Raw genomic sequence first — 117,144 nt, 5'->3', positions numbered from 1 at the left:
ACGTGATGTGTCGTAAAAGCGGGGACCGTCTGTAATGTACAACGAGGGCGCGGCTTGATTGTACGAGCCTCGCCTACTCACAGCCAACTGCCGAGCAGGGTCTTAGCGCGATAAAAGAGCTTTATAGATCATCGGATTCCTCCAGTACCAGGAGCACTCCTCTTAGAGATGGTAATGGGTTCCACAAAACCGGTCGTTAAGCGAGTATAGGAAATATGTATCCATACGCTACTATACGCTACTATACACTACATCATACACTACACTATACACTACACTACTATACACTACACTACTATACACTACACTACTATACACTACATCATACACTACACTACTATACACTACACTACTATACACTACACTACTATACACTATATCATACACTACACTACTATACACTACACTACTATACACTACACTACTATACACTACACTACATCATACACTACACATTGGGCTCTATGGAGGCCCGTCGTTAAGCGATTAGTCGTTCACAGGGGTGGTCGTTCAGAGGAGTTCTACTATAAAAATACAGTACAGGGATTTCCCTACTTACGACTTACGAACAGAGGTCTGTTTGTAAGTCGATTGGTTCGTAAGTCAAACTTTACTCCGATAAATTCCAAACATGTACAGCATGTGTGCTAAACACAGCGAATGGCTTTTAAAGTTGTATAATCTCCTGTAGATGTGGAGTCCACCGGTTCTTCATGTTCTGCAGATGTAGATGCCACTGGTTCTTCATGTTCTGCAGATGTAGATTCCACTGGTTCTTCACCTTCTGTAGATGTAGATGCCACTGGTTCTTCATGTTCTGCAGATGTAGATGCCACTGGTTCCTCACCTTCTGTAGATGTAGATGCCACTGGTTCTTCACCTTCTGTAAACGTAGATGCCACTGGTTCTTCACGTTCTGCAGACGTAGATGCCACTGGTTCTTCATGTTCTGTAGATCTAGATGCCACTGGTTCTTCATGTTCTGCAGATGTAGATGCCACTGGTTCTTCACCTTCTGTAGATGTAGATGCAACTGGTTCTTCACCTTCTGTAGATGTAGATGCCACTGGTTCTTCATGTTCTGCAGATGTAGATGCCACTGGTTCTTCACCTTCTGTAGATGTAGATGCCACTGGTTCTTCACGTTCTGCAGACGTAGATGCCACTGGTTCTTCATGTTCTGTAGATGCCACTGGTTCTTCACGTTCTGTAGATGTAGATGCCACTGGTTCCTCACCTTCTGTAGATGTAGATGCCACCGCCGAGGAGGCGGTGTATGGGGCGTGGTTTAGTGATTGCAGCCACGCCCAGGCCTCACGAAAGGAATGACATCAGTGTCATTTTAGAATGCAGCTTGTGCCCAGGAAAGCCTCACTGAGTCTCATTACTCCCTTTTTAAGGAGGATTCTGCCAAGTTAAATGCATTTTTTTTTAATTTGGGCCATGAGGCGAGATATTTAACGTCTGCTGTGAGTGAAGCACACGGCACGTGGCATGGTGGTTATTATACCGTAGCATTAATCAGTGCGGGCTGCTGGAATTCGAACCGTGCACCTAGGCACCGTCCGGAAGCGAAGCAGGGATTTGAGCCTGGATAAGCGCTTGGATGGGTGACCACCATGCATGACAGATTGGCAAAGGCTAGTGCAGCAAAATACATGCTTGTATTTTATGTTTTTTTACAGTGCTTTATGAATGCACTGTGATAAAAAAGTCCTCCTTAACCGTGTTAGTCATGGGGTTTGTTTGACCATACTTCACCACGCTGGTGAAGGAGGGGGGGGGGGTGGAACCCCAGACCGGTTGAGATGTGACTACGCCACTGATGTTAGCCATCAAATTTCAGGACACGAGGTTTGCAGTGCAGTGCACTCACCACTATACCACCACTACACCCCCAATATAAATGAGCAAAACAAAAACGGGGCTGTGCGGTTGAGTGCAAGTCAGATTGTCCACACGTTTCAATAAGCATTGTTTTGGGCTCATTCATCACTGGGGATTTTACCCTAATGGTATACATTACATATTCCTACATCCAGAAAATCCACTGACTTCCCACCACCATGTGCTCCATCAAGTAGAACTGGTGGGAAACGGTGGCTTGGGGAGGTCTTCATCCAGCAGGGGATTGAACATTTCTCATACATTTTTTTTAGTCATGTCTGCCTCGGTCGGGTGACCCATGCAATATTCCTAAACCTGGGACATGACATTCAGTATACTTCTGACTTTGGCTTTAGCTACTAGTCCATATTTCAAACTCCAGTATACAAACAACCCGGAAAATATTCTGAGGCAATTAAGCCCTACTCATAATTCACAGATTTTGGCAATAAGCTTTTGGAAATTGGCAGTATCTGTGACTTACTAAGCTGCATTAAAGTGTGCCAACAACCCATTCTTTTGTAGCTACATGAGTATTGCGCATTAAAGGCTATTTCAATCTTCATCGGTGACGGGGATGTTCACAATGTTAATTACAAATAGTCTCAGTAGCAACTGGAGAATCTTGATTGTAATTCATCACATTGGACAAACAGAGCCGAGGAGAGGGGGTTGATGTTTTATGGAAATTTTATTGCAAGCGCGCACAACAAACGACCTGTACAAAATGCGCAAGTTTGTGCATTTTAAATACTGTTTGTAATCTCACACGGTTAAGACGGAAATAAAACAACCACACTCGAAGAAGCCTTTGGATGCTGCGATGCAAGTCAAGGATGTTATAAAATAAGCCAAACCTAGCAACAATGTGAAATGTGCCACTGTCAACAGTAGCTGTGTATTGTCATTCACTGGGTTTCCAATATGAAGAGGAATAACTCGCTCCTTTTGTTTTTATGGTTGTGCTGTCGAGCTCTGCGATGCGTTTTGGGTTGTACGGCGTGTTCTTAGGCACGATGTACAAAAAAAACTATTTTTTTTATTTCACCAGGTAAGGCCCACTGAGTTACATAGCTCATTTTCAGAAGCGACCTTGGCCACAAATGACAGCTCAACAAAGTGGCTCATCACCTGGAAATTTATAGCAGCCAAATACTATTAAAAGCATGATGCTGATTCTAAATGTGGAGAGAAAAACCGGAAGACCTAGAGAAAATCCACGCGACTACGGGGAGAACATGCAAACTACAAGTTAAACAGGCGTCAAGGTCGGGATCGAACCCATGCCTACTGTATACTAGACGAGGTAGTTAACATCTTGCCACCGTTTATACGTCCCAAGAATCTTCTTCAGGAACTAGATTACGTTCGGTGCACACGTTGCTTCGGTGCAACGCCAAATCAGTTCCTGAAGAAGCGTCCTGTGCGTGGAGCGAAACGTCGGGAATTCGTGCAGGAAAAAAAAAACACGCGGTACAATCCAAAAATCACATCGGGAGACAATAAACTAAATTGCTACAACACGTAGCAATCATAGCCCGCCTATTGGCGAACTAATGCCCTCACTCGCAGAAACAGTTGCAAAGTCACATCATGTCCAGGAGGGGCAAGCTGCCACTGGAAGTGCCCTTTAAAATGCGCTGAGATGAGATGGGATGTAAGTTGCTTGTCGTTTGTAAAGCAACTCTGAAACGCCCCGGGACATGTAGGGTGCTCTTTCAAAACAAGTCATTGTAATAATATTTTTTTTATCATTATTTGAATAAAAATGCATTCATACAAGTCGAATAAATTACGGTTTACCAATAAAAAAAATTGTTTTTCTGAAACGGACGATACTGACGTGTGCTGTGATCAATTAATTGTTTTACAGAATCAGAATATTTATTTCTATTGGAGGAATGCGATGAGCTCAAAAGCTCTTTTTTCACAAATGTCCATTAGGGGCACGGGGTCAGAAAGTTACAACAACCAATATAAAAATACGATAGGACTGCAAAGTATAGGAAAGGTAAGTAAATCATTAATTAACAATTTTTATTTTAACAAGGTAAAGCCCTAAATTTTTTTTATAAAACAATAAAATTATCACGACGTTTCGACTGCAACACAAGCAATCATCATCAGGTGTGAAAACCACAGCAATATATATTTTTTCAAATTTTCTTGCTGTGGTTTTCACACCTGATGGTGATTGCTTGTGTTGCAGTCGAAGCGTCGTGAGAATTTTATTGTTTTATATTTGTATTATTTAATTGTTTCCCTTCTACGTGACTTCACCGAAAGAACCAATAATATGAATCCCTGCAGTCACGAAAGCTTTAAATCAAAATTGAAAGTCAAGCCCACTGAGCTATTCGCTTCTTTTTCAGAGGCGGCCTGGCTACAAATAATAACTCAACGAAGTGGCTTATCGTGTGGGCATTTATAGCAGACAAATGCTCAAAATAATCTAAACGCATGTTGATTCGAAATGTGGAGGGAAAAACCCAGCCCGAGTTCTGGGCGAGGTCCGGCTGCCACCGAGACATACAATCCGTCGCGTGTGATTCGTATAAAAATGTAAATGTATGCTGTCCAACATACAGCATGTGCAAAAAATGATATGGAGTAGGTTTTAATTTTTTTGGAATACCATTTACTTTTTTTTATATATACATTCTATAAATTAATGGCACATTTATAAATGGCACATACAAGTAAATTGAGATTTGGAAACCCAGTAAATAAGATGTAACAGTAAAAAAGTAAAACCTGATTTCAAAACACAGAACACAAAAATATCCCAAAAGCAAATCATGAATTATATGGCAAACGCAGTAGTGGCGCTTTTACATTGCAACGGATCCAATCGCCGTGACCCAAATTAAATTGGTGGGAATTTACTGTTCATCCAGGTAAAACGTTTCACCGTGTACACTGCATACGCTGCCAACATGTTAGTAGTCGTTTAATAACTATTATACGTTATTGAATTGTAAGTGATTCTTATCTACAGTTGTGTAGTGTACAGTATGAGAGCAAGCATTGTTGTGCACATCAAAAAAAACACATTCAAGATCACACACGACGCCGTTGGGCTCTTCGCAGCGACGAGCGTGGTCCGACAACCGCATCTCTCTCTCTCTCCATCCTTGTCAGCTCGCAGTGCCACCGTTAATCCCAAGAACCGACTCAAGAATGGACATAAACAAAAAATGGAATCCGACCGAAATAAATGCCATAAATGCATTCCTTAATAACATTCACATCGATCTTCAGGAGTAAGAGTGGCATAGGGTGCAGCCCTGCAATTGTCTGCTAACGTTACAGCTGGCATATAGGGCCTCCAACATGAGGGAGTTGCTATTGAGGGCTGGCCATCGAACAAAGACGGTCACTGCATCGCGCATGCTTTCAGATGCGTTTCTGCGGCCGTCTGGAACGCTCTTCATTCCCATATTAGGAAGCCACTGGAGCTGTGCACTTTTAAATCAAGATTGAAAACTCATTTTTTAGAACTTCCTTTTGTGTTTAGATTGTTGTCCTTCCTCCTGCACCTCCGATTAGCACGATTGGCTACGTACGGTGGGAAAGAAGTTCAACATATGTACGTACATGGAGCCTCTCTAGGGAGTGTATTTGTCCCATTCTTCCATGGCCATTCATCTTGGAAGAGGTAGGAGTAGCCCCGTTACCACGCACACCCTGCCCACTGACTAAGCGGTTTCTCTAATTATACTGCTGGGTGGATAGAGGCAGGCGGTATTAAAGAAAACTGCATCATTGTTTCAACTGCCGTGCTCGGAGATCGAACCGGTGACCCGTGGATCCGCAAGGCCAGCGTGATAATCATTACACCGCGGCAGCATCCATTCATTTTCAGATGCTCCTATTTTTTTCTGAATGAATCATGAAATTCAATTAGAACGGCACCATTTAATAACAACCTGAGGCTGTCCACTAGTGGTTCGCATCGTGGTTGTTGTCACCTCCTGTCCATCGCTCTCTCGTTTTATGCAACAAAAAATTCCGACACTGCTGAGCTGACACCACCGCGGCCCTTAGGACACACCGTTGTGGCCGTGCCCGCGCTACCGTGGACCAGGGGTGTCCGCACAGACTGAGTTCGGATCTGTAAAAAAGCTCAAGTGATCCATCACCGGCTTTCCCACGTGGGTACCATTCCCACTGCCTGCCTCTCCACGCACCCGGCAGTTAACTCCGGGGCCTAGCAGTGTTGGTGCAAGCTCTTTGATCCTGGCGTAACAAAGCGCCATGAAAAAATGCCCTCCAATTATCTTTTCCTTCCCGCAACCTCAGTGGCAGAATTGATGGAGGAAAATATTGTTTCTCTGCAGGGCAGGTGACAATGTGTCTCCCAATGACCCTCTCCTCTGCAAGCCAAATTGGCTCGAATCCATTAAGCGGTAGGTTCCGGAGCAGCAGGGGAATGCAAAAAAAACAATATCCCTTATTGAGGTAATGAAGCCAAGACAGGTGACCACTTGTGACAGCCGTGGTGTGTGGGTGTCTCAAGGGCCACGCTGACCCAGGCCCAGGGAGCACAGGCGGTGGCTGTGTGTTGCCTCTCAGGTGCTGCCTAACCAGGAAATCCCTACGCTTGCACTTTTTTACACTACGACGTTTCCTAACATTCACTATTACGCGCTAACACGTCCCCTTCTCATTACCTCTGGTGTTTTCCAGATCGTGTATACATTATATATATAAAAAGATCAACAAGCACGCGTGGTAAGTATGTTGAACGTCTGCCAACCCGCACAAAGTCGCTCCTTCGTAAATAAATGCATCATTTGTTCGACTATATGTACACGCCACTGTGTATATACACATTACATATCTGGTTTAAGTTACCCACGCGCCCCGCCCACGTGGGCACGTGCGTCGCTGCGCGCGCCGCGCTTTCGCGTTGGCCTAGCGCGCGGGGTTAACGGCGCACAGAAGCTGAGCAGCCAGGAGGATCCACGGCAGGAGGTGGCCGGCCGTCGTCTTTGTGCCTACGGACACGAGGACGCAAGGGAGACAGAAGCGCAGGCAGCTCAGTGAAGCGAATCCATGAACAGAGCACAGCAGCGGGAGCTGCCACGACAAATTATGAGCACATTCGCCCCATGCGTGTAAGTCCGGGGAATGGAAGCGGAATGAAAACCGGTGCGAAGAACCGGATTTAACTGCAATTTTTTTTTCGAAGCAAAAACAGAACCCGAATTTTTTGTATTTTAAAGATGCTGCAATCTCGAAGCCAATTATGAGAATCAGAATATTTATTGACACTGGAGGAATCCGATGAGCTATAAAGCTCTTTTTCACAGATTGTCCAGGGCACAGTGACTATGCTTTCTCAGTCATGTGGTGAATTGTCTACTCATAATGTATGAATGGGCACGCAGTCAATACAGGGACTGAAGATGAGAGGGTCACACTCAGACCCAGCGACATAAACAACAACAGCCGCCATTCTCCACTAAGTGGAGGTGACATCGCCACAGCGCTTGTGCCAGGCTAGGTACACTTTGAGGCCACGTGAAGTGTCGAAAGATGACTAACCTGGCACCTGTTAGGGGACATACCCAGCTGTGAATGGGTTAAACAAACACACTCACATAGACACACTCACACGGAAAGATAAATGTAGAATATGTGCAACTGTTAAATACCGCATTGAACACTACATTGAGATGTTAAAGAGGTTAGCTTTGGAGTTAATTGCAGGTTTCTACACGAACATTAAAATGGTACTAAATTACAGTTAATGAATGCTACGCAATATGTATTGTTATAATATATAACCGGTTCAAACGGGCTTCAGTGCACACGGCCTAACCGCGCCGGCAAAGCCAAACGGTTCAGTGCCCTGCTCATCACGTGAGGGTACCGTGAAGGTGACGTCGCCACCATCGTTCCCTTCCCCTCCATTCCACTTCCCTCCCGTTCGCATCCCGTTAGTCGTGCGTAACTCTGCCTTCTGAGACGCGACAGTCGCTGTCGGTTGATTGTCTTCAGTGGGTTTTTTTTTCAGCAGGGGGCGATATCGCTACGTGGCTTTACCCAAGCGTGTAATAAATTAGTAATTTGCTAATTTGGATAAAATTTGGTAGCGTTACACCGGCAAAAAAAAAAACACGCGGCCTGCTCGTTTTCAAATGACGCCACGGGATCTATGATGTTCGCGCTGAAGCAGACGGTGCGTTCGTATTTAACGGTTCACACGCCCGCGGTATTAACCGGGGGTGGCCGCTGGGTTTGAACCGCAAGCCTCCGCGAGCAGCGGCAAACGCGCCGCCGCTCCAAGTGCACATTGCGTGCGACGGTCCCCCAATGGCTCTAGCGCCAACTTGCGGATGAGCGGCCTCTGAAACGAGCTCCATAAATCCCATCCTCACCTTCCATTTCAGACACTGTCAACAAAAAAAATGAAGGGGGGGGGGGCAACTACTAGAACAGCGAACCGTGAACGGGAAATCAATCTCGAGGCCAGTGTTGCAAAGACAAACACAACTCCCCCATTAATAGCTGACAACGACCACAATGCAGATGCAGTGAATATTGATCGGAGAGGGCTCATGTCCACTTTTTTGTCCGTAATGTTTTTGCTGACTTAACATACCGCAAAAGGAGGGGGTGGGGATCCACGCGATACATTTTTGCCGAATAACACATCGCTCTGCCCCGCGCGCACGAACACCATTTGTCTCGGTGAATTGATAAACACGGGCTCACCCACTCGCACCACGGAGTGATTTATTCAGTCGGAGTAATGCAAAGGGAGATCCTGCGAAAGTGAGAATGAATGATGATGTTTGTTTATGGGCCAGGCAAAAGTCTGCTGAGACACAGAAACTCCTCCACCGAGGTAGGGCTTGGGTGTAAATATTACTGTGATCCAGTGAATTGCAAGTTGGTGTTTTTCAAAACTTTACCATGTATATATTGTTTTGGCAGCCACTCGTAGTCCAAATATGGGTGTTGTGGGCACCCTTAATAATCCACACTGCTGCTGCATCGGCTTGCGCGGTGGTGCTGTTGCCCAGCTCTCCAATGCGCTTTCAGGCCGTAGTGCTTTTAGTTCGGCACGGTGTCCGACGTTTCGCTCTACGGGGCGGGGATGCTGCTCGAGGAAGTGAATTCGCGAAGAGGCTCCCAGGACGCGCCGAACAGCGCTCAGCGCAAGCCGTGCACTACCGCGGACGCCTGCCGTAATGCATGGCGAAAGAAATGCCCAACACGTGGCCTAAGCCGGAAGGCCACAACTCGGATTGTCATTTTTGGTTTTTAAACCCAGGACCCCGATTCAAGTGATACGATGGTGGAAGCTAGGGGAGAATCAATCGTTGATTCACAAATTAATATTGATTTTTAAGCTCATGATACATGCATTGAATTACGCGTGTAAAAATGTAAACTTTGCATGTAATGGATTAACGTCACCACTGCAGTTACTGGACGTGCGACCATTCACCACAATTTCCCCCAAAAAAACCTATTCCTGAATCAAGTTGTCAACCTCATGATGGACATTTAATTGAATTTGCAGGGAGGGATGAGGGGGCGGGTGAATGGTTCCACTCTTTTAAATTCTATCAATTCTGGGTGAACAAAAACTGATGAAAGCAAAAAAAAATCACAGCAGAATTTCCGCTTTTCCGCCAAATATTCCAGAACACCGCCTTTGTGCCAACAAACTAATCAGGTCATACACATGTCGTGCATGTGGTCTGCTCTGCATTGCTTGAAAACGTTCGCTTCCGTGCCCAGTAATGATCTCAAATGGACTTTTGTTTTGGTACCTGGAGATGCGCTGCATGGGAGGCGCGCTATAAATAATAGTGACGACGACGACGACGATGATGATGATGAAGTTGACGATGGTGAAACACAAGATAGCTACTTAGGCACGTAGAGCAGCATCAACTCAAATCGATTCTTGCACTCGCGACGCGTGCGTGGAATCGTGCGCGCGAAAATTGATCGTTCAGGATCCACGTGAAAAGAAAATGGCGAAAATTAAACAGGAACAAACGACGTGTTAAAATGAGATGGGAAAAAAAATCGATCGATTTTCTTTATTTGTTTCAGCAGGAAGGAGCCAATGAGCCCGTTCGGCTCGATTTCATTGGCGTCCCACGAAAGCACAATTCTTAAAAGTCGATCGCGACCTCCGATCGCGACACTCCAATCGCGACACTCCGATCGCGACCTCCGATCGCGACACTCCGATCACCACCTCTGATCGCGACACTACAATCGCGACTCTCCAATCACGACCGCCGATCGCGACCTCTGATCGCGACACTACGATCGCGACACTCCGATTGCGACACTACGATCGTGACACTCCGATTGCGACACTCTGATCGCGACACTCCGATCGCGACCTCTGATCACGACACTACAATCGCGACTCTCCAATCACGACCGCCGATCGTGACCTCTGATCGCGACACTCCGATCGCTACCTCTGATCGCGACACTACGATCGCGACACTCCGATCGTGACACTCCGATCGCGACACTACGATCGCCACACTACGATCGCGACACTCTGATCGCGACACTCCGATCGCCACCTCTGATCACGACAATCCGATCGCGACCTCCGATCACGACACTACGATCGTGACACTCCGATCGCGACCTCCGTTCGCGACACTCCGCCTCGCCGCGATGGGACGCCGCGATCGTGAAGCGAAGTCGCGATGCCCGTGCCGCCCCACCTACCAGCACCGGCAGCCCGCTGCTTCTTCTTCTGCTCCTCTTCCTCCTCTGCTTTCTTCTCGGCCTCCTCCTTTGCGGCTTTGCGTGCGGACGAGGATGTGGACGAGGAGGAGGACGAGGACGAGGAGGATGAGGAGGAGGTGTCGTTGCGGACGATGGGTTGGGCCTGAGCGGCCTGCATGTCCTCGGGCCGCGGCGTGACGCGCAGCCAGGCGCGGGCCGTGTGCTCCTGCGGCGGCCGCGGGCGGTAGTCCGTGACGCGGCACTCGTACGCTCCCTCGTCGCCGCGGCGCACCGACGTCAGGCGTAGGCGGTTCGAGATGTCGCTGCCGAGGACCCTCACCACCTGCGGCGTGGGGGTCACGGAGGTCACGGGGGTCACGGGGGTCACGGGGTTCAGAGGTAGATGACCCGAGTGGGTTGCCGGTGCCACGGAGGTCCATGTCATACCTGCCCAGCGATGATTATCCTTCGCCCTAAGTTGTTGCGCTAGCCCTAGTCTCAATGCCGGCTCGAACAACAGCTTTAATTAATTGTCCTTCCGCCCGCACCTCTGATTAGCTCGGTTCGCTATGTACGGTCTGAAAGAAGTTGAGCACACCTACAATACAAATTAATATGCCATTTCCATAACGAGTTCAGAGGCTGCAAATGGGGAGTTGAGCACTCCTTTAATACTAATTTCAGTAACAATTACTTAACACTACTATTCCAGTCCTAACACGAGACCTTAGCCTTCACGCCAATCATAACCTTTAACCTTGACAATGGCTCTAACCCAAAACGGTTGCCTGCATTCGAGCCCAGGGCCTCAGCTATTGCCAGCTCAGTGCTCTGACGTCTCGAAGCCATCTCGAGGTGACGTTTTCACCCCCCACCCCCCATTGCATTGTGGACGATAACCATCGCAGTGGCCCATTATCCTAGAACCAAAAGTAGCTACATGTGTAGTAGCTGCATGTGTAGTAGCTACATGTGTAGTAGCTGCATGTGTAGCAGCTACACGTGTAGTAGCTACATAAGTAGTAGCTACATGTGTAGTAGTAGCTACATGTGCAGTAGCTGCACGTGTAGTAGCTACATATGTGTAGAAGCTACACATGTAGCTACGACACGTGTATTAGCTACATATGTAGTAGCTACATGTGCAGTAGCTACGTGTGGAGTAGCTACGTGTGTAGTAGCTACATGTGTAGTAGCTACATGTGTAGTAGCTACATGTGCAGTAGTAGCTACATGTGTAGTAGCTACTACATGTGTAGCAGCTACATGTGTAGTAGCTACATACTACTACATATGTAGTAGCTACTACATATGTAGCTACTACATATGTAGCAGCTACATATATAGTAGCTACATGTGTAGTAGCTACATTTGTAGCTACTACATGTGTAGTAGCTACTACTATATAAGTAGTAGCTACTACTTATATAGCTACTATATAAGTAGTAGCTACGGGCCCCGCACTTTCAAGGGCCTCGCGCTAAATGCTTTCAAGCTATCAATTCCGGTTCAATGATTCTGCATTTGCTCTACTACTATAGTACTATACCGCCTTCGACTTTTATGCACGACTGGGTGTTTAAGGTTAGCGATTTGTCGTATTATCTGGCTGTGTTGCAAATGAAAGCATACACTTACCTTACTATGCGAGTAAAACAATTTGTGTTTTAGTATTTTTTTTTATTTAGGGCCCCTTTTACTGGTAGGAACGAAGTTGTAAACTGAGTGTACCAGCCTGCAATAGATTAATGTGTCCGTCCGTCCCCTTTCAATACTTTAACGAAGTGAAATCTCGTGCTGTTGGGTGTAAAATCAGCAGCCCACCCTGCAGGGACCTGTATAACATTAGCTACAGACCCCGCACTAGCTTAGTCCGGCACTGGACCATCCGCGCACAGAGGCGAGTGCGCAAAATCTCAGAGCCGCCGAGGCAACGGCGTCACCGACTCGCGCGTGAACGCTAAAGGAACGCCAGCCGGTGTGGGTGGGGGGGGTTTGCTCGCGAAGCCACTTACACTGATCTTTGTGCCTTCCTCCTTCATCACCATCTGCGACAGAGGCAAAGGGGGGGTCATCCCAAACTGATTTCAGCACGCGTGACGACGACACCCGCTTTCACCTTCTTTTCCACAATAAGCTTGGTTTATCGAAAAACGGGTGCGCACGCGCTTGCGTGTCTGTGTGTGTTTCTGTGTATGTGTCTGCGTGTGTGTGTCTGCATGTGTGTCTGTGTGTGTGTGTCTGCGTGTGTGTCTGTATGTGTGTGTCTGTGTGTTTGTGTCTGTGTGTGTCTGCGTGTGTGTCTGTGTGCGTGTGTCTGTGTGTGTGTGTCTGGCAACTCTGTCGTGGACAGTGCTGTGGGGGGAGGTCCAATTTTTGATTGGCTCCTCCCCTCATGGCATATGTGTCCACCACAGGGGCTAAACGGGGGCTCTGGATGGGTGCGAGGGGCTGGTAACCCCTCCACCTTCAATTAATTACCACGAAACCACGAGTTAAACTGAAATATGTAACTAATAAGCTTGTGCCGGAGGCCCCGGGGGGCCAGGCGTCTATGACGTCTCCTGGCCAAACCCCAATTGGCGGAGCCAGGAGATTGAATATCTACCCTCGGGGCTCCTCCAGAAACAACGAAAAGCGACTACGGGTGGCCACGTGGAATGTTCGAACGCTCACTGCGGAGGAGCGGCTGCCATTCCTCTGTCGGGAGCTGGACCGGTACCGCCTGGATCTATGTGGCATTCAGGAAGTCCGGTGGACCGGCTCTGGCTCCTGCCACCATGAGGGGTGGACAGTGCTCTACTCGGGGCAGCAGACTGCCAAACAACAGGGTGTGGCTCTTCTTTTGAACAAAAGAATGAAGGGGGCGTGGGAGCGTGGCGGTGAGGTGTGGGAAGCTGTAAGCCCCAGCCTACTTTAGGCTCGCCTTCCCATCAACCGGAGGCGAGGAATGGTGGTCGTGGTTACTTATGCCCCCACTGAAGATGAACATCCGTGGAGGGATGCAGGCAAAGCCGATGAGTCAGATGCCTTTTATGACCTCCTGTCACAGGTGCTGGCTAAAGTGGCCCCTCGGCATAGAGTCATCATGTTGGGTGACTTCAATGCCCGAGTTGGTCATGATACTGGCACCTGGTCTGGAGTGATTGGAGGGCATGGGCCACATCAGCTCAATAACAACCGTAGGAGGCTGTTAGATTTTTGTGCAGCCCATGGGCTTGTAATTACCAACATGCTGTTCCGGCATCGGCGCATCCACACAACATCATGGATGCATGCCGGGACCAAGCAAGAACATCTGCTGGACTACATAGTGACGGACCAGCGGATGCGAGCCCATGTCCTTGACACCAGGACCTACCGTGGAGCTGATCTGCCCTCTGACCATCGACTAATCATCTGTAAGATGCGCTTGCCATTCTTCCACTCCGGTGGTGGGTGTACACCCAGGACCCCATTCCAACCTAAAGTGGCCTGGTCTCAGTTATCTGATGAAAGTTGCAAGCGAGAATTTCATCATCGCTTGCGGCTGGGATTGGCATCGTCCCCGACTCCTCCTGATGTCGAGGGTAAATGGGCGAGGTTTAGGACTGTGACTCATGCAGCTGCAATGGCTGCTTTGGGTACGCGGTCCAGACCTCCCCAGAGACCCTGGCTGACAGAGGAGGTGTTCAGTATGGTTGAGAAAAAGCGACAGGCCCACTGTCATCGGCTACAGAATCTCACGTCAGAGAATGAGGAGGCTTACCGCAGCCTTCGCTCGGAGGTTCGGAGAGCCGTGAGGCGCTGCAAGGATGGGTGGTGGTCGCAGGTTGCTGAGGAGATGGAGTCTGCCTCAGTGGCCCGTGATCACAAATCTCTATTTAACTTCATCAAAAAAGTAACCTGCAGCGCCACACCTATTACCATCATTAGGGGAAAAACGGTGATCCAATCTCCGACCCCCAGGAACAGGTTTGCAGATTTGCTGAGCATTTCTGTGAGGTCCTGGGGGAGTGAAAATCCCTCAGCCAGGAAAACATCGTGGCACAAAGTGAGGATGACCCTGCTGAGGCTGCGGTGCCTTAAATATTGAAATAAGTCACCCCCTGTGAGTGGCTGGCTGAGGTGCCATCTGTTGAGGAAGTACTGAAGGCAATCCGGAGTCTGAGACCAGGAAAGGCAGTGGGCAGAGATGATCTCCCAAGCGAAATGCTGAGGGAGGGTGGCGTTTGTGCACAGACTGCCCTATATGACATCATAACAACGGTCTGGACCACTGGACGGGTTCCGCAGGATTGGAAGGATGCCCAGGTGGTCCCCCTTTTTAAGAAGGGGGACCGCACAGACTGTAACAACTACAGGGGCATCTCACTCCTCAGTGTGCCGGGAAAGGTCCTGGCAAGGATTATTCAGCATCGCCTTGCCAGGCACGCTGAGGAGAGGCTTGCGGAGCCCCAATGCGGTTTCAGGAAAGGGTGGTCCTGCATAGATGCCATATTTTGTGTCCGTCTGCTACAGCAGAGATGTAGGGAATTCCAACAAGACCTACATCTCTGCTTTATTGACCTGGTCAAGGCCTATGATACCATCAGTAGGCCTGGGCTCTGGGTTCTTCTTCGTGCTTTTGGAGTACCTGACACTCTGCTCATGATCATTAAGGACCTTCATGATGGTGAGCGGGCCCGGTAAAACTACGTGGCCGGGAGTCAGAGCCACTCCCTGTACACCTTGGGGTGCGACAGGGATGTCCTCTGGCTCTCACATTATTTAACATCTATTTTGACCACGTAGTTTGTGAAGCCTTCAATAGCTGTACCGGGGGAATCTCCATATGGTACAGATATAATGGGAGGCTGATCGATGTCCGGGTGCGGTCAAGGGATGGCTCCCTATTGCTCAACCACGTTATGTATGCTGATGATTTGGTAATAGCTGCTCATTCAGAGGAGGAGTTGGAGACGCTGCTGCTGAGACTGGAGCATGCCACTAAGAGGTGGGGCCTTACCATCAGCCCCACCAAAACTAAGCACCTGCCTGGGTATTTTGTACCATCGGACACTCCACCCCCACAACTCCCAATCGGTAATGGGGCAGTTGTGGAGAGAGTGGAGAGTTTCCCATACCTGGGCAGTGTGCTTATGACTGGCTCCAGTTTAACTGCAGAGGTCTCACTCCGAATCAGTCGAGCGGCAATATCTTTTCATCGGTTGCGTAACTCTGTGTGGAAGCTACCTGGTCTGTCACTCCGCACTAAGCTTCAGGTCTTCTCGGCCACGGTCATTCCCTCCCTTCTCTACGCTTGCGAAACGTGGACCCCCCTAATGGAACATCTTCGTCGGTTAGAAACATTTAGGCTGGCCTGCCAACGATCCATCCTGGGTTTAACCAGACTGGATTGTGTGAGGAGCTCACAAATCCTTGAAAGATCTGGGCAAGGTCCCATCGGTGAGCTCCTCCGGCGGGGAAGGCTGCGATGGCTGGGTCATGTAGCCCGCATGCCCAGCCACCGCATGTCGAAACAGCTTTTGTTCGGCCGGATTGAGGGGGCTAAGCGGGCGCGGCACGGGCTAGAGAAGAGATGGAGTGATGTGGTACAGGAGGACGTGGAGCTGAGTGGACTTGCCGATGACTGGTACCAGCGGTGTCAAGATCGGCCTCTGTGGAGGAGGCTCGTGAAGGACGCTACTGGGCAGTTGGAGGTAGTCGCCCTCCAACAACAACGGAGGGCGGAGGAGCGACGCTCAGAACAACGAGCGGAGCGCCGGGTGGCTAAAGCACAGCAGGTTGGCACAGTAGGGGGCAAAGGTGGTGCATCAGCCAGTCACCTCAGTCAGTCGACCCGTGGCACCTGGGTCAGCCCCGTGACCTCCTGCCAGCGGGCGTTCGACACTTCACGTGGCCTCAGGGTGCACATAGCCTGGCACAAGCGTCGTGGTGACGTCACCGCCACTTAGTGGCGAATGGCGGTTGTTGTTGTGTGTCTGTGTGTGTGTCTGCGTGTGTGTCTGCGTGTGTGTCTGTATGTGTGTCTGTGTGTGTGTCTGTATGTGTCTGTGTGTGTGTGTGTCTGTTTGTGTCTGTGTCTGTGTGCGTCCGTGGGGAGCTGCAGCACAACGGTTCGCGCGCTGCGCTACGAACCCGGCGACACGGGTTCGATTCCCGCTCACGGCCAACACCGGCGTACAATCACTTGAACCGGTCCTGGGACTACCCCTAGGTCGACTCAGCCTCAAATGAGTACCTGGTGCGGTGTGTGTTAAACATCGCCGCTAGGGAGAGACAAAGGCGGCCCTTTCGCGTGCCGTGCCGGCCTCCATAAGGTGCTCCTCGCGAACAGCGAGCCCCTGGCACCTGGGTCACTACGACATGAAGGCTACACGGGCGGCGGGGGGGGTGGATCTTCGTCTATTGGACAGAGAGGGGTACCGGTTGACGGACCTGTCTGCGGAGTCCGCCGTCGTCCAGAGCCACCCCCCTGGCCGCCTCCCGCGTCTCGCCCTTCACGAACCACCACTGGATCTCGAGCGAGTAGGCGGGCGCTCCGCCGCCGTGGAAGGCGCACGACATCTCCACGTCCTCGCCTTCGCGCGCCGTCACGTCCTGGGGGACCTGCCGGAACGTGCCTGGAGCGCGCGCGCGTGCGACAAGAAACACGACGGTCTATGAAGACACCTGGGGGGGTGTGGGGGTGGTGGTGGGGCGACGTTGCACAACTTCGCCACGAGTGATGATAACTCGGTTCTTTAGAAGCTGCTTCTTGTGTTTGTTGTCCTTCACCCCCCCCCCCACCCCACCACATCCTCATTGCACGGTTGGCTATGTACGGTGCCAAAGAAGTTCTACATACATACGAGGACAAAGGATCACCCGTATAGCCTTCACTGACTGTTGGGGCAAGTGTTGCTAGCGAGCACCACTTGTTGCGATGTTTACACACGGCGACAAGTACTCACTTGAGGCCGAGTCGACCTAAAGGAGGCCCAGGACCGATTCAGATAGTCGTCACCGGTGTTGCCGTGAGCGGGAATCGAACTCGGGTGGCCGGATTCGTCGTACACTGCCACACATTAAACTAAATAAATGTTTCGGCGTTACATTTCTGAGGTCACGGAATATTTTGCAGAAATTTTGTGAATTATAATTTAGGGGGAAAAAAAATATTTGTTTGCAAGCAACAACTTAACAAAGATGTATTTATTTCTGGCGCCCGCAAAGGAATAATGAGAGAATAGTGTGATAACTGGCTGTAGCCTGACGATGCTAGTTGTAATTACTGGCGAAACGTCGTACTCAGATTGTAACTGTTGTGGCTTTGCTCTCCAACACACCGGTGTGCTGTACTAGTGACGAATTGGCCACGTTCTGTTTACGTGACAACCCTTACTAGTTGGCTGTGTCGGGTGGTGGCGGGATTTAACGACACAACATTTATATATTTACGCGATCTAACCTAAAAAAAAACTCTATTATGCGTGCTAACTGCGAACGTGTCAATGGCAAGCCAAAGGAGAGGGCACATCCATCCCGAGAGAACGGCTGCTGGAGAGACGGAGCAGTGAAATCAGCTCGCGTGCGGGAGCCAGCGTCGTTGCCGGCATCGCGAGACCGTGAGCGATAACGACGGCTTGGGAAGGCCTTCGTCCAGCAATGGATGGATCAAGACTGATGAGGATCAACCTAATTTTTATATCACCTGGGTTAACAATAGCACGAGGTTGCAGCATTCAACCACAGCACAATCAGCATAGCACTCTCTCATGCTGTGTACAAAACGCACGAATGATTTACCAGGTGAGGCCCACTATATATCTTTTTTTTCAGAAGAGATCTGGCTATGAAAAATGATAGCTCAACGAAGTGGGTTTTCATCATGTGGAAATGTATAGCAGCCAAATAATCTGAACGCGTGATGCTGATTCTAAATTTGGAGGGAAAACCCGGAGGACCCGGAGAAAAATCCACGCGACCACGGGGAGAGAGAGAAAGAGAGAGATGCAAACTCCAAATATACAGCAGCAGGCGTCAGGGTCGAGATCGAACCCACGACCTCCTGCAGACCAGGCGAGGGAGATAACATCTCGCCCCGCGCGACATCCGACGTCGCATCAGCCTGCATGCTATTATCTTAAACTGATTTGTACAGCACCTTGTTTCTAAGCGCTTTACAGCAATGATACAATTGTGCATCAAACGCCAGTGGTTGAGATAAAGAGTGGGGTTGTTAAGGAGTCGTTGTCGAGGGCAGACGTCTGTAACGGGGTGCGGTTTGTCCGCTCGTAGGGGGCACAGATGGTGGTTGTACGGGGCACAGGTGGTGGTTGTACAGGGCACAGGTGGTGGTTGTACGGGGCACAGGTGGTGGTTGTACAGGGCACAGTTGGTGGTTGTACGAGACACAGGTGGTGGTTGTACGAGACACAGGTGGTGGTTGTACGGGGCACAGGTGGTGGTTGTACAGGGCACAGGTGGTGGTTGTACAGGGCACAGGTGGTGCATCTGCCGGTCATCTCAGTCTGACTGTCAACCCATGGCACCTGGGTCTGTCCCGTGACCTGCCAGCGCGCGTTCCACACTAGACGTGGCCTCGAGGTGCACATTGCCTGGCACAATCGCCGTGGAGACGTCACCGTCACTGAGTGTGAATGGCGGTTGTTGTTCGTCCGTCATAACCGAGTAGACGAAGCTTCTCATATACCAATTTGGGCTACTGCACGCCGTTTCCAGGATTCCTTAGTTGTAAATGTATTGTTCATCAAGCAGTGGATAGATTATGACTGATAACTGATAATGATGATGAACTTAGTGAACGTGGCTGCCAATGGCCCTGAGACCATCTCGAAAATTAATACAAACATGTTGGTGTCCTGCTTGCGTTGTCTCTTGCCGCAGAGAAATTAAGTTTCTTGTCCAAACTTACTCTGAAGGGTTTTCGTTGTTGTTGCAAAATCATCGGGGATTTAGCGTTCATATTCCGAAGTGCTCACTCATTAGATGGGCGCGATTATCACATGCTAATTAATCAACGACTTTCCAATCACTTCGCGCGATCAAGCGAACTGACCCGGGTTTCAAAAATAAAATAAATAAAACACAATCTGAATAATAAGCAGCTTCCCCAAGACAAAAGCACCACGCGCAGGTGGAAAAGTTAACCCCAATTGGACACTCGTGGGGAAATGGTTAATGCGCGAACGGACAAACAAAGACATGTCGCCTGGACCCTTCTCTCTTGATCTTTTATATGATACAGATTTATATCGCGGCGTCTTATTCCGAGGCGCTTTGCAGCAGTTGAAAAATTTTACGTAACATGATGGTGGTTGAGATAAAGAGTGGGGGTGGTGGTTGTTGTTGTTATTGAAAGTGGTGGTTTAGTTATGGTGACAGTTGGGAGGACAGGCCGGAGAGGATGAGGTGTTGGAGTACTGATAGGGGTTGGGGTAGTGATAGGGGTAGGGGTTGGGGTAGTGATAGGGGTAGGGGTTGGGGTAGTGATAGGGGTAGGGGTTGGGGTAGTGATAGGGGTAGTGATAGGGGTTGGGGTAGTGATAGTGATAGGGGTTGGGGTAGTGATAGTGATAGGGGTTGGGGTAGTGATAGTGATATGGGTTGGAGTACTGATAGGGGTAGGGGTAGTGATAGGGGTAGTGATAGGGGTTAGGGTAGTGATAGGGGTTGGGGTTGGGGTAGTGATAGGGGTAGTGATAGGGATAGGGGTTGAGGTAGTGATAGGGGTAGGGGTTGGGGTAGTGATAGGGGTAGTGATAGGGATAGGGGTTGGGGTAGTGATAGGGGTTATGGTAGTGATAGGGGTAGTGATAGGGGTAGTGATAGGGATAGGGGTTGGAGTACTGATAGGGGTTGGGGTAGTGATAGGGGTAGTGATAGGGGTTGGGGTAGTGATAGGGGTAGTGATAGGGGTTGGGGTAGTGATAGTGATATGGGTTGGAGTACTGATAGGGGTAGGGGTAGTGATAGGGGTAGTGATAGGGGTTAGGGTAGTGATAGGGGTAGGGGTTGGGGTAGTGATAGGGGTAGTGATAGGGATAGGGGTTGGGGTAGTGATAGGGGTTATGGTAGTGATAGGGGTAGTGATAGGGGTAGTGATAGGGGTTGGGGTAGTGATTGGGGTAGTGATAGGGGTTGGGGTAGTGATAGGGGTTGGGGTAGTGATAGGGGTAGTGATAGGAGTAGTGATAGGGGTTGGGGTAGTGATAGGGGTTAGGGTAGTGATAGGGGTAGTGATAGGGGTAGTGATAGGGATAAGGGTTGGGGTAGTGATAGGGGTAGTGATAGGGATAGGGGTTGGGGTAGTGAAAGGGGTTGGGGTAGTGATAGGGGTAGTGATAGGGGTTGGGGTAGTGATAGGGGTATTGATAGGGGTTTAGGGTAGTGATAGGGGTTGGGGTAGTAATAGGGGTTGGGGTAGTGATAGGGGTTGGGGTAGTGATAGGGGTAGTGATAGGGGTTAGGGTAGTGATAGGGGTAGTGATAGGGTTAGGGTAGTGATAGTGATAGGGGTAGTGATAGGGGTTGGGGTAGTGATAGGGATAGGGGTTGGGGTAGTGATAGGGGTTGGGATAGTGATAGGGGTAGGGGTAGTGATAAGGGTAGGGGTAGTGATAGGGGTTGGGGTAGTGATAGGGGTAGTGATAGGGGTTAGGGTAGTGATAGGGGTTGGGGTAGTGAGAGGGGTTGGGGTAGTGATAGGAGTAGGGGTAGTGATAGGGGTAGGGGTAGTGATAGGGGTTGGGGTAGTGATAGGGGTAGTGATAGGGGTTAGGGTAGTGATAGGGGTTGGGGTAGTGATAGGGGTTGGTGTAGTGATAGGGGTTGGGGTAGTGATAGGGGTTGGGGTAGTGATAGGGGTAGTGATAGGGGTAGTGATAGGGGTTAGGGTAGTGATAGTGATAGGGGTAGTGATAGGGGTTGGGGTAGTGAGAGAGGTTGGGGTAGTGATAGGGGTTGGGGTAGTGATAGGGGTAGTGATAGGGGTTAGGGTAGTGATAGGGGTTGGGGTAGTGATAGGGGTAGTGATAGGGGTAGTGATAGGGGTTAGGGTAGTGATAGGGGTTGGGGTAGTGATAGGCGTTGGGGTAGTGATAAGGGTTGGGGTAGTGATAGGGGTTGGGGTAGTGATAGGGGTAGTGATAGGGGTTAGGGTAGTGATAGGGGTTGGGGTAGTGAGAGGGGTTGGGGTAGTGATAGGAGTAGGGGTAGTGATAGGGGTAGGAGTAGTGATAGGGGTTGGGGTAGTGATAGGGGTAGTGATAGGGGTTAGGGTAGTGATAGGGGTTGGGGTAGTGATAGGGGTTGGTGTAGTGATAGGGGTTGGGGTAGTGATAGGGGTTGGGGTAGTGATAGGGGTAGTGATAGGGGTAGTGATAGGGGTTAGGGTAGTGATAGTGATAGGGGTAGTGATAGGGGTTGGGGTAGTGAGAGAGGTTGGGGTAGTGATAGGGGTTGGGGTAGTGATAGGGGTAGTGATAGGGGTTAGGGTAGTGATAGGGGTTGGGGTAGTGATAGGGGTAGTGATAGGGGTAGTGATAGGGGTTAGGGTAGTGATAGGGGTTGGGGTATTGATAGGCGTTGGGGTAGTGATAAGGGTTGGGGTAGTGAGAGGGGTTAGGGTAGTGATAGGGGTAGTGATAGGGGTAGGGGTAGTGATAAGGGTTAGGGTAGTGATAGGGGTTGGGGTAGTGATAGGGGTTGGGGTAGTGATAGGGGTTGGGGTAGTGAGAGGGGTTAGGGTAGTGATAGGGGTAGTGATAGGGGTAGTGATAGGGGTTAGGGTAGTGATAGTGATAGGGGTAGTGATAGGGGTTGGGGTAGTGAGAGGGATAGGGGTTGGGGTAGTGATAGGGGTTGGGATAGTGATAGGGGTAGGGGTAGTGATAGGGGTAGGGGTAGTGATAGGGGTAGGGGTAGTGATAGGGGTTGGGGTAGTGATAGGGGTAGTGATAGGGGTTAGGGTAGTGATAGGGGTTGGGGTAGTGATAGGGGTTGGTGTAGTGATAGGGGTTGGGGTAGTGATAGGGGTTGGGGTAGTGAGAGGGGTTGGGGTAGTGATAGGGGTTGGGGTAGTGATAGGGGTAGTGATAGGGGTTAGGGTAGTGATAGGGGTTGGGGTAGTGATAGGGGTAGTGATAGGGGTAGTGATAGGGGTTAGGGTAGTGATAGGGGTTGGGGTAGTGATAGGCGTTGGGGTAGTGATAGGGGTTGGGGTAGTGAGAGGGGTTAGGGTAGTGATAGGGGTAGTGATAGGGGTAGGGGTAGTGATAAGGGTTAGGGTAGTGATAGGGGTTGGGGTAGTGATAGGGGTTGGGGTAGTGATAGGGGTTGGGGTAGTGAGAGGGATAGGGGTTGGGGTAGTGATAGGGGTTGGGATAGTGATAGGGGTTAGGGTAGTGATAGGGGTTGGGGTAGTGAGAGGGGTTGGGGTAGTGATAGGAGTAGGGGTAGTGATAGGGGTAGGGGTAGTGATAGGGGTTGGGGTAGTGATAGGGGTAGTGATAGGGGTTAGGGTAGTGATAGGGGTTGGGGTAGTGATAGGGGTTGGTGTAGTGATAGGGGTTGGGGTAGTGATAGGGGTTGGGGTAGTGATAGGGGTAGTGATAGGGGTAGTGATAGGGGTTAGGGTAGTGATAGTGATAGGGGTAGTGATAGGGGTTGGGGTAGTGAGAGGGGTTGGGGTAGTGATAGGGGTTGGGGTAGTGATAGGGGTAGTGATAGGGGTTAGGGTAGTGATAGGGGTTTGGGTAGTGATAGGGGTAGTGATAGGGGTAGTGATAGGGGTTAGGGTAGTGATAGGGGTTGGGGTAGTGATAGGCGTTGAGGTAGTGATAGGGGTTGGGGTAGTGAGAGGGGTTAGGGTAGTGATAGGGGTAGTGATAGGGGTAGGGGTAGTGATAAGGGTTAGGGTAGTGATAGGGGTTGGGGTAGTGATAGGGGTTGGGGTAGTGATAGGGGTTGGGGTAGTGAGAGGGGTTAGGGTAGTGATAGGGGTAGTGATAGGGGTTGGGGTAGTGATAGGGGTAGTGATAGGGGTTAGGGTAGTGATAGGGGTTGGGGTAGTGATAGGGGTTGGTGTAGTGATAGGGGTTGGGGTAGTGATAGGGGTTGGGGTAGTGATAGGGGTAGTGATAGGGGTAGTGATAGGGGTTAGGGTAGTGATAGTGATAGGGGTAGTGATAGGGGTTGGGGTAGTGAGAGGGGTTGGGGTAGTGATAGGGGTTGGGGTAGTGATAGGGGTAGTGATAGGGGTTAGGGTAGTGATAGGGGTTGGGGTAGTGATAGGGGTAGTGATAGGGGTAGTGATAGGGGTTAGGGTAGTGATAGGGGTTGGGGTAGTGATAGGCGTTGGGGTAGTGATAGGGGTTGGGGTAGTGAGAGGGGTTAGGGCAGTGATAGGGGTAGTGATAGGGGTAGTGATAAGGGTTAGGGTAGTGATAGGGGTTGGGGTAGTGATAGGGGTTGGGGTAGTGATAGGGGTTGGGGTAGTGAGAGGGGTTAGGGTAGTGATAGGGGTAGTGATAGGGGTAGGGGTAGTGATAGGGGTTAGGGCAGTGATAGTGATAGGGGTAGTGATAGGGGTTGGGGTAGTGAGAGGGGTTGGGATAGTGATAGGGGTAGTGATCGGGGTTGGGGTAGTGATAGGGGTTGGGGTAGTGATAGGGGTTGTGATAGGGGTAGTGATAGGGGTAGTGATAGGGGTTAGATAGTGATGGAGGTTAGGGTAGTGATAGGGGTTGGGGTAGTGATAGGGGTAGTGATAGGGGTAGGGGTAGTGATAGGGGTTACAGTAGTGATAGGGGTAGTGATAGGGGTTGTGATAGGAGTAGTGATAGGGGTTAGATAGTGATGGAGGTTGGGGTAGTGATAGGGGTTGGGGTAGTGATAGGGGTCGGGGTAGTGATAGGGGTTGGCGTAGTGATAGGGGTTGGGGTAGTGATAGGGGTTGGGGTAGTTATAGGGGTTGGGGTAGTGATAGGGGTTGGGGTAGTGAGAGGGGTTGGGGTGAGCCTGGCCATAGCTACGGTAAGGGGCAAGGAGTAGCTGTCGGATGGGCTAGAGAGAAGAGATGGCTTTTAATCATGTGGTCTGCTTCATGTTATTTTTCGCTATCAGCAGATTTGTAATTACGTCTCAGTCATTTGCTCAGAATCACGACAGACTGCACACAATACATGTACAACAATTAAGGTCCATCTATGTTCATTCTGGAGCTCACAATGCACGCGTCAAATTGTCTGTCCCGAGAATCCCCTCCTTACCAGACGCCATGCTAATGTGGCGTGATGTCTCCAACCCTTATCCAGTCTATCTCTCTGGTCTCTCTGTGTGCTATGGAGAAGGACAATTACCCAAAATGTCACATATTATCGAGTTTTTCTTTTTAAAGCCACACAGCCTTATTTTAAGACTTTGTTGAGTTATTTAGTTTTTTTAGTGCTTGTTCATCACTGCCAACGCAGCATCACAAAATAATGTGTACACACACACCGATATATATACACACATATTGGTCGCAAAAGCCTACGTGTTAAACTGACACACACACACATAAATTACAGAGATCCCCCCTTATAGCTTTGAAACAGACTGTTGGGGCTAGTGCTGTTAGCGAGTACCAGCTGTGAAGGTCGGCATGGCACACGAGCGGGTGGGTGGCCAGCAGTGATGAGGCATTGCTTCTTTATGTTGCACGGGTCTCACGATTTCGTCCATCTGGATGGAGTCTTGCCGATAACATGTGGTAATTCAGCAGCATTTTTTTAAACAATGCCCGATTCTGCTGCTGAGACCCAGAAGGTCAAAATCAGTCCAGACTTTGCTTGCATTAACAAAGGCCGCTGGATAATATTGATCTGGAACGCCAACACCTTGAGCTGATGGACTAAAACGCATTGTTATTATGTGGAGACAGAGTGGAGTTGTTTGTTTTTACACTTGTACGTGCACATCTCGGTTTCAAAAGAGACCTCTGCGTTCTGAAGCCATGAAGTTAATACGGCATGGAGTTAGTACGGCATGTAGTACGGCATGGAGTTAATATGGCATGGAGTTGGTACGCATGGAGTTGGTACGGCATGGAGTTAGTACGGCATGTAGTACGGCATGGAGTTAATATGGCATGGAGTTGGTACGGCATGGAGTTGGTACGGCATGGAGTTAGTACGGCATGTAGTACGGCATGGAGTTAGTACGGCATGGAGTGAATACGGCATGGAGTTAATACGACCATGGAGTTAATACGGCATGGAGTTAATACGGCATGGAGTTAGTACGGCATGGAGTGAATACGACCATGGAGTTAATACGGCATGGAGTTAATACGGCCATCGAGGGACCACATGAGCCACGAGGGCCCTTTTAAACATTCCTCAACATACAGCCCACCTCCCGCCACCCGGGGCTAGATGGCGAATGCCTCGACACTCCGACATACCAGAGATCTACCGGCAGGTGGCGATGTTGACCACCGGTGTCTGCGCGGGGCAAGGGGCTTGGAGGTTGGGGCGGTGGTGCAGGAGGTCAGGGCCAGATTAAGATTTTGCAGGGCTCCTGTTCAATATTTTCAAATGGAAAACCAAGTAAAAACAAATAAAATGTATTTTTTACAAGGCTAACAACAAATAAAATCCAGCATTCACAAATTAAATAACTTTTCACTTCATCTCTGGAGGCCCTCCAGCTGGCCCCGAAGCCCGTGGCTGAATCCGGCCCTGGCAGCGGCTCGCGCCCTGCGCTACGAACGCCGGCGACCCCACTTAGATTCCCCGTTCACGTCCACCAACACCCAGTGACGATTATCTGAACCGGTCCTGGGCCTCCCCTAGGTAGACTCGGTCTCAAATAAGTACCTGGTGCGGTGTGTAGTAAACTTCTCAACTGGGGAGACAAAGGCGGCCGGGCGCGGTGCTGGCCACCCACCCCCTCGTGTGCCGTGTCGGACTTAATTGAGGCTCGCTAACAATACTTGCCACGAAAATCTGTTTAGGCTATACGGGGGATATTCATCTTTGGTGGTTGCGGCAGGCAGGGTTGCTGGAAGTGTTCACGTAAATAATTCACAATCATAGGCTTTTACGTCTCATGCAGAACATTTTTGTTTGATGTTCCGTTTGTGTTTTGCGATTTAAGGTTGGATTTTTAGCATTCCATCAGATATTTGCCACCAAGACGGGAGGCAACGTTGTACAACGGCATCAGCCTAACGTTCACAACATGTTAAAGTGTTAAACCGACGAGGTTTTGTCCACTGCTGTACAGATTTCAAACCCCAGATTTGAAAACAATATTCCACGTTACATTTGACTCGCCCGTGACGGCACAGGCAACAGATAACGGCACTCAACGCTGTCATTTACAATCGGTAGATGTCCCATGACAACAATGTTCTCTGTGCAAAATAGACCTATCAAAGTTTTGCCCCCCCCCCCACCACTGTGTTACCATCACAAGTGTGTCATAAGCGGCAAGGCATGAGACGGAGAATCCATCCGGATCTCTCGCAGAGCAGTGCCACCCATTGTGTGTAACAGAAACGGTCCGCAGAAGCGGATATCACAGAGCAACCTCCGAGATCCCATCTCATGACATGACAACCGATAACACAATCGGGATGAAACTGGGGAAAATAATTACAGAATCTTTGCGGTGACAGATGAATGCCCTGACCTTTGCGCCACCTAGTAACCTCTGGACTGGGCATTGTTATTAGTTTAAAAAAAATGTTTTTATGACATTGCTGGTAATAACGTCAGCACGACATATATATATATAAAACAAACTCTCGAAATGATGAGTCCGATTAAGTGAGCCGAGCGCAGAGGCGTGTTGTGCCTGTGGAGGCAGTGCTTTGGAGGCAAGGAGGGTCGGAGGATCACATCGAGACTTGTGAAACTCCCAAACCCGCTGGTCTACAATGCGACCATACGACGCTCATGCTGTAGATCGCATGCGGTTTGAAGCCACAAATGTGGACCTTTTGAATGTCATCCCCGTACATCCAGGAGTTTCCTCCTACGAGCAAAATAAGTAATATTAAAAACAACTTTTTTAAAAACACGCTTTTATTAAATGTACTAGTAATGACAGAACTCCACGACTCCAGGAAGTGGCCCCGAAGCTTGCCATAACGTAAGGGACCGTGGTCATGTACAGCCAACGTCAGTTGACAGTGGACAATTAGACCCAAGCCGAAACATAACATAAAAATAATGTTTAAAAATATATATTTTTATGATAGAATATAGTGTTGTCATCAGTATGACATAAGTATACCAAGTTTGCAGTAGATACCACATTGGTAAGTTTGGTTAAGATTGAGTTACAAGATTTGAGGATACAACGCCAACGACAACAGAGTGAGTTAAAAGAAAGCGTGTAAAAAAAGGTTCCATTAATCGGCCAAACGCTTGTCAATCCAACTTGCTGGATGAAGGCTTTCCCATGCCCCATCGGTCACGGTGACTGTCTTAACCATACTTCGCGCCCGTATATTTGGAGTTTGCATGCCTCTCCCCCCGTGGTCGCGTGGATTTTTCTCTGGGATCTCCGGTTTTCCCTCCACATTTAGAATAATCATGTGTTTCGTTGAGCTATCATTTGTGACTAAGTCGCTTCTGAAAAAACAATAGCTATATAGTGTGCCTTACTTGATAAAAAAAAATATTTCGCTTTACAGTTCAGTAAAACGAGAGAGAAGGAAAAAAGGCATCAGGGCCGATCCTCGTGGGACCTCCGCTCGTTCACTCTCTTGCGAAAATGATAATTAGGGACAGACCCCGTGGCGGTTTGGCAGGAGTGGTAGGGACGGTGGTGGTGACAGTGGTGGTGGTGGTGGCCGTGGCGGTGGTGGTGACGATGGTGGTGGCGGTGGTTGTGGTGGTGGTGGCGGTGGTGGTGGTGGCGGTGGTGGTGGTAGTGGTGGCGGCAATGGTGGTGGTGGTAGCAATGGTGGCAATGGTGGTGGTGGCGGTGGTGGTAGTGGTGGTGGCGATGGTGGTGATGGTGGTGGTGATGGTGGTGATGGAGAGAAATTGCATGGGGGGGTTAACGCACGGGGGCTGCTCGGCGTTTCCTTGACATCGGCAACTGCCGCACGGAGTGATGGCAAAAACCACGCGCTCTGATAGCGTCAGTCACCGCCGCGTTAAATCCCTAGCCACTCGCTCCGCGGGACGCAGCGATGAGACGTTAACTCCACCCGGCCCCCTGTCACCTGTCACTGCCGTGCAATTTAACCAGTCTCACCGAGCGCACGCTGTGCGTGCACGCGCGCACACGCGCACACATATTTAAATCTTGACTTAAAGCTTTCGTGACTGCAGGAATTCATATTCTTTGGGTCTTTCGGTGGCTTTACCGAAAGACCCAAAGAATACGCACACATTTGTCATTTTCATCCGATTCCTTCTTGGATAAATGCACTCGGTGTGTATAAATATGTGTGTTGTGTTTTCCAGTTGTGTCGCTCAATGCAAGAGTGATGTCGATGAGCGAACTTAAAATGAAAATCAAATTATTTGGCGATGCTGTCAACGCTGCGGTGCTAAAGGCGCAGATGACAAACAAAAACTGGATGGATGTGCGGAGTTTTGAAACACGGCAGAGGCGTCGAGGCACACGGAGAATGGTCCGCCGTGGCAGACGTTTCTAAAAACCTCGCCATCGCAGCCAATGTAAACGATCTCAAGGAAATGAAGCCGCAAGGTAGTGATATTACATTTTAGATTCACAGCCCCCCCCCCCCCTCAAGCATAATCCCATGTCAATCATGCGGTGATGTTTCACCACATTTCACGACGCTGCACAGTGGAGCTTGGTTGGTGGTGGGAGGCCTAGAACTGGTTCCGATATCACCACCGCTGTTAGCCGTAGTTGGGAATCAAACTTAGTAGGTGCTCGGATTCACAGGGCAGCGCGCTAACCACACCCCCACACAAGACCTCGCCTCCCACACTTATTTACGACCACAAATTAAACGGAACATTGAGCCCTAAAATTAAAATACGAGCAGCCATTTGGCTTCCTGGCCCGCATGAGCAATGTCTTCTAGTCTTGATTGTGCAAACCGACAAACGTGGATTGGCAGTCTTCGCGGTACGGTGTCCTGTCATCGAGAAGCTTCCTGCGCCACGATACCTTGGTAACCTCGTCAAGGAGCATGAACCATCATCACGAAAACTCTCCCGGTATTAGGAAGCCAGCTATCTTTTAATCGATTAATAATAATTAATAAGAATTAGAATCGATTTGTACGCACATTGCCCATACTGCCGCTCCTTTCTGTGCGTACAAATACAAAGATCCCCATTACCACGCCCGGCCACCTTTATCTCCCCAGTGGCGATGTTTACATACGGACACACAAAGATACAAAGACCCCCCTGTATAGCCTTAACAGACTGTAGGGGCAAGTGCTGTAAGCGAGCCCCTATGAAGGCCGGAACGGTACACGAGGGGGTGGGTGGCCAGCACCACGCCTGACCGCATTGTCTCCCCAGATGTTTACACACCGCACCAGGTACTCATTTCAGGCTGAGTCTACCTAGGGGAGGCCCAGGTTCAAATAATCGTCACTGGTGTTGGCCTTGAGCGGGAATCGAACCCGAGACGCAAGGTTTATAGAGCAGCGCGCTAACCACTACACTACCGCTCCCGCACGGACACGCGCGTACACACACACACACACACGGACACACGTACACACACACACGTACACACACAGACACGGACACACGTACACACACGTACACACACAGACACACACGTACACACACGCACGTACACACACACACGGACACACGTACACACACACGTACACACACAGACAAGGACACACGTACACACACGTACACACACAGACACACACGTACACACACACGTACACAGACACGGACACACACGTACACACACACACGTACACACACAGACAAGGACACACACGTAAACACACACACACGTACACACACACGTACACACACGTACACATAGACACACACGTACACACACACGTACACAGACACGGACACACACGTACACACACACAGACACACGTACACACACGGACACACAACTACACGGCGTGTATATATTTTGGGGGGGGGGGGGGGAGGTTATCGCTTAATCACTGCGCTCGAGTCAGAATCTGCGGGGCTTGCCGCGATTGTGAAGGTTGCCTCGACAATGCTGGGGAGCGATGCTCGCAAATGCTCCTCGCTATCGCCGCGGGTTGCTAATTTTGAACGTCTCCCCGTCGCCCGCGCTGCAGATTCGCTGCATCTCTCGTTGGCCCGGCGATGCCGAGGAGCCAAAAAACAAAACTATCGCACGCTCCAAATAACGCGTTCATCGACGGACACGCCGCAATGGCTGCGTTAAAGGCCAGATAGCGCGCGCGCGCGCGTGTGTTGACATGTGTGTGTGTGTGTTGACGTGTGTGTGTTGATGTGTGTGTGTGGACGTGTGGGTGTGTGTGTGTGTGTTTACGTGTGTGTGTTGTCGTGTGTGTGTGTCGACGTGTGTGTGTTGGCCAACGCCACTCTCAATTATATGAACCGGTCCTGGGTCTACCCCTACGTCCACTCAGCCTTGTGCAAAGTGTAAACATCGCCACTGGGGAGACAAAGGCGGCCCGTGTGCTGTGCCGAGCTTCATAGGTGCTCGCTAACAGCACTTGCCCGAACAGTCTGTTAAGGCTACACAGGGCATCTTTGTCTTTGTGCGTGCACGCCAGCGCCGCCGTGCCCAGAGAATCCCACGCGGTGCCACCACGGGGCCAGGGATTATTTTCGTTGGGTCGCAACCACCTGCAGAACGGTGAACACCGCTTCTGACACCTTCCAGTGGCCAGGTAGGAGGGTGGTGGCATCGGTCAAGCAGGGCCACGCGTGCATCTGTTGGGGGTGCCGGGGTTGAAGGCAGGTTGCCTGCCCCGTATTCCCCCAGCAGTGAGGGTCTTAAGTATAAGCCACCGAAGCACAAGGGGCTTCAGGTGCGTCAGATTAATGAATCAAACAGGGGAGCACCAAATAGGGTGCTGTGTATCAGATCTAATTCAGAACCTGATGAACTTAAATACGGCTCATTATTCCCATTTTTATTATTGTTAGTTAATTAGTCGTACACGTGACTGACGTCATTAAGGCATGTAACTTGTCCAGCGTATGAGGTTCATCGTCACATTGTCCATTGGGGAGACTCGACCCTGTCATAGGAATATGGAATTTCCACCACTGGCTCGGGGCTGTCAAACAAGAAAACAGGTGATGCGCACCAATGCCGCAATTGCTTTCCTTTTCAGTTCGAATTTCATCGATACGTTGCCACACGTGAAAATATTAACATTTCATTGTTGGCTCAGCACAACCCAATGGGTTGACACCTCGTGACACCTCGTGACACCGCCTCTATTCCCTTACCGGGACGGGGGGGAGTGGTGTGGCAGTGGTGCCTCCTAACTCCATTTGCGAATTGTGGCCGCAGCCCAGCGGAACGTGTCACGCAACGAGGCATCGATTTGACGAAATTAAAAAGATTAGCCGGGCGCAAGGAGAGAGAGAGAGAGAGCGGAGAGAGCGAGAGAAGGATGGAACTCTTTAATCAAAGCGACGCAAGGGAGCACCTGCAGATCGCATCGTCCGCACGCTAACGATGAAAGAGAAACATTGCACCGTGGTGACTCATCAATGTTAGAGAGTTTCAGTTAGCACCGCTGGTATGCTGGGGTTGAATCCAGCTTTCAGATACCCCATGATCAAGCCGGGGATGACAATTGTCGTGAGTTGACTGGGTCTCAGCACGGCCGCTAATGACTGTGTGTGTGTGTTTGCACGCCGTGCTACGAACCAGGCCGACCGGGTTCAATTCCCGCTCACGGTCAACACCGGTGACGATTATCTCCACCGGTCCTGGGCCTCCCCTAGGTCGACTCAGCCTCAAATGAGTACCTGGTGCTGCGTGTAAACATCGCCACTGGGGAGACAAAGGCGGCCGGGCGTGGTGCTGGCCACCCATCCCCTCGTGCGCCGTGCCGGCCTTCATAGGTGCTCGCTAACAGCACTTGCCCCTACAGCCCTGTTAAGGCTACACGGGTGATCTTTGTCTATTTTTTCACGGTGGCCCGGCTGCTGACTAAATCTGCGCTGTAACTATGGAGCCAGGGGCTGGGGGTGGGGTAGGTGGGGGGTGTTGGACAGGGGGGAGGGGCGGGGGGAGGGTAGGGCCCCCCATTTCATTGCCTCGGTAGACTTGAGCTCGTCGTGGTGGTATTCACTTCCACCGTGCAACTCCCTCCTCCGTCTTACTTTCACTTCCGCAAAAATAAAAAGAGGCTCCTTGATCGATACGCTGCCACTGAGCTGATGTTCATACGCCGAATCAGAACAAAGGACGCGGCGGGGCTCGAGAAATCGACGGGACCGCGATCACGCCTCGATTTAATAACACCCCCCCTCCACCCCCTATCTACTCCCTCTCACCCACCTATCTACCCCCTCTCAACCCCCTATCCACCCCCTATCTACCCCCTCTCACCCCCTATCTACCCCTCTCTCCACCCCCTATCTACCCCCCTCTCACCCCCTATCTACCCCCCTCTCACCCCCTATCTACCCCCTCTCACCCCCTATCTACCCCCCGCTCACCCCCTATCTACCCCCTCCTCACCCCCTATCTACCCCCTCTCACCCCCTTCTACCCCCCTCTCACCCCCTATCTACCCCCCTCTCACCCTCTATCCACCCCCTATCCACCCCCTCTCACCCCCTATCCACCCCCTCTCACCCCCTATCTACCCCTTCTCACCCCCTATCTACCCCCTCTCACCCACTATCTACCCCCTCTCACCCCCTATCCACCCCCTCTCACCCCCTATCCACCCTCTCTCACCCCCGATCCACCCCCTCTCACCCCCTATCTACCCCCTCTCACCCCCTGTCCCACCCCCCTCTCACCCCCTATCCACCCCCCTCTCACCCCCTATACACCCCTCTCACCCCCTATCTCCCCCTCTCCCCCCTTATCCCCCCTCTCACCCCCTATCTACCCCCCCTCTCACCCCCTATCTACCCCACTCTCACCCCCGATCCACTCCCTCTCACCCCCTATCCACCCCCCTCTCACCCCCTATACACCCCCTCTCACCCCCTATCTACCCCCTCTCACCCCCTATCCACCCCCTCTCACCCCCTATACACCCCCTCTCACCCCCTATCCACCCCTATCCACCCCCCTCTCACCCCCTATACACCCCCTCTCACCCCCTATCTACCCCCTCTCACCCCCTATCCACCCCCTCTCACCCCCTATACACCCCTCTCACCCCCTATACACCCCCTATCTACCCCCTCTCACCCCCTATCCACCCCCCTCTCACCCCCTATCCACCCCCCTCTCACCCCCTATACACCCCCTCTCACCCCCTATCTACCCCCTCTCACCCCTATACACCCCCTCTCACCCCCTATCCACCCCCTCTCACCCCCTATCCACCCCCCTCTCACCCCCTATACACCCCTCTCACCCCCTATCTACCCCCTCTCACCCCCTATCCATCCCCTCTCACCCCCTATCCACCCCCTCTCACCCCCTATCTACCCCCCTCTCACCCCCTATCCACCCCCTCTCACCCCCTATCCACCCCCCTCTCACCCCCTATCCATCCCCTCTCACCCCTATCCACCCCCCTCTCACCCCCTATACACCCCCTCTCACCCCCTATCTACCCCCTCTCATCCCCTATCTACCCCCCTCTCACCCCCTATCTACCCCCCTCTCACCCCCTATTCACCCCCTATCCACCCTCTATCCACCCCCTCTCACCCCCTATCCACCCCCCTCTCACCCCCTATCCACCCCCTATCCACCCACTCTCACCCCCTATCTACCCCCCTCTCACCCCCTATCCACCCCCTCTCACCCCCTATCTACCCCCTCTCACCCCCTATCTACCCCCTCTCACCCCCTATCTACCCCCCTCTCACCCCCTATCTACCCCCTCTCACCCCCTATCTACCCCCTCTCACCCCCTATCTACCCCCTCTCACCCCCTATCTACCCCCTCTCACCCCCTATCTACCCCCTCTCACCCCCTATCTACCCCCTCTCACCCCTATCTACCCCCTCTCACCCCCTATCTACCCCCTCTCACCCCCTTATCCACCCCCTCTCACCCCCTATCTACCCCCCTCTCACCCCTATCCACCCCCTATCCACCCCCTCTCACCCCCTATCTACCCCCTCTCACCCCCTATCCACCCCCTCTCACCCCCTATCCACCTCCCTCTTACCCCCCTCTCACCCCCCTCTCACCCCCTATCTACCCCCTCTCACCCCCTATCCACCCCCCTCTCACCCCCCTCTTACCCCCTATCCACCCCCTCTCACCCCCTATCCACCCCCCTCTCACCCCCTCTCACCCCCTCTCACCCCCCTATCCACCCCGCTACATCAAGCTGCTCACTCTCACCCGAGGCCGAAAAAACAAACTTAACAACAACAAACAACTCGTAAAGTTGCGAGACACGGCCGTGCAGACGTCTCTGAAAAAGAGCTTTATAGCTCATCGGATTCCTCCGGCATAAGTGAAGATTCTGATTCCAGTGAGTGCTCTGGGAGTGCGCGCTGTGCATCAGGCGCAGAGGCGCTCGCTCGAAGCAACAACAAAAAACAGCGGAGCTCCTCCACTGCGCATTCCTAATGAGCGCAGCAGCAGATAGCAGCTGCAGGCAGCAGCAGACACCAGCAGCAGATAGCAGCTGCAGGTAGCAGCAGCAGCAACATCAGCTGCAGACAGCAGCAGCAGACAGCAGCAGACAGCAGAAAGCAGACAGCAGCAGACAGCAGCAGCAGACAGCAGCAGCAGACAGCAGCAGACAGCAGCAGCAGACAGCAAATAGACAGCAGCAGACAGCTGACAGCAGCAGACAGCAGCATCAGACAGCTGACAGCAGCAGACAGCAGCAGCAGACAGTAGCAGATAGCAGCAGCAGATAGCAGCAGCAGACAGCAAACAGACAGCAGCAGACAGACAACAGCAGACAGCAGCAGCAGACAGCAGCAGCAGACAGCTGACAGCAGCAGACAGCAGCAGACATCAAACAGCAGCAGACAGCAGCAGGAAATCAGCAGCAGCAGCAGACAGCTGACAGCAGCAGACAGCAGCAGGCATCAAACAGCAGCAGGAAGAGAGCAGCAGACAGCAGCAGATAGCAGCAGACATCAACAGCAGCAGACAGCAGCAGGAAGACAGCAGACAGCAGCAGCAGACAGCTGACAGCAGCAGACAGCATACAGCAGCAGGAAGACAGCAGACAGCAGCAGACATCAACAGCAGCAGACATCAAACAGCAGCAGACAGCAGCAGGAAGACAGCAGATAGCAGCAGACATCAACAGCAGCAGACATCAAACAGCAGCAGACAGCAGCAGGAAGACAGCAGACAGCAGCAGACATCAACAGCAGCAGACAGCAGACAGCAGCAGGAAGACAGCAGACAGCAGTAGACAGCAGCAGACATCAACAGCAGCAGACAGCAGCAGGAAGACAGCGCGCGATGCGCGTGGGCTCCGCGCCCTCGCTACTGCAGAGCGCTGTCGGTGGGAATCAGCGTCTCGTCGCTTCTGCCCGCCGAGCGGCGTTGCCGCTGTGCCTGGGAATCGATACATTATTCAAGCAGCAATAACATCCAAGTGCCCGGGCGCATTTCATAGCTGCACTCTAAGCTTAAAAATAAAGATTCAAGATGTGTCCAATTGTAACTAAAAATTGTCTAAAAATCTCTAGGTACCAACCCAGCCCACGTTGGCAGTTTGAGGTTCCTGGTTCTCAGTAACGCGCAGTTGCAGCCAAAAGGTGGCCCCACACACAGTTCAAACCCGAGATCGTGTTGTCGTCATATGGACACGCCTTTATGGACACGTCTTTTAAAGTCGTGTGGTTGTTGTGTGAATATTCCGCCTGCTCCGCTGTTGGGGACGCTTGGAGTCTCTTGCGTGTGTTCATGAAGTTCATTTTGTATACTGCGTCGCTTTTTTATGGCTGTTGCGGGTTGAGAAGACATCGGTGTGTTGATTAATTTTTGCTGTCGGGTCTACGGAATATTGTTTCTCACAGCAACGGTGGAGAATACCTGACAAAAACCTGGCTGGTATTGAACATCTCGCCCCAGTGGCGAGATGTTTAATGCCTTGCCTGGTATACAGGAGATGGTGGGTTTGATCCCAACGCTGACGCCTGTATACTTGAAGTTTGCATGTTCTTGCCGTGGTCGCGTGGATTTTTCTCAGGGTACCTCCGGGTTTCCACTCCAAATTTAGAAACGTGCGTTTAGAGTATTTGGCTGGTATAAATGCCCACACGATACGCCACTTTGTTGAGTTATTATTTGTGACCACGTCGCTTCTGAAAAATATCTATATAGCTCACTGGGTCTTACCTGGTAAAAATAGAGTTTATAGTGTTTTACAGTTCATATAATTTTGAATTACTTGCAGAATCTCTCTCTCGATGTGCCGTGTCCTTTCTCAAAGACGTTGGCGACAGTGGCCTTTCTTCCATTCAGCTCTCTCCATCATATTTACTCAAGAACTTTGCATGAGATATTCCCATTTGCATCCAATTATTCAAATTGGCTTGTGCACTTAATTCGCTCTCTTACAAGGCTTATTGTTCCTATAATTTTCCCAGACAAAGCATTACATTCAGTCTCTTTTTTTCTAATTACATGTTCAAGAAATACAACTTGCCTTTCTTTCATTCTTCTCACTTACGTTCTTGTTGTGGACGCTTCTCCTACCCCTAATAACGTATCTCATCTTGTGTCTGTCTCCTTCTTTAAAATAAAACTAATTTATTTTGCTTCGAATTTGCCGCTGTAGGGGGGCTCTGTAATTGTCCATCTTTCACATCCGTGTAGGACAGAGGTCTCTGTAATTGTCCATCATTCACATCCGTGTAGGACAGAGGTCTCTGTAATTGTCCATCTTTCACATCCGTGTAGGACAGAGGTCTCTGTAATTGTCCATCTTTCACATCCGTGTAGGACAGAGGTCTCTGTAATTGTCCATCTTTCACATCCGTGTAGGACAGAGGTCTCTGTAATTGTCCATCTTTCACATCCGTGTAGGACAGAGGTCTCTGTAATTGTCCATCTTTCACATCCGTGTAGGACAGAGGTCTCTGTAATTGTCCATCTTTCACATCCGTATAGGGGAGGTCTCTGTAATTGTCCATCTTTCACATCCGTATTGGACAGGGGTCGTAATCTACGTCTCCAGAGCCGCATGCGGCTCTTTAAGGACTGCTTCGTGGAGTTATTTATTAAGGACCACCACCGTCTCGTATTCACCATACAGTCAGTGCCGGGTTATCCTAGTAGCAAAAGTAGCTACACATGCCACAGGCCCCGCACTTTCAAGCCCCCCCCCCCGCGCTAAATCATTTCAAGCTATCAATTCCGGTTCAGTGATTCTGCACTTGCTCTATTACTATAGTACTATGCCGCCTTCGACTTTTATGAATGACTGGGTGTTTAAGGTTAGCGATTTGTCGTATTATCTGGCTGTATAGCAAATGACACATACAATTCCTTTACTGTGCAAGTTAAACATTTACGTGTTTTAATATTTACGTGTGTCTCTTTTATTTAGGGCCCCTTTATAACATCTGCTACAGGCCCCGCACTGGCTTAGTCCGGCAATGCACATAGTGCATTGTGGCTCTTGAAATATTGAGGGTTTTTTTTACCGAATTCGACGAAAATGCCTCTTATTGTTATTGTTATTTCCGACCCCACGGTAGAACAGAACAGACCACATGGAACACTGCACTATTCTAATCATTACTCTTTGGTTCTTTCTGTAAGGTCACGTAGGTAGAAATAAAATTGAATAAATCACGACGTTTCGGGCGCAACACAAGCGTCCGTCATCAGGTGGGACAAACACAGCAAGAAACGCATTGCTGAACTGGGGAAAAGGGTTGCTGTAACAAGAGGCTATATAGGTAAGAGAGGGGGAGGAGCCAGGGAGGAGAGATAGAGAGGGGGGGTGGGGCAGGGGGAGTGGAGTGTTGCAAGCTCGAGGGATTACAGGACGAGCCAGAGCAAGGCACAAGCACGACAAAAGTGATGCTCATGTGAGACAATTAGCATGTCAATGATACAGGATGCTGCAGCGTTGACTGCCGCGCTGTGAGACAGGGCGGAGGCAAGGCGGGAGGGAGGGGGGAGTTGGGCACAGGTAATAGATGGAAGGTAGAGATAAGCTGAGTTAGTGATGCTCATGTGAGAAAATTAGCATATCAATGGTACAGGATGCTGCCGCGCTGTGAGAGGAAAGCGCGTAACGGGGTTATGATGGCTGAGCCAGTAACACAAACAGCACATGAAACAGCAAGAGCCATCGAAACATCGAAACATCCAGGCCAAGGGAGCAAAAGGAGGCCATGTCAGGCATACCCCAGCCCGTTGATGCAAGGGCATCCAACAGGGTAATACAACTCAGAGAGTCGGAGGGTAACAGTATAAACGGCAGGCAAGATGAAAGTATCACAGCGACCTCTGACCAACCTGGCTAATAACGTCCTTCCAATGGTTGCTTAGCTTATACCCATCTTCCCGGTTGAAATTATTTCTGTGTTTATAGATCTGGATGGCTTCATGGACAAATCTTTGAAGGTAGCCCGACGGCTTGCAGAGCACCTTGGTCTCGGAAAAAAACAATATCATGCGAGCCCACAGCGTTATAACAATGGTCAGCTACGGCAGAGGTATTGGTCCTGCCGTGTTTCAGATCTGCCTTGTGTTCGCGTACTCGGTCCGAGACATGTCCTTTCGTTTCCCCAATGTAGCTGCTACCGTAGGTACAACTCATTTGTAGACTCCCCCTACCCCCCTCTCTGTCTCTCCTTCCTGGCTCCTCCCCCCTCTCTATCTCTCCTCCCTGGCTCCTCCCCCCTCTCTATCTCTCCTCCTTGGCTCCTCCCCCCTCTCTATCTCTCCTCGCTGGCTCCTCCCCCCTCTCTATCTCTCCTTCCTGGCTCCTCCCCCCTCTCTATCTCTTCTCCCTGGCTCCTCCCCCTCTCTATCTCTCCTCCCTGGCTCCTCCCCCTCTCTATCTCTCCTCCCTGGCTCCTCCCCCCTCTCTATCTCTCCTCCCTGGCTCCTCCCCCACCCTCTCTTACCTATATAGCCTCTTGTTACAGCAGCCCTTTTGCGCACTTCAGCAATTGTTTCTTGCTGTGTTTGTCCCACCTGATGACGGAGGCTTGTGTTGCGCCCGAAACGTCGTGATTTATTTAATTTTATTTCTACGTACGTGACTTTACCGAAAGAACCAAAGACTATGGATTCCTGCAGTCACGAAAGCTTCAAATCAAGATTATTCTAATCATTGTTTATTACAGGATGCGAGTTCAGTAATACAAACGTAACCGGTAGATTCCAGAGATTAAGCAGTCTTGAGTGAGCACTGTGTTTAGTCAAGGGCGGATATCACTGGCCTGGTGGCTCAGTGGTAGAGTTAGCGGCTTGCAATCAGAACGTTGTAAGTTCAATTCCTGGCTGGGCGTTGACTCACCCATCATTTCGCACCTACCCCCACCACCCACCCCCTGATGGTCGGTAAAACACATTCCTGCGGAGGGAGCTGGTACGAACGTTGGGTTGCTCGGTCAATGGCCAGGGTCAATGGCGGCACCACGTGGTGTATTTCGCAAATATGACCGACTGTGAGGGAGGGCACAAGCCGGCGTGAGTAGGTTAAACGTTGAGTTTTATAAGGGCACCACGGGGTGACCAGCCCCTCCCCACCCAGCCCCTCCCCTCCTACCCCCCACCCAGCCCCACCCTCCCCACCCAGCCCCTCCCCACCCTTTCCTCCCCACCCAGCCCCTCCCCACCCAGCCTCTCCCCACCCTCCCCACCCAGCCCCTCCCCACCCTCCCCACCCAGCCCCTCCCCACCCTCCCCTCCCCACCCAGCATCTCCCCACTCCACCCAGCCCCACCCCTCCCATTTTTGGATGCACGACGGACGGACGGACACAATAATCCACCTGTGGGCTGGTGTAAACAGGAGGTTCCTACCAGTAATACGTACCACTTTGTGGGGAAGTAAACAATTGGTGTCCTATGGACAAGTTGTTAACTTCTTCACAGCAGCCGATTGAGGGAACGCGTCTGAGAGGACGTCGAGCTGTGAGATGGAGCGATGAGATTGGCGCGTGTGCTAGGAGCGAGATTGATCGCTGCATCGCGACACCGTGAGAGATGACGACAGCTTTCGAAAGATTTCATCCAGCAGTGGATGGATCAAGGCTGACTGATGAGTATGAACCTGTTCTTACCTGGGCCCGGGGTTAACTCGGCTCATCATCCCTCCCGGGGTCAATAAAATAGGGGACCACTTTGTGGGGTTAGGGTGAACATTGATTGGCCCACGGGGAGACTCGCTGCGCGCCATCATAGCAACGTGGAATTTCCACCGCTGGCTTAGGGGCTGTAAACGGCGAGACGATCTCCGCCTCCACGTTCACATGAGCAGACACTCGCACGTTTGATGTTGTGTTCCGTGTTTTTTTTTCTTTGTTTGTTGTCGTCGTTGCAGCAGATGACTTAGCATCCGTTCACCCATCCGTCTGAAATTTCCACGTGTGGCACCACAGCACGAGTTGTGCACCGCAAGCGCCACCAATTAGAACAAATGCGGCTGTATGAATGAACGAACGAATAAATAAATAAATACATGCGCAACAAACCCAAGATGCATTACGACAGCACGGACTGAATATACGAGCGATGTAAAGCCATCGAAAGAGGACGTGTTCAACCCGCCCTTGTACATTAAGTGCGAACGCTGTGTTTTATTTTAAATGCGCGTGCCGTATATCAGAGCTTCATGATCGTTCCGACGGCACCGTTGGGACCCAGCGCTCGTGTCGAGCGGGCGGTCGCATGGGGGATGCGTGCGGTGATGCCCCCCGGCTCCTCTTCTCCACGAGACAAAGGTCTCGCCCGTAAAGCCTCCGACACACTGTTGGGGGGCCACGTGCTTGTTTAGCGAGCACCTATGAAGGCCGGCACGGCACACGAGCGGGCTGGGTGGCCAGCACCACGCCCGGCCGCTTTTGTCTCCCTAGCGTTGATGTTTACACACCGCACCAGGTACTCACTTGAGACCCAGGACCGGTTCAGATGACCGTCACCGGCATTGGCCGTGAGCGGGAATGGAACTCGGGTCGCCGGGTCCGTAGCGCAGCGTAGCGCTAACCCGCTACACTACCGGCCAGCACGCGCGCGCGCGCGCCGGGAATATCAATTAGCGCAAGCCACGGCACAATGCAATTGAGTGGGGGCGGGGCAGACGAGCGAGCGACGTTGGGCCGTTGCCGACCACGCGAACTCACGCCATCTCCTCGCCACGCGACGCCACCACCGAGCAGCAGACGTCGCTTTGCGTTCAGGCGGCGGGGGGGGGGCGGGGTATGTGTGGGGTTTTTGGGGTTCCGCCTGCAGAACGTGAGAATACGGTTCTGTATATCACGTGCCAAATTGGGACGGTCCAATTGTGCGGCGGAGCGGTGGCACGCCATTGAGCGCGCTGTGCCCCTTGAACCCGGTGACACCCGAGGTGGATTAACCCCGTAGCGGGCAAACAACGGCAGTCCGAGTCGAACCTGGGCGAAAGCAGCTCGTGTGCTGTGCGAGGTGAAATCGCCCAGAAAAAGCGCACCCCGATCCCGCCACGTCCCAGAAGCCAAGGAGGAACTTGTGCCTGGATGGTGATTTGTGCGTACTCGGCGTTGTAGGCTACGGGACTACGTCGTGGGTCAGCAGAGAGTAGTGCGGTAGTCTCTTCTCGCCATCCCCGTGCCACTCACACTCTTCACCAGCCCCGGCGCCGATGGCACGTGGTGAAACTGCGATAAGGGACGGTGCTCATCCAACAGTGGATTAACAACGGGCGGTGCACGGGGAAGCAGCGGAAGCACTACACGGGGGGGGAAAACTAAAACTATAAACTATATTTTACTTGAACAGGTGAGAGCCACTGAGCTACGTGGCTCTTTTTGAGAAGCGACCTGGTCGCAAATGATAGCTCAACGAAGTGGTTTATCACGTGGTAACTTAAAGCAGCCAAATACTCTGAACGCACGTTCATTCTAAACGTGGAGGGAAACATGCAAACTCCAAATATACAGCAGGCGTCTGGGTCGGGATCGAACACGCGACCTCCTGCGTACCAGGCGAGGTAGTTAACATCTCCTGGTCACTGAAGCACAATCGGTGATGGTGGCGACGTTGTATGATTTGAGAAACGGTTGGTGGATCACACAGAGGGTTGTGAATCTGCCTTGCTAAGAAAAGGCAGTACAGAAGGGTGGATTGGATCCATCTGTGTGGAAATGTTGAGTCTCGTAGCTTCGTGCAAAAACATTCTCCGGACACTCTGCTCCCTAGCGCATGGTAACCGCTCGTGAAATTGGCCAAAGATTCCAATACAGGAGCCTTAAGACCCCTAGATGCACGAAGGGGGCATTATCATTACAAAGCAACAATCGACGATCAACGAAGACAATTGCGGCGGTGGTGGTGATGATTGCTCATAATTCACAGTGGCAATTGCGACGAGTGATGACTTCACCTTGCGGCGATGACCGACCGCCGACTGAGATTGATACAGTGTTGATGATCGCCGATAATTCCCGGCGGCGAACACTGCGGTGATTGCGCGACCGTCGGGGCGGTCGCGCGGGAGAAGGCGAGGACCTCACCTGGAGCTGGGTGACAGCGTCAGCTGACGTGTTCGCCGTGTCGCTCCCGAGAGCTCCCAGCAACGTCCGGACGAAACCAAAAACCCGCAGCCTCGGCTGCCCTCGAATCGCAGCGATACCGACCGACGCGTCACTGCAACCGCTGTGTAGCCACGTGCGGCGTGACGTCGTTCGCTAAATTAATAATAGCAACAATAAAAGCTTCGGCTGAAAATTTAAAGTCCCGGAGATTCCTGCACCCCAGCGCTTTACTGTATTAGTCGCCGCTAATTCACGGTGGGATTGTTAAACGTGCGCGGTGAAGGTGTGTAACCAAAAAATGCGTGCGAGAACTTCGTTCATTCATCAATGCAGATTTGTAACGCTGCGAAATGTTAACTTTAAAAGGACAGAGGCGCGGAAGAACAAATTGAAGAGAGAGAGAGAGCGAGCGAGCGAGCGAAGTATTCAGCTTCTGACGGAAGTGACGACACAGACGTCTGTGTCGTCACAGTGAGAGAGGAGGGAGCGCATTCTAGACGACCGGAGCTTCGACGGAGAGACTCGCGGGGCCTGACGAGGAGGAGGAGGCCGCTTGAGGCAGATTGAAGGTTGCAAAGAGGGAACGCACGGCGAGATGGTGGAAGCTAACGATGCCGGTTGACATTGGTGATTCACCACACCCGCCATATCCGTACCGACCTTTGACCTTTTAAATTATCAATGCGCATGCTACTACACTGGGTCATTAAACACACTCTTCACCCGAACTCAGGTTTGCCACCTCTGAGGTACAAAAGACCTAGGACATGTCACGGGAACAAAAAATGTCACAACAGTGGAGGAGAGTACAACGAAATGGGAATGCATCGTCTTGAGTGGTGTGTTGTTGTTGTTAATATTAGTGTTAGATAGTCAGCAAATGACAACAAAACGCGATTTTTAATGTCCTGTGAAGACGTACAGATTTCTCGGGACAGCCACCTCAACAACAGGGAGAACGTCCTGGGAAAACCAGGACGGGTGGCATCCCAAACCCTAGCACAAGTAGATCCAATTCACAATCCTTGTACCGACGCGTAGTCGCTCTCTTTACATTGTGATGGTGTCACACGGACTGCGATTGTTGATTCTGTTGGAAATCTCTGAAAGCGATAACTGCGCTTTCAAAACATGAAAAAATACGGCGCCTGACAGGTCGGCTTGACATATATTTCGCATCTCATTATTATTGCTCTCAAACGCGTATTTAAAAGTGTCGCGCAAAATGTGACAGTGGCATTCTCAGCGCTTCATTCTGCTACGGAATTAATGGTTCCAGTACCATTCCCCCCATTTATTGCGACGAATGAGGGCAGGAGCAGCAACAGCGGCAGCAGCAGCAGCAACAGCAGCGTGACTTGTCACGAACTGATCCTCCCTTACTGGACTTCTGTGCAAAAGGAGCTTCATAGCTCATCGAATTCCTGCAGCATACATACATTTTCTGATTCTGTGTTTCCAGCTCCTCTTGTGTGCCGTGCCGGCCTTAATAGATGCTCGATGGCCAACCAGAAGCCGCTGCTTGCGAGGATGACCGTGTGTGAACACAGGCGGTGGCCGAAACCCAGATTCAAACCCAGGCTCTTGACAGCCTGGGCTCAGTGCATTCATCCCTGAGCCACCCGGCCACGGAATGCCACTCTTTTTTATTCACCCTTGCAGTGGCAAAGACCCAAAGGATAAGAATAATCTATTCTTTGAAAGACAGCTGTTTTATATTTTTCTAAAAAAATTGCTCAAATTTGCAAAGGAATTGTAGAGGTTTAAAAAATTGTTTCTGCCAAACATGCACCGAAAAGTGCCTTTGGTTCTACCTCCTTCAACCGACGGACATTTGAGACATTCGCCATGAGGCCACTTCTCAAAGCTGTCCACCGGCTCACTCACCATCTTCTACGTTAACTTAGAAAAGGGGTTACCGATCAACTCCTTGGCATACGATAGCAGTGTCCGTTTTAGTCTCAGGATACATGCGCGCTCGAGAGTTGAGACAAATGATTCCCAGTGAGCTCCCGAACAGGGCCACAAAGCCACAATGTGTGGGTGCCATGGGGTTTTATCCTGTGACCTACACAATATATTATATATATGTGCAGGTGCTGGGTGGATTATTTAGAGCAGTGGTTCTTCTTAACCTGGGGTGCACGCACGCACACCCTGGGGGTGCGAGATGCCCTTTCTTGGGGTGCGAGACGTGGCCACATTTTTTAAGAAGGTAAATCATCGAAACGCAAATTAAGCACGGGCACGTGAGTACAACTACTCTGTTTCACCAAAACCCTACGTATTTATTTTACACGATGAAACATTTTTACGATTTTTTTTGCACAAGGCTGCAGTAAAGGTTAAGATCCACTGATTTAGAGTATTTGGCTGCTATGAATTACCACGCGATAAGCAACGTCGTTGAGCTATCATTTGTGGCCAGGCAGCTTCTGAAAAAAAAGAGCTATGTAGCTTAGTGGGCTTTACCTGGTCAAATAAAATAGTGTTTTTTGTTTGAATCGCGGGCTCGGATTCGTGCTGGCGACGGTGGGTTGCTGTGGCCTTCATCCAGCAGTGGATTGATGGTCTTCACATGTATCTCGCCACAAGAAGGTGACAGAATCTCCGATGACGGGAGTGTTAAATACTGCACACAGTATCACGCGGCGAAGTAGGCTCAGGACTGAGCGAGTAGCCAAGTTGTGGCACAGATGAAATATTACCAAAGGGTGACAGTTCAGTTACGTTTGAGGCGTGTAAATGGGGGGGGGGGGGGGGTTTGTCAGAACTACGTATGGCGTGGCAACAGTAATTATATTTTTGGTCGCATGAGCAAACGATGAACACTGTCCACCTGAATTAATATCGATAACTACAAGAAATCGTCCGCTGGTCGGATACCGGCAGAGCTGGGAGTAGAGATTATTTGGCGTAAGGCACGACCACTAGAACTCAAGGAACGCCTATCCACGACAACAATAATAATAATAATAATACTCCGATATTATTATACCCTGTATTCCTTGAATCGCACGTAAACACGTTTATGAAACTTCGCGACCAGGGCACAGCATCCACGCGTCTTTGTGACCTCCACCACTCGGCCTCTCAAGACGCCGTTCTGCGGGAGCAGGAGACGCGTGCCAGCGCGAGGGGCTGGGTGGGGGGTGAGAGGGAGATCGCGAGATCCCTCCCCGTTGTGTTTTTCGGGTTGTTCCGAGGCATTGTTCGGCAACGTTCTGCGAACTGATTTGTCAGTTCCCTCCAAAGAAGACTCCCTGGGCGCGGAGCGAAATGTCAGAGAGACACTGCCGAACAGCACGCGCAGTACCAGTCGACAACACACGAGAGAGAGAGAGAGCGAGAGAGCGGGATGCGGCACAAGTGAGAAACATCTCAGCGGTGCAGGCGGTGATTGGTGGTGCGGAGATGTGGGGGGGGGGGGGTAAAGAAGTCGAGGAGGTTTGTGTGGCAGAGGGAGGTCGAGAGACAGCCGTGGACCAGTGACAACACCAACAGCGACAAAGAACAAATTGGTTGGGGAGATGCGGTCAGTCATAGGAGGATAGAAAGACGCCGGAGTGAGTGGGAGGGAGCTCGAGCTGGGCTTGAACAGGGGGAGGGAGAGCGGGAAAAGATTCCATTGCTCGCTCCGCCAAACACGAGCTGCCATTTCAGCAGCAGTGGCGACAGCAGCAGCAGCAGCAGCGGCAGCCTCAACCCGTGCAATGAACTCATTGACTCCAGCAAAGGCCACTGTCACCAATCACTGAGACACACTGCCACGGACAACGATTAATTACGTTTCTTAATAGCGAAATGCTGCATGGATTCTTTATACATGCACGGCCGTCAACTCACACTGACTAGCTTGGTAAAATATGATCACCCCTCCCTCCCCCACATGCCCGTTCAGCAGAGGATTGGCAAATGCCTTCAATCTAGCAGTGGATTGACAAAGGGCAAGTGCATTCGAGGTGACAATACAAAAAAAACCGAACTATTTTATTTACCAAGTCAAGCCAACTTGAGCTATTAGCTATTTTTCAGAGGCGACCTGACCACAGGCGATAGCTCAACACAGTGGCTCGTGTCATCATCTTCATCACACGTGGCAATTCACGGTAGCAACTGAACTAACAATCGAAACGCACGTTTTTCTAAATATAGAGGGGAAAGAAAACCCCGAAGTGACCCGGAGAATAGCCACCACGAAGAGAGAGAGAGAACACGTGGATTCCAGAAACACATCAGGCATCGTCACGCTCGGGGGGGGGGGGGGATGGAGCTCACTACCTTCCTGCGCATCAGGCGAGATAGATAACATCTCCGTTGCAGTCGTAGCAACGTGGGCGGCCACGTTGCGGAGGCCATGCATGGGCCGAGTCGTCCACGGTCATCTTGGTACGGGCTTCCATTGCCGCCTCGAGCGGTAGAGGAGGAGGAGGAGGTGACAGCCCAGCCGGGCGGAAGGAGGGGGGGGGAATGGATGTTTCGTGCTGCGGGAATCGGGCGGCGAGCTGCCCGCACGCATCCCGGGACGGCTCCCAGTGCGATTGGAGTGGTCGCGCTAAGTGCACTGCCGCAGGTTTTTAGATCTTTCAAGTTGTTTTGTTGTATCCATACGACGGGCTCCATCGAATGAAAGCAGTACAGCGTGATAATGTGCGTCAAACACAAATGGAAATTTGGAGTTGGAGAGGATATTATTTATTTATATTCTGCTACTCCATTAGATTCAAAGTTTTTTTTCCTTCCGTGAGCCATTGTCTTTAACCACGCTACATCGGTTTGCATCTCACGTTCGTACCTTAATATTCTCAGCGGTCATCTCCCCTGCTGTGCGCCCCTCTGTTGTTTTCGTGCGATTCGTGGCACAAGAGACGCAGCTGGGGAGAGGGGATAAGTAGTTGTAACCATAACCCCCCATGTCTTTAATGGCCATTGTATGTCACAAACCATTTATGAGATGTGTAATGAATTGAACTTTAATATTCCATAATTCTTGATGTATATTTAGGTTTGGATGGGGTGGTGACATGGCCCAGCGGTTGCACGTAGCCGGTTTTTGCAGAGTTTTCGTGGTTCAAACCCGCCGGGCCGCCCTGGTAAATACTGCAGGGATATTAACACAAATATATGTGCCGTCTGCTTCGTCGTGGACGTTTCAAGATATCTTGACGTTATTATTAACGAGTAGTCCATTGGGTGCTGGTGTCATGGTCCAAACTTTCCAGAATTTGAAAAAAGATGACACCGCAAATAACTCAACTCTGATTACACGTAACAATCGTCGCCTCTCTCTGCTGGCATACTAATTCCCTACATGTGGCCTCCCCGGTGCTGAGTCACCCTGTGCCGCACAGGGACAACAGCTGCCACTGGGGGTGGCCCTTTAAACGTTTTTTTTTCTTCATAGGTTCTTTCGGTAAAGTCACGTAGAATGAGAATTAAATAATGAATTGATATAATAAAATAACACAATAATATTCTCACGACGTTTTGGCCATAACACAAGTGGCCTTCATCAGGTGAAGGGGACGAGACTGTCTGGAGGATAGCGCTGAACGTCATGAGAATATTATTGTGTTATTTTATTTTATCAATTTATTATTTTATTCTCATTCTACGTGACTTTACCGAAAGAACCAAAGAAGATGAATCTTTGCGGTCACGAAAGCTTTAAATCCAAGTTTTTTTTTTCTTATTCTAAAATTTGCACCGTCTGAAGAAATTCCACTGAAAAATTGTTCAAAGGAAGCATGCAGAGCATCGTGCTCAGAAATCTTCGTCGAGAAGACAGAAACGAGAACAAAAAAACCCCTTCACACGCACAAGTCAGGCACAACATGAAAAATATTTGGAAAAGTAAGCGGCCTTTGGCAGGACACTCCACGGCTAGAAGGGGACGACAACGGGCAGTGGCCAAGCCGAGCTACGGAGTGGCGGGCAACGGAGAGACCGCGCCATGGTGAACGTCCACCACAGAGATGGAGCAATGGGATCAGTACGTGTGCAGGTGCTCGGTAGAATTGCAGGTTGGGGAGGTCACCATATAGCAGCGGATTGATCACGGCCGATGATGATGACGATAACGATTTAATTCCATCTCGAACGTTCCGGTTCAATAAATGTAGCTCTTTTTAAACTTGATTTGGAGCTTTCGTGACTGCAGGAGTTACTTTTGGTTCTTTCGGTAAAGTCACGTAGAAAGGATGGAAAATACATAAATATAATACGACGTTTCGATTGCAACACAAGCAATCATCATCATGATGAGTCGAAACGTCGTATTCTGTTATTTAATTTATTTTCTTTCTACGTGACTTTAACGAAAGAACCACAAGTTAGCTCTTTTTGTAAACTACTTTATTTTTTAATCATCGTATTGATCGCTGCCAAGGAAATGTGGAATTTCCACCATCAGTTCAGGAATGCCAAGATATTTTTTTGAAAATGGCATTGCTTAAATGAACATTTGTGTTCGATCGTTCATGCCACAGGTAGGCAGTGGCAGGCAGCGCACTGGAGCAACATCACGGGATCGTGAGAGACGGAGGCAGCATGTGGAGGCCTCCATCTCGCAGTTAATCTATCTTCTCCGCTCCTGCTGATCTTCTTTTGTATGGCGTTTGAAAACAGCAAAAGGCCACAATTGCAGTTTTAATGTTGTGAGCCATTCCACGCTATCCGGGGGGGGGGGGGGGGGGGGGGGCAGCCGAGTGGAGTCTGCTTGTTCCACCAGAATACGCCCGCTGTGTTGGGCAGTCATCAGCGATGCACGCTCGGCGGTTTGCACCTCTCTGCTTGGCAGTTTGGTGAATTTCCCTGATCTTACATTAATGGAGGGAATATCCACACTTTGTTGCGTGGGTTGAGTCTTTGAGCAGTGTTGAGTCTATGGGTAGTGTTGAGTTTATGGGTAGTGTTGAGTCTATGGGCAGTGTTGAGTCTTTGAGCAGTGTTGAGTCTATGGTGCAGTGTTGAGTCTATGGGGAGTGTTGAGTCTATGACCAGTGTTGAGTCTATGGGCAGTGTTGAGTCTATGGGCAGTGTTGAGTCTATGGGCAGTGTTGAGTCTATGGGCAGTGTTGAGTCTATGGGTAGTGTTGAGTCTATGGGCAGTGTTGAGTCTATGGGCAGTGTTGAGTCTATGGGCAGTGTTGAGTCTATGGGTAGTGTTGAGTCTATGGTGCAGTGTTGAGTCTATGGGCAGTGTTGAGTCTATGGGCAGTGTTGAGTCTATGGGTAGTGTTGAGTCTATGGGTAGTGTTGTGTCTATGGGCAGTGTTGAGTCTATGGGCAGTGTTGAGTCTATGGGCAGTGTTGAGTCTATGGGCAGTTTCGATTTAAAGCTTTCGTGACTGCAAGGATTCATCTTCTTTGGTTCTTTCGGTAGTCACGTAGAATGAGAATAAAATAATAAAAAAAAATAAGACAATAAAATTCTCACGACGTTTCGGCCATAGCACAAGTAGCCGTCATCAGGTGAAAGAACAGAACTGTCGGGACGACAGAGCTCCAATGAGCGTTGTTAAGATTCGTAGTGTCTTTTTAAGCTCGGTGAGAGGCGTGAAACCTCTTGACAAAGGAGTTTAATTATCAAAGCAGGAGAATTTAGCATTGAAATAGCTGAGGGATTAGTTTGTGACATAAATAGCTATGTTAAAGTCAGAGTTTACCTATCAACAGAGGTATTTAGTATATGGACGCTGAAGGCCTCCAACTACCCAACTTTCATACAGTAAACAGATGTGAAAAGAACTAAGCCTATATTACATAATATAATAAATGTACTTAATATCTTAATTTCGTTCGGGTCGAACTTGGGGGCCATGGCGGAAGGTTTTTGAGCGGAGCTGCGCGGCTAGAGGACGATATATTCTTCAATTGAAGAATATATTAAGGACATAGCTATTTCTGTCACAAGCTAATCCCTCAGCTATTTCAATGCTAAATTATCCTGCTTTGATACTTCAACTCCTTTGTCAAGAGGTTTCACGCCTCTCACCGAGCTTAAAAAGACGCTACGAATCTTAACAACGCTCTTTGAAGCACTGTCGTCCCGACAATTCTGTTCTTTCACCTGATGAAGGCTACTTGTGTTGTGGCCGAAACGTCGTGAGAATTTTATTGTCTTATTTTATTTTGTTATTTTATTCTCATTCTATGGGCAGTGTTGAGTCTATAGGCAGTGTTGAGTCTATGGGCAGTGTTGAGTCTATGGGTAGCAGTGTTGAGTATATGGGTAGTGTTGAGTCTATGGGCAGTGTTGAGTCTATGGGCAGTGTTGAGTCTATGGGCAGTGTTGAGTCTATGGGCAGTGTTGAGTCTATGGGCAGTGTTGAGTCTATGGGCAGTGTTGAGTCTATGGGTAGTGTTGAATGTATGGGCAGTGTTGAGTCTATGGGCAGTGTTGAGTCTATTGGTAGTGTTGAGTCTATGGGTACTGTTGAGTCTATGGGTAGTGTTGAGTCTATGGGTAGTGTTGAGTCTATGGGCAGTGTTGAGTCTATGGGCAGTGTTGAGTCTATGGGCAGTGTTGAGTCTAGGGGCAGTGTTGAATCTATGGGCAGTGTTGAGTCTATGGGCAGTGTTGAGTCTATGGGCAGTGTTGAGTCTACGGGCAGTGTTGAATCTATGGGCAGTGTTGAGTCTATGGGCAGTGTTGAGTCTATGGGCAGTGTTGAGTCTATGGGCAGTGTTGAGTCTATGGGCAGTGTTGAGTCTATGGGTAGTGTTGAATGTATGGGCAGTGTTGAGTCTATGGGCAGTGTTGAGTCTATGGGTAGTGTTGAGTCTATGGGTAGTGTTGAGTCTATGGGTAGTGTTGAGTCTATGGGTAGTGTTGAGTCTATGGGTAGTGTTGAGTCTATGGGTAGTGTTGAGTCTATGGGCAGTGTTGAGTCTGTGGGCAGTGTTGAGTCTATGGGCAGTGTTGAGTCTATGGGCAGTGTTGAGTCTATGGGCAGTGTTGAGTCTATGGGCAGTGTTGAGTCTATGGGCAGTGTTGAGTCTATGGGCAGTGTTGAGTCTATGGGCAGTGTTGAGTCTATGGGTAGTGTTGAGTCTATGGGCAGTGTTGAGAGTATGGGCAGTGTTGAGTCTATGGGCAGTGTTGAGTCTATGGGTAGTGTTGAGTCTATGGTGCAGTATTGAGTCTATGGGCAGTGTTGAGTGTATGGGCAGTGTTGAGTCTATGGGTAGTGTTGTGTCTATGGGCAGTGTTGAGTCTATGGGCAGTGTTGAGTCTATGGGCAGTGTTGAGTCTATGGGCAGTTTCAATTTAAAGCTTTCGTGACTGCAAGGATTCATCTTCTTTGGTTCTTTCGGTAGTCACGTAGAATGAGAATAAAATAATAAAAAAAAAATAAGACAATAAAATTCTCACGACGTTTCGGCCATAGCACAAGTAGCCGTCATCAGGTGAAAGAACAGAACTGTCGGGACGACAGAGCTCCAATGAGCGTTGTTAAGATTCGTAGTGTCTTTTTAAGCTCGGTGAGAGGCGTGAAACCTCTTGACAAAGGAGTTTAATTATCAAAGCAGGAGAATTTAGCATTGAAATAGCTGAGGGATTAGTTTGTGACATAAATAGCTATGTTAAAGTCAGAGTTTACCTATCAACAGAGGCATTTAGTATATGGACGCTGAAGGCCTCCAACTACCCAACTTTCATACAGTAAACAGATGTGAAAAGAACTACGCCTATATTACATAATATAATAAATGTACTTAATATATTCTTCAATTGAAGAATATATTAAGGACATAGCTATTTCTGTCACAAGCTAATCCCTCAGCTATTTCAATGCTAAATTATCCTGCTTTGATACTTCAACTCCTTTGTCAAGAGGTTTCACGCCTCTCAGCGAGCTTAAAAAGACGCTACGAATCTTAACAACGCTCTTTGAAGCACTGTCGTCCCGACAATTCTGTTCTTTCACCTGATGAAGGCTACTTGTGTTGTGGCCGAAACGTCGTGAGAATTTTATTGTCTTATTTTATTTTGTTATTTTATTCTCATTCTATGGGCAGTGTTGAGTCTATAGGCAGTGTTGAGTCTATGGGCAGTGTTGAGTCTATGGGTAGCAGTGTTGAGTATATGGGTAGTGTGGAGTCTATGGGCAGTGTTGAGTCTATGGGCAGTGTTGAGTCTATGGGCAGTGTTGAGTCTATGGGCAGTGTTGAGTCTATGGGCAGTGTTGAGTCTATGGGCAGTGTTGAGTCTATGGGTAGTGTTGAATGTATGGGCAGTGTTGAGTCTATGGGCAGTGTTGAGTCTATTGGTAGTGTTGAGTCTATGGGTACTGTTGAGTCTATGGGTAGTGTTGAGTCTATGGGTAGTGTTGAGTCTATGGGCAGTGTTGAGTCTATGGGCAGTGTTGAGTCTATGGGCAGTGTTGAGTCTACGGGCAGTGTTGAATCTATGGGCAGTGTTGAGTCTATGGGCAGTGTTGAGTCTATGGGCAGTGTTGAGTCTACGGGCAGTGTTGAATCTATGGGCAGTGTTGAGTCTATGGGCAGTGTTGAGTCTATGGGCAGTGTTGAGTCTATGGGCAGTGTTGAGTCTATGGGCAGTGTTGAGTCTATGGGTAGTGTTGAATGTATGGGCAGTGTTGAGTCTATGGGCAGTGTTGAGTCTATGGGTAGTGTTGAGTCTATGGGTAGTGTTGAGTCTATGGGTAGTGTTGAGTCTATGGGTAGTGTTGAGTCTATGGGTAGTGTTGAGTCTATGGGTAGTGTTGAGTCTATGGGTAGTGTTGAGTCTGTGGGCAGTGTTGAGTCTGTGGGCAGTGTTGAGTCTATGGGCAGTGTTGAGTCTATGGGCAGTGTTGAGTCTATGGGCAGTGTTGAGTCTATGGGCAGTGTTGAGTCTATGGGCAGTGTTGAGTCTATGGGCAGTGTTGAGTCTATGGGCAGTGTTGAGTCTATGGGCAGTGTTGAGTCTATGGGTAGTGTTGAATGTATGGGCAGTGTTGAGTCTATGGGCAGTGTTGAGTCTATGGGTAGTGTTGAGTCTATGGGTAGTGTTGAGTATATGGGTAGTGTTGAGTCTATGCGTAGTGTTGAGTCTATGGGCAGTGTTGAGTCTATGGGCAGTGTTGAGTCTATGGGCAGTGTTGAGTCTACGGGCAGTGTTGAAACTATGGGCAGTGTTGAGTCTATGGGCAGTGTTGAGTCTATGGGCAGTGTTGAGTCTATGGGCAGTGTTGAGTCTATGGGCAGTGTTGAGTCTATGGGTAGTGTTGAGTCTATGGGCAGTGTTGAGTCTATGGGCAGTGTTGAGTCTATGGGCAGTGTTGAGTCTATGGGTAGTGTTGAATGTATGGGCAGTGTTGAGTCTATGGGTAGTGTTGAGTCTATGGGTAGTGTTGAGTCTATGGGTAGTGTTGAGTCTATGGGCAGTGTTGAGTCTATGGGCAGTGTTGAGTCTATGGGTAGTGTTGAGTCTATGGGTAGTGTTGAGTCTATGGGTAGTGTTGAGTCTATGGGTAGTGTTGAGTCTGTGGGCAGTGTTGAGTCTGTGGGCAGTGTTGAGTCTATGGGCAGTGTTGAGTCTATGGGCAGTGTTGAGTCTATGGGCAGTGTTGAGTCTATGGGCAGTGTTGAGTCTATGGGCAGTGTTGAGTCTATGGGCAGTGTTGAGTCTATGGGCAGTGTTGAGTCTATGGGCAGTGTTGAGTCTATGGGTAGTGTTGAATGTATGGGCAGTGTTGAGTCTATGGGCAGTGTTGAGTCTATGGGTAGTGTTGAGTCTATGGGTAGTGTTGAGTATATGGGTAGTGTTGAGTCTATGCGTAGTGTTGAGTCTATGGGCAGTGTTGAGTCTATGGGCAGTGTTGAGTCTATGGGCAGTGTTGAGTCTACGGGCAGTGTTGAAACTATGGGCAGTGTTGAGTCTATGGGCAGTGTTGAGTCTATGGGCAGTGTTGAGTCTATGGGCAGTGTTGAGTCTATGGGCAGTGTTGAGTCTATGGGTAGTGTTGAGTCTATGGGCAGTGTTGAGTCTATGGGCAGTGTTGAGTCTATGGGCAGTGTTGAGTCTATGGGTAGTGTTGAATGTATGGGCAGTGTTGAGTCTATGGGTAGTGTTGAGTCTATGGGTAGTGTTGAGTCTATGGGTAGTGTTGAGTCTATGGGCAGTGTTGAGTCTATGGGCAGTGTTGAGTCTATGGGCAGTGTTGAGTCTATGGGTAGTGTTGAATGTATGGGCAGTGTTGAGTCTATGGGCAGTGTTGAGTCTATGGGTAGTGTTGAGTCTATGGGTAGTGTTGAGTATATGGGTAGTGTTGAGTCTATGCGTAGTGTTGAGTCTATGGGCAGTGTTGAGTCTATGGGCAGTGTTGAGTCTATGGGCAGTGTTGAGTCTACGGGCAGTGTTGAAACTATGGGCAGTGTTGAGTCTATGGGCAGTGTTGAGTCTATGGGCAGTGTTGAGTCTATGGGCAGTGTTGAGTCTATGGGCAGTGTTGAGTCTATGGGCAGTGTTGAGTCTATGGGCAGTGTTGAGTCTATGGGCAGTGTTGAGTCTATGGGCAGTGTTGAATGTATGGGCAGTGTTGAGTCTATGGGTAGTGTTGAGTCTATGGGTAGTGTTGAGTCTATGGGTAGTGTTGAGTCTATGGGTAGTGTTGAGTCTATGGGTAGTGTTGAGTCTATGGGTAGTGTTGAGTCTATGGGTAGTGTTGAGTCTATGGGTAGTGTTGAGTCTATGGGTAGTGTTGAGTCTGTGGGCAGTGTTGAGTCTGTGGGCAGTGTTGAGTCTATGGGCAGTGTTGAGTCTATGGGCAGTGTTGAGTCTATGGGCAGTGTTGAGTCTATGGGCAGTGTTGAGTCTATGGGCAGTGTTGAGTCTATGGGTAGTGTTGAATGTATGGGCAGTGTTGAGTCTATGGGCAGTGTTGAGTCTTTTAGGCGTAGTGTTGTGTCTATGGGTAGTGTTGAGTCTATGGGTAGTGTTGAGTCTTTGCGTAGTGTTGAGTCTATGGGCAGTGTTGAGTCTATGGGCAGTGTTGAGTCTATGGGCAGTGTTGAGTCTACGGGCAGTGTTGAAACTATGGGCAGTGTTGAGTCTATGGGCAGTGTTGAGTCTATGGGCAGTGTTGAGTCTATGGGCAGTGTTGAGTCTATGGGCAGTGTTGAGTCTATGGGTAGTGTTGAGTCTATGGGCAGTGTTGAGTCTATGGGCAGTGTTGAGTCTATGGGCAGTGTTGAGTCTATGGGTAGTGTTGAATGTATGGGCAGTGTTGAGTCTATGGGTAGTGTTGAGTCTATGGGTAGTGTTGAGTCTATGGGTAGTGTTGAGTCTATGGGCAGTGTTGAGTCTATGGGCAGTGTTGAGTCTATGGGTAGCGTTGAGTCTATGGGTAGTGTTGAGTCTATGGGTAGTGTTGAGTCTATGGGTAGTGTTGAGTCTGTGGGCAGTGTTGAGTCTGTGGGCAGTGTTGAGTCTATGGGCAGTGTTGAGTCTATGGGCAGTGTTGAGTCTATGGGCAGTGTTGAGTCTATGGGCAGTGTTGAGTCTATGGGCAGTGTTGAGTCTATGGGCAGTGTTGAGTCTATGGGCAGTGTTGAGTCTATGGGCAGTGTTGAGTCTATGGGTAGTGTTGAATGTATGGGCAGTGTTGAGTCTATGGGCAGTGTTGAGTCTATGGGTAGTGTTGAGTCTATGGGTAGTGTTGAGTATATGGGTAGTGTTGAGTCTATGCGTAGTGTTGAGTCTATGGGCAGTGTTGAGTCTATGGGCAGTGTTGAGTCTATGGGCAGTGTTGAGTCTACGGGCAGTGTTGAAACTATGGGCAGTGTTGAGTCTATGGGCAGTGTTGAGTCTATGGGCAGTGTTGAGTCTATGGGCAGTGTTGAGTCTATGGGCAGTGTTGAGTCTATGGGTAGTGTTGAGTCTATGGGCAGTGTTGAGTCTATGGGCAGTGTTGAGTCTATGGGCAGTGTTGAGTCTATGGGTAGTGTTGAATGTATGGGCAGTGTTGAGTCTATGGGTAGTGTTGAGTCTATGGGTAGTGTTGAGTCTATGGGTAGTGTTGAGTCTATGGGCAGTGTTGAGTCTATGGGCAGTGTTGAGTCTATGGGCAGTGTTGAGTCTATGGGTAGTGTTGAATGTATGGGCAGTGTTGAGTCTATGGGCAGTGTTGAGTCTATGGGTAGTGTTGAGTCTATGGGTAGTGTTGAGTATATGGGTAGTGTTGAGTCTATGCGTAGTGTTGAGTCTATGGGCAGTGTTGAGTCTATGGGCAGTGTTGAGTCTATGGGCAGTGTTGAGTCTACGGGCAGTGTTGAAACTATGGGCAGTGTTGAGTCTATGGGCAGTGTTGAGTCTATGGGCAGTGTTGAGTCTATGGGCAGTGTTGAGTCTATGGGCAGTGTTGAGTCTATGGGCAGTGTTGAGTCTATGGGCAGTGTTGAGTCTATGGGCAGTGTTGAGTCTATGGGCAGTGTTGAATGTATGGGCAGTGTTGAGTCTATGGGTAGTGTTGAGTCTATGGGTAGTGTTGAGTCTATGGGTAGTGTTGAGTCTATGGGTAGTGTTGAGTCTATGGGTAGTGTTGAGTCTATGGGTAGTGTTGAGTCTATGGGTAGTGTTGAGTCTATGGGTAGTGTTGAGTCTATGGGTAGTGTTGAGTCTGTGGGCAGTGTTGAGTCTGTGGGCAGTGTTGAGTCTATGGGCAGTGTTGAGTCTATGGGCAGTGTTGAGTCTATGGGCAGTGTTGAGTCTATGGGCAGTGTTGAGTCTATGGGCAGTGTTGAGTCTATGGGTAGTGTTGAATGTATGGGCAGTGTTGAGTCTATGGGCAGTGTTGAGTCTATGGGTAGTGTTGAGTCTATGGGTAGTGTTGAGTCTATGGGTAGTGTTGAGTCTTTGCGTAGTGTTGAGTCTATGGGCAGTGTTGAGTCTATGGGCAGTGTTGAGTCTATGGGCAGTGTTGAGTCTACGGGCAGTGTTGAAACTATGGGCAGTGTTAAGTCTATGGGCAGTGTTGAGTCTATGGGCAGTGTTGAGTCTATGGGCAGTGTTGAGTCTATGGGCAGTGTTGAGTCTATGGGTAGTGTTGAATGTATGGGCAGTGTTGAGTCTATGGGCAGTGTTGAGTCTATGGGCAGTGTTGAGTCTATGGGCAGTGTTGAGTCTATGGGCAGTGTTGAGTCTATGGGCAGTGTTGAGTCTATGGGCAGTGTTGAGTCTATGGGTAGTGTTGAGTCTATGGGTAGTGTTGAGTCTATGGGTAGTGTTGAGTCTATGGGTAGTGTTGAGTTTATGGGTAGTGTTAAGTCTATGGGTAGTGTTGAGTCTGTGGGCAGTGTTGAGTCTATGGGCAGTGTTGAGTCTATGGGCAGTGTTGAGTCTATGGGCAGTGTTGAGTCTATGGGCAGTGTTGAGTCTATGGGTAGTGTTGAGTCTATGGGTAGTGTTGAGTCTATGGGTAGTGTTGAGTCTATGGGTAGTGTTGAGTCTATGGGTAGTGTTGAGTCTATGGGTAGTGTTGAGTCTGTGGGTAGTGTTGAGTCTGTGGGCAGTGTTGAGTCTGTGGGCAGTGTTGAGTCTATGGGCAGTGTTGAGTCTATGGGCAGTGTTGAGTCTATGGGCAGTGTTGAGTCTATGGGCAGTGTTGAGTCTATGGGCAGTGTTGAGTCTATGGGCAGTGTTGAGTCTATGGGTAGTGTTGAATGTATGGGTAGTGTTGAATGTATGGGCAGTGTTGAATCTATGGGTAGTGTTGAGTCTATGGGTAGTGTTGAGTCTATGCGTAGTGTTGAGTCTATGGGCAGTGTTGAGTCTATGGGCAGTGTTGAGTCTATGGGCAGTGTTGAGTCTATGGGCAGTGTTGAGTCTATGGGCAGTGTTGAGTCTATGGGTAGTGTTGAGTCTATGGGTAGTGTTGAGTCTATGGGTAGTGTTGAGTCTATGGGTAGTGTTGAGTCTATGGGTAGTGTTGAGTTTATGGGTAGTGTTAAGTCTATGGGTAGTGTTGAGTCTGTGGGCAGTGTTGAGTCTATGGGCAGTGTTGAGTCTATGGGCAGTGTTGAGTCTATGGGCAGTGTTTAGTCTATGGGTAGTGTTGAGTCTATGGGTAGTGTTGAGTCTATGGGTAGTGTTGAGTCTATGGGTAGTGTTGAGTCTATGGGTAGTGTTAAGTCTATGGGTAGTGTTGAGTCTGTGGGCAGTGTTGAGTCTATGGGCAGTGTTGAGTCTATGGGTAGTGTTGAGTCTATGGGTAGTGTTGAGTCTATGGGTAGTGTTGAGTCTATGGGTAGTGTTGAGTCTATGGGTAGTGTTGAGTCTATGGGTAGTGTTAAGTCTATGGGTAGTGTTGAGTCTGTGGGCAGTGTTGAGTCTATGGGCAGTGTTGAGTCTATGGGCAGTGTTGAGTCTATGGGTAGTGTTGAGTCTATGGGCAGTGTTGAGTCTATTGACAGTGTTGAGTCTATTGACAGTGTTGAGTCTATGGGTTGTTGTTGTTGTTGGGACACGGTTGAGAGCGGTCGCCATTGTCGTCCGGGGCAAAGAAAAACCAGGGCTGTCCCTTCGCCGAGTCTTCCATAATGTCCTTGTGTGCGACACTACTGTTTTCCCCACGTCTCGCGCCATCGGGTTTCTGCTGCTGCTGCTGCTGATGCTGCGGTAGTGCACTTGCACAGACAATTTATTTCCCCACTATTTGGCAACTGAGCATTGTTTTAGCACGAAGGCCAAAATGATCGGGTCAATCAGCTGAAACGTGGCACCTCTTGAATATTTCTACCCTGGTCAAAACACGGGTGAAGATTTTTAAACAAAAATTTCGGTGATGAGACACGAGTGATGAGGCACGGGTGACCACACAGATCGTACAGCTTGCGTAGCAGGGTAATTCGCATGTTTGCTGGAAGGTTTCAACATTTAACTTTCATTTTCTCTATTTGAATGAGTGTCAAATATTCTAAACGTACTGTACGATATTGTCCTTCAAAAAAATCCTTACATGCAAACCAGATTTTTTTAATGTCAAACGTCGTATATATTTTGTCGAATAAATGAATTTAGGATGCGGGTTTATATATATAAGTCAAAGAAATAATTCACGCCATCTGTAGGCAGGGCTGCCTTTTTTTTATCAAGTTACATCTGACGGATTCCATCCAATCGCAGACAGTTATAATCAGGAGGCTGTCGTGAAGGCAAATATTTAAATCGCAGCATGTGACACTAACGGCGCATGTTGAAGAAAAACGATGTCGTGTCGCAAAAGCGGAGACGCCACTCAACTCTTTCTTTCTCTCTGCCTTAGCCGCTAACGCCCCCACTGCTAGGCCATGGCCTCCCCTCTCCTCGCTCTCTTTCCACCTCCATCCGTTTCACTCTTCCAAAATCTTCTAATCTCATCCGCACCTCCGATTAGCACGGTGCGAAAGAAGTTAAACATGCATACACACTGCCCATAAACTCAACACTACCCATAGACTCAACACTGCCCATAGACTCAACACTGCTCATAGACTCAACACTACCCATAGACTCAACACAGCTCATAGACTCAACACTGCTCATAGACTCAACACTGCCCATAGACTCAACACTGCTCATAGACTCAACACTACCCATAGACTCAACACTGCTCATAGACACAACACTGCCCATAGACTCAAAATTGCCCATAGACTCAACACTGCCCATAGACTCAACACTGCTCATAGACAAAACACTGCTCATAGACTCAACACTGCCCATAGACTCAACGCTGCCCAAAGACTCAACACTGCCCATAGACTCAACACTGTCCATAGAATCAACACTGCCCATAGACTCAACACTGCCCATAGACTCAACACTGCTCATAGACTCAACACTGCCCATAGACTCAACGCTGCCCATAGACTCAACACTGCCCATAGACTCAACGCTGCTCATAGACTCAACACTGCCCATAGACTCAACACTGCACATAGACTCAACACTGTCCATAGACTAAACACTGCTCATAGACTAAACACTGCCCATAGACTAAACACTGCCCATAGACTCAACACTGCCCATAGACTCAACGCTGCCCATAGACTCAACACTGCCCATAGACTCAACACTGCCCATAGACTCAACACTGCTCATAGACTCAACACTGCCCATAGACTCAACGCTGCCCATAGACTCAACACTGCTCATAGACTAAACACTGCCCATAGACTCAACACTGCCTATAGACTCAACACTGCCCATAGACTCAACACTGCTCATAGACTCAACACTGCCCATGGACTCAACACTGCCCATAGACTCAACACTGCCCATAGACTCAACACTGCCGATAGACTCAACACTGCCCATAGACTCAACACTGCCCATAGACTCAACACTGCCCATAGACTCAACACTGTCCATAGAATCAACACTGCCCATAGACTCAACACTGCCCATAGATTCAACGCTGCCCATAGACTCAACGCTGCTCATAGACTCAACACTGCCCATAGACTCAACACTGCCCATAGACTCAACACTGTCCATAGACTAAACACTGCTCATAGACTAAACACTGCCCATAGACTCAACACTGCCCATAGACTCAACACTGCCCATAGACTCAACACTGCTCATAGACTCAACACTGCCCATGGACTCAGCACTGCCCATAGACTCAACACTGTCCATAGACTAAACACTGCCCATAGATTCAACACTGTCCATAGACTAAACACTGCCCATAGACTCAACACTGCCCATAGACTCAACACTGTCCATAGACTAAACACTGCCCATAGACTCAACACTGTACATAGACTAAACACTGCCCATAGACTCAACACTGCTCAGAGACTAAACACTGCTCATAGACTCAACACTACCCATAGACTCAACACTGCCCATAGACTCAACACTGCCCATAGACTCAACACTGCTCATAGACTCAACACTGCCCATAGACTCAACACTGCTCATAGACTCAACACTGCCCATAGACTCAACACTGCTCATAGACACACCACTGCCCATAGACTCAACACTGCCCATAGACTCAACACTGCCCATAGACTCAACACTGCTCATAGACTAAACACTGCTCATAGACTCAACACTGTCCATAGACTCAACACTGCCGATAGACTCAACACTGCCCATAGACTCAACACTGCTCATAGACTCAACACTGCCCATAGACTCAACGCTGCCCATAGACTCAACACTGCCCATAGACTCAACACTGCTCATAGACTCAACACTGCCCATAGACTCAACACTGCCCATAGACTCAACACTGTCCATAGACTAAACACTGCTCATAGACTAAACACTGCCCATAGACTCAACACTGCCCATAGACTCAACACTGCTCATAGACTCAACACTGCCCATGGATTCAACACTGCTCATAGACTCAACACTGCCCATAGACTAAACACTGCCCATAAACTCAACACTGCCTGTAGACTCAACACTGCCCATAGACTCAACACTGCCCATAGACTCAACACTGTCCATAGACTAAACACTGCTCATAGACTAAACACTGCCCATAGACTCAACACTGCCCATAGACTCAACACTGCCCATAGACTCAACACTGCTCATAGACTCAACACTGCCCATGGACTCAACACTGCCCATAGACTCAACACTGTCCATAGACTAAACACTGCCCATAGACTCAACACTGCTCATAGACTCAACACTGCCCATAGACTCAACACTGCTCATAGACTCAACACTGCTCATAGACTCAACACTGCCCATAGACTCAACACTGCCCATAGACTCAACACTGCCCATAGACTCAACACTGCTCATAGACTCAACACTGCCCATAGACTCAACACTGCCCATAGACTTTGGTTCTATTCGGTAAAGTCACGTAGGTAAATAATAAAACAACAATAATCACGACGTTTATTTACCTACGTGACTTTACCGAATAGAACCAAAGAGTATGGATCCTTGCAGTCACGAAAGCTTTAAATCTAGAATTGATAACCTCTACGGGGAGGGCTTTCACCTATCTGTTAGAGCTTTTAACAGACAACGGGACAAGAAGTCACAGCTCATCGAGACGCTGACCTTCCTCAAAAGATGCCGCGATCACAAGCCCGTGGTCTTCTTCTTCTTCTCACACAGCTTAAATGTCGTGATCTAAGCGTGGCTTCTTCCACTCCAGCGCTGTCCTCTAGACAGGCTCGTCCCTTCACCTGATGAAGGCCGCTTGTGTTGTGGCCGAAACGTCGTGATTATTGTTGTTTTATTATTTACCTACGTGACTTTACCGAATAGAACCAAAGTCTATGGGCAGTGTTGAGTCTATGGGCAGTGTTGAGTCTATGAGCAGTGTTGAGTCTATGGGCAGTGTTTAGTCTATGGGCAGTGTTGAGTCTATGAGCAGTGTTGAGTCTATGGGCAGTGTTGAGTCTATGGGCAGTGTTGAGTCTATGAGCAGTGTTTAGTCAATGGGCAGTGTTTAGTCTATGGACAGTGTTGAGTCCATGGGCAGTGTTGAGTCTATGAGCAGTGTTGAGTCTATGGGCAGTGTTGAGTCTATGGGCAGTGTTGAGTCTATGGGCAGTGTTTAGTCTATGAGCAGTGTTTAGTCTATGGACAGTGTTGAGTCTATGGGCAGTGTTGAGTCTATGGGCAGTGTTGAGTCTATGAGCAGCGTTGAGTCTATGGGCAGTGTTGAGTCTACAGGCAGTGTTGAGTTCATGGGCAGTGTTGAGTCTATGGGCAGTGTTGATTCTATGAGCAGTGTTGAGTCTATGGGCAGTGTTTAGTCTATGGACAGTGTTGAGTCTATGGGCAGTGTTGAGTCCATGGGCAGTGTTGAGTCTATGAGCAGTGTTGAGTCTATGGGCAGTGTTGAGTCTATGGGCAGTGTTTAGTCTATGAGCAGTGTTTAGTCTATGGACAGTGTTGAGTCTATGGGCAGTGTTGAGTCTATGGGCAGTGTTGAGTCTATGAGCAGTGTTGAGTCTATGGGCAGTGTTGAGTCTATGGGCAGCGTTGAGTCTATGGGCAGTGTTGAGTCTATGAGCAGTGGTGAGTCTATGGGCAGTGTTGAGTCTATCGGCAGTGTTGAGTCTATGGACAGTGTTGAGTCTATGGGCAGTGTTGAGTCTATGGGCAGTGTTGAGTCTATGGGCAGTGTTGAGTCTACAGGCAGTGTTAAGTTATTGGGCAGTGTTGAGTCTATGGGCAGTGTTGAGTCTATGAGCAGTGTTGAGTCTATGGGTAGTGTTGAGTCTATGGATAGTGTTGAGTCTATGGACAGTGTTGAGTCTTTGAGCAGTGTTTAGTCTATGGACAGTGTTGAGTCTATTGGCAGTGTTGAGCCTATGGCCAGTGTTGAGTCTATGAGCAGTGTTGAGTCTATGGGCAGTGTTGAGTCTATGGGCAGTGTTGAGTCTATAGGCAGTGTTGAGTCTACAGGCAGTGTTTAGTCTATGGACAGTGTTAAGTCTATGGGCAGTGTTGAGTCCGTGGGCAGTGTTGAGTCTATGAGCAGTGTTGAGTCCATGGGCAGTGTTGAGTCTAAGGGCAGTGTTTAGTCTATGAGCAGTGTTTAGTCTATGGACAGTGTTGAGTCTATGGGCAGTGTTGAGTATATGGGCAGTGTTGAGTCTATGAGCAGTGTTGAGTCTATGGGCAGTGTTGAGTCTATGGGCAGTGTTGAGTCTATGGGCAGTGTTGAGTCTACAGGCAGTGTTAAGTTTATGGGCAGTGTTGAGTCTATGGGCAGTGTTGAGTCTATGAGCAGTGTTGAGTCTATGGGTAGTGTTGAGTCTATGGATAGTGTTGAGTCTATGGACAGTGTTGAGTCTTTGAGCAGTGTTTAGTCTATGGACAGTGTTGAGTCTATGGGCAGTGTTGAGCCTATGGCCAGTGTTGAGTCTATGAGCAGTGTTGAGTCTATGGGCAGTGTTGAGTCTATGGGCAGTGTTGAGTCTACGGGCAGTGTTGAGTCTACAGGCAGTGTTTAGTCTATGGACAGTGTTAAGTCTATGGGCAGTGTTGAGTCCGTGGGCAGTGTTGAGTCTATGGACAGTGTTGAGTCTATGGGCAGTGTTGAGTCTATGGGCAGTGTTGAGTCTATGGGCAGTGTTGAGTCTACAGGCAGTGTTACGTTATTGGGCAGTGTTGAGTCTATGGGCAGTGTTGAGTCTATGAGCAGTGTTGAGTCTATGGGTAGTGTTGAGTCTATGGATAGTGTTGAGTCTATGGACAGTGTTGAGTCTTTGAGCAGTGTTTAGTCTATGGACAGTGTTGAGTCTATGGGCAGTGTTGAGCCTATGGCCAGTGTTGAGTCTATGAGCAGTGTTGAGTCTATGGGCAGTGTTGAGTCTATGGGCAGTGTTGAGTCTATAGGCAGTGTTGAGTCTACAGGCAGTGTTTAGTCTATGGACAGTGTTAAGTCTATGGGCAGTGTTGAGTCCGTGGGCAGTGTTGAGTCTATGAGCAGTGTTGAGTCCATGGGCAGTGTTGAGTCTAAGGGCAGTGTTTAGTCTATGAGCAGTGTTTAGTCTATGGACAGTGTTGAGTCTATGGGCAGTGTTGAGTATATGGGCAGTGTTGAGTCTATGAGCAGTGTTGAGTCTATGGGCAGTGTTGAGTCTATGGGCAGTGTTGAGTCTATGGGCAGTGTTGAGTCTACAGGCAGTGTTAAGTTTATGGGCAGTGTTGAGTCTATGGGCAGTGTTGAGTCTATGAGCAGTGTTGAGTCTATGGGTAGTGTTGAGTCTATGGATAGTGTTGAGTCTATGGACAGTGTTGAGTCTTTGAGCAGTGTTTAGTCTATGGACAGTGTTGAGTCTATGGGCAGTGTTGAGCCTATGGCCAGTGTTGAGTCTATGAGCAGTGTTGAGTCTATGGGCAGTGTTGAGTCTATGGGCAGTGTTGAGTCTACGGGCAGTGTTGAGTCTACAGGCAGTGTTTAGTCTATGGACAGTGTTAAGTCTATGGGCAGTGTTGAGTCCGTGGGCAGTGTTGAGTCTATGAGCAGTGTTGAGTCCATGGGCAGTGTTGAGTCTATGGGCAGTGTTTAGTCTATGAGCAGTGTTTAGTCTATGGACAGTGTTGAGTCTATGGGCAGTGTTGAGTATATGGGCAGTGTTGAGTCTATGAGCAGTGTTGTGTCTATGGGCAGTGTTGAGTCTATAGGCAGCGTTGACTCTATGGGCAGTGTTGAGTCTATGAGCAGTGTTGAGTCTATGGGCAGTGTTGAGTCTATCGGCAGTGTTGAGTCTATGGACAGTGTTGAGTCTATGAGCAGTGTTTAGTCTATGAACAGTGTTGAGTCTATGGGCAGTGTTGAGTCTATGGGCAGTGTTGAGTCTATGGGCAGTGTTGTGTCTATGAGCAGTGTTGAGTCTATGGGCAGTGTTGAGTGTATGAGCAGTGTTGAGTCTATGGGCAGTGTTGAGTCTATGAGCAGTGTTGAGTCTATGGGCAGTGTTGAGTCTATGGGCAGTGTTGAGTCTATGGGCAGTGTTGAGTCTATGAGCAGTGTTTAGTCTATGAGCAGTGTTGAGTCTATGGGCAGTGTTGAGTCTATGAGCAGTGTTTAGTCTATGAGCAGTGTTTAGTCTATGCACAGTGTTGAGTCTATGGGCAGTTCTAGATTTAAAGCTTTCGTGACTGCAAGGATCCATACTCTTTAGTTCTATTCGGTAAAGTCACGTAGGTAAATAATAAAACAACAATAATCACGACGTTTCGGCCACAACACAAGCGGCCTTCATCAGGTGAAGGGACGAGCCTGTCTGGAGGACAGCGCTGGAGTGGAAGAAGCCACGCTTAGATCACGACATTTAAGCTGTGTGAGAAGAAGAAGAAGACCACGGGCTTGTGATCGCGGCATCTTTTGAGGAAGGTCAGCATCTCGATGAGCTGTGACTTCTTGTCCCGTTGTCTGTTAAAAGCTCTAACAGATAGGTGAAAGCCCTCCCCGTAGAGGTTATCAATTCTAGATTTAAAGCTTTCGTGACTGCAAGGATCCATACTCTTTGGTTCTATTCGGTAAAGTCACGTAGGTAAATAAACGTCGTGATTATTGTTGTTTTATTATTTACCTACGTGACTTTACCGAATAGAACTAAAGAGTATGGATCCTTGCAGTCACGAAAGCTTTAAATCTAGAACTGCCCATAGACTCAACACTGTGCATAGACTAAACACTGCCCAAAGACTCAACACTGCCCATAGACACAACACTACCCGTAGACTCAACACTACCCATAGACTCAACACTGCTCATAGACTCAACACTGCCCATAGACTCAACACTGCTCATAGACTCAACACTACCCATAGACTCAACACTGCTCATAGACACAACACTGCCCATAGACTCAAAACTGCCCATAGACTCAACACTGCCCATAGACTCAACACTGCTCATAGACTAAACACTGCTCATAGACTCAACACTGCCCTTAGACTCAACACTGCCCATAGACTCAACACTGCCCATAGACTCAACACTGCTCATAGACTCAACACTGCCCATAGACTCAACACTGCTCATACATCTTCTTTGGTTCTTTCGGTAAAGTCACGTAGAATGAGAATAAAATAATAAATTGATAAAATAAAATAACACAATAATATTCTCACGACGTTTCGGCCACAACACAAGCGGCCTTCATCAGGTGAAGGGGGCGAGACTGTCTGGTAGGACAGCGCTGGAGTGCCCATAGACTCAACACTGCTCATAGACACAACACTGCCCATAGACTCAACACTGCCCATAGACTCAACACTGCCCATAGACTCAACACTGTTCATAGACTAAACACTGCTCATAGACTCAACACTGTCCATAGACTCAACACTGCCGATAGACTCAACACTGCCCATAGACTCAACACTGCTCATAGACTCAACACTGCCCATAGACTCAACGCTGCCCATAGACTCAACACTGCCCATAGACTCAACACTGCCCATAGACTCAACACTGCTCATAGACTCAACACTGCCCATATACTCAACACTGCCCATAGACTCAACACTGTCCATAGACTAAACACTGCTCATAGACTAAACACTGCCCATAGACTCAACACTGCCCATGGACTCAACACTGCTCATAGACTCAACACTGCCCACGGACTCAACACTGCCCATAGACTTAACACTGTCCATAGACTAAACACTGCCCATAGACTCAACACTGCTCATAGACTCAACACTGGCCATAGGCTCAACACTGCCCATAGACTCAACACTGTCCATAGACTAAACACTGCTCAAAGACTCAACACTGTCCATAGACTCAACACTATCCATAGACTCAACACTACCCATAGACTCAACACTGCTCATAGACTCAACACTGCCCATAGACTCAACACTGCCCATAAACTAACACTGCCTGTAGACTCAACACTGCCCATAGACTCAACACTGCCCATAGACTCAACACTGCCCATAGACTCAACACTGTCCATAGACTCAACACTGCCGATAGACTCAACACTGCCCATAGACTCAACACTGCTCATAGACTCAACACTGCCCATAGACTCAACGCTGCCCATAGACTCAACACTGCCCATAGACTCAACACTGCTCATAGACTCAACACTGCCCATAGACTCAACACTGCCCATAGACTCAACACTGTCCATAGACTAAACACTGCTCATAGACTAAACACTGCCCATAGACTCAACACTGCCCATAGACTCAACACTGCTCATAGACTCAACACTGCCAATGGACTCAACACTGCCCATAGACTCAACACTGTCCATAGACTAAACACTGCCCATAGACTCAACACTGCTCATAGACTCAACACTGCCCATAGACTCAACACTGCCCATGAACTCAACACTGCCTGTAGACTCAACACTGCCCATAGACTCAACGCTGCTCATAGACTCAACACTGCCCATAGACTCAACACTGCCCATAGACTCAACACTGTCCATAGACTAAACACTGCTCATAGACTAAACACTGCCCATAGACTCAACACTGCCCATAGACTCAACACTGCCCATAGACTCAACACTGCTCATAGACTCAACACTGCCCATGGACTCAACACTGCCCATAGACTCAACACTGTCCATAGACTAAGCACTGCCCATAGACTCAACACTGCTCATAGACTCAACACTGCCCATAGACTCAACACTGCTCATAGACTCAACACTGCCCATGGACTCAACACTGCCCATAGACTCAACACTACCCATAGACTCAACACTGCCCATAGACTCAACACTGCTCATAGACTCAACACTGCCCATAGACTCAACACTGCCCATAGACTCAACACTGCTCATAGACTCAACACTGCCCATAGACTCAACACTGCCCATAGACTTTGGTTCTATTCGGTAAAGTCACGTAGGTAAATAATAAAACAACAATAATCACGACGTTTATTTACCTACGTGACTTTACCGAATAGAACCAAAGAGTATGGATCCTTGCAGTTACGAAAGCTTTAAATCTAGAATTGATAACCTCTACGGGGAGGGCTTTCACCTATCTGTTAGAGCTTTTAACAGACAACGGGACAAGAAGTCACAGCTCATCGAGACGCTGACCTTCCTCAAAAGATGCCGCGATCACAAGCCCGTGGTCTTCTTCTTCTTCTCACACAGCTTAAATGTCGTGATCTAAGCGTGGCTTCTTCCACTCCAGCGCTGTCCTCCAGACAGGCTCGTCCCTTCACCTGATGAAGGCCGCTTGTGTTGTGGCCGAAACGTCGTGATTATTGTTGTTTTATTATTTACCTACGTGACTTTACCGAATAGAACTAAAGAGTATGGATCCTTGTAGTCACGAAAGCTTTAAATCTAGAACTGCCCATATACTCAACACTGTGCATAGACTAAACACTGCTCAAAGACTCAACACTGCCCATAGACACAACACTACCCGTAGACTCAACCATAGACTCAACACTGCTCATAGACTCAACACTGCTCATAGACTCAACACTACCCATAGACTCAACACTGCTCATAGACACAACACTGCCCATAGACTCAAAACTGCCCATAGACTCAACACTGCCCATAGACTCAACACTGCTCATAGACTAAACACTGCTCATAGACTCAACACTGCCCATAGACTCAACACTGCCCATAGACTCAACACTGCCCATAGACTCAACACTGCTCATAGACTCAACACTGCCCATAGACTCAACACTGCTCATACACTCAACACTGCCCATAGACTCAACACTGCTCATAGACACAACACTGCCCATAGACTCAACACTGCCCATAGACTCAACACTGCCCATAGACTCAACACTGTTCATAGACTAAACACTGCTCATAGACTCAACACTGTCCATAGACTCAACACTGCCGATAGAATCAACACTGCCCATAGACTCAACACTGCTCATAGACTCAACACTGCCCATAGACTCAACGCTGCCCATAGACTCAACACTGCCCATAGACTCAACACTGCTCATAGACTCAACACTGCCCATATACTCAACACTGCCCATAGACTCAACACTGTCCATAGACTAAACACTGCTCATAGACTAAACACTGCCCATAGACTCAACACTGCCCATAGACTCAACACTGCTCATAGACTCAACACTGCCCACGGACTCAACACTGCCCATAGACTCAACACTGTCCATAGACTAAACACTGCCTGTAGACTCAACACTGCCCATAGACTCAACACTGCCCATAGACTCAACACTGCCCATAGACTCAACACTGCTCATAGACTCAACACTGGCCATAGGCTCAACACTGCCCATAGACTCAACACTGTCCATAGACTAAACACTGCTCAAAGACTCAACACTGTCCATAGACTCAACACTATCCATAGACTCAACACTACCCATAGACTCAACACTGCTCATAGACTCAACACTGCCCATAGACTCAACACTGCCCATAAACTTAACACTGCCTGTAGACTCAACACTGCCCATAGACTCAACACTGCCCATAGACTCAACACTGCCCATAGACTCAACACTGCTCATAGACTCAACACTGGCCATAGGCTCAACACTGCCCATCGACTCAACACTGTCCATAGACTAAACACTGCTCAAAGACTCAACACTGCCCATAGACTCAACACTACCCGTAGACTCAACACTACCCATAGACTCAACACTGCTCATAGACTCAACACTGCCCATAGACTCAACACTGCCCATTGACTCAACACTACCCATAGACTCAACACTGCCCATAGACTCAACACTGCACCATAGACTCAACACTACCCATAGACTCAACACTACCTATAGACTCAACACTGCTCATAGACTCAACACTGCCTGTAGACTCAACACTGCCCATAGACTTAACACTGCTCATAGACTAGCACCGCACATCTGATGAGCACGGTTGGCTACGCACGGCGGGAAAGAGCACTCAAACACCCGGCCATCTAATTTTCTGTTTCATCTCCCTTCATCATTCCCTCCATCGGCCTCCCCTCCGTCTTTAATTCCATCTATCCGCCAAACTCCATTGCGCATTCGTCCGCTTTTTGTAATTTACATCTGTTGTCCTCGTTTTAATACCTCGAATCTGCATTCCTGATTTTGCCCCTCACTCATTATCTTCCAAATCATCCCTTCCGTTATGCCGTTTTGGCACACTTGTAACCGATTCGCTCATTCTCTCGATCCGGGCCAGCTAAAAAACAATTTATACGACTACACTTTGGAGGAGAATACAGGCGAGTTTACTCCTAATTGTCACCAATCGGAAACCCAGCGGGCGATATCACAACCCACACATGACAGAGCTTCTGCATTTTGAGTCAAATTAAAAAAAAACTCCGTCGCCCCGTTTTCAACATCGAATCCGCCCGTCGCTGAGCCCTCGACAAAGTTCCGAGACACGGCGTGACCAAGAGGGCTGCTTCGCGTGGCTCAGTCTCGAGTCACAATGAGCGCTGGCAGGCATCCAGACAGCGCGCAACTTGCGCCCATTAATGCGCGTTAGAATTAAACAGCGCTGGCACAAAAGGAGGTGGGGTGTGGGGTGGGGGGGGGAGTCGGGTTGGCAGGCATGCACAGGAATTAGAATTGCCCCCCCCCCCCCCCTAATGAAGGCGTCAGCGGAATGGTTTCTTCGCCGACTTGGACGTTCCTTCCTCGGAGTCGTTGGCTGTAAAAATTCCCCCTTCGCGTGGCTGCCTTCTCGGTCAAATCGGATGCAAATTGCAACGCCAACAAGGCTGGTGGGTGGTGGTGGGTGGTGGTGGGTGGTGGTGGGTGGTGGTGGGTGGGGGGGGCCCAGCTCAGTAGCCGGTGACTTGCGAGCTGGCAGGATGATATCAGTTGGGGTGGGGAGGGGCTGTGGTGGCAGTAGACATTGAGGATGTAACGATTTCCCCCCCCTCCCCCGTCCGTCGCCTCCTCCCCCTTGCGATTCAATCGTGAGAAATGAAGGTCGCAATTCGATACTGAGAATTGATTTATTTTGCTAAACGATCGTGGTAAATGTAGCGGCCTCTAGTGGCTATGGAGGGTGGGAAAACCAACTTGGATGCGAACGCAGCCACCACTCGCGACGAGTGATGTCTGCACCGGTTCTGCTTACGGCTCCCTGCCCCCCTTACCCCCAACTCCCTTCACCAACCTGCACTGACCAGCACGGTGAAGTATGGTGAAGCAATGCCCAGGGCTGGCACAGTGTGGGGGAGTCCTCCATCTAGCAGTAGATCGACAAAGGGCTGTACACTCGCTTCTTCCTGATCATGCACGCACCATCGACCAAGGAATTTATATTGATCGATGCATCGTTGCACTGCCAACATACATGCATGTGTTTTGAAGAAGGGACATCGCCTGAAACGTTGCCCATCATATTCATTTCCCGAGAGCCAGATAGTGTTATTGATGAATCTGATGAGGTTTTTTTTGTTGGTATTTATACTTACGCACCACTTCCAACGTAGCATCTCGAGTGGGAATACAACACCCGTTGTCAACGTTCGTAGGCCCATTGTACCGAAGTTTGCAGGAGAGTTCAAACCCAACCAGAACTCTCCGATGCACTTAGTTGCATCGCCTTTACAATAATGTATTGAAGTAGAGGCCCACTTTATTTTCGTTTCATTGCCATTGCAGATGCATAGATGCATTCCGAGTGAGAGGGTAACTTCACTCGAGTTTATATCCTGCGCAAATGCGTGGGCAGTGCTAAGTGCTCAGGGGCACGACTGTGTCGAGATGTTAACTTCCTCGCCTGGTATGCAGGAGGTCGTGGGTTCGATCCCGACCCTGACGCCTGCTGCTATATATTTGGAGTTTGCGTGTCTCTCTCCCCCTGGTTGCGTGAAATTCTTCTCCGCGTCCTCCGTTTTTCCCCCTCCACATTTAGAAATCAACGTGCATTTAGAGTGTTCGTCTACTATACATTTCCACATGATAAGCCACTTCGTTGAGCTATCATTTGTGACCAGGTCGCTCCTGAAAAAAGCTATACAGCTCAGTGGGCCTTACCTGGTAAAACAATATTTAATATATAAGCCACCAAATAATTTGTTGAGATATGAATTAATGACCGTGCAGATAAACCGACCAAAGCGGGCAATCGATCGCGTGCGTGGAGATAAGCAGCAGCCGTGCCCTGCCCAGCGTGTCCATGGTTCCACCATGCAGCTACCCGTACGCATAGCGCCAGCTTAGGCCATGCGAGTTTGCAAACCCGGACCAGATTACTGAGCGCCGTGCCACGTGTGGGCGCCGGTCTGAGCCCCACAGCAGCACGCGCTCGCTCGTCGGACGCACGCGGGCCACTCCAGGAGATGTATTGATTTTTGGGTCAGACCGTGCAAAGTAAAATGTGCGTCGTAAACCCTCCTCCACCCATACACAGCCAATAAACAAAAGTTGGCACGTGATGAACTGACGTGTTACGGCATCAGAACGCCGCGGTGTGTTGGCGAAACATTGACAACATTGCCCAAAAGATGGGGATATTTCACAACACGGTTTCGGCGTTTCGCCGCCGGAGTGGTGGTTTCGCTGATTTTGATTCGCCGCCACGGCGGACGTGAGAGATATCGGCACTTGTCCTGGGCCTCCCCCAGCCAGCATCATGAGGCAGTTATCAGAAATCAGAAAACGTGACGACGTCTGCAAATGTCCTCCGGTCTTGGGCACTGTCTCGTCGCTTGCCTCTGCACCACCGCTCATCTCTCCGTTGGTACGAATTCGCTGCCGTGCCGGCGGCCAGTCGATGGCACGGCAACCTTCGGTCAAAAACGAAGACAACTTGGCCTATGCGAGTTGACGACGAAAAATTGTTTGCAATCGGCGGGTGGGTTGGTGGGTGGGTGGAGGGGATCTCCCCAGATCGGCCACAGCAACCACTCCCCATGCACCACCGCCGCTGCCGAACGTCGCCTTCCACGTTCGGCGAAGACTCCTCATGCGATGGGCGAGCGGCGGTGTGCCCCCGGCTGTTTGGATCAAATTGAAATTCTGCTACGGTGGCCGGTGGCACCGCTTTAAGGGACGTGCCCCCCCCCCCCCCTTATTGACGCGCGCTTCTAAACGGGACGCGTGTTCAGGCCGCGTTTCCTTAATCAGGCGATCGTTATTACTCTGCATTCCCTTTTAATACGCCTCATTAGCAGCGGGCTCCGTACGAACCCCCGCAATTAGGGCGAACATTTGATTTTTTTTTCCCTTTGGTTAAATAGCCCTATAGCAAGGGACATTGATCGCCCAGTGTGCCATGACGGAGCGCGTGTAACCGGTTTTTGGGGAGAGGAGCCTCGGAGGAAGAACAGCCAACGGCAGCGCTTACGCAAGCTCACGGTCAACCAACGGAGCAAGATGGCTTGCGCACACTCAACCTCGCATTGTGTGCAGCCGCGGCGCAGTGACGCGAACGATCACCAAACCCGGCGGACCCGAGTTCCATTCCCTGCAACGGCGAACATTTTCCGGGTCATCCTCGCGGAGGCTCCGGTCTTCCTCCCAGCAGCAGCGGCTTTTGGCTAACCATCGAACAAAGGCCGGTCACCGCATCGCGCGCTTCCAGATGCGCTACTGCGGCCGTCTGGAACGCTCTTCCTTGCAATATTAGGAAGCCGCTAGGAGCTGTCCACTTTAAAAACTGGATTGAAAACTCATTTGTTTAGAACTGCTTTTTGAGTTTCGTTTGTTGTCCATCCCCCGCACCTCCGATTAGCACGGTTGACTACGCAGGGTGTACGAAATAAGTTCAACATGCATACATCAGTGGTGAGTGATACTGGAACTTGTCCTGAGTCTCCTTTAAGTCAACTTATGCTTAAATGGGTACCGGAACGGTTCATAAAGATCAGGGCCGTCACGGTGGCGAGATGGTAATTGCATCGCCTGGTATACAGGAGCACATGGGTTCGATCCCGAGCCTGGCGCCTGTATATTTAGAGTTTGTGCGTTCTCCCCGTGGTCGCATGGATTGTTCTCCGTGTCCTCCGGTTTTTCCCTGCACACTTAGATACGTGCCTTCAATAGTATTCGGCTGCTATACATTTCCACGCGATAAGCCACTTCCTTCAACCTATCGTTTGTGAAAGCCAGGTCGCTGCTGATCCATTCACTGACTGATTCATTCACATTACAAGTAGGACACCCAGACTCTACAAGGTTCACTCTGGGGCCCATGTGGAGTCACGATGGGGGCACATGACGGCTATTGAGGGGGCATGACCCCTCACAACCCGCTACACCCCCGCCTCCCGTTAGAAAGCAGCTCTTCCTCGTCACCAGGGGTCGGAAAACCTGCGGCTCCAGAGCCACATGCGCTGGCTCTTTAAAGACTGCAGCGCGACTCTTGAAATTTGAAAAAAAAAGTCTCTACTTGTTATTTTGGTTGTTTATCCCTGACCGTGGAAGCCCAGTTCACCATGGGCAGGGGTTGGGCAACCTGCGGCTTGGGAGCTGCATGTGGCTCTTTAAGGAACGCGCTTCGTGACGTCATGTATTCAAGAGCCCACCGTCTCGTATTCACCACGCGCGTCGCGGCTTCCCAAACATTGACTTTCTTTTAACTGAATTCTTTAAAAAATGTTGTTCGTAATTTTGGTTGCCCACTTCTGCCCTGGATAAACAAGCTTCATGAGATAAATAATCATCAATGTCCCGTCTGTCTGTGTCTTGTCTGTGCTGCCTGGCGCGTTTGTACTGCCTGTAGCAGTTCGCCTGCACTACCGCAATTTGTACCATCTCGTTCGCTCTGCGTGTGTACAATCTGTCCTGTTTGATTCGTCTCTCACATTCTGACCGTCGGGTCTCCGAGTGAACATTTGCATTGCATTTGCGTGCACGTAAAATATGCAGAGATATTCCTGCGCGAATGAATGAATTGTTTGCAAGCATTCGCGAGAACAGTTATGGAATCGAATGGATGAATCGAACAGAATCATCACCGCCGTGGAAAAGTAGGCGACTGCTCTTCCGCCAACAGTGGCGAGAGCAAGATATCGCACGGCTGCGTCATCGCGTTGTTAAAGTGCGGCACCCACACTTTACACCGCCACAAAGGGCCCTTCTTGTTGTTTCGGTCGCCGACCCCCTGCTCTGCACACCACTTGTCACACACTGACAACAGCAGCACCACTCCCCACCCCATTAGCACGTACGCGGTTCACAGCAAGAGCATAATACATTCGCTCAACGGCTTCATTATATGCAGGGTGTTTCAAAAAGATGTTAACACTTCAGAGCATTTGCAACAATACCACAAGCAATGTGCTGCTGCCCTCTAGGCTCCGGGGACCACCTGGAGAGGATTCCAGGCACGCGTTGACAACGATGGCGAACGAGCGGAGACTCATTGACTTTTTGAAGCTATTAAGATGCATTTGTTATCATGTTACAGTGTTTTACCCATTTAAAGCTTTCTTGACTGCAATGATTCATCTTCTTGTGTTGTGGCCGAAACGTCGTGAGAATATTATTGTGTTATTTTATTTTATCAATTTATTATTTTATTCTCATTCTACGTGGCTTTACCGAAAGAACCAAAGAAGAGTGTTTTATCCGTTCTTTCTATATTAAAAAAAAGTGATAGTCCCATTTAAGTGTTAACATTATATTTTGATTTAAAGCTTTCGTGACTGCAGGGATTCATGTTCTTGGTTCTTTCGGTAAAGTCACGTAGAAGGGAAACTAAAAAATATATACATATAAAACAATAAAATTCTCACGACGTTTTTTTTTGTTTCCCTTCTACGTGACTTTACCGAAAGAATGAAGAATATGTTAACATTATATTTTGAAGCACACCTTTATAATGGGGTACCGTTGAAATTTGCTTGCTCATGCCATTACCTGCTGAAGGGTCTCCACCAGATGGGAGCTTAGAGAATCCCCCTCGAGGGTATTTTGGCCTACTCATCCACAGTGGCCAAAAGGTCGTGGAAGAGGCGGCGGTACCCACACGTTACCCCGCACAAGCGACCGGCCAATCGACTAACTGCGGTTTACGAATTAATCAATTGGCGGGACCCCGGGATCCCATCACTGCCCCGGGGTGGGGAAAACCGCGTAGCGACACGAGTCTTGCCTTAACGACAACAAAACTAGTGTCAATCGATTGGCCTCGTCGAGAGCTACTCGGGGCACTAAGTTTCGTAAAAAGTTGAAAAATTACATAAACACGTTAAATTCACTGCCTGGGGGGCGGGCAAAGAAGTCGAGGATCGACGGCTGACCGGAGGGCGTCGTCGCCGCGCGCGACTGCGGCGGACGCCCCCCGGGGCTCGCGTTTGGCCGGTGGGGTGGCGCCCATCGTGTCGATCGCCGCCTGCTGCTGCTGCTGGCGCTTGTTGGCGCGAGTCTGGGCGGGCGGCACGTTGCTGTCGGGATCACGAGTGGGCGGACTGAAAAATAATAATTATTGACCTGATTTTTGCGGGACCCCGGGGTCCCGCCAAACGATTCAAATGTCTCCTGTTGGGTGGACAGATGTGGTAAGAGAAGTTGGGGGAGGGGGTTAACAATGAAATAATAATTTAGATGTATAAGGTGGCCTGCCTCTAGACACCGATTGAAAATCACAGTGCATGTAGAGAATCAGAATCGGACTATTTATTTATACTGGAGGAATCCGATGAGCTATTAAGCTCTTTTTCACAGATGTCCAGCAGAAGAGAGGAATACGCAAGGCTAAACAGAGAGATATAAGGAGAAGCTCAAGAGGGTGAGATGTTGTCTCCCTCGCCAAGTATGCAGGAGGTCGTGGGTTCGATCCGGACCCTGACGCCTGTGTATTTGGAGTTTGCATGTTCTCCCTGTGGTCGCGTAGATTTTTTAATCCGGAACCTCCGAGGTTTCCCTCCGCATTTAGACACACGCGTCTAGAGTTTTTGGCTGCTATCAATTTCCAAGTGATAAGCCACTTCGTTGAGCTATCATTTGTGGCCAGGTCGCTTCTGAAAAAGAGCTATACAGCTCAGTGGGCCTTACCTGGTAAACAATGAATAGTTTTAATAGTTTAGATAAGTGGTTCTTAACTTTTACAGCAGCCTTGCACACCTTTGGTTCTGATTCGTAAAACAGCATAATGTTAATAAATACATAGTTCTTGAGGATACAAATTAGTTGTACTGACGTGCTCATGCTTAATTTGTGTTTTGACGATACGATTTACCTTCTAAAAAAATCTGGCCATGTCTCGCACCCCCAGAAAGGGTATCTCGAGCCCAAAGGGGGTTACAGCGTGCACCCCAGGTGAAGAACCACTGGTTTAGACAGAGAGGCCGCATTTTTATACCCGTTGGGGGGTCTTCTGCCTGCATTTAAAAGTGCCCACCGACTCCAGAATACCTGCTCCCCCCACCACAAGGAAGGGGTATAATTCCTGACATAAAATCTCCGTTGCTCACCCCAGGGTGGCATCGGCTGATGGTTTACAGCCTACTCCGTGGTTAATAGTGGGGCACCATCGGTGGGGTGTGAAAGAGACATCAGGGGAGTAGCGTGCGGCTGAATCAACTCCTACAATGCAAGGGTGGATGGAGCAAGCCCGGAGCAAGCCCCATTTGATGGAGGGTTGCCCGCATCGAGTGCCGCGCCGGGAGGTCGCATCGACCCGGCGCAGGAACCAGAATATTTATTAATGCTGGAGAGGCATCTTGAGAGGCCGTAAAGACTATTTTTCACATATGTCCAGTAGGGGCGGGCTAGAACGTTACAACAACAAACAGGACAACAAATACACGACAGGAGTGCAAAGTATAGGAAAGGTAAGAAAATCACACGGAAAAACTAAATATACAAATAAAACTAAACTATTTTTTATTTTACCAGGTAAGGTCCACTGAGCTATTAGCTTCTTTTCAGAAGCGACCTGGCTATCACAATTGATAGCTCAACGAAGTGGCTTATCGTGTGGAAACGTAAAGCAGGCAAATTATAATCGAAATAATCTAAAACGCACGTTGTTTCTCAACGTGAAGTCCACGCGCGCTGCTCACCGTCACACACCGCCTCTGTGCAAAGGATCCATCACATTCGCCAGACGGCTTCAGAAAAATAATCAGCGGCATAATTTGCATATCACGTGGCAACAATTGCAGCACCGATGGAGCAAAAATTACATTGACAGCGAACGAAGTGCGATAACGATAACATATATATTTTTTGCTGGAGCCAATTCTGTAGTTACTCAACTGCCAGTAAGCATTTACGGCTTCTCGCCATAGCTGCGTCCTATTAAGCTGACCGCACGTTAATAACGTTCGGCTCTCGCCGTTACATCTTGCTGGGCATCATCGCCAACTGCATGAATGTTGAACTTCTTTCGCACCGTACGTAGACAACCCTGCTCATCGGATTGCCCTGATCGTGAACCCAAGCGCAGCGGAGGAGTTTCAGAAAAAAAAATCGGGAGAATCGGCTCTAGTTCCTTCCGAATCGTGTGAATTTTAGGGGCCCAGCTTTGTTATGCCACAGTTGCCATTGGCGAGTTTTTGACCTTGGATGCACAGTGACAAATCTTGTCATGATTTCCTTTCAGCTAACGCATTATTTTCTTTGGTGCAACAAGCTTTTGAATTGTACTTTTACACACAAACGTAATAATAGTGGTGGTAGTGCACGCAGGCATTTTTGCTGTGGATACTGCTGCCGCTGCTGTTGCCTGCTTCAATCACTCTTGCTTTTATCTTCCCCAAGGTGATGGGGTAGCCCGACCCATGCCCATGGTGAACTGGACTTCCACGGTGAACTGGACTTCCACAGTGAACTGGACTTCCACGGTGAACTGGACTTCCATGGTGAACTGAACTTCCACGGTGAACTGGACTTTTCACGGTAAACTGGACTTGAATGGTGAACTGGACTGGACTTCCATGGTAAACTGGACTTCCATGATGAACTAGACTTCCACGGTGAACTGGACTTCCACGGTGAACTGGACTTCCACGATGAACTGGACTTCCACGGTAAACTGGACTGGACTTCTATGATGAACTGGAGGTCCATGGTAAACTGGACTTCAATGATGAACTGGACTTCCATGGTGAACTGAACTTCCACGGTGAACTGGACTTCAACAGCGAACTGGACTTCCACGGTGAACTGGACTTCCATGGTGAACTGGACTTCCATGGTGAACTGGACTTCCATGGTGAACTGGACTTCCACGGTGAACTGGACTTTTCACGGTAAACTGGTATTCCATGGTGAACTGGACTTCCACGGTGAACTGGACTTCCACGGTGAACTGGACTCCCACGGTGAACTGGTATTCCATGGTGAACTGGACTCCCACGGTGAACTGGACTTCCATGATGAACTGGACTTCATAGTGAACTGGACTTCCAAGGTGAACTGGATTTCCACGGTGAACTGGACTTCCATGGTCAGGGATAAACAACCAAAATAACAAGTAAATACTTTTTTTTCAAATTTCAAGAGTCGCGCTGCAGTCCTTAAAGAGCCAGCGCATGTGGCTCTGGAGCCGCAGGTTTTCCGACCCCTGGTGACGAGGAAGAGCTGCTTTCTAACGGGGGGGCGGGGGTGTAGCGGGTTGTGAGGGGTCATGCCCCCTCAATAGCCGTCATGTGCCCCCATCGTGACTCCACATGGGCCCCAGAGTGAACCTTGTAGAGTTTGGGTGTCCTACTCGTAATGTGAATGCATCAGTCAGTGAATGAATGAGCGAATAATTGAACGAATGGACGAACGAATGCGTGAATTATTAAACGAATGAGAGAATACATAGGTGAATGAATGTGTACACGTAATGCCCTCTCAGCACTGGGATGATAAGATGCGAGGGGCCGTAGACGGGAAGCGAACGCATGGCCTTCATGACGTGAGGCTCGAAGTGTGACCACTGCGCCACCACCCTGCCGCCCAGAGACAGACGGTGCAGGCACGACAGACTGCACAGGACTCACGTACGATGAAGCGATTCGTGAATTAAACCTGAAATCCCGAAATTCGCCGCTTCGCGAAGAGAAGGTACGAGGAGGAGGAGGAGGGGGATTTTTGACGGTATGTCGTCTGCTCCCTCCCCACGCACGACACGAAGTGCTTGCAACAAATGAACCACAATACCGTACTGAACTCGTCAAGGAGCATCGACTATCACGTGAACCCCGGTCATCCTCGCAGCAGCAGCGATTGGCTATCCATCGAATAAAGACGGTGGTCACTCCATCGCGCGCTTTCAGATGCGCTTCTGCGGCCGTCTGGAACGCTCTTCCTTCCGATACTGCAGCCATGTTAGTTTTAAATCTAGATTGATTTTTTTTTTTAGAACCGTTTCGTGTTTAGTTTTATGTGCTTCCCTCGCCGTACCTTCGATTGGCTACGTACTGTGCGAAAGAAGTTCAACATGCATACTTAGAGACCCACAGAATCACACAGAGACCCATAGACGCATAGAGACCCATAGACTCACATCGATGGGAAACTAATTTCTTTCGGGCTGCTTTTGTGTCCAGTTTGTTGTCCTTCCCCCCGCACCCCCCGCTAAGCACGGCTGGCTACGTGCGGTGCGAAAGAAGTTGAACATGCACACCCACAACATACACACGTGCAACATACACAAACGCATACAACATACGTGGAGAGCCGCAGAACTAAGGCTCGCATCGAGCGAGGCCGATTGGCACCCATAGTGCTCCCACGTGCAATGGCCATGCATGCGCATTGCAATGAAACCGTTGCCGGGCCGTATTATCGGTCAGCGTTGCTGCACTTTGCAATCCACAGATCACCGGTTCGATTCAAGCCGCCACGACGCAACAAGTTGCTAACAGCGGGGCGTGTTTCTTGACTGCTCGCTCTCAGACGCTATCACTTCACACCGCGTCTGTCCACCCAGCGGTTTATTAATTCGATGTGGTGGAGTCAAATTGTGGGTTTACTCCTATGAACTATTCGTCCTGAAAGTCTGGCCCGCGTGGAAGAGTAGGCCAGCGTCCATGTAGAGAAGGGATCCCTCGAGTGCGAGACTCTTCCACCAGCAGTTGCATGAACAAGCAATTGCAAGGCTGCGCCTTTACATAACAATTTTTTTGCCATTAACGTAAAGAGGAAAATAATTGAAGGAGAGGGGAGGGGTCCTTTTTTTTTGGGGGGGGGGGGTTGCGGTTGGGGAAAAGCGCTGGCAGTGGGGGGGGGGGGGGTGCTTGGAATGAACGCACTTAAAATGAACGCGTCAAAGGAATAATTAGCTAATTTTATATTTTTTTGTTTAAGTTTTTAATGTGTTCCGCCTTCTCCCAGAGTCGTCGTAAGCAGCCGGCTGCTAACGACGAGCAAGGCAAGCCAGAGATGCATTACAACTCGCTGGGATGCGGCTATTACACGGGATAATCACCGTCGCTTACCAAAAAGGTGCTTCATTAGCATGCGCACGTGTACGCATCTGACGTCTACTCAAGCGGAGAGAGACAGATAGAGAGAGAGAGATGCGCGCGACTCTGCTAAACGCGCGCACGGGTTTTGCCGACTCATATTCACCATGAAAACTTCAATATAATTTAGATGCGTAAGTGTGACAAGTTCCCCGTGGCCAACGTTGCCATCAACGTTGCGCAATTGCGTTGGGATCTCAGCGAGGGATTTAAGACGGCCGGTTAATATTTGGATGTGAAACTGCCCGGTGATACCAGGTGTTTTCTTATCTTATATTAAAGGAATGTACATGGCACCTTAACCAAGGCGCTTCACGCAGAATTAACAAAGGTACATGCGGATCTACTGGTGGCGATGAGGTGAATGAAATAGAGTAAGCAATGGGGGGGGGGGGGGGGGGGGAATCTGTGATGCGAGAATTCGGTGAAAGCGAAATTGATGACGGTGAATGGTGATGAAATTAATTGAATAAGAAACAATAAAATAATAAAAATATGAAACAATAAAATTCCCTTCTACGTGACTTTACCGAAAGAACCAAGAATATGAATTCCTGCAATCACGAAAGCTTTAAATACAAATTTGAATGAATAAGGTAAATGAGTGATAGGCCGGGTAATGAGAATATGAAGAGGGCAACAGTAAGGGTGGCGATTGTGAGAGGGGAGTTCAAGGGGGTCGTGGGGTGAGCCAGGGGTAACAGTGAGCGAGTTTTGAGTGCGGAGCGGAAACTTAGTGAGCGAAGGTGACCGCTTAACGCGGAGGGGGAAGTTTGTTTCAGTGAACGGGTGGGCGAGAAGAGAGAGGCAGCGTGGATTGAGTACAAGGAGGAGGAGAAGGGGGGACAGAGAGAGAGGCAGCGTGGATTGAGTACAAGGAGGAGAAGGGGGGACAGAGAGAGAGAGAGAGAAAGAGCGTGGATTGAGTACAAGGAGGAGAAGGAGGGACAGAGACAGCGTGGATTGAGTACAAGGAGGAGGAGAAGGAGGGACAGAGACAGCGTGGATTGAGTAGAAGGAGGAGAAGGGGGGACAGAGAGAGAGCGTGAATTGAGTAAAAAGAGGAGGAGGGGGGACAGAGACAGCGTGGATTGAGCAGGGAGGGCATAGAGAGAGAGAAAGAGCGTGGATTGAGTACAAGGAAGAGGAGAAGGGGGGGACAGAGACAGTGTGGATTGAGCACAAGGAGGAGAAGGGGGGACACAGAGAGAGAGAGAGAGCGTGGATTGAGTACAAGGAGGAGGAGAAGGGGGGGGACAGAGACAGCGTGGATTGAGTACAAGGAGGAGAAGGGGGAAACAGAGGGAGAGAGAGCGTGGATTGAGTACAAGGAGGAGGAGAAGGGGGGACAGAGACAGCGTGGATTGAGTACAAGGAGGAGAAGAGGGGACAGAGAGAGAGAGCGTGGATTGAGTACAAGGAGGAGAAGGGGGGACAGCAAAGGTTGAGAACGTAGAGCGCGAGAAGGCGACGGAGAAAGACACAAGCGTGGCAAGACATGGCGGAGCAAGACCACGAAGGGGGTTGTAGACCATGGGTTGGCTACAGTGGGCAACAGATGGAAGTACAACAATGGGTTGTTGAATCCATCTGTGCAGAGCTTTGAGTGTTTAGCCCCATCGTATGGTTGGTGGGTTTTCTCCAGGCTCGCCAGTTCTCTCAAGTGAAGCCAAACTCTGCAATGATGGAATTGGCCAACGAGCCCAATGCAGGGCCATCCTGAAACCAGTCTCAGAAATGCTCGTTGATGATTTCCCATGCAACTCGAGATCATTATAGGCATCATTAAATTGCCGTTTCTTTAGAATATTTACACTGCGATTTTATTCTTTAAACAACATTATGAATTAGTTTATTAGCCTTACATGGATTTTCGTTCGTGTCACTAGGGATAGCGAAAGACATAACAATAACTCAATCGGGTGATAATAATATTATTAATAATAACAACAGGAGCACCAATGATGATGAAGGCAGTTGCGGCGGGGAATTGGTAATGTGCTCCCTGCAGAGTTAATGGCAAGGGCTCATCAATTCCAGGTAAATGACGCCAATTAGCAATTAAGGGTCCCCTCATGCTTGGCCAGACTCCCTTCAACTGCACTGACTGGGACTCGAATACCAAAAATGCACAGACGCGCAGCCTGGCCGTATGAAGAGCGCATTGCACGCCAATAGATTCACGCATGCGTTTATTGCCACACACGAATAGTACATGCGCCTCATACGAGGCGCGATCAGTTCATAGATTCCGTCACGCAAGTGGCGAGTGAGAAAATACTGCCGAGTAGTAGGAAACAACATTTTATTTCACAGTCTACACACGTCTGCCCGCGAATCTCAACAGCACATTAAACCGTGCAAATGTTCCCCTCTGTAAAAAGACGAGGATCCATCCCAACGTGTCTACCCACGTGCAATCATCCGGTCGAGAAGCATGCAATAAAAGGGAGGGGCATTTGAAATCAGCGGGGGGGTATCTCTGAATTGATCATCATCACCAGAATCGCCCTAAAATCCGCCACAAACGCCTTGGGAACCTGCCGGGGAACACCACCACCACCACGAGGTGCTGCAGGGCTTGGCCCGCGTCCGCGGTGGCCAGGAGATGGCGCTACGGAAATTTGGGGATTCTCGAATCGATCGGTGCGGAGCTGTTTGCGAGTCACTGCGTGGTGGGGGGAGGGGGAGGGGGGGTATTTTCTCCGGGCACTCTGATTTTTGCTCCGACACAAAGCCAAGCGCTCGTTGATGGAATTGCTAAAACATGCCGGTGTGTAGCAGGACCCTCCTGAAAAGCAGGCTTAGAGCCTCCGTGAACACGTTCCTGGGTGAAACAAAAGGGCTGTTATGTTTAATACGGTGTTCAAACTTAATGCTCATCTCTGTTGGTAGTCCTAAGCCAGTTGTGGAAAATCCACATTGCTATGCCGAGGGCATCTCGAGGCACGCTAGGCACAAAATACATCAAAAAAACACAAGGCATGCGCTGTATTTATAACGTTTACGCTTCGAACATCCCGGTTACATTCAGACATTATCAGTTGTCTTGGACAGATCATATGCTTCAAACTGTCCGTGCTTTCTCTATCATCTAAATCAGAATTTTATGCCGAGCTATCGATTTTTCAATGATAACTTCACCTGCAATTGTATTTGGCTTCACATGTCCTTGTCTGTTTACATATTCATGGAATGGTCACCCCTATATATCCGTTAAATGTTTCCATGACTTAATATAATGTGATTGTCGGTCCTTTGATCGGGTAAAAATAATTATCTGCCCGAGCCGACTCATGCTACCGGGGAATTCATTATTAAAACGTTGATTTGTTTGTGCGATATTTTCGACTGTTCGTTTGACGCAGTTGTTTTTGCGCAGATTTCTATTCGCTGAATAGATGTGCCGCACATTACATTATTATTGCTTCTGCCAGTTGGTTGACCTATGCTACTCTTGAATGGGACTCACCCCTGGTCTCGAAAGGAAACTTAAAACACACAAAGTAGTTATTCTGTCCTGTATTTACTATTACCCTAGACTTGTTATATTCCGGAGCGATGGATTCATAGGCTAGGCCACTGCACCGTGAACTCCGTGACTCTGGCGAGGTTCTAGGCCAAGGCTAAGATCAGTGGCTCGCGATATCAAACCTGATTCTGTCCCCCCAACCCTCAAATCCTCACCAACCAGCGTGGGGGTGGGTCATGGTGGGCATTTGACCCATACTTCATCTAGCAGTGGATTGACAAAGGGCCGTTGAACATTAACACCGTTACTATTGTATCGCCGAATACTCACGCGGCCCCGTGTGTCCGAGCGTTATACGAAGGCTGCCGCATTGGTTGGTTCCCTCGGCAATTTCGACACGGATCACCAAACTCCACGTGCCGACTCTTAAACGCGCCGCTGCCGCCACTGAATTCACCTCGCTCTCTCGCGGGGAGGAGGAGGGCGAGGAGGGAGCCACAGACGAGCGGCATGGCAGCCACGCATTAAGTTGCCATCGGCCAATCAACGAGTGTTTACGCATGTGGCGAGAAAAGCGGAGCGCTCGGCCCGCGCGTGCGAGGGGGAAACGCTCAATGCCAACGCGGACGTAAAGAGGTGGGAGGCACACGAGTGTTGCTGCGCTGCCATCACCTGGCAGGCTCGGGTATGGGACCTCGTCGACGCCCACGCGGGAGGGCATTTGAGTCGACGTGTTAGTTTGTGATCCACCAACCCTGGCCGCCTCCACAGCGCTGGATTACAGACCACGTGCACGGCCGCCACCGCCTCCCGGTTCATAATATCTTGTCAGGTTGTTGTTGTTGTCGTTGTTGTTGTTGTTGTTGCTAATGCTATACGCGAAACAAAGCGTGCACGTGTAAAAAAACTAAAACAAAAAATAGACAAAGATCCCCGTATAGCCTGAACAGACTTTTGGGGCAAGTGCTGTTAGCGAGCACCTATGAAGGCCGGAACGGTACACGATGGGGTGGGTGGCAAGCACCACGCCGGACTGCCTTTGCCTCCCTAGTGGCGATGTTTACACACCAGGTACTCATTTTGAGGCTGAGTCGACCTAGGGTAGGCTCAGGACCTGTTCAAATATTCGTCAATGGTGGTGTTGTCTGTGAGCGGGGAATTGAACTCGGGTCGCCGGGTTCACATCGCAGCGCTAACCGCTACACTGCCTCTCCCCACACACACAGACACACACACAGACACACACACGCAGACACACACACGCACACACACACAGACACACACAGACACACTCCGACAGGCGCGTGTTAACGTCTCCCTACGCCGATAACACCCGATTGAAGTCTGCGGACAATGTTGCCAATTTAATGGGCTTCATAATTCCCCTATGGCTGTGATCATGAGCCGAGGGAAGGGAAAAAAACACAAACCCTCGCGTGGGGTTTTACACGAATGCCGGCCGAGCGCTGCTCGCGACGTGCGGGCATGCAGGGGTGGAGGGTGGGAGGGAGGTTTGCGCCTGTTCGCGACATCACGGACGTCGCGACACCCCCGTGTAAACACGTGCCCACCGGGAGAGTCGCAGCCGACACAAGTCGCTGGTTCGGCGCACGTTTATTGAAAGAATGCTCGACAAAAACTAAAAAAAACAGACGAACGCTCAGCACCCGTCCGTCACGGCCCCAACTAAGACACATCCACAAAATATGAATCACCAAACAAAAGCGCGTTACGAAGGGCCATTGCCCGGAACGTCGTCTATTTTATATATGCATACACAGTGTAGGTACATTTCCTTTCAGGGCAGTGTAAATGGCGAATGTGTGGAGTGTTTTTTGTTGTTATGCCACACAAGCGAGGGTAATTTCCCGGAACGTCGACTATTAGGTATACGTTTCCTTTTCGTGGAGTGCAATTGGCCAATGTGTTGAGTTGCCCTGCGATTTGCGTCTTGTTGCACCCCGCTCCAACGCAGTATCACCACAACGTGCGTGTCAGAGCAATAGTGGGGAGTGGTAGTGTAGCGGTTAGCGCGACGCTGCGCTATGAACCCAGCGACCCGGGTTCGAATCCCGCTCACGGCCAACACCCAGTGACGATTATCTGAATTTGGTCATGAGCCTCACCTAGATCGACTCGGCCTCGAATGAGTGCCTGGTGCGGTCGGGCGTGGTGCTGGCCACCCACCCCATCGAGTGTGGTTCCGGCCTTCATAGGTGGTCGCTAACATCACTGACCCCAACAGTCTCTTGAGGTTGTAGGGGGTGATCTTTGTATTTTTAATGGGGGCACCGTGCGTATTGCACGTGTGTGTATATTAACGTATACTCAGAACTTACGGACGCATTACACCGATGTGCCGAGGCATTTCACATTCATAAACCAACTGCGAGGGCATGGCAATTACGGTACAACAACGTCAAATTGTGCAAGACTGTGCAGATGGACTTCATATAAATACGATGTAGGCTGATGTGGCATGACTCAAGAGGCACAAGGAGCCGCAGAAAAGCAGGAAGGCAGCCACGTGGCGTGCCGGCAGCTAACATCTGCCCCAAGCTCTGCCATCCTCTATACAGGAAGGGACTATGGGCCAATGAATGATGAGTGTTTACTTATGGCAGGAAACCAGAACACTCAGAGGAGCCCTACGCGTGCGAGGGGGCATCACTCTATGCGACACAGACGGAAAAAGCTTTAGGTCCACATTTTCTGCACCTCCTCGAAGCCGAAAAAAGGGAAGGGAGTTTCACAACATCTGTGTGCGATCCACCAACCCTGGCTGCTGCCTCCACAATGCTGGGTTACAGGCCACGTGCGCGGCCACCACCGCGCGAAAAATGTCTCCATCATGATGGTGACCATGTCTAATCGCTGGGCCGTGCACGTCCTTGGAGGACACGTGGCATATTGGGGTTTTAAATGACTTCCTGCAACAATCTGCGTGGATTAGTTCCATAAACGTCTCAAATTGTAATCGACCGATCGATTAACCGAATGAAAAACAACAGCAATATACATTGCCTGAACCTACCGACCCAGGAGCGAAAGTGAGATCTTAAATAGGCCTGCACATTAGGCTCAGAGAAACAACCGGACTTTGTCCTGACGCATCCCGACTCGAGTTTAAAGCGTTAACCGTGCTATTAGCGTTGTGTCTGTAGTGTGGAGGGGTGGGGGGAATCCAGACATCTCTCCTAAATATAATCCAGTATACACGCAACGTTCGTATAAAGTTGTGTTGCTCCGAGTGACTTTCATCAGCAGCAGCAGCCACGGTCAATCTCACTGCTGGATGAAAGCCTCCCTCCCCACAGCCGCCAGGGACAAATTGTGCCGATTTGCATTCAGAAGGTAAACAACAGAAGGTAACCAGAAGGTAACCAATTCTCGCCGAGTGAATGAATTTCGAGGGAGAGCGCCACACGTGTTGGAAGAGCGTTACAAAAAAAAATGGCACGTGTAGGCACCGGTTTTCGTCATTGTTTAAAGACAGTCTCACACAACTAAATAATATATTTTTTACCAGGTAAAGCTCACTGAGCTATGTAACTCTTTTTCAGAAGCGACCCGGCCGCAAATGACAGCTCAAATAAGTGGCTTATCAAGTGGAAATGTATCGCAGCCAAATACTCTCAACGCGTGTTCCATAAACGTGGAGGAGAAAACGGCAGGGCCCGGAGAAAATTCCACGCAACCACGGGGCGAGACAGAGAGAGAGAAAGAGACATGCAAGCTCCAAATAATATAACAGGCGTCAGGGTCGGGATGGAATACGACGACCTCCTGCGTGCCAGGCGAGAGAATTCACATCTCGCCAGCGCGGCGCCCCAGTCACGTGTGCCGCTGGCCGCATATCGGTAAACTCCGGTATCCTCGGGACTCGCTCGCTCGCTCGATACGCGAGCGAATCAACACGCGGCGATTTACATCGACCTCGTGGCTGCGATAGACTGCGCTAGCGATAGCCTCGCCCGGCCGAGCGTTGTGTGGGCGACGAGCCGCACAGGTGAGGCTGCGACTCAGTGCGCGTGCTGTGCGCACCTTGGCGCCCTTGTACGCGCGGGGTTCAGTAGGGCACGCTCGTTAGCGAAACACGTGGACGCGAAGACAACGACCGGAAGGACGGAAGAAAGAAAAAAACACAGCCCGAGCACAGAAGAATTACGGGGGAAGAGAGGCGCGCGCACGGGGAGGCATTTGCGTCGGGAGACCGAAATAGCGATGGAGCAAAACGCGCGGTAATGACGATACGTCCACGTAATTTACTCACCACCACCACCACCATCATCATCATCGTCATCATCGTCATCCAAGCTATTATAAGAAAACAAAGTCAACTGGCTTGGGCAGGACACGTCATGGCGGGAAGAGACGATGGTCGAGTATAACAACGGAATGGCAGCTAAAAGAACGTAACGCGCTCGGAGGAGAGAGAGAGTGAGGGGGTAGAGAGAGGGGGGGGGGGGGGGTAGAGAGAGGGGGGGGCAGAGAGGGGTAGAGAGAGAGGGGGGGCAGAGAGGGGGCTAGAGAGAGAGAGAGGGAAGGGATAAGGAGAGCAGAGCGAGATTTTTTGTTTGTTAAATCTTTCATTTAAAAGGGGGGAGGGGGGTTACATAAAGCAAAGCATTAACAAAAAACGATGAACGAAGCAAAGTGTCGACTCCACCGAGCATCTTCTTGTTTCCTCTGATCGTAAAACAAAGAGAGTGAGAGAGAGAGAGCGAGTCCCTCCACGCACGACGAGATGGAGCAAACGAGATCAGTTCGTGTGAGGCAGGCGCTCGGTGGATCGGTAACATCGCAGAATCGTGAGAGGCGCGCGGCAGCTTTGGAGACGTCTTCATCCAGCAGTGGATTGCCCACGGCCGATGATGACAATGACGAACAGCAGCGAGGTTTGTGCGGTGCTCAACAGCACTTAGCGAGACGCTGACCACAGAGGCGGTGGAAACAGGCTGGGGATATTGAACTCCGCCAGTCGGTTAGGTAATTTGTGAGAATATTAAAGTCTTGATGAATGGTTCACACGGTGACGTGGCGAAGCAGTGAAATGCTGTCGAATCGTGCGAGGTTGCTGTGGTTGCGTATCGACGTGTGGAGATATTCAAGTGGGATTCTACCACTCTCACCCTATCATCTCACTCCACTCCCCTCCGCGCACTCTCCCCACTCATCTCACTCTACTCTCCTCCACTCTTCCCACTCATCTCACTCTGCTCCCCTCCACTCTCCCCACTCATCTCACTCTGCTCCCCTCCACTCTCCCCACTCATCTCACTCTACTCTCCTCCACTCTCCCCACTCTACTCCCCTCCACTCTCCCCACTCATCTCACTCCACTCCCCTCCACGCACTCTCCCCACTCATCTCACTCCACTCCCCTCCACTCTCCCCACTCATCTCACTCTACTCCCCTCCACGCTCATCGCCCTCTGTTCTCTCCACACGCTCAAGCGCTCTCCTGCCATCTCACTCCCTTCACGTTCTCTCCGATCCACATTCGCTCAGTGGGGGATGTCACTGATTCTCCTCTGCCGGTCCCGAAATATAGAACTCCCTCCCCTGTCTTCAGTGCTGTCGACTCCCTGCCAACCTACCCCCCCCCCCCCATGTTCAAGTCGAGGCAATCGTTCTGCCTATGACTGTCTCCTGTCCTCAACAGAAATAACGCCTCTGTGTGTGTAGGCATCAACATCATGCGCGTCACACTCTCTGCACATAGTCTTGCGATGCAGAGTTGTAATGCACACGCCGTATGAATCCACATGGCAATTGTATCCCTAATGACATTGTGTCTCTAATGACATTGTGTCTCTAATGACATTGTGTACCTAATGACATTGTGTCTCTAATGACATTGTGCATTGAAGTGCTACGTTGCGAGTGACCACCGAGCGGTGTTGCGGGCAACTAAAAAAACCGCGCTGCTGATGAGCACCGTGTGCGCGGTGACACCGGGGCACACCGATCATCGTGCCCATAACCCCCCCCCCCCCCCAGTACCGAGAGCAGCGAATCCCAGAGAGAAGCAGCAGCAGGCGACACCCAGCAGCAGCAGCGGCGGCAGCGGCGGCACGCGGGGCTGCTCCATCCCGGCTCGCTCGCCCCGTCCCCGCGGAGCTGATGTGCCAACACGGGACACCACCTCGCTGGGCTGCTGCTGCCGATGTTGTTGTTGTTGTTGCTGCTGCTGCTGGTGGTGGTTGGCCGCTTCTCCGACCGAGGGAAGAAAGGTCCCGCCCAAAGAGCACGGATCCTCCTTGTCCCCTTCCCCAAAAGCCCTGCGCCTCCTCCTCCTCCTACTCCCTAGGTCACCTGCATCGCCGCGAGCATGACTCTGTGCAGCGCGCCCTGAGCGTAGCGCTCCGATGTGGCGGAGTTGCGAGAGGGAATGAGGAGGAGGAGGAGGGAGGAGGAGGAGAGGCAGAAGGCTGAGAGCAGCGCGAGGGAAGGGGGAGGAGGGAGAGCGGGAAAATAGAGAGAGGGGTGGTGGGGTGAGAGGGGGGAGAGTGGGAGGGGGTTGGGCGAGTTAGCGAGAGAGAGAGAGCGGGCGATGTATGAGAGATGGAGGGAGAGCGTGAGAGAGTGAGAGGGTGAGGCAGAGGGTAGAGAGAGTGGAGAGAGAGAGAGTCGGAGGGAGAGCTGAGATGGAGCGGGAGGAGAGAGGCAGAGTGGTGGAGCTGGGAGAGTTAGCGAGGCAGAAGAGAGATGGAAGGAGAGAGAACGCTGCAAGTAGAACAGAGTGAGCGAGAGACGGAGACAATCCCCTCGCTGCCGCTACAGGCTGTGAGCGTCTGCACTGAGCAGTGAACAGAGCATGGCAAGGGGATATGGGCAAGCGCAGGGGGTGGGCGAGGAGCCGACTCGGGGCTGGCTCGCCAGTGTTCAATCTGGAGGTAATTTGTTCGAGTCGATCTACACCGCAGGCAATTATGATCTTGCAATATATCCAACATCTTTTTTTCTAACTCGTGTGATGCGGTTGCTTTTTGTTCTGATGTTTTTGTTATTTTTGCTTTTTGTCATTTTGACGACCAAAGTGACTCGATCGTCGACTCTTGAGTTCTCATCTGGTAAAAAAAAAAAATTATTAGCGAGTTGGTTCGTGCTTTTATCGCAGTGTCTGATTGACAAGTTGACTATGGTTAGACGTCGGGTTAGTATTGGGGATGGTGATTGTGGGGAGCGGTGGTGTAGCGGTTAGCGCACTGCGCTATGAACCCGGCCACCCGAGTTCGATTCCCGCTCACGACCAACACCAGTGACGATTATCTGAACCGGTCATGGGCCACCCCTAGGTCGACTCAGCCTAAAATGAGTGCCTGGTGTGGTGTAAACATCACCACTGGGGAGATAAAGGCGGCCGGGCGTGGTGTTGGCCACCCACCCCATCGTGTGCCGTGCCGGCCTTCGTAGGTGCTCGCTAACAGCACTTGCCCCAACAGTCTGTCAAGGCTACACTGGGGTATCTTTGTCATTTGTGAAGTGTTGTTGATTGTGGGGGTGTCGGTGATGGCAGGGAGCGGTGGCACAGCGGTTAGCGCCACGAGCCCGGCAACTCGAGTTCGATTCCCGCTCACGGCCACTGACACCTGTCCCGATGATCTGGACTAGCCATGGGCCTCCCCTAGGTCGACTCAGCCTCATACGAGTACCTGGTGCGGCGAGGTTTGAACGTTGCGGCACCAGGGATGCAAAGGCGGTTGGGATTGGTGCTGGCTTCCAAACCCTTGTTCGTGTGCCGTGCCGGCCCATTTCATTAGGTGCTTACTAAAATTGAATTCCCCAACAGTCTGTTAAGGCTATACGGGGGAACTTTGCCTTTGGTGGTGATGGTAGTGGGATGACGATAGTGTTGGCGTGCGGGTGGTGATGTACGTTGAACTTCTTTCGCACCTTACGTAGCCAACCTTGCTAATGTGGTGGTAGTGGGGGGTGTAATTCTGGCGATGGTGGTGGACGACGACAATGACGGTGGTGGTGGTAGTGGCTGCTGCTCTTATAGGGCAGTGCCTCTGCGTGCCACGCGAGGATGAATCGAGAGCGCGCCCTCTCCCTCTCCCTCCCTCTCTCTCCTCTCGCGCTTAATCGTCGGCTCCTGTGCAGCGACAGAGGAAGTACCACGCACAGCAGCCCACTCGCAAGCGTCGCATTGTCCACTGCGCGTGTCCACTCTGCGTGCAAGAAGACCCAAGGCTGCAGCTGCCCAAACTGCAGACTCCACGCAATGCTTAAACATACACCCCACAGAGATATATATGAACTCATATTCGTCACTAACAAAAATGAAAAAAATAATTATAGACGTTTCAGGCAATGGCCCTTCTTCATAGCACATACATAGCGAGCCCAGAGAGCTGGTGGCTGATACGCGTTGGATACTGCACGACCGTGGTTCTCTGACATTTGTAACAACGATTTTTGATGACCTCGTTTTTTTTTTAAATTGGCATATCAATAGTTACACTAACAGTAGATACAGTATTGAGAAATATAAAAAACCTTAAGTAGATCAAGAAATGTTGTGATGAAATACACGAATGTTATATTACATTTTTTATTTTATTTTGCCGGTACATTGCATTGTGGAAGATTTGTTAGTGTGAGTGCAAGGCACAACACGCTGCATAGTTTATATTTACAACCAAATACATCATCCTGATTAATGGACCCGATCTTGGGGCCTTTTTACCAGTATCAAAGTATTAAAAAAAACAAAATAGGGTTTTACCCTTTCTGGCCATGAAACAGGGGGTGTTAAAATGTTCAAACAACAAATATAAACCTTGGCAAGGGATCAAGTCTGCAATAACCACACACAGTACTTGAGGTGAACATGCAAACAAACATGCTCTGGTCATTATTATATGCGCGTTGTCTTTGAAACCGATTGGTCTACACTAGAGACATCCTTCTTTAGGGCCTGGTCTCAGCATGCTTGTTTGCATGTTCATCACAAGTGTAGGGGTGTTGTGGGAAGGAAACACACAGTGTGGGAAGGTAACACACAGCCACACCTTGGTGGCTACAACCACGTCCGCTATAGCCCCGCCCTCAGTAATGTATGGGTATAAAGGGCGGGGAGCCAGAGAGCTCGGGGCAGTTTGTTGGGGCCAAGAATAAAGAACCAGTGAAGAAGGAAGACCGGCTAGATAGACCCTGGGACTTCCCTGACCGCTGTCCTTTTAAGGGCTGGCAGGGTAAGCCGGTGGTGCGGCCCCAGAGCCCCAGAGCCGGAGCCCTTTTAAGGGTCGGTCTGGTTGGTGGGGTGCCGTGATCTGTGCTTGACCAGGGCCAGATCAGATAGCCTCCTCTAGCGCCTGTAGCTGGAGGAACTGGGAGCACAGGAATTAGGCTAGATAGCCTAGGGGGTGTCCCAGCGTGTATATGGGTGAAGGGGCCGTTACCCCTTCCGATGTAACCCTTGTTAAGTTGAATAAACATTGCTGCCTCTACTCCACCGTCTCCGTGTCCCGTGAACCCACTACACAAGTACTGTGTGTGGTTAATGGAGACTTGATTCCTTGCAAAAGGTTCCTTTTTGGTGTCTGAACATTTGAACACCTGTTATATTTCCAGAAAGGGTAAAAGCTAATCCTGTGTTTTTTCGTACCGGATCTTGTCACATTCTCTGCAGCTAAGCAGAAGTGAGCACGAGGATGGGATTGTTAGAGCCTAACTTTAAGGACATATGTCGGGAAACTTACCTTCCCCGAGTCCTTTATTATGAGAAATTGCAAACGTTTGTGCGTTCGAATCAGGAAAATAAATACAGTGATAATAATACAATAGACGCCACTGCTGTGAATGCATAAACTTGTTTTAACGTAAATATTACTTAAATAAAGTGTGTTTACACAATTCCAGTCGCTGCCAAAAATATATTTTACACACGCACACTCGTCACCTGGCACGACGCCGGTGTACTTTGCTTTACAGATCACGAACAACTTCCACTCTCTGGTGTCTGCGACGACGGCGGCAGCTGCCTTTCTCGAGCTCTGCCACTTTGCTCTGCCCATCCTCTCTCCACTTCCCCTTCTTCCTCCATCCTCTCTCCCATTCACTATCAACCATCCCCATCCCACGCCACACACCTCCTTGTTAAAAGGACGACTGCCCCCCCTCCACGTGCACCTCGCAAGTCGTCAACAACCGTCGTTAGAGCCACGAGGTGGAGGTGATTGTCACCACGGCGCTCGTGCCAGGCTAGGTGCACTTTAAGGCCACGTGAAGAGTCGAAGGCCCGCTGGCAGGAGGTCACGGAAACAGACCCGGGTGCCATCGAGTTGACCGAGATGACTGGCAGATGCACCAACTGTGCTCTCCGCTGTGCCAATTTATTGAGCCTCTATATCCCCGTGTCTCTTGCGTCATTGTCAACCTCATTCTGCCTTGAAGTGCTGCCCCTATCGGCTACGGCACACGTGACACCTCCAAATAAGCGCGCTGACGTCACAACACCCATCAAATCTCATTCCACCATTACGCTTCAAGGCCACCTGAATTATTTAACACATTTTTATACAATTCCTGCTGTATAATTAACTGTGTTGTTAATGCACTTAATGTCCACTTGTGTTCATAACAGGAGAATACCACGTGTGGCAGGCTTGGGCTGTGAGGAGCCCAGGAGATGGCGGTGCAGCAATGGATTCATGAATCTATCTGTGCGTGACTTTTAGTGTTGCCCGCCTCCAATGTGTAGCGACTCCGACGCACCTTTCGTGCTCTACTAAGAGCCTTTGCTGTGGACACCAACGCTGTCCCTGAGTCCAAGGTGTTCGATTGTTGACGCCGGAGCTTCGTCTTCTCTCCAACCGCCCCCTTCCGCCTCGTGCTCTCCGCCTTTTATATTCCTCGAGGCCCCCTTTCTCGAAGGTTCGCTCACCCTCATTTCCCTCCGCCAATCCTCGTGCTCCTTCTCTGACGGTTGTCAACCGTTACCCCCCGACAGTCCAGCCTCGTTTCCCCGCCTCTTCACTTTGCATTTCTCTTCCAGTCAGCTCAAGTCTCCGGCCGTAACAAATCTCCTTTGAGGCCTCCCTGCACAAATCAGAGGCCCCCTAACACACTGCTTTGACTGTCCGTCTTCACGCGTACCCCGTCAGGCAAGCGGTCGGTCTATTGTCTCGGACTTTACAAATGCTTGTTGTTGTGGGGTTTTTTCGTGGGGGAAAAAAATTAAATAAATTGGCCAAACAACTGAGTAAACGACTTTGATGAAGTGTATTCTCCTATATCGGTGATTCTTATTCTTAACCCGGGGTGCACGTTGCACCCGCTGGGAGTGCGAGATGCCCTTTCTGGGGGGGGGGGGGGGTGCGAGACACGGCCACATTTCTTTAGAAGGTAAATCATCGAAACACAAATTAAGCACCGGCACGTAAGTACAACTTACCTTGTTTCATCAAGCCTTGTGTAGTTATCAACATGATTGTTTTTTTACGATTGAGAACCAAAAGGGTTGGAAGGCTGCAGTTTAAGGTTTAGAACCACTGTCCTATAACGTGTAACAAGGTGAACGTGGCCATGCAGTATACATTATCATGCGGTGTAATATATACATAGCGTGCAATATCTCCCGAGAAAGAATGATTCTCTTGCCTCCCGACAACAACTAAAAAATTGCACTGGGTGTGGGGTTTCCCCGACAAATGAATGACATATTAACATATATTGAAATCAAATCATAAGTGCAAATAATTGACCAAAAAAAAAACCTCGCTGAGTCTCAAGACTCCTGCTAATGTGTAATGTTTGGCCAATTCTATTGATGAGTGAAACGAGGGAGGAGAGCAGAGTGACCGTAGGAAACCCACGCATGCGAACGGGGGTAGCGCTCAACACTGCCACCTGCTGGTGTATTCACGTGTAGGAGCACGTGGCAATTCCTCGCCGTCACTCTGTTCAAGTGCTCGACCGGTATCAACGCTGCTGAACTCCAAAGATCCGGCGAGGTGGGTGCTCTCGCGGTGATTGAGGAGGACTCTTTACTTTTATCCTCAAGAGGCACACTTTGTTGCAAAATAGGAGCGACAGAAAGTTGTCCTGTCCGTTTTTGTTTACGTTTCTTGACAGACCCAGATTCATACGTCCGGTATTGGTTAGGAATTAATCTTTGCAGAAATTGATTTTAGGAGATGTCTTAATGGGGCGCTGCCTGTCCAAACGCACGGCGGTCGACCCAAATTCTGCGGTCAGCAGACACGGACGGCTCAGCACGATGACCCCGGCCAGCCGGCCTCCCTAACACACGGGAAACCCCGGGTGAAAAAAAAAAACAATCACACAAAGGCCACGGCGTAGGTTGTCGCGGTTGCGGTCTACAGCCTCTCTGCTTTCGATCGGAGCCGCGTGCCGTTTGGCACTGCGTCCGACGTTTCGCGCCAAGTGCTCTTCGCTCCCGAAGCGCGCTCGCGGCACGCGCAAGAAACGAAACACCGGGCCGCCGTCGCTGCGACACAATGCGCGGTGGCGTGCGGTCTGTGCCGCGTTCCGTCTTCAGGTCGCCTCTCCCTCCTTCCCCTTTAGCCCCGCGTGCGAGAGGAGGCCTGAGCGCGCCAGGCGGCTGCGGCGAGCCGCCAACCCAGGCTCTCCGACTCGCTCGCTGCAGCGCACAGCGAGAGTGCACGGCTGCGCAGCGTTCCATTATCGTTAAGCGAGACAGCGGAGTGTTTCTGCTGCGCCGTGTCTATTCTGTGTGCGAGCGAGCGAGCCCTATAGCTGTGCCGAGCGTCCTAGGCACAGCTATAGGGCGATGCACCACCTGCACCACGTCACAGCGAGGTCACTCGGCGATTGATGGTCCTAATCTTGACGTCCGTTTAAAGCTGAACCTCACGGGCAAGATCCGCAATGCCTCTCCCCCCCCCATCGCTCTCCCACTTAAAAAATCCGCAAGCGCCTTTCCGTATCGTATAAATATTCCGCAACCCCCGGTGTTTGTGTAAATACGAGCGCTGGTGTTTGCGCTGGGAAGTATTTTTTTTGTTGTTGCACATGATAGGAAAAATAAATTGGTATCCAGAGACCGTTGTGGCCAATTCTTTTGCGCAATAAGATAAAGCAATTTATCCCGACAACACGACGCAGGGCAAAATGCGCACGCCTCCAGAAGGAGGCAGTTCATTTCTCCACTGCCAGCGGTGATGATGGGAGTAGTTATTTATTTTTGATTATCTCACATCTTGCCTGCTGCTCGTGTCGCTTATAATGTAAACATGTAACCGCCAACCGCTGCTGAAACTCTACGGAATACGATCTCTGGCCTGACCCCCCGTGATCACCACTCGCCCCGCTCTCTCATAGCCCTCCCGAGCACTGCTGTAACACCGCGTCCACATGGTCGCAAGCCGGTGCTTCAGTACCCCCCCCCCCCGCCGCGCGCGCCGCCCATCGGCAGTTGCGGAGCGATAAATCGATGTACGTTGAACTTTCTTTCGCACCGTACGTAGCCAAACGTGCTAATGGTAGGTGCGGTTGAATGACAACAAAACTGAACGCAAAAACGCGGTTCTATAGTGTACGCATGTCAAACTTTTTTTCGCACCGTGCGTAGCCAACCGTGCTAATCGGAGGTGCGGCGGAAGGACAACAGACTAAATACACGCAAACTATTTTCCGGAGGGTTAGCTGGTGGCCATCGAATTCGATCAGTCGCGGGTAGCGAGGCTACGGCGTCGCTCACAAAGCCTGGACGAGCGGTGACGTCGCTGCTGTTCGTTGCAGACGTTCGCGGTTCGAGCCCAGCAGTCGGCACCTGGTAAACACCGCGGGTGTTTGAACCTTGAACACACACGGTGCTGGCCGCTACTGCGGTGAATAACAAAAAAAAAACAAAATGCACCGGGCATCAACTCGTCAGAAAACACCCAAAAAACGAAAAACTTCGTGCAATAAAGTCTCATGGCCGTGAGCTTTTTTGTGTAAATCGATGATACACTCCGAGTGTTCACCGGTCTAGGGGGATGGAGACCACGGCGTAGTCGAGAAGCAGCAAGCGCGCCCGTGCCCGTGGGCGCGTTATATTTGGCGCAGATCCCACGTCGTTACTTGAATGAGATTACAGTGAGGGAAAAAAGTATTTGATCCCCTGCTGATTTTGTACGTTTGCCCACTGACAAAGAAACGATCAGTCTACAATTTTAATGGTAGGTTTATTTGAACAGTGAGAGACTGAATAACAACAACAAAATCCAGAAAAAGGCATGTCAAAATTGTATAAATTGATTTGCATTTTAATGAGGGAAATAAGTATTTGACCCCCTCTCAATTAGAAAGATTTCTGGCTCCCAGGTGTCTTTTATACAGGTAACGAGCTGAGATTAGGAGCACACTCTAAAAGGGAGTGCTCCTAATCTCAGCTTGTTACCTGTATAAAAGGCACCTGTCCACAGAAGCAATCAATCAATCAGATTACAAACTCTCCACCATGGCCAAGATCAAAGACCTCTCCAAGGATGTCAGGGACAAGATTGTAGACCTACACAAGGCTGGAATGGGCTACAAGACCATTGCCAAGCAGCTTGGTGAGAAGGTGACAACAGTTGGTGCGATTATTCGCAAATGGAAGAAACACAAAAGAACTGTCAATCTCCCTCGGCCTGGGGCTCCATGCAAGATCTTACTTCGTGGAGTTGCAATGATCATGAAAACGGTGAGGAATCAGCCCAGAACTACACGGGAGGATTTTGTCAATGATCTCAAGGCAGCTGGGACCATAGTCACCAAGAAAACAATTGGTAACACACTACGTCGTGAAGGACTGAAATCTTGCAGCGCCCACACGGTCCCCCTGCTCAAGAAAGCACATATACATGCCCGTCTGAAGTTTGCCAATGAACATCTGAATGATTCAGATGACATCTGGGTAAAGTGTTGTGGTCAGATGAGACCAAAATTGAGCTCTTTGGCATCAACTCAACTCGCCGTGTTTGGAGGAGGAGGAATGCTGCCAATGACCCCAAGAACACCATCCCCACCGTCTAACATGGCGGTGGAAACATTTTGCTTTGGGGGTGTTTTTCTGTTAAGGGGACAGGACAACCTCACCGCATCAAAGGGACGATGGACGGAGCCATGTACCGTCAAATCTTGGGTGAGAACCTCCTTCCCTCAGCCAGGGCATTGAAAATGGGTCGTGGATGGGTATTACAGCATGACAATGACCCAAAACACACGGCCAAGGCAACAAAGGAGTGGCTCAAGAAGAAGCACATTAAGGTCCTGGAGTGGCCTAGCCAGTCTCCAGACCTTAATCCCATAGAAAATCTGTGGAGGGAGCTGAAGGTTCGAGTTGCCAAACGTCAGCCTCGAAACCTTAATGACTTGGAGCAGATCTGCAAAGAGGAGTGGGACAAAATCCCTCCTGAGATGTGTGCAAACCTGGTGGCCAACTACAAGAAACGTCTGACCTCTGTGATTGCCAACAAGAGTTTTGCCACCAAGTACTAAGTCATGTTTTGCAGAGCGGTCAAATACTTATTTCCCTCATTAAAATGCAAATAAAATTATAACAATTTTGAAATGCGTTTTTCTGGATTTTGTTGTTGTTATTCTGTCTCTCACTGTTCAAATAAACCTACCATTAAAATTATAGACTGATCATTTCTTTGTCAGTGGGCAAACGTACAAAATCAGCAGGGGATCCAATACTTTTTCCCCTCATTGTAGGTTACGTGTGCCAGCGCCACGCTCCAAATTTTGTCGAATTTAAGAAATTGCTTGCAAATTATTCGAATGGGAAGCCAAATTACAATATCACCCTCCCACCCCTCCCACTCCCCTTCCCCCCCCCCCCCCCACCCGCCGCGGTAGATGAATGCCCGCTTGCTGGCTCGTGCTGCATTCACCTCGTGCCGCAACGGGGCAGCTGCCACTGGGGGAGTGGGGGGGGGTCTCCTGCCTGCTGCAGGGAGCCTCACGAGATGCATCGCATCGGTGGCGGCTTATTAATGTTAAAGTGGCGATGGTAACTGATGATAACGATGATATGATGATGATGATGTGTCCCTTGAAACGTTAGGCTAATGCATCCACGATCGGAGGGCTTGCACAAACACATATTAATAACGCGCTCGTATTTCAAGATTCGGACGCAATGTTCGATCGAGTACTCGGAGGCCCGGGGCCAGAGCTCAAAGTCATTCATACGAGAGCCTGAACAGGTGAGAGAGAGCCTGAACCAGATGACAGCGTGAACCAAGCGAGAGTCTGAACCAGGTGAGAGCCTGAAATAGGTGATAGCCTGAACTAGGTGAGAGCATGAACAGGTGAGAGAGAGCCTGAACCAGGTGACAGCCTGAACTAGGTGAGAGCCTGAACAGGTGAGAGAGAGCCTGAACTAGGTGACAGCCTTAACTAGGTGGGAGCCTGAACTAGGTGAGAGAGAGCCTGAACCAGGTGACAGCCTTAACTAGGTGGGAGCCTGAACCAAGTGAGAGCCAGAACCTGGTGGTAGCCTGAACTAAGTGAGAGCCTGGACCAGGTGAGAGCCTGAACCTGGTGATAGCCTGAACAGGTGAGAGAGAGCCTGAACCAGGTGATGGCCTGGACTAGGTGATAGCCTGAACCAGATGAGAGCCAGGTCAGGTGAGAGCCTGGAACAGGTGAGACCCAAGAACGGTGAGAGCCTGGGACAGGTGAGCCTTGAGCTGTCGCTTGAATGCGGGACGGCGCTTGGGTGAATGAGAGGTGCGTGGGCTTCCCTCGGACGTGACACCACCGAAAGGTAAGCAGAGATGACGGTGGTGGTTTCACGGCTTGTGGGGGGAACTTGGCGCGAGTGGTTTGACTCTCAGGCACCGTCGCCGCTTTCCAGAGCGAGGCTCGTGGTTTTGTTGTTGTTGTTGTCGTCTTTGTTGTTGTTGTTGTTGTCGCGACGTTCCCAACAATAACCCTCACAAGAACGCGAGCAGACGTTTTAAATAAATGGGTCAAGTAGGTAACATTTAGCACAAGAGGTGGGGGAGGGTGAGGATGGGGTGGGGGGGGGGAGTTTAAGAGGCACTCCGGACAAGAGGTCACGCGCTCTCGTCTGACAGTGTAGACTATTTTGAGTTCACAGGGTAGGCGGGGGTGCGTCTGCAGAGAAACGATAAATGACGTCCGCCGAACTTGCTCTCTAAGCCGGGCAGCCGGCCGCAGTTAGCCCCAGCCGCAAATAATAAATTGGTACCGCTTTAAAGTGGTTTCAAAATATTAACGGCGCCAATTCCTTTATACGGGCCAATGAAAGTGATTTAGTCATCGATAGTAGCCATTCGGAAGTGGTTCTTATTTCCCAAAAAATATCACTTATGGTTAAAGGCCCATTCGAAAGCACAGCGAAGCTTTGCCACCTCAGGTGGTGGCATTAAGTGGAATGTCTAAGACTCAGGGATGGATTGCATTGGCAGTGATGTGAGTTCACGCTTACGAGAAAAGCTTGCCCTGAATGCACCCGATCGCCATCAGATCTCGAATGCTGAAGCTAGCGGTTCGGCCTTGTTCGCACGTGGATGGGGATACCAGTTGTTGTGGACTTGTGCTGCGGAGTGGCAAAGAGTTGGCCATACGGCAATTCTTTAATCTACCTGTGCCTGTTATCCCACGCTGTGCGTGTGGGTTTTCTACGGGCATTCAGCTTTCTTCCACACTAATTTATGGAATTGGGTCGGCAGCCAAAGCAGGGTTCCCTCCTGAAAAAAGAAGAGTCTTCAGACGCAGGATGAGTTTTACCTGTGTACAGTCTTGAGACCAGGATGAGTTTTACCTGTATATAGTCTTGAGACCAGGATGAGTTTACCTGTGTACAGTCTTGAGACCAGGATGAGCCTCACCTGTATACAGTCTTGAGACCAGGATGAGTTTTACCTGTATACAGTCTTGAGACCAGGATGAGTTTTACCTGTATAGAGTCTTCAGACGCAGGATGAGTTTTACCTGTATAGAGTCTTGAGACCAGGATGAGTTTTACCTGTATATAGTCTTGAGACCAGGATGAGTTTACCTGTGTACAGTCTTGAGACCAGGATGAGCCTCACCTGTATACAGTCTTGAGACCAGGATGAGTTTTACCTGTATACAGTCTTGAGACCAGGATGAGTTTTACCTGTATAGAGTCTTCAGACGCAGGATGAGTTTTACCTGTATAGAGTCTTGAGACCAGGATGAGTTTTACCTGTATACAGTCTTCAGACGCAGGATGAGTTTTACCTGTATAGAGTCTTCAGACGCAGGATGAGTTTTACCTGTATAAAGTCTTGAGACCATGATGAGTTTTACCTGTATACAGTCTTCAGACGCAGGATGAGTTTTACCTGTATAGAGTCTTGAGACCAGGATGAGTTTTACCTGTATACAGTCTTCAGACGCAGGATGAGTTTTACCTGTATAGAGTCTTGAGACCAGGATGAGTTTTACCTGTATACAGTCTTCAGACGCAGGATGAGTTTTACCTGTATAGAGTCTTGAGACGCAGGATGAGTTTTACCTGTGTACAGTCTTCAGACGCAGGATGAGTTTTACCTGTGTACAGTCTTCAGACGCAGGATGAGTTTTACCTGTATAGAGTCTCAGACGCAGGATGAGTTTTACCTGTGTACAGTCTTGAGACCAGGATGAGCCTCACCTGTATAGAGTCTTGAGACCAGGATGAGCCTCACCTGTATACAGTCTTGAGACGCAGGATGAGCCTCACCTGTATACAGTCTTGAGACGCAGGATGCACCTCATCTGTATAGAGTCTTGAGACCAGGATGAGCCTCACCTGTATAGAGTCTTGAGACCAGGATGAGCCTCACCTGTGTACAGTCTTGAGACTCAGGATGAGCCTCACCTGTATAGAGTCTTGAGACCAGGATGAGCCTCACCTGTAAACAGTCTTGAGACCAGGATGAGCCTCACCTGTATACAGTCTTGAGACTCAGGATGAGCCTCACCTGTATACAGTCTTGAGACTCAGGATGAGCCTCACCTGTGTACAGTCTTGAGACCAGGATGAGCCTCACCTGTATAGAGTCTTGAGACCAGGATGAGCCTCACCTGTATAGTCTTGAGATCAGGATGAGCCTCACCTGTATAGAGTCTTGAGACCAGGATGAGCCTCACCTGTGTACAGTCTTGAGACCAGGATGAGCCTCACCTGTAAACAGTCTTGAGACCAGGATGAGCCTCACCTGTATAGAGTCTTGACACGCAGGATAAGCCTCACCTGTATACAGTCTTGAGACCAGGATGAGCCTCACCTGTATACAGTCTTGAGACTCAGGATGAGCCTCACCTGTGTAGTGTCTTCAAAGATTACTCACACCGACACATTGTAACAAGTCACCTGCTTACACTTTATTCACCTCTTCTTGCACCAGTTGTAGGCACTCCTATAACTATCTATACGGTCACTTGTGTTTTACTTCACCCCACTCTTATTTACCTTTCACCTCACTTATCCTGCACTCAGCAGCTCTGCTCTCAGCGACTTCGCATGCAGCATCTCCGCACGTGGCGTCTCCGCACACGGCGTCAATGCACGCGGCGTCTCTGCAACCAGCGTCTCCGCACGCAGCGTTTTCACACACAGCTTCTCCGAAACACAGCGACTCTACACACAGCGTCTTCGCACACAGCGTCTCCGCACGCAGCGTCTTCGCACACAGCTTCTCCACACACAGCGACTCTACAAACAGCGTCTTCGCACGCAGTGACTACATATCCATCTCTGCCCTCACCTATGCTCCCTCAGACCCGCTCACCCATCTGTCCCGGGCAGGGGGATTAGCCAACACCCGCCCGGCGACGGCACGAGGGCTGAGGTCCCGTTGACGGCTGGAGCGGCAGCGGCGAGATGTCTTCTTCACACTTGGTCCCCGGCAACCACTCCCTCTCCGCTCACGCACACATCCTTATATCCCTCTGCTAATTATCCGAGACCTCTCGTGCGTTTCTTTAGGCTCTCACCAGGCTGGCGCCTGTTGGCCCATCAATAAATCCTTATCTCCCATCTCCCTGGCAACACCTCCGGTCTCAAGTGCACACCTGGTTGACCCCGTTTGCACCCGCTTCTCCCCTTAATTAGGTGGCGGTTTGTCCGTTCAACCTCAAGTTGCACACGCCCACCTGTTTGCCCTCAGCTGCCCTCGGTTAACTGTGCGCACCGCGTATTTCACTCCTCTACACCTGATACAATCTTGAGATGCAGGATGGGCCTTACCCGTATAACGTCTTGAGACTCAAGATGAGCCTTACCTGTATTAGTCTTGAGACCCAGGATGAGCCTCACCTGTATACAGTCTTGAGACCAGGATGAGCCTCACCTGTATACAGTCTTGAGACCAGGATGAGCCTCACCGGTATACAGTTTTGAGACCAGGATGAGCCTCACCTGTATACAGTCTTGAGACCAGGATGAGCCTCACCTGTATACAGTCTTGAGACCAGGATGAGCCTCACCTGTATACAGTCTTGAGACCAGGATGAGCCTCACCTGTATACAGTCTTGAGACTCAGGTTGAGCTTCACCTGTATACAGTCTTGAGACCAGGATGAGCCTCACCTGTGTACAGTCTTGAGACCAGGATGAGCCTCACCTGTATACAGTCTTGAGACCAGGATGAGCCTCACCTGTATACAGTCTTGAGACCAGGATGAGCCTCACCTGTAAACAGTCTTGAGACCAGGATAGGCCTTACCTGTATTAGTCTTGAGACTCAGGATTGGCCTTACCTGTATTTGTCTTGAGACTCAGGATGGGCCTTACCTGTAGAAAGTCTTGAGACTCAGGATGGGCCTTACCTGTATTATTCTTGAGACTCAGGATGGGCCTTACCTGTATTATTCTTGAGACTCAGGATGGGCCTTACCTGTATATAGTCTTGAGACTCAGGCTGGGCCTTAGCTGTATCAAGGGCATCCTGGAACAGACAGAGACAACTATGCACGCTACAGGTCCCTTCACACGTACAAGCAAGGGTGGCCTTCTGTATTTTTAATTGGAGACCAAAATACCGTGATCAATTAGGTCCCCTCTGTGCCCCTTAATTTGGGCAAAGTGATGGACCACGGATTTTCCAAATTCACCGGCCAACACGTGAACAACACAGGAAATTAAAGAGCGCCCGGGTGCGTGCATGCACGCACACCAATCGATAAACCGAATCAATCCCGTCATTTGCAAGAAGGCGAGGGCCTGGACGGCAATGACCTGGGGAGGCCTTCATCCAGCAGTGAATAAATCATGATTGGATTATCCTAATGATGATGATGATGAAAGGCACATTATGGGGGTAGGGGTGGGGGGGGTCACATATCAATGTTTGCAACAGTGACCTGCATAGCTCTCCGACGCGTTTGTTGGGGCGTTTCACGTGATGCTCATCAGTCTCTCTCCGCCGCTAGTATATTTTATTTTTGGCTCACCCGGGGTGAGGCCCATTGGGCAAAAAAAGAAAACAGCTTCTTTTATTTATGTTTCTCCTTCTCAAGGTTCACATTCTAGCAGCTCCATCTGGAATAAAATTTCTCAATTGCAGTTTCTCCCCCGTTGGCTATAGCGAGGTTGGCTACGTACGGTGCGAAAGAAGTTCAACGTATGTGCATACAGCACACCTTCCTGTCCGATAAATGGGATGAAAGGAGGGCATGCCCGTGAGCTATTATTTTATATATACACACACTGTATATACACAATTTACTTTCATAACAATGATTCTATTTTTCATTAAAAAATACTATGTGTTAGAGAATTGCTACCGTTGGCAGGCCATGTAAAGTTTATTCGTTGTATTTTACCTCCGGGAAAATGGGCACACACCACTGAGGAAACATCGACAGAGACAAAGACAAAGATCCCCCTTGTAGCCTTAACAGAATGTTGGGGGCAAGTTCCGTTCGCGTGCACCTACGAAGGGCGGCACGGCGTACGAGGGAGTAGGTGGCCAGCACCACGCCCGCACGCCTTTGTCTCACTCGCAGCGATGTCTGCACACCGTACCAGGTACTCATTTGAGGCTGAGTCGACCTAGGGGGAGGCCCAGGACCGGTTCAGATAATTGTCACTGGTGACGACAGACACACGCACACGCGTGCACGCACAACCACAAGCCCCATGTGCTACTCCATGGGTTTATCCTGTTTTTGCGCTTGTGCTGGGCAGCTCTCCGACGCGTGCTCGGCACGACGTCAGACGTTTCGCTCCGCGTGCTGGAAGCTGTGTGAGAGACCTCACGCCGAACAACCTACCGCGTGAAACAAATCCCGAAAATCGCTCGGGAGTTCGCGATAGAAGTCCCCTTTTGCTCCGGTGCACCTCTGAACTGATCCCGCACAAAAGTCCCAGGGCAGGCACGTAACTGCTGTGCCTTGTGGGATATCCGTGCGATGCGTATTTACAATCCGTGCGTACAGGTATGCTGTGTGTGCAGACGGTTCGAACGATGCGTAGCTTGGATGATTCTCTTTAAACAAAAATCGTATTCGATGAAGGCATTCGCATGGAGTGTCGGTTACAGGGGTTGTTCGATCACACTTCACCCAAGGGTTCACCAACCAACACGTGAACAATGGTTCACCAACCAACACGTGAACAAGGGTTCACCAACCAACACATGAACAAGGGTTCACCAACACTTGAACAAGGGTTCACGAACCAACACTTGAACAAGGGTTCACTAACCAACACTTGAAGAAAGGTTCACCAACCAACACTTGAACAAGGGTTGACCAACCAACACTTGAACAAGGGTTCACCAACCAACACTTGAACAAGGGTTCACCAACCAACACTTGAACAAGGGTTCACCAACCAACACATGAACAAGGGTTCACGAACCAACACTTGAACAAGGGTTCACCAACCAACACTTGAACAAGGGTTCACCAACCAACACATGAACAAGGGTTCACCAACACTTGAACAAGGGTTCACCAACCAACACTTGAACAAGGGTTCACCAACCAACACTTGAACAAGGGTTCACCAACCAACACTTGAACAAGGGTTCACCAACCAACACTTGAACAAGGGTTCACCAACCAACACATGAACAAGGGTTCACCGACAAACACATGAACAAGGGTTCACGAACCAACACTTGAACAAGGGTTCACCAACCAACACTTGAACAAGGGTTCACCAACCAACACTTGAACAAGGGTTGACCAACCAACACTTGAACAAGGGTTGACCAACCAACACTTGAACAAGGGTTGACCAACCAACACTTGAACAAGGGTTCACCAACCAACACTTGAACAAGGGTTCACCAACCAACACATGAACAAGGGTTCACCAACCAACACTTGAACAAGGGTTTTCCAGCCAACACTTGAACAAGGGTTCATCAACCAACACTTGAACAAGGGTTCACCAACAAATGCTTGAACAAGGGTTCACCAACCAACACTTGAACAAGGGTTCACCAACCAACACTTGAACAAGGGTTCACCAACCAACACTTGAACAAGGGTTCACCAACCAACACTTGAACAAGGGTTCACAAACCAACACTTGAAGAAGGGTTCACCAACTAACACTTGAACAAGGGTTCACCAACCATCACTTGAACAAGGGTTCACCAACCAACACTTGAACAAGGGTTCACCAACCAACACTTGAACAAGGGTTCACCAACCAACACTTGCTTGTGCCAAATTCACAGCTTTTGTCAAGAGTAAAATTTTGCAACTCCTTCGAGGGAATCCCATAATCAATGGCCCACACACGTTGATGTCCCTCATCCTGTACCGATCGATTAAACGAACTGTCCCGGCTAAGGCTGTTTGCCATTTGTTGGGCCGTATAGTGGCTTCGCTGGAACGATGCACTTTTTAAATCGAGATTGAAAACTCATTTTGTCTACAGCTGCGTTTTGCTTTTTAGTTCGCTGTCTTTTTCCGGCACCCTCGATTAGCACGGTTGGCTACGTATGGTGCGAAAGAAGTTCAATGTACATCCACATACAGAGAGCCACAGACTCACAGAGACCCACGTAGAGACTGATAGACTCACACAGATACCTACAGACTCAAGGAGACCCATAGACTCACACGGAGACCCATAGACTCAGAGAGACCCAACATACTCGCATAGATTGAAAACTCTAGACTGGAAACGAATCTATTTAGAACTGCTTTTTGTGCTTAGTTGTCCCTCCCCGGCACCCTCGATTAACGCGGTTGGCTTACGTACGTCGCGCAAGAAGTTCCACATGCCTACACGCGTAAGGGAACGGCAACATTCGCACCCATCTTGTCACCACGGCCGCTGCGTGCGTAGCCGGGCGCTAAATCCGCGTCGCGACACAACCAGAAAAACACTGCAGCACTCAAAGCAGCGCAGCGAGGGCAACACTGGGGAATAACCTCTCCATTTTTTTTTTTTACAAAGCATTTACAATGTTAGGATTCGACTGAGATACGGGTGAGAAAAAATAAATAGAGAGAAAAACATTTGAAACGATCCAGAGAGTAAAAACAACAACAACAAAAATAACCCCACGCAATATGAAACATTTCAAAAAGAGCCCTGCTTTTAGTGCTTTGCAATATGTGTTATTTTTGGCAAGGGCTGTTGATGAATGTGGATTGTAACTCCTTCTCGTTCATTTGTGTCTACGCGTATTCATTTTATTGTAAAATCGCAACCACCATCGTGTCCTTATCGAGGTGGGCACAGCGCCCAGGTAATTATGCCGTTCTCTTTACTTTCTGAAGGTGTATCACGAAGAACGAAAAACATAAAACACTCCGGGCCATCAAAATCCCTCCGAGGACCTCGCTAGAAAATGTCTCCACCAAAGACCCCGGACGTCAATGCATTTTTTTGGGTTCGCTATTCTTTTTATTAATTTGACCCCCAAACTATGCAAAAAGGTAGAAGTTGCGAGGCGTCCTCTTAATGCTTTGCTTTATATTCGTCCGTTCCGGCGGGAGGAGAGAAACTGCAGCTTTGATCCACGCTGGAGCGAGTTTGATGGGCCGAGTGGCCTTTCCACGTCCCATAGCGTCCGTGACACCAGCATGAAGGGAAGCTGATGCTAAAGCGCTCTGTCGTCTGCGCACCGGCGAGCGCTAAAAAAAAAATACATTACAGTCAGCGTGGCATGAGAAGGATTTTTTTCTTCTTCTTCTTCTAAAAGGTAGCGCTAATATGTTGTAATTCCTTTGAAATACGGCAACGTGATTGGAAATGCCAAAGACCCAAGGTCAGAAACGGTAACGTTCGGCGGAACGGAAGCGAGCGCAATTTGAGCGGACGTCATTGGCAAACGTGGCGCGGATGAACGTCGGTGCCTGGCCCATCACCCAACGGTCGGTTAAAAGCTGTCGCTGTGAAACATTTTGGAAAAAAAAAATCTCAGGCGGGGGTGGCAACGGGTCGCAAGAGCAACCGCCGCCGTCGCCGGCTTTGAAAAATATATGTCCGTGCCACCAGTGGCGTAGCTAAACGTCGACATTTGTATGTATGTTGCATGTATGTTGAACTTCTTTCGCGCCGTACGTAGACAGCCGCGCTAATCATAGGTGCGGGGGGCGGATAACAAGCTAAACACAAAAATCCGTTCTAAGTAAATTAGTTTTCAATCTACGTGAGTCTCTGGGACTCTATGCAAGTCTTTGGGTCTCTATGAATCTGTGGGTGTCTGTGTGACTCTGAGTCTCTGGGTCTTTGTATGTATGTATGCTGAACTTCTTTCGCACTGTACAATAAAATGATCGAGGAGTTGTTAGTAAGTAAAGGACTTGTCCCTTGATTTTTATTCGACGCGTGTGCGGTAATGGCGCAGCCATCGATCGAGGGTGGAATTCGAACCGCGTTGTGTGATTGGCGCCGCGCTCACTGAAGGTGTCGATGCCTTCAGGGAAGTCGTGTCCTGCTGTAGACGCAACTGCGCACACTTCTGTGAGTCACTTATAACCGCTTTGCCGTTGCCAATAATGGACTCAGACTATTGTCCTATCATCTCATAGAGACCCTGGCACGTAATAATATGCTACACAGTGGCAGTGGGGGTCGCAAAATGCCGATTTATTACTAATAAATCCCAATGATCCGATCGAAATGAGGGATTTAGATTAGATCATTGGGGGGGGGGGGGGGGGCACGGTGCCACCCGACCCCACTGGCTCCGCCAGTGGCACTGTACGTAACCCACCTTGCTAATCGGAGGTGCGTGAGAAGGATAACAAACTAAACACAAAAAGCAGTTCTCAAGAAATGAGTTTTCAATCTAGACATTTGATTGAAGCCGGAAGATCCCCGATGATCAATGGAGCTCTTATTCACAGGTGTCCAGCCCAACCTGGGGACGCCAATTGTGGAAATTCACAGTATCTATGAAGTGTGCAGGCGGTTGAACTGCACCGGGACCCGCAGGGCAGGTGGGCCCAGCTGGGGGGGCTATGAGATCGGGGGGAGTGGGGTAAGTTGCAGAGAGGGGGTAGGGGGTTCATCTCATTATCTGCACCAGGACCCACGTGAACCACACCTACGCCACTGCAACTCACAATGTGGTTCATATACAAATGGCGGTGGGGTTGGTAAGAGCGAGCGTGTTAAGGTAGTGGCGGGATGACAGTGCCCGTGCCAGGCCACGCCACACCACTTGGTGGGGCCGTGCATTCCAGCTGTGACATCGGCTCAAGTGCATGGAAATGTTCGGCTTCGGCGAATGCGTGACACAGTGGATTGATGTGGGGCAGAAGAGTGACGCGGAGATACGTTCACACAGGAAAAAACAGAGTGAGCATTGAGGTGGCTGGGTGGCTCAGAGGTCACCCAGCTGGACTGCTGAGATCCTGTGGGTTCGAGTTGGTGATTTCTGCCCGGCCACCAATGGATCCGTAAAAAGACCAGACCAATCATATTACATCTTAGTTTGAACTTAATTGGGCTAACTTACAACCCTCAACATGTAAATTAATGGTTTGACTTGTCAGGTGACAGTTTCAAAGCCTTCTTTGGTTCTTTCGATAAAGTCACGTAGAATGAGAATAAAATAATAAAATAACACAATAAAATTCTCACGACGTTTCGGCCACAACGCAAGCGGCCGTCACAAAGCGTTGTGGCCGAAACGTCGTGAGAATTTTATTGTGTTATTTTATTATTTTATTTTCATTCTACGTTTATTGTGTTATTTTATTATTTTATTTTCATTCTACGTGACTTTACCGAAAGAACCAAAGAAGATGAATCCTTGCAGTTACGAAAGCTTTAAATCGAAAGTTTCAAAGCCCTCTTCTACATCGCCCATTCCCTTCCTCTTCCCTCCTCTCGCCCCTCCACTCCTTCCCATCCCTCCCCTGTAGCCATTTCGTGACCCCCACGTGTGCCCTCTGTTGCGGTCATACATTCCCCGGCGCTTGCACTGCCCCTACTCGACAAAACGCCTTGACCTAAGATACTCGATGAATATAAAATAAGATTGTGTTGGAGAGTGCGCCCCCTACTAAGTCCTGCTGGCGAGATTTCATCTCCCTCGCTTCGTATACAGTCGTTCGTGGGTTCGATTCCGACCCTGACGCCTGCTGTATATTTGGAGTTTGCGTGTTCTCCCCTTAGTCGCCTGGATTTTTCCTCGGGTCCTCCGGTTTTCCCCTTCAACTTTAGAAACCTGCGTTTAGAGTATTTGACTGCGATAAATTTCCACGTGATATGCCACCTTGTTGAGCAATCATTTGTGGCCAGGTCAATTCTGAAAAAGAGCTATGTAGCTCAGTCGGCCTTACCTGGTAAAATAGTAAATTAAATAATACGTAATAAAAAGTTCTCGTGATTCTTTTTTTTATTCTGAAGTCGGTGTCTGGTACACGGGGGCACAGCTGCCACGCGTGATCTTTCCGAATGGATTCTTCACTTCGTGACATGACACCCATTGCACAATTGGAATCGTTTGGGGAAAAAAGACCAACAAAAACACACAAAAGAGAAAATCCAAGTGGCCTGTGCTAAAAAAAATAAGAAAATGACATTAATAAAAGAAGCAATCAGTCTTGATATTTTTTTGCTCAGAGATTGCAATTAAGCACACAGAGGCTTCTCATGTGCACAGAAACCAAAAAAACTCAAACGGAATGCATGAGTGATGAAAGGGTGGGCTTATTACTGATAATTACGGGTGAATTGTTAAATTCCAGGCTCGCTAATTACGCCTACTGGGATAAGAAGCCACCACGTGGTAAATAAACAGAGCCTCTTTAAGTCACAGAAGCTGTAGGTGCACAACTATTAGCCTCATTAAGTCGGCGCGTTCGCTCTTCCCCTCTGGCGTGTCCGGGCCCCTGAGCACGCCTGCGGGAGAGGGGCCACACGCGGGCGCAGGCGCCACCGGCAAGCCACGCGCCTTCGCCAAAAGCCACATGTCACGCAAAGACAGAGATCCCCCCTTTAGCCTCAAGATACTTTTTGTGTGGGCAAGTGCCGTGAGCGAGTAGCACCTATGTAGCCCCGGTACAGGGCGGCACACGAGAGGGACGGGTGGCCAGCACCACGCCCGGCCGCCTTTGTCTCCCGAGTGGCGATGTTCCCGAATTGCACCAGGTATTCGCGAAATTCGGGTCGCCGGGTTCGTAGCGCGCAGCGTGCTAACCGCTACACTTCCGCTCCCCACAGCACAGACACACACAGGCACAAAGAGGCGTACGGAAATCACGCACACACACACACATATTCGTCAGTACAGCAAGTTGGTGAACCCGTGTGTTTAGCGGACGCGAAGCTAATCAGAAGTAACATCGGCCGGCCTACACCAAACACCAAGAACAGCAGCAGCAGTCGGCCAACTCCATACAATCGAGGGAGAAAGCGCAATTCTTCATTAATTTCATGAAGAGGCTCCCAGCAAGCGGAGCGAAACGTCGGACATCGTGCCGAAGGACACGCCGTACGACCGTGAAAACACATCGGGGAGCTGGAAACAGGGGTCGTCCCATCGACTGCACTTCCTCCATTCCTCACCATGCGCCGCACTTGGCCATGCACCGCACCAGGGACCTCCCCCCCCCCCAACCCCACAACCCTCCCAACTCCCTTAATATGAACTCCGAGGGGGGGGGGTCCCCAAAGGAGCCGAGCCTCAGGACGAGTCGACGCCCCCCCCCTCCCCCCCCGCGTGCACACGCAGCACGGAGTCACTCGTCTCGTAAGCGGAGAACTGCCTCCTGGCGGGAAGTCAAAAAGAGGATAATGAAGGAGGCAATGAAAAATAGATCACACGTGCAGAACGAGCCGCCTCCACCCCCCCATCACCACCACCACCACCGTATCGCATTTAACAACAGACTGTTGGGGTAGCTGCTGTTCGCGAGTAGGGCCTATGAAGGCCGGCACGGTGCCACTGACGGGGTGGTTGTGTCCAGCACGACCCGCCCGGCCACCTTTGTCTTCCCAATGCTGATGTTTACGCACCGCGCCGGGTACTCGTTTAAGGCCGAGTCCAACCTGGGGGGTGGGGGGTGGGGGTGTGGCAGGTACCGGTTCAAATTGTCTTATGGTTGTTTTTGTTTGACTTGCATCCCAATGGGATTTTTTTTGCACAGCGTTGAAATACGGTGTTTTTTCTGGAAGACTTTGCTGGGTTTTTTTTTTCCCTGGATTTTTCTGTTGCGTGTTGTCACTTTAGGATGTTCCTTGTTCATGTTTTTGTTTGTTGCGGTTGCACCCGAGTCAAGAGCCGCATGGCTCACAGGGTTATACCTAATGAATGAAACTGAAAACTGAAAAACTGAAAATATTCGCCACTGGTGTTGGTCGTGAGCTGGTATTGAAGTCGGGTCGCCGGGTACGTAGCAAAGTGCGGTAACCACTACGTTGTTGCTACCCTGTATACCGTTTATATGCACACCCGCAGACTTAGGACGCATGCCCATGCACACGCGCAAGGGGCAGTTGTAACGTTTTGCGATAGCAATATGGTAGGAACAATGAGATTGCGATGCGGTATAAACAATGAGATAGCAATAGGGTATTAAGAGTGAGATAACAAAAAATACCGTATAAACAATGAGATAGCAATACCGTATTCACAACGCTGCAGCGGCCTCACAGACCCTGCTTAAATTCCAATCGAGGCACCGATTTGTAAGTAGTGATTGGAGTTCGAAGGCAAGACAACATTAACCGCCGTGACCTTTGGTGCCACGATGGTGCGTTTCTTCTAAAACACAGCCGGCTGGTGGCTCGATCAAGACCACGGAGCGTCGTTGCGAGAAAATGCATTACTCGTATTTCGATTTGCACGAATGCAAATTGTGTGCGGTGGGGGAGCGGTTGGCACAGCGGTTATCACACTGCGCTCTGAACCTGGATGACCCGAGTGAAGTTCCCGGCCACAGCTAAAATATTTGTGTAGGAGGTCGGCAATGAAGATGACAATGAGAGGCATTCTTTTTCAAATTCTGTAAAAACAATAACCCCGCAATATTTCAATAGCCGCATTGGCACTGTGTGATGAAAACGACATCACGAAGCGGTCCTTTAAAGAGCCGCCGCATGC

At 49.8% G+C, this 117,144-nt stretch overlaps 1 protein-coding gene and 1 long non-coding RNA gene across 2 annotated transcripts; both read right to left on the bottom strand.

Annotated features, from left to right (window-relative positions):
• Positions 1-2,559: 2,559 nt before the first annotated feature.
• LOC116952194 (V-set and transmembrane domain-containing protein 2B-like) lies at positions 2,560-93,122 on the bottom strand. The gene is made up of 5 exons (XM_032971327.2): positions 92,675-93,122; positions 17,029-17,213; positions 12,624-12,656; positions 10,609-10,951; positions 2,560-6,887 (listed from the first exon to the last, which is right to left on the bottom strand). The coding sequence occupies exons 1-5, from the start codon at positions 92,760-92,762 to the stop codon at positions 6,805-6,807; spliced, it is 732 nt and encodes a 243-aa protein (XP_032827218.1). The 5' UTR covers positions 92,763-93,122; the 3' UTR covers positions 2,560-6,804.
• Positions 9,930-10,598, bottom strand: LOC142930921 (uncharacterized). Its single transcript, XR_012946902.1, has 2 exons — positions 10,088-10,598; positions 9,930-10,046 (listed from the first exon to the last, which is right to left on the bottom strand). It is a non-coding gene; the product is annotated as an uncharacterized LOC142930921 (long non-coding RNA).
• Positions 93,123-117,144: the final 24,022 nt, after the last annotated feature.

This window comes from Petromyzon marinus, chromosome 45 (assembly GCF_048934315.1).
Source record: "Petromyzon marinus isolate PM22_M1 ecotype Great Lakes invasive population chromosome 45, UKy_Petmar_22M1.pri1.0, whole genome shotgun sequence".
In the NCBI taxonomy this organism is placed as follows: Eukaryota; Metazoa; Chordata; class Hyperoartia; order Petromyzontiformes; family Petromyzontidae; genus Petromyzon; species Petromyzon marinus.
Note: the sequence above shows the minus strand (reverse complement) of the source record. Positions and strands in the feature narration are given on the sequence as shown.

Coding starts and splice junctions, on each gene's coding strand:
- LOC116952194 (XM_032971327.2), bottom strand. CDS start 92,762: ATGGAGCAGCCCCGCGTGCCGCCGCTGCCGCCGCTGCTGCTGCTGGGT. Junction 12,657..17,028: donor ACGGCGGACTCCGCAGACAG/GTCCGTCAACCG, acceptor CCTCTGTCGCAG/ATGGTGATGAAGGAGGAAGG. Junction 6,888..10,608: donor GCAGCGGGCTGCCGGTGCTG/GTAGGTGGGGCG, acceptor TCGTGTCCGTAG/GCACAAAGACGACGGCCGGC.